The sequence below is a fragment of the Castanea sativa genome, chromosome 1 (assembly GCF_040712315.1).
Source record: "Castanea sativa cultivar Marrone di Chiusa Pesio chromosome 1, ASM4071231v1".
NCBI lineage: Eukaryota > Viridiplantae > Streptophyta > Magnoliopsida > Fagales > Fagaceae > Castanea > Castanea sativa.
The window spans coordinates 35,270,347-35,414,525 of NC_134013.1; the positions used below are offsets into that span (position 1 = coordinate 35,270,347).

The 144,179-nt window shown below is 35.1% G+C and overlaps 9 protein-coding genes and 1 long non-coding RNA gene across 12 annotated transcripts; 4 read left to right on the forward strand and 6 right to left on the reverse strand.

Moving 5' to 3' along the window:
* Positions 1 to 4,796: 4,796 nt before the first annotated feature.
* LOC142627514 (cucurbitadienol 11-hydroxylase-like) lies at positions 4,797 to 9,643 on the reverse strand. Its single transcript, XM_075801424.1, has 9 exons — positions 9,376 to 9,643; positions 8,562 to 8,889; positions 7,555 to 7,704; positions 7,186 to 7,434; positions 6,995 to 7,084; positions 6,786 to 6,864; positions 6,497 to 6,603; positions 6,212 to 6,339; positions 4,797 to 5,117 (listed from the first exon to the last, which is right to left on the reverse strand). Exons 1-9 carry the CDS (start codon positions 9,573 to 9,575, stop codon positions 5,024 to 5,026), a joined length of 1,425 nt encoding a protein of 474 aa, XP_075657539.1. The 5' UTR covers positions 9,576 to 9,643; the 3' UTR covers positions 4,797 to 5,023.
* A 7,166-nt stretch (positions 9,644 to 16,809) lies between these two features.
* Positions 16,810 to 19,538, reverse strand: LOC142628671 (uncharacterized). The gene is made up of 2 exons (XR_012843023.1): positions 19,406 to 19,538; positions 16,810 to 17,067 (listed from the first exon to the last, which is right to left on the reverse strand). It is a non-coding gene; the product is annotated as an uncharacterized LOC142628671 (long non-coding RNA).
* Positions 19,539 to 44,269: 24,731 nt separating this feature from the next.
* LOC142639983 (NAC domain-containing protein 17-like) lies at positions 44,270 to 48,234 on the reverse strand. Its single transcript, XM_075814105.1, has 5 exons — positions 47,777 to 48,234; positions 46,665 to 46,942; positions 46,279 to 46,572; positions 45,141 to 45,720; positions 44,270 to 44,831 (listed from the first exon to the last, which is right to left on the reverse strand). The coding sequence occupies exons 1-5, from the start codon at positions 47,955 to 47,957 to the stop codon at positions 44,461 to 44,463; spliced, it is 1,704 nt and encodes a 567-aa protein (XP_075670220.1). The 5' UTR covers positions 47,958 to 48,234; the 3' UTR covers positions 44,270 to 44,460.
* Positions 48,235 to 51,967: 3,733 nt separating this feature from the next.
* Positions 51,968 to 60,739, forward strand: LOC142639992 (very-long-chain aldehyde decarbonylase GL1-9-like). The gene is made up of 3 exons (XM_075814112.1): positions 51,968 to 52,337; positions 52,535 to 52,892; positions 59,779 to 60,739. The coding sequence occupies exons 2-3, from the start codon at positions 52,662 to 52,664 to the stop codon at positions 60,319 to 60,321; spliced, it is 774 nt and encodes a 257-aa protein (XP_075670227.1). The 5' UTR covers positions 51,968 to 52,337; positions 52,535 to 52,661; the 3' UTR covers positions 60,322 to 60,739.
* A 6,858-nt stretch (positions 60,740 to 67,597) lies between these two features.
* Positions 67,598 to 70,745, forward strand: LOC142622166 (co-chaperone protein p23-1-like). Of its 2 annotated transcripts, none has more exons than XM_075795599.1 (6): positions 67,598 to 67,716; positions 69,545 to 69,731; positions 69,814 to 69,979; positions 70,096 to 70,133; positions 70,219 to 70,276; positions 70,402 to 70,745. In XM_075795599.1, the coding sequence occupies exons 1-6, from the start codon at positions 67,712 to 67,714 to the stop codon at positions 70,509 to 70,511; spliced, it is 564 nt and encodes a 187-aa protein (XP_075651714.1). In that variant the 5' UTR covers positions 67,598 to 67,711; the 3' UTR covers positions 70,512 to 70,745. The 2 variants fall into 2 exon arrangements, with proteins under 2 accessions (XP_075651714.1, XP_075651713.1); XM_075795598.1 differs by lacking the exon at positions 67,598 to 67,716 and adding an exon at positions 69,326 to 69,431.
* A 6,808-nt stretch (positions 70,746 to 77,553) lies between these two features.
* LOC142607408 (pentatricopeptide repeat-containing protein At1g34160) lies at positions 77,554 to 79,544 on the reverse strand. Its single transcript, XM_075778892.1, has one exon. The coding sequence runs from the start codon at positions 79,486 to 79,488 to the stop codon at positions 77,743 to 77,745; it is 1,746 nt and encodes a 581-aa protein (XP_075635007.1). The 5' UTR covers positions 79,489 to 79,544; the 3' UTR covers positions 77,554 to 77,742.
* Positions 79,545 to 80,619: 1,075 nt separating this feature from the next.
* LOC142628983 (F-actin-capping protein subunit beta) lies at positions 80,620 to 85,856 on the reverse strand. The gene is made up of 8 exons (XM_075803188.1): positions 85,491 to 85,856; positions 83,707 to 83,777; positions 82,795 to 82,908; positions 82,503 to 82,585; positions 82,351 to 82,424; positions 82,077 to 82,196; positions 81,201 to 81,296; positions 80,620 to 80,972 (listed from the first exon to the last, which is right to left on the reverse strand). The coding sequence occupies exons 1-8, from the start codon at positions 85,617 to 85,619 to the stop codon at positions 80,892 to 80,894; spliced, it is 768 nt and encodes a 255-aa protein (XP_075659303.1). The 5' UTR covers positions 85,620 to 85,856; the 3' UTR covers positions 80,620 to 80,891.
* A 9,203-nt stretch (positions 85,857 to 95,059) lies between these two features.
* Positions 95,060 to 109,601, reverse strand: LOC142637363 (uncharacterized). Its single transcript, XM_075811647.1, has 15 exons — positions 109,446 to 109,601; positions 109,215 to 109,274; positions 108,908 to 109,028; positions 107,747 to 107,819; positions 107,143 to 107,188; positions 105,782 to 105,892; positions 103,773 to 103,854; positions 102,063 to 102,159; positions 99,758 to 99,818; positions 99,523 to 99,653; positions 97,589 to 97,706; positions 96,704 to 96,827; positions 96,389 to 96,505; positions 96,170 to 96,244; positions 95,060 to 95,405 (listed from the first exon to the last, which is right to left on the reverse strand). The coding sequence occupies exons 1-15, from the start codon at positions 109,515 to 109,517 to the stop codon at positions 95,362 to 95,364; spliced, it is 1,332 nt and encodes a 443-aa protein (XP_075667762.1). The 5' UTR covers positions 109,518 to 109,601; the 3' UTR covers positions 95,060 to 95,361.
* A 10,173-nt stretch (positions 109,602 to 119,774) lies between these two features.
* Positions 119,775 to 125,522, forward strand: LOC142633805 (MA3 DOMAIN-CONTAINING TRANSLATION REGULATORY FACTOR 2). Of its 2 annotated transcripts, none has more exons than XM_075808056.1 (5): positions 119,775 to 120,188; positions 121,240 to 121,789; positions 122,183 to 122,277; positions 122,457 to 124,300; positions 125,129 to 125,522. In XM_075808056.1, exons 2-4 carry the CDS (start codon positions 121,474 to 121,476, stop codon positions 124,257 to 124,259), a joined length of 2,214 nt encoding a protein of 737 aa, XP_075664171.1. In that variant the 5' UTR covers positions 119,775 to 120,188; positions 121,240 to 121,473; the 3' UTR covers positions 124,260 to 124,300; positions 125,129 to 125,522. The 2 variants fall into 2 exon arrangements, with proteins under 2 accessions (XP_075664171.1, XP_075664179.1); XM_075808064.1 differs by having other exon boundaries at positions 122,457 to 124,296.
* Positions 125,523 to 131,179: 5,657 nt separating this feature from the next.
* Positions 131,180 to 138,239, forward strand: LOC142622823 (uncharacterized). Its single transcript, XM_075796372.1, has 2 exons — positions 131,180 to 131,684; positions 137,840 to 138,239. The coding sequence occupies exons 1-2, from the start codon at positions 131,325 to 131,327 to the stop codon at positions 138,050 to 138,052; spliced, it is 573 nt and encodes a 190-aa protein (XP_075652487.1). The 5' UTR covers positions 131,180 to 131,324; the 3' UTR covers positions 138,053 to 138,239.
* The last annotated feature ends 5,940 nt before the right edge of the window (positions 138,240 to 144,179 follow it).

Sequence of the window (144,179 nt, forward strand, 5' to 3'; positions counted from 1 at the left end):
ATCAATCCCATTTTTCTTTTTAAGGTTCATAGCCATAATACTAAATCTAATCCCAAAGCCATTTTTCTAACTGAGGGATATCTACTTCACAATAATGTGATAAGGAAGTGAGGTATGAATCACCTCAATGATCCATATCTCCCTCCTTGATTTTTAGTCATTTTCACATTCGTTTATTTTTTGCCATTAACATGATGATTGGTGGTTGATAACTTGCTGCATGTTTAATTCTTTGTATCAATTTCCTGCAATTTTAATTAATTTAGAAATCTTCCCAAAGTCTATTTGGGTGGTGTACGCCACCTTGGGCAGAGACATGTTCTTCATTCGGTATGCTTTTTGGAAAATTGGATAAAACTTAGTGGTGTATGCTACTTCTTGGGTGGCGTGCGTTGCTTCGTGATTGGCATACGCACATCATGAGTGCCATACGCCACTTTGTGATTGGTGTATGTGCTTTATGAGATGCGTACACCAATCAAAGAAGAAACTAGAAACTTCACACTTTCTTTAAAAGGCTTCGAGGTTTGAATTTAATTAAGATTAATGATGAAAGACAAGCATGTAAGACCACTTCTCAAAAAAGCAACAACACATGGGTTAGCCAATTAAGTTTAATGAGAGAAGACATTCAAGACTTAATAAAACTTCAACCTTAATTCGTGTGTACCCTTTATTAGACTTAATTATTAATATCAACTAAAGTTCCAATCACTTGTTTAAATACTCATATGGTTGGATACTCATGTGTCCACGTGCTTGGTATTCATGTGTTTACATGCTTGGATATATACTCACATGTTCACATGCTTATGTGCTTCGACCGTTACAAATTCACATGCTTACGTGAACACATGTTTGGCTGATTTGCACATGTTTGGTTTCCTTTCACATGACTCATACTTTGCTTTCTAAATGACTCAGATTCACATATCTTGTAAACAAACTCTCGGACTTAGATGGTAGCGCGGGTTCATATAGGCCCATTAGGTAGACCCAACCTAACCACTATCTAGTAACAACCTATGAAGGCTAACTAAGATTGGCGGTCAAAGGTGCCTAACCTCTTCCAGCAATCGTTCCCTAACTCTTGACTTAGAGGTTTTGATATGAATCTTAGAGTTTTGGATAGCAAAGAGTTAAGAAACATAATACTCCCCAACACAATGATATTACTTTCACAACACATGACTTTCTTCACGAGTAGTGTTATTACAACCAAGACCACCCTTATTCTTAAGCAAACAAAGGGTTTTCCAACACAATAATACTTTGGATATCAAAGGTCAAAGTTTTGTTTTTTTTTTTTTTTTTTTGATAATATCAGAAAGGATACAAGAGAGTTAGGCCATACAGTGGTCAATAGGCATTTCAGACGCCAACTTAGCTAGGAATATGACATTACTTAGTACAACCTTTGGGACATACACAAAGTGATAAACCAAGTCAAACTGAACTAAATTAGACCAATCCTCCATCAAGACCCTCTCTTGCCATTTGGGTCTACACTTTCTATTAGAAACCAAAACTAGTCTCTGACTATCACTGAGAAACAAAAGGAAATTATATCCCAAGCCCCTAGCTTTAATAGCAGCTTCAACCATTACCTCCTGGATTATGAGAGCACCCATTTTCTCTGTACAACTGGATACTCTCTGCAACAGATCTCCCCTTGCAGATTTTTGGCTTCATAGGCAAAACCAGCTCAGTGAAACTTCTTGTCTCTTGCTCCCCTACTTTAATGATGAGTTGCCAAGGCTTCTGAGGAATCTGGTTCCTTCTTTGCTAAGCTGAGTCACTGTGGGAGGCTGCATTACATTTGGAAAAGGCTTCTTTGTACTTGCAAGCGAGAGACTGAGCAGTAAAAATGACTTCTAAAGGGTTTGGTTGTTTCCCTTCATGAACAACTAAATTTCTGTGAGTCCATATGCTCCAAAGTGTTGTGCATATCCCCTGTAAATAACTCATGCTATCTAGTTCAAGTCCTCATGAATTTGAAGAAGTCTACCAATCCATTGTTGTATGGATCTATTCATTAAATCAGTTGTATGCATTGCCAGAGAGGTGCCATGCCAAGTAGCTCTGGTAAAGGGATAGAATAGGAAGAGATGGGAGGTTGTTTCTACATATTCATCACAGAGAGGGCATGAGCTTGACACAGGAATACCCCTACTCATAAGGGTATGGAAGGTAGGCAAGCTATCATGTAAGAGCCTCCACACCATATTACATATTTTGGATGGAACATGCACTTTCCAAATTATATGCCACAAGTATTGACTAGAAGACCCAGCCTCCCTAGAGATGAGATAATAGGCTTTCTTAACTTGGTAGTCTCCTGAAGAAAAGTGTCTCCATATTAGTCTGTCAGACTCTATTCCAGTCTTAGAAATAGGCAAATTTTGAATCTCAGGACCTATATGGCTAGGATAAAGAGATCTCACAAGATTTGGTTTCCAAGCATGACTTTTATTGTCAATAAAGTCTACCACTGATCCTTCACTCAGGTGGTGGTGTTCTTAAAGTTGTGGTTGACATGAATCCTTATGAGTGATAGGAATGGTAGAACCCAAACCTATAATCCACCTTCCTTCCTGAAGTATTCTGTTTTTATGTGTTTTAATGCCTCTCCAGAACCAAGAGTGGTGTGGTTTAGGGATGCAATCATGGATTGTGGAATTAGGGAAGTATTTGGCCTTAAAAAATTTGGAGATTAAGGACTGAGACTTTTGACTTATTCTTCAAAACTGTTTGACTAACATGGACTAATTCATCATGCTAAAATTCTTCACACCCACTAAAATGAACACATGATCAATATTTGAATTCTATTTAAACGATAGTTCAGTTTAACAACTGGAACAAAAATTTTTAATATTGGTTTAGACCAATGTAGTCTATATATATATATATATATATATATATATATATGTATATATATATATAGAGAGAGAGAGAGAGAGAGAGAGAGAGAGAGAGAGAGAGAGAGAGAGAGAATTCAATTAGATTTCAAATTGTAATTCAATTAGAGTTTAATTTTGCACTATGTATCCCATCTAATCTAAGTTTTTAAATTTTTGTGCTAAGTTAGTTAATTCAATGTAAAAAATTGGAATTGAATTAGAGTTTAATTTTGTATCACGTATCTTATCTAATGTAATTTTTTTAATTTTTATACCAGTGAGTTAATTCAACATTGAAAACGAGAAGTTCAATATAAATAAATCATAAAAAACCTAATATTATATATATATATATATATATATATATATATATATATATATATATATATTACCTAGTTAGTAATGGACTGTATATATAACCAATGCTTAGAGAAAATTTAATTAGATTCAAAATTGAATTTTACTTTTATTAGCTTTCTATATAAATTAAATTGTTTAGATTTTTATTTTTATTTTTCCTCTAAACTAATGAACATATTTTTTTATATTATTTCTATTCAGATATTTTGAATGTCAAGATCTTAAACATAACAAATTGTAATTGAGTTAAACGATCTCATGCACCTACTCCTATGCAATTTAGGATATACTATTAGACCAATTTATTCTTTTATTCTAAGCTGTATATAGTAGAATTTCATGGATCGTGATTATGAATTGATATTGTATATGTAATATCCAATAATGATTTTCAAAATTATATACATAATAGCAATGTAATGAGAAATTTAGAATAACTAATAACATGAAAATTGTAAGAAAAACTATTTTAGTACCTCTAAATATCCTAGTCGAACTAATATCTTATATGTTTTATAACTTAAGCTAACATCAATAGCACCACTACAATTTATTATTTCCGTTCATAAACACGGATTACATGATAGTAGGTATATATTTATATACACGCACATACACATATACACACATTCCAATGCAAGTTGAAATTTTTACGAAGGTAGTAGAATAGGGGGTTTGTTGTATCCTTTTATGTATCAGAACGAAAAATTTTGGCCATTCTAACTGAAACGATAGGAATTTCAAAACATTGCTTTTGATAAGCTAAATTTGATTTGGTTGAATTAAGAAATAACACAATCAAATTACGTGGGGAAATAAATGTTGTTGTCACTTTTCTTTTTCTTTTTTGTGGAGTATACTGTATGATATTGTTTGTCACAGAGTAATAGCCATACATGACTCAAGTGGAAGAGTTATTTATTTGTATTTTTAGAGAAAAAGGTGGAAGACATGAAGATAAAGAAAGATGGTTACCAAAAAGATAAGAAACTACTCTCCTGACTTATGAAGTTATTGATGGTGCAAACCACTCATTTTGCTTATAAAATGAGGCTACTCAAGAAGGGAAATGACACAATCATCCAACATCAATACCTCGACATTTATTTTTTGTCATCTACTTCGATACAAGTAGTATTGTAATTTAGTTCTTTGATACTTGTATCAAGTTTTTCGATTACTGCAAGTAAGTTTTCTTCAATGTCTTTGTTGTTAATTCTATTTGCATCAGTCCCATACTTCCATTATTGTTATCTTGTATTTCGTGATTAGCTCCTAGGCTTTTTTTTTTTTTTAAATCCTCTTAACTAAGGCATTATTGAACCTATTTAATTCACTCGAAGTTGTATTTGTTCCTCAAGTTAAATCTCTCTCTCTCTCTCTCTCTCTCTCTCTCTCTCTCTCTCTCTCTCTCTCTCACACACAAAGGGAGAGATTCTTATAAGAGGAAATTTTATTTAAAAACTCTTACTTAAAAAAAAAAAAATTAATGTGTACAATACAATAATAATTGAAATTTTACTCTATGTTTGGATTGAGAGAGATGGGAGGATATGAGGAGAGAAGAGATAGGAAGCTAACCGGAATGTACTAAATTACAATATATTCTATTGGCATAACCCCCTATTATTTGTTCCATTTCCTCCCTTCCAAACATACCTTGGAGAATAAAGATATATATTACAGAAAAGCACACAACTTAATTAACATATAATATTATGGTCATCTTGCTCCACGATCTTCATGATGAAATACAGCTATCATGCATGCTTTGTTAAGACCTGAATGTGAATACCATCTCCAAATCCTAAAGCAGGAGTCCGCATCACCTGTCCACCCTTTATTATAGTCCACCTACACATGATTCAAATTATCTACTTCATGTAATATATAATAAAAGTTGGGTCTTAAATGTTAAAACTATGTCAATTGATTACTTTTTTTTTCCAAGTATACTTCTTTATTAAAGAGTTATTATTTGAATTAACTAATATGGGACCTAGAAACTATTGCCGCACCAAGTGGCTTGCCCTAAGTTTCAAGAAATTTAAATTATTCCTATAATTAAAAAATAATTACCAAATATCTAAAAAAATTCAAATGAAATTTCACAATTCCTTTTTAATTATTTAATTATCCACCATAATTTTTTGGTTTAATAATTAAATTTTGATCTTACATATCCTGCGTCAGTTATGTGACTAAATGAAAGTGTTGTACAAGTTTTTTCCATGTGTTGAACTATAAGTATAATTAAAATAATAAATATAGTTTGTTTTAAGTAAAAATCTATTATGAAATTTTCACAAAATTTAAAATATTATTCCGGATAAAACTTTATGGCCAAAAGTTTTGACAAATTTAAGACGAGTTTATATATCATTCATTTTAGATTATTTTAATAATCTATTACAACTTTTTAGTTTTTTTTTTTTTAATTTCACATAATATACTTTCACCACTTTACATTACGTAATTTTGTTCCTTTATTTTTAATTTCTATATTATCATTTAATTTCAATTATATCATTATTTTATGTATGATTTTTTATTAAACCCTGGATCGTACATGCATATTGATACTACTAATACAATTGAAAAGCCAGTTCTAGTGTGATATATATGCATGCAGTTAATTAAGACTAAGAATGTGTTTGGATTCAACTGAAAAGGGGGTGCGTTTTGCGTTTTGCGTTTCAAGCTTTTTTTTTTTTTTTTTTTTTTTTTTTTTACAGCCGCAGACGTTGACCAAGTCTTCCGTGAACAGTGCATCCGTGTACTGTTCACGGACCCACAAATTTCACTTTTCAGTCACTTTTTCATTAAAAATGGGTCCCGCGGTACTATTCACACATTTTAAAATTATTTTGCTACAGTATTTTCAGTTTTCAATTTTCAATTTTCAGCAATAAGTTCTATCCAAACAGACTCTAAGAACTTGGAAGCACCTGTATTTGGTGACTAACACATGTAGGAAGACGCCCATAAAAACCTTGCTGAAATCTGCTCCTGCACATGTCCTCATGCCTGCTCCAAAAGGTATGAAGTTCTTTGCTGTGACGTTCGCTGAGATACCCTTTTAGATCAAAGTGAATGAAATTCAGCAAAAAATAAGAAGATAGTTTTAGGTAATCCCACCAAAATTCAGTCCATGTTAGATTGGGTGGTCATGCATGGTGAGTGGTGAGTGGTGAGTGGTGAGTGATGAGTATCAAGGGTTTTTTTCAACACACCTGCCATCTCCATGGATCGAAGCTAAGAGGGTCCTCATAAATGTTTGGGTTCAGTTGAATCGCAGAAGGAACCACCATAAGAGACCAGCCTTTTGGAATTGTATATCCTAAAATGAAAGTGTTTAAAATATATATATATATATATATATATATATATATATATGTATGATATCAAGTATTCTTTTCATATATCAAAGATAAGAGGAAAAAAGAAAAAGGAATCATTATAGTTCAAAGATGTCAATATTGATGTTGACATCAGACCAAACCAATTTTATTTTGAGCTTACCATTTACTTCAATGTCTTGGATTGTTTTCCTCAAAATCCCCGGAGCAACACTAGCCAGCCTAAGTGATTCATTGACAACCTATTTTTCCGATTCAATGGCGTCAAGAAATGTTGTCAATAGCTAGAGCCCCTTTATTTGGGAAATCGAAAAAGAAACTTAAAATATGCCCAAAAAAAAAAAAAAAAAAAAGGTGAAATTATCTACTCACGTTATGAGTAAATGTCATAGATTTGTATTCCTTCCATGTGAGTCCAGAATTGGCATCCTCTCTACTTTTAATAATTGCTTCATGCTCCTCCTAATTCAAAAAAAAAAATTGTTCTTTAGTAGTATTAAACACAAAAGGGGCATTTTCTAAATCTAATTCAAGAAAATTTGGCTCCTCTATGTGTCACTAACCGTCAATTCTTGCACCACTTTTGGCTTGTCGCTAAGTAATTTAATAGCTAATGTAAGAGTTGAGGATATAGTCTCAAAGCTGGCAAGGAGAAGCCCAAACATCACATAGATTATAAATTTATCTGTCAAGAATGTTTCAGTTTTCATGTCCATCAAAATTTGATCAAGAAAATCTCCTTTGCCAATTTCGGGATTACGCTTTCTCTCCTCATATATGTTAGTTATCAAGTTTACCACCTTCTGCCGTTTCTGTAATGACAATTGTGCCACTATATTAGATTAAATTTACATAAATTTTAGAGTAAAAAAACAGAGATATCATATGTTTTGCAATTGAAAAGTGTTAAAAGTGTTTTGAAGGAATTATACCTGTAGACATTTATGGTAAGCAGTACCAGGAATGTTTATAGGTAATTTCATAAATCCTTCCATGAAGTTACTAAAAAAATCATCAATATTATCTCCGGATTTCTCTGCGTCATAACTTATCAATAGTTTTGCTGTAAGTTTAAAAATCATCTGCATAAAAATAAAGGTAATAAGTATCTTTTGTAGTAGCTATTTTAATTTCAAGTCATCAAAAAACCAAAACAAATTAAATAACAATAATAATAATAAACCTAAATTCACTGTTATTGTAAATTTATCCATGCCATTATTTACTTAGATTTATTCTTTTATTTTCAATTGCAAAAAGTTTTTATAACAAATATAGAATCTTCCTCCAAACTATTTTGTATGAATGTTCCTCCAACTCACTGCTTGATAACTTAAGACTATTTATGTATATTTTAGTCATATGACTTACTTAATAATCATGTGATTATGTGAGTTAATACACATGAATAGTGTTCTAAACCGCAACTTAATGAGTTGGAGGAAATTCCTCCAACTCTATTTGAAGGAAAACTTTGTACTATCTAGCAACTTTACAAGCATTATAAGATGAGAAAGGTTTAGCTACAAATTAATTGTAGTCCAAGACTACAACCTTACTCAGTAAAATAAATATTACAACATATTTTGAGAATTTAACCGTTAAATTACATATTCTTTACACTCCTAATACACGTGTCAAATTTTGTGTCAATTAGATATTTTTTACTATATGATCTATAAATTTATATTTTATGTATAATTTTAAACTACAAAAATTTTTAACTTAAAAAATTTATTGGTGACATAACTATTGATTTTTAATTTTCTAGAAATTTTCAAGCATTGTGGATACAAGAAGAAGATGTAATCCAATGGTGGATTTGTCAAAATTCACCTCAAATAAAAACATATTGAATAAGATTGTAGCGTAAGACTACAACTAATTTTGCAATTAAACTTTGTCCTTATAAGATCCTTGGATTAATATAAGAACTTACAACTGCAAGGCTTTTCTTCACTTCCAAACTAGGTAGCTTAGACCAACCTTGAAATTTTTGACTTATCGCATCCTCTAAGTAAGGCAACAACTTGTCCTTGAGAGCCTCAGGACCAACATGACTCAAGATTGTGTTCCGAAGGTACTTATGAATGTTTCTTTGATTACTAAGTCTTGTTACATCTTGGCCAAGAAGCTTGGAAAAGGAGTCCATATACCACTGTTCAACCAATTTTCCTTCTTGTTGAAAAACATAATAATTGAATTCAGGATCAGATGATACCACCATTGGCCGTCCTGCCAAACTTGTCCGAAATATTGGCCCAAATCTAAAAAACATTACCAATATAAATTAAATAAATAAATTACAGATTAGTTAGAACAAGATGGTGTGTGTGTGTGTATATATATATATATATATATTCATGTTCATAAGTTAAACATAACCAAAATCCAAAAAAAGTTGCATGTAGCTAAAAACAATAAGTGTGCCACAATTTTTGCCATAACTTGCCCATGTGGTAAACTTTGACAAAAATTGTAAAAATTGTTGTGATAGTAGACTTTTTGAGCTAATAATGGCTCATATTCAAAATAGTGAAAAAAAAAACTACTAAAGAAAACGAGTTAGGAAGAGAGAGAAGATGATTAGTTAGTCAAACGAGGAACCCATTTCAAACAAGCATAAATAATACAATCAAAGATATATGTCTCTGTTGAAAACATCAAGATTCAAGATGTGTCAATCAGTTAAGACACAAGACTCTTGAAAAAAAAAAAAAAAAAAGTTTGCATGCACATTATCGGGGGCTCACTTCATCATCCTTTTCTTGATAAAAGGTGGGGTGTCCAGTGAGTTGTTTGACACTAGAAAATCAAGGGTCTCCCCAATAAGTGGGATGCCCATAGAACCAGGAGGTAATTTTCCTTTACATTTAGGATTCCTCCACCTATAAACCCAATGCGTGGAAATCACAATAAGCAAGCTAATAACAGAAAGCCAAACAGACCACATCTTAAATTAGATATTAGTATCGCTGGGGAGGAATAGAGGACCACTACTAAAGAGTATTGGTGGAAGTTTAGGTTGATTCCTTAAGGAGAGAGTGAGGTTCTTTATATAGGCAAAGAATGAGATCAGTCTCTAAAAATAAAAGACGTGGGTGGCAACTAGCAAGTACCAGTCTTTCTTTACCCAGCAAAAGAAAAGACGTGAGTGACTTTTCCTTTTTCCCATTTGGTTCAAACTTCATACTTCAAATAGATAATAATATTAAGCGGCGTGATCCAAAAACTTCCATTTGGGCAAAACTTAGATACAGTACTTTAGGTACTGTTCCTAAGGTTCCCCTCTTAAATATTTGACATTTGTCCATTTTAACAGCTCAGCAAACGGTGTTAATAAAATCCATCTCTTTATGTTTTAATATTATTTTTTTCTTCTCTTGGATCGTGAGAAGAGAGAGGTCTTTTTCTTCAATTAAAATATCTCCAACTTCTCCAAATCCCACACGTTCTCTCTCTCTAAATTCTCCTTCTTATTGTTGTTTCTTTTTTTTACCCTCTCCAAGAACAATCGTTCACGCTCTGGGGCAACAACCTCTGGTTCCAAACTTTGTTTGGTTCCCAAGAAAACAAAGGAAAAAAGAAAAACAGTTCAAGGATTGTAGTTTTTAGTTTCACTGAATCTAGATTTCTTCTTATGAGATTTAATGGGAGAAGTTAGAGAGATCTACTGTAGCCATATGGCTTTCTTTTTCAAAGATTTAGTGGATGAAATTTAAGATTTTCTGAGTAATTTTCTGAATTTATGATTTCCATTTGATTTTCTTTTGTCTCAAGCTTTGATTTATTTGCAAATCAAAATCTGGTTCAAAGCTTTGTTTGGTTCCCTAGAAAACGGAGGGGGAAAAAAAAGAAAATGTTGAAGGATTGTAGCTTTTAGTTTCACTGAATCTAGATTCTTCTTATGAGATTAGGAGAAGTCATAGAGATCTACTAAACCATCTAGTTTTCTTCTTTAAAGAGTTAGCGGCTGAAATTTAAGATTTTCTACTTCTTAAATTTAAGCGGAATAATGTTTGCCAGGGAGAAAAAAGAAAAGTTAACAGAAAGACAGCAGCGTTATTCCTATTTTGCTGAGTTTTGAAAATAGACAAATGTCAAAATCTTAAATAGAGAACCTAAGGAACAGTATTTAAGGTGTTGTATCTAAGTTTTGCCCCTTCCATTTCGGCATTCATTGTAATCAAAGATGTGATTCATAATTCATCTGGCCAATTTAATACCATCACTACGAAAAATCTTCGGATCAAGTAAACAATCAAATATCGTGCTATATGAGCGTTTGAAATTTTATTTCCATGATATTATACAAACCTATAGTCAAATCATTTGAAAAACTTTTCCTATCATATCATTTATGTTTCTATCAACAAAAAAAAAAAAAATCATATCATTATTTAATGTTTTTCATTTTTTCTTCTATGGGCAAAAGCATATATAAATATAATATTATTAAACACGGATTAACTTTACTGGTCAGATCAGTAGGCCAATGAACTTATACTTGTACAATTGTACCTAAGAAAATTTGGTTGTTTAATTTAACCGCTAATGTAATAGACCTAGTAAAAATGTTAGAAATCTCATATTTGTTATAATATTTTAATATCATAACAATTCTGGTAATTTCATCCCTTCAGTAGTTAATTACATATATTGATCATTTAGTTAATTAGTTAGTTGAGATGAGGATGAGTTAGCTAGGAATTGAGTTCACATAGCTCATCAACGCATAAATGGCTGCCCCATAAACCAGTGTTCTTGCAAGACCCTCCTAGTGAGCTACGGGTATGTGATCTGATCAAGGAAGATACCAGACAATGGGATAGGGACAAGTTGTATGCTACGTTCAATCAAAGAACCTGTGAAGACATTCTGGCCATCCCATTGAATCACTTCAATGTACAAGATTCCCTGGTTTGGATGGAGAACAGAGCCCAAAGTTCTTAGTCCGCACCACATACCAAGTGGCACTCCGATTGCAAAATCCCAACACTGCAGAAAACTCATCGGCACAAACGTAGGGAGCAACGTGAAGAGAGATTTGGAAGCTTCGAGTCCCACCAAAGGTTCGCACCTTTATCTAGCGGGCCTATACAAATTGTCTACCAACTAGAGACAACTTATGCAAAAGACGGGTGAATGTGGGGGCTGTTGGGAAATATAGACCCCGGTTGATAGAATTAACAAGTTTTAAACCCAAGTTGTTAATTAGATTTATTATGCATAAAACTTGTTAAAACAATGAAATAGTGTTAAATACTCAAAATGTACTTTCATTCCATTGGTACATGTGGCTTGTTTTAGGAGGAAAAAAAAAAAAAGTCAGTACCTGACATGTTTGATAGTTTGAAACAAAATTGCAAGTAATAAGAGAATCTCTAGATATGATACGAACGTGTGTTTACTTTCTTATTCTTTTTTTTTTTTTTTTGAGGAGAACGTAACAATAGTTATGAATAAACAATGAAATAGTGTTAAATACTCAAAAGATACTTTCATTCCATTGGTACATGTGGCTTGTTTTAGGAGGGAAAAAAAAAAAAAAAGTCAGTACCTGACATGTTTGATAGTTTGAAACAAAATTGCAAGTAATAAGAAAATCTCTAGATATGATATGAACGTGCGTTTACTTTTTTGTTCTTTTTTTTTTTTTTTTTTGAGGAGAACGTAACAATAGTACTTGCAGTTATGAATAAACAAGGAAAAAATCTAAAATTGACCCTCTAACTTTCAGCTTTTTTTCATTTCAATCCTCTAACTTTCTGTTTTGACATTTCAGTCCTCTAATTTTCAATTTTTGTCAATGTAGTATTTCGTTATAGCTCAGTTAGTTGCTGCCGTTAAGGATGCTGAAACGATGTTGTTTTGTCTTTTTTTTTTTTAAATTTTGGAGTTAAAAGAAAATAAGAAAAATCTTTTAAAAAAATTTTTTTAAAAAAAAACATTAAAGGAGAATGACGCCCCTTCCTCTGAAATCAAAACAACACATTTCCAACAACAAGAGTAGCCTTTTTCCCACAATACACTACCTGACCAGTGTACATGCCCTCGGCAGCCACGAACAGCTCGTTTTGCTTCTTGTAACGGAAGGGATGGCGGAAAATAATCCGGGCGAGCGGTGTACCGCGACCCGGGTCGTGAATGATCTCAATGACCACGCCCTTCAGGTATCCATTGCACTCACCAAAGTCGAGACTGCAGAACGTCGCTGGTCCCTTGCGGTGGTTGGTGTGGGACTTGAACACAGACCCAGCACCCTTACATGAAAATAAAAATGAAAATGCACATATCTTTGAGAAATCACAAGTTTTTTCAAAGATGATGAAAGTTGGTCGCTGTTTGCAAAATTTGCTTTTGGCAACCAAATCCCTAGTTTATATCCAGATCTAGAACCTATTGGCAAAAAAATTGTGCCTAGTTGTGACGGTGTGCCTTCAACAGTAAAAACACTAGGGTCTCTCTTGCGATTTAAGCTACAAGTTGCAGATTGGAAGACCGTACATCGGAAACTTGCGACTTCTCAAAGATCTATGCATTTTCATTCCGTTAAATTTTCTTTTTCTTTTTTTTACAGATTTTTTCTTATTTTCTTTTAATTTTGAAAAAAAAAAAAAAAAATAAATAAATAAATAAATAAAATAAAAAAAACGAATTGTTTCAGCAACCTTAACCGCAGCAGATAACTGAACTCTAACGGAATACCGCATTGAAAAAAAAATTGAAAGTAGTTAGAGAACTGAAATGATAAAACTAAAAGTTAAAAGACTGAAAGTTAAAGGATCAGTTTTGAATTTTTGTCAATAAACAATGAAATAAAAAGAAAACAAATATTATACCAAAGAGAATCTTCGCGTAATCAGGAGGGGGGGTCCACCGTGAATAACTGCTTATTTCAATATAGAATGACCAGAGCATTCACTATTTAATTAAAGAGAAATGATATGTTCACAATATTTTCACAACATTTTTACAACAAATCCTAAGTAGCAGGTTGTTACTGGTTGTTATTATTGGAGCAAAAAAGTAATCCTTGTGCTATTTTCAAATTTGAATCAATAACAAATAATCATCTATGATTTGTTGTAAAAATATTATGGACGTAGCACGTCTCTTAATTAAAAAAGTGATTCATGTGGCCAATTTATTATGATAAAATTTCGGATCAGGTGGCCTATTGAATATCATGCTATTTGAACGGCGATTCTTTGTTTGAAAAAGTATGAAAACTTATTTATGGCAACTTCAAAGCCATGTCATACTCATACTAACCTTGTAGTCAAATTATAAGAAAAATGCCAATTTATTATGATAAAATTTCGGATTAGGTGGCCTATTGAATATCATGCTATTTGAACGGCGATTCTTTGTTTGAAAAAGTATGAAAACTTATTTATGGCAACTTCAAAGCCATGTCATACTCATACTAACCTTGTAGTCAAATTATAAGAAAAATGCCAATTTATTATGATAAAATTTCGGATTAGGTGGCCTATTGAATATCATGCTATTTGAACAGCGATTCTTTGTTTGAAAAAGTATGAAAACTTATTTAATGGCAACTTCAAAGCCAAGTCATACTCATACTAACCTTGTAGTAAAATAATAAGAAAAATGACCAAGTTCGAATTCAAATTAGTTTGCGGTTACCTTTTCTAACTCACGTGACAATATAAAATTATTCATGTGTAAAATTATATATAACTAAAAATGTTAAATAATTTTTTTGAGAACAAAAAAATTATATAATTAAAACTACATTTAAATAGTTTTTTTAATCACCACATAATAGATTGAAGCAAAATAACTTTAAACTGATTTGAAGCTCAAGGGGTCCGTTTGGATACAGCTGAAAACTAAAAACCGAAAACTGAAAAACACTGTAACAAAATAATTTTTAAATGTGTGAAAAGTTACTGTTCATGCCTAAATCACTATTCATAAGCCTAAAATCACTATTCATGGCCAATGAACAGTGACAGACGCGTGTCCAAAAAAAAAAAAAAAGGGCTGAAACGCAGACGCACTGCGTTTCAGCCCAATCCAAACGTTACCTTTATATATGAAAAAGTTTTCTTTTCATATCATTTTTTTTCTTCTTTATTCTATTGTGCAGTACCAACATCATATGTGACTGTACTTTTGTCACATTCGTTAGTTCCCTTTTTTTTTTTCACATTTGATGATACCATCCTCACATTATGCAGTAACAACATCACATGTGACTATACTTTCATCACATTCGGTGGCTCCCTTGTTTTTTCTCACATTTGATGGTATCATCCTCACATTGTGCAGTACCAACATCACATATGATTGTACTTTTGTCACATTTGGTGATTCCTTTTTTTTTTCCTCACATTTGATGATACCATCCTCACATTATGCAGTACCAACATCACATGTGACTGTACTTTTGTCACATTCGGTGGTTCCCTTTTTTTTTTCCCACATTTGATGACTTTATTATCATTAGGCAGTATTAACATCATATTAGGCAGTATTAACATCACATTTGACTGTACTTTTCTAACATTTGGTAGTACTTTAATTTTTTGTCACATTTGATGATTCCGTTATCACATTAGGCAGTACCAACATCACATATGACTATACTTTTACCTCATTCAATTGTACCCTTATTTCTTTTCTTACAAGTGATAGTTTCATCGTTACATTAGGCAGTGTCAACATCACATGTAACCATACTTTATCACATTCAATAGTTCCTTCCCCCCTCCCCCCCGGTCCCTCACATTTGATGGTCCATTAGGTGATACCAACATCACATGCGACCAAAATACCCTGAAACTCTCACAAATTACTAGGATACCCTTAAAACCAAAAACATGACCAAAATACCCTTAGAACCTATAAAATGACTGAAATGACCCTAAAACCTAAAAAATGTCCAAGATACCCTTAAAACCTAAAAAATAACCTTAAAACCTAAAAAATGTTCGAAATGACTTTGTAACCTAAAAAGTGATTAAAATTCCCTTAGAACCTAAAAAATGACCGTAATACACGTAAAAATGACAGAATTACCCATAGAACCTTAAAAATGACTAAAATACTCTTAGAACCTAGAAAATGACCGAAATGACCTTGAAACCTAAAAAATGACTAAAATGACCTTGTAACCAAAAAGTGATTGAAATACCCTTAGAACCTAAAAAGCAACTATAATGCACTTGAAACCTAAAAAATGACTGAAATACCCTTGGAATCTTAAAAATGACTGCAATGACCCTAAAACCCAAAAAATGACCAAAATACCATTAGAACCTAAAAAATTACCAAAATGACCGAAATACCCCCTAAAATCCACTAAAATTACCGAAATATCCTTAAAACCTAGAAAATTATCAAAATACCTTTGGAACCTAAAAATTTACCGAAATACCTTTGAAACCAAAAAAATGACCGAAATACTACTAAAACCTAAAAAATTACCGAAATAACTCTAAAACCTAAAAAGATGGTTGAAAACTACAAAGTGTGACCTAGATCATACTGACATGCATAATGAAATAGATCACACTGAGTCATATTGATATCCCTGCAAACACTTATTTTCTATTATTAAGGTTGAACATTTGAAATAGATCACATTGACATATATAAAGAAAAGATAGTTGAAAATTGCGAAGTGTGACCTACTTTGCAAACATGAATCCCAAATTTCTCATGTACATTCATGCATAAGATTATCCTAAGTTAATTTTGATTGGTGATTAATAAAATATTAATTCAAATTTAATTGTGAGATCTATATATCTTAACTTAGTGGTAAGCATAAGATAATTAACATTCATGCATAGAATTATCTTCATGTATATGTATTTTTAAACATCTTGGAGGCAATAACTTAGTGGTAAAACAAGCGAGTTTTAACCAAGATACCCTGGTTTGAGCCTTCACGTTGATCCCATACCATTAATTTAATTTTTTTAAAATAATTAACACTTTAAAACATAACCCTTGCTGGTATCTTTTTCTATTCACCCTAGATTATATATTTGTATATGATGCAATTTGTTTACTAAGAAGTCACTTTTCCATATTCACATATGAATAGATATAGAATTCACTAGTTCTGTTTGTATATACCATAGATGATCCAAAGAAATCAGACCAACTACTTGCACTTGGAGCTATAAATGAAAATTTTTATCTCATAATATCTATAACTTGATTTGATATGTAACTCACTTTCATGTACTACAAGCAGGTCTCTTGTTGCAAAGTATAGAAGCAAAACAACTACAAAGAAATCCATTTAAAAAGGAAAAATTCATTATAAAAAAATATCTGCTACAATGTGTTTCATTCACATCTATATCTAAATACCATCATGGAAACAATTGAAAAAGAGACAACCAAAAGCATCTCCATGTCTGGTATTGTCCATTCTGCAACTCCAATGCCAACTGAAATATCTGCATTTAAATGGTATAACTATTAGTGCTTGAAAAAAAAAAATGTTAGTAAGAGCATATCTCTTTGCATAGAGCCTTAGATATTTAGTTATTATTTAAATAACTATAATTACTCAAGAACTTTAGCTTATCTAGCTCAAACTGACAATATCAAGTTCAAAATCATATGTAACAAGTTTATTATAAAAAGAATCAAGCAAACAACAACATGCTAAAAAAAGGGATATAATTAACCTTTGAGAGGTTTCTTACCATCTGAAAGTTGAGTAATAATGTAAATGATTGGGGTGCATATCACTGTTTCAGCTCTGTTTTAGAGCTTGATCTTGTTACATGGACTTAAATTGTACGTGCATATGCATTCTAGATGTTATAAGTGTTTGGACTCATTTACAGAAGCAATACACAACATAATAAGCAAAAAATTTAACTTAATTAATAAACCCATCCATAAATTACATCAAATGTTCCCTAACAGCTTCCAAGAATAATCATATCACTTTGCGCAACATAAACATACACAGTGACTGCATTGACACATTTGGCAGTTGGTTCTTTACATGGTCAATTGCTTCGGGCTCCAGAACTGGAGTTTCCATGATTTACAAGATCCATTAAAGGAGGAAGCATCTTGGAAAACACTGTGATAAAAAATTTCACACTTTTAACCATATTTTGCAGCTGGTTGTTAGCATATCTAACCATATCCTGTATATAAACGCAATACAAATTATGAAAGGAAATATCTAAAGTAGTAAAAACCTTAACTTCAACTAAATTAACAATGGACATCAATTTATTTCAATTTTTGGGGGTTGAACTGGATTATGACTAATATCCAGTGAAAACATTATGTGGAGTTGGTAGTCTTGGGATTCAATTTTTACACATATGGACATGCTTGCACATGGTTGCTTTTAAGTAAACATAGTACTAAATCCCACCAATTATAGTTTTCATTTTTCTTTATCCAGTGCAATTCCAAAAGTGCAGAGAACAAAGCTACAATAATACACAAAAATAAAGCCAACGGATGGAAATATGCTCTGTAAACATAATTAGAGTACATATACGAACAAATACAGAAAATCCTTAATTCCAATGTCAAATAAACCCTCTAATCAAGAGCTCTAATCTGTCTATGAACAAGAGTCGCATCATGATTTAATTTCTCTGGGTCGAGATGGAGAATATTATTCTCTAATGAAACTACGATGTGGCAGCTCCTCTAAGAAGTCAACTAGAGCAACTATGAAACCTTATAAACATTCATAACTACCTAAAAAAGTTGAGAAACAAAGGATGACACCCATAAATTATAAAGGACATGAACATGTAATGCAATCTACTCTTTCCCCAAGCTTACCTTGTGCCAGATCTCTTACAAACAAACAATTTCATGCACAATACTCTTATTACTAGTAATAAAATGACAAAACAAAACATGTTGTAATAGAAGTATAAACCTGAAATCGATGGAATACACAAAATGCTTCCCTTCGGTGGAGAACACAATCAAAGAAACATTGATTATGAAGGCAGAGTGTTGAATAAGTAGCATTTGCCACATTTTGAAGTTGGTGACTTCCAAACATGCACATTTTCACATCTAAATAACTCAATGAACTGTGTCATTAACATAATTATAAATTATCCAAAACTTCCAAATGACCAATACTTAAAACTTGAATAATAATAATAATAATAATTATTATTATTATTATTATTATTATTATTATTTTATGAATCAATAAAGATATTTTTTTGGATAATACAGTAAAGAATTTTATTCAAAGTAAGATAAGTATACATTAGGAGCCCCAAAGACTCTAAACCAACAGCTGACATAGTAGAACTCTGCATTACATACCACAATAACAGCACAAACACACCATCCAAAGTAAGCAAATTCAACCCTCCCAGGCATGATTATCATGGTAACGGGAAAAGATGACATTACAAAATGCTTAATCATGCATGAAAAAAGTTTCAAATGGTCAATATTTTTGTATTCGTAATCATACATTTTGTTAATTTTGTTTTAATTTTACTTATTAATTTGAGAAGACTTTGGGGGACATCCTGTTTTGGCTGATATAATTTCCGAGCTTGGATCTTTGCCCCCAAATCATCACAGATAACTAGCAATCATATAACCCAAAATACCCAAACCAAATCAAGCTGAAATACCCAAACAAGTTAACCCAAAATCAGCAAGAAAAAGAAAACAATTCTTACACAAGATCTATCTTCTCAATACTAAAATACCTAAATCAAATCTAACCTAAAAGTAATAACCAAATCATATATATAAAGCTTCTCCCACAAAAATTCTCACCGGTGGCAGTAGCGGATGATCGGACGTTGACAGATTGTGCGCAGCAACTACAGCCGTGGTGGTGGAGGCGGCAGTGGCAATGACACAGAACTCGCCAAGTCTCTCTCGTTCAGCCTCTTTCATTCTCTGTTTCTTTTTCTTTGGTTATCTTTTTCTTTATATACACTACCTATTCCACCGGTAACAAGTTTAGCTAATAATTTAAATAAATGGTCAGAATTGAAAATTTTAAAATGTACGGCTAAGATTTGAGTGGGTACCATACCCACTGAAAAAAAAAAAAGGAGGGTATAGTAGAATGATCCTCGGTTTCAGATTGTTGTATTGCTGACATGGATTAAAAAAAAATTAAAATGCTTGTTGGCTTTTTAAATATTTAAATATTTAATTTTATATTATTATATTAGCCATGTGTACGTCAACCATACAAACCGTTTGCCATGTAAATATTTTCTGTTAATAAGTTAACGGTAAGGACCAAATTGACTGCAACTTAAAAATAACAGAGATCAAATTGACTGCTACTAAAATGTAGGAACCAAATTGATCGTGACTCCAAAATGTAGGGACTAAAATGGTGTTTTCGCCAAAAATAATTGTAAATGAAAGTTACGAGCTTAGTGTAAAAAATAGAAAGATCGTGCATTGTACAAATTCTAAATCAAACCAAAGCATATATATAATTTCTTGAAATTTAATTTATAGGTATATTATCAAATTTTATACTTGTGCATTGGTTAATTTTCTCAGTTTTTAATATTTGTCAAATTTTTAACTTGCATCATATTGTACTCTACATAACTTCATACTTAAGTAACCTATTGTGTATGTTGGGTTATTCTTGATGCCTACACTTCTATACATTTTTTTGGGAGGAAAGTACACTTATTGCATAGGTTTTCTTTAAAAAAATATTTTGAAAGTTTGTTTTAGTTAAATTGTCAAAGAGTTATTACCTTTTATTATTGTTTTGATATGTTATTTAAGTGGATAAGCACTTGGTTCATTTATTTGTTTATGTTTTGATGGATAGATAAACACTTTGTCTTCAACTACAATTTTTGTGGAGTTGAGGTTTACTTAGGTTTCCACTTATTCATAAACGCAGTTTTGTATATATTTCTTTTTCCGACTTTGAGTTTGGTCATTTTGGTTACTTCTCATTTTGTCCCATGCTACTATTTGGTTGATGGTTTTGTATGTGGCCCTTTTTAAGCTGTTAAACTAGTACATAGATTTGATTGAAGAGCCATTTCAATGTTTTTTTTTTTATATATATACAATATAGAATTCTACTCTAGCCTAATCTAAGTGTATATGTGTGTGAAGCTCCCTCCTAGAGACTTGAACCCCAGCCCTTGCCCCTCACACCCCACTAGTTTTTATACTTGTGGAGTGACCACCGCACCAAAGGTGTGTAATGGTAAGAGCCATTTCAATGTTGAAGCTATTGAAAGTTGCAATATTTGTTCCATTTAGTTTATAGGGTAGAATTTTTGAAATCCTTTACCATAAATATGAAATGGTTAGTCAACATAGTTATAATCGATGCCTTTGGATGCAAACCAAAAGTGATATAATTAGTTGTATATACATGTAATTACCCCTTTTTTGTTCAATTAAAATTTTAATTTTAAAGATGCATCGTATTCTCTCTTAAAGCATTAAATTTAAACACTAAAACTCTTGAGAAAATTATTTTTGCTAGCTCCTTTTATTTTCTTTTGCTCTTATATTTTAAAAATTGTTTTTGACTATGGATGGTTTTTAATAATACATAAAAAATCAGTGAACCAATTGTCCAATTGGGAGCACTAAAAGACATGCAAGAAGGAAAAATGCTATCAAAGGGTATCGGAGGGGTGCCGGCCTAAGTTTCTCCGATACTTAAGTTAGAGTTTCACATTAACCCAAATAAGCTCAAATGGTTGTAGTTTTAGAGCCCGTTTGGGATGAGCTACAAGCTTAGCTTATTTGATTTTATAACTTCTTTTTGGCACTATTTATGAGTCTTATTGAATTTTTTGGTACTATTTATAGGTCCTATTGTACTATTCATCTAGCTTTTAATCTTATTTTCTACACTTTCAGCAAAACGTTTTTAGTTTTAACTAAATAAGCTGTTCCCAAATGGACTCTTAGAGTTTGTGACTCATACCTTGGATCAGAGTAGTCTTGATTGAATATCTGCCCATGATTTCCTCATCTTTCCATAACTAATGTGTGATGGAAGGCATGGGAGTAATTGTGGTGAGATTCTCGAGATTTTTTCCCATAATTAGAGAAGGTGAATTGATGGAAAGTTCTCTAGGCGTGATTCTCAAGACTTTCCATAAATATGTTGTCACCAAGGAGGAATTATGCTAGGACCACATAAATGGCCACAACATTATGCCACAACTCGCCACATGGCGAGTTGTGATTGGCAAAGGTGTGTCAGTGGGCCATGTGGGGGCACACCTTTGCTAATCACAACTCGCCATGTGGTGAGTTGTGGCACAATGTTGTGGCCAATTATGTGGTCCTAGCAGAACTCCACCAAGGAGTGATCAGCTTGAGGGTTAGATAAGTAGTATCTTAAGTCAGACAACTAGTATTGCCAATATATGTTGGTTCTCATGAGTGTGCTCTCATCTAAGCTATGGTCATTTGGAAGATCGCACTAGCAATAGGAGAAGTAGTATGACCTGTATTGTGGGTCGCCTATGATATGTGTTGGGTGGCTCAAGGCACCTGTTGGACAAGCTATCTAGAGGGTTAAGGTCCCAATGTCAAGTATTCTTGTCAAACATAGTGGATGACTCACTTTGGGTGGTGCTAGTAATTTAGAGCTTCGTATGTGGCACCTAAATGTCCATGGGGTTGGATGACTCTCATGAGGTGGTGCTGTCGATTTGGAGTGGCTCCTTTTTCATTGCCTAGTCATTGATGGGGTATGATGATTGGCTTTGGTTGATGTCAAAGGAAGCTCAAATTAGGGGTCATGTCAAACAAGTCTATTATAAAGGGTCGAGCAGTTGTTTTAAGGGTTGAAAATCTTATCCTCATCAGTTGCATTTGAATAAACTCAAGATTATTTGTAAAATGTAGTGTCTTGTTTCTAGGGAGTTTTATTTGGTGAAATTGCTGAATGTTGTCTCTCAAACATATCCAATATAGTCCAAAATTGTGTTTCCATTCAAATTTGTATAACAACATTTCATTGTTATTGACAAGAAAGTGTTTAGAGAAATATCTTCAAATCTTTGATGGGCATCATGAGCTCCTTCTCTTCGTGGTCTCCATAACAGTCTAGAGAAACATCTTCAAATCTTTTAATGAACTGGACAGGATCCTCTCCAGGCCTTTGTCTCACCATCTAAAGGCTTTGGAAGGTGACATTGCCCTCACCTGGGTAATATTTTACGCAGAACCTCTCCATCATTTCGTCCCAAGTCTTAATGGACCCAGGCTTCAGGGTGGTGTACCACGTATATGCTTTATCCACTAGGGACTTAGCAAACTCCCTTAGGCACAGCTCTCTGTCTCCTGCGTAAGGACCCATAGTGTGAATAAACCTACTCACGTGTTCCACAGCACTCCCATTTCTTCCATCAAAAGGATGGAACTTTGGGGGTTCATATCCTTTAGGATACGGTTTGCCAAGGAGATCTGGCGGGAATGGGGGATCCCGAGAAAATTGCTTGGAGATCCTCGAGAGTTTTTCCCTTTCCTTCTCCAAAAAGGGCATTGACATCTGCTAGCGTTAGATATTGGGGGTTGGCTCCCCCTCCTACTGCTGACCCTCCCTCTGGTTGGGCTCTGTCCTGGTTGACCACAGGGGGAACGTTATCCCTGATTTCCTGGGTCTTGCTTTCTTTGAGGAGGCGAATTTCTTGCTACAAATCTTTCAGCATTTCTGCCCTTCGAACCGTAGGGTCTAGTTCCTGTTCTGCATGCCTCTGTCCTGATATGACCTCATGTTCTACCAGGGGTACCTCGTTCCTCTGTCTGAAGGCCACTTTGTTTTCTCCTACGGGTTCAGATGCCGCAGATGGCACATTGATACCTTTGTTGTTCCTTGCTCTTGGAGCCATGCTCTGCGAAGGGAGTGCTTCTTCCCTCTTCTTTACCCAGTCCCAAGTGGAGTAGCCAAAATGTGAGGGTTCCTTTTTTTGACTAAATATCTAGGCCCAAAATAGAAGCAAGGACCTTGGGCCTTGTTGTTGTTGTGTTAAGGAACTGGGCTTGGTTCACCGCAACTAAAAGGACTATTTACGAACCAAGTGGTGCACAGAGCAGGGATTTTACAATACGTATGTTCTAACAAGCAAGAATGTGTGTATATATATATATCGAACAGCCAAAAAAAAAAACAGTAAAGAAACAATACATAAAGAAAGACATAAAATGAATGTTAAGGATCCTTAAATCAATAAGGAATATTTCATTACTTTTAATTGATAAATCACAAAGTGCTCACTAAGACGTGTTACAAGGTCCAAATCAACTCAAAAATTACAGACTTAGATGGCTCTCTAAGCCTTTAAGACTTGTAAAGTTTGAATCCCTTTGAATCCGAGTATGTTCTATAGTGGCTGCCTTGGTACACCAGGCAATATTTCTTTTCTCTTTACTACTTTCTTTGAGTTTTTTTACAGAATTTTCTCAATGATTCTATTCTGATTCATTGTTGCTGAATCCCCCCTCAATGTTGGCTGCTGCCTCCTTTTATAGCGCCATCCTAGGGCTCTAGGGTACCACTAGTTCCCTTCCTTCGCTCCTCTGGGTACCAAAGCTCGTGGTGTGCCAACAGCTTTGGTGGTTAATCCCTTTCTTTTTTTTCTCACAATTTTCTTCTTTTGGTGCATTTTCTTCAAAAGTCTCTTGCTGACCTTCCATTCTAAGGTGTCCTTAGGGTGCTAACCTTCAATCTCTCTTCCTCCAAAGCTTCTCTATCTTCCCTTTTTAGACTCAGCTTTTTTGGTCGTCCTTCCTTTTGTCATTTTTCCTAAGTGAGTTGATTCTATCCCTTCTAGGTTGAAAGTTCCTCTAGCTACTTCCCTTCATGGTTCTTCTTCCTGGGCTCCCCGAGGTACCGGCCTCCTTGTTCATGAGTTGTTAAGAAGGACGCTTCTACTCTTCGTTTCCTGTGTTTCTTGGCCCTCCTCTTGGGCTGTCTTAATCTCATTCCCAACTGTACAGCACGTCCCGAGGACCTTGAGCCCCTAGCAGCCTCTAGGCATCCCGGCCCAATACTTACTATTGGACTCTTTTGATTTTATGATCTTGATAAGCTGAGCTTTTTTCCTTCTTCCCCTTCGTTTGATAGGCCCTAAGGCCTATCCCTCCATGGATCTTGGGCTTGAAATCTTTTTTAATGGACTTAGGCTTACTCCCCTCCCTTTTGTGGGGAGCTTTAACCCTTTTGTTGTTATTTTCCATAGAGTGCATTCACTGTGCTACTTTGGGCCTTGATATTGTGACTTTTTATACCTCAACACAACATTTCATTGTTATTGACAAGAAAGTGTTTATTGGATGTTAATATCATAATTGATATAGAATATTTTTGAAAATGTATTTTTTTTCACTGGGGATTTGAATAATGAAGATTTTTTTTGAGCAATTATCAATCACAGCAATTGATCTATTGTCTTATTGGTTGCAATATATTTTTATGGCTTTTTTATTCTATTTTATTTCTTTTTAATATTGTTTTGTTTCGGAATTTCCATTATCATTCCTATCATATAGATATTTGGGAAATAAAAAACTAAGTTATTTTCTACTTTTGCAGCCATGGGTAGCTATTGGTAATGTAATACAATAGACTTGGGCTTTAGTATTTGTGGTTTTTTGAACTGCCTCACGTAACTTACCCTATAAAGATGTTAAAGACATTCTTGGTGTTAGGACATATGTGTTTCACTTGTTAAGAACACATGTCATTCATTATTTATGTAATTGGCTAATCCTTTGACAAAACGCACTTTACTTGTAATTGGGTAGAATTAGGATGGGTTTTATACTTCAAGAAACTGTGTTTCAAGATCAAGTGTTGAAGTCATCAAGTCTGTCCAAGAAACAAGCTGAATAGTGCAAGATTATTAAAGCTCGACAGCTAGCATGTGTCGAGGTTTAAAGAGCTGTTCCAGCCCCGTGGCTCGACAGCTGCTCGACAGCATCTCGATACCTCTATCTGTCAAGGTTTAAGAAAAACAGATTATGAGTTCTGTTTTGATTCCAATCCGTGGATGTGTCTTTGGGCCTTCTTTTCTCCTAACCCTAGACATATAAAAGGATTATTTTAAGGGCCGTCAAAGTGTGGCAAGTTGCATAAACGAAGTTCTTGCCCTAGTTCATATCTCTTGTGAAGAAGTTGTTGTGTCTTTGCACCGTAGGGTTTTGTAACCAAGCATCTTCTTGATCTTCATCGTGTGGATGAATTTAAGAACTTTGCAGCCAACAATCTTCTCTAGTTGGTGATTGAAGTCGCGTACTAGGATCCGCGCAATTGGTTAGTCACGTACTTGGGAGCCGTGCATTGAAAGGAAAAATTGTCACTACAGAACAAGTCCAATTGGGTATTAGGGTAAGGGTTCAACTGTAGGTTGGTAAGGTACTTGGAATTCCTTTACTTGTAACCGCTTGTTGTGATAATAGTGGAATTTCGAGAGTGGTGACCTTCAATTCACCCAGTGGGGTTTTTGCCGTGTAGATTTTTCTCGTTCGTAAACAAATCACCGTGTTATTTAATTTCCGCTGCATACTTTAGTTTATTGGTGATTTGTTTGTGCTACCACGCGTTTGCATGTTAATTTGATTAATTAATAACTTGGCTAATTAATCAACTTAATCTATCACAAGGGGTCAATACGTTTGTTGGCCTATCAAGTGGTATCAGAGCAAGCACACTCTGATTAGGTTTTAATCTTTGTGTATGATCCATTGACCCCTGTTTGTCATGGATAGAGGTCAGTCTCTTATTATACCTCCATTGTTTGATGGTACTAACTATACATACTGGAAAGTATGCATGAGAGCTTTCTTGCAGTCTCTAGATGAGAAGGTGTGGCAAGGTGTGGAGATAGGCTGGACCAAGCCTAAAGAAGCGCCGGCCGATTGGGATGAAGCTAAGATCAAGGCGGCAAACTTCAACAGCAGAGCATTGAATGCCTTATTCAGTGCGGTCATGAATGAGGAGTTCAAGAAGATATCTTCCATTGAAACTACTAAGGAAGCATGGACCATCCTCCAGACAACCTATGAGGGAACAAAGGCTGTCAAAGATTCGAAGCTACAGAGGCTCACTACAAGCTTCGAAGAAATTAAGATGGAGGAGGATGACTCATTTGATGAGTTCTATGCCAAGCTCAAGGACATAGGGAACTCAGCTTTCAATCTTGGGGAAACCATTCCTGAACCCAAGATTGTGAGAAAGTGCTCAGATCTCTGCCCGAGAGATTCCATGCCAAGATCATGGCAATAGAGGAATCAAAGGATATTGACAAGATTCCTCTGACTGAGCTAGTTGGCAATCTGCAAACCTATGAGCTAGGGTTGACAAGAATTGGCAAGTCGGGTAAAGGCAAGAGCATGGCACTGAAGGCCAAGAGCAGTGAAGCAAATGAGTCATCAAACGATAAAGACTCTAAGATGAAGTCCTACATCACCAGGAAATTCAAGAAATTCATGAAAAATGCCAATGAAAAAGGCTTCGACAAGGACGGTAGGCAATTTAGTTCTTCTCAGTTCAAGAGCCAAGATAAAGGGAAGAAGGATGCTAGGGATGGCGGTCAGTACACTGTTCCCGCAGGACCCAAGTGCTTCGGATGTCAAGGTTTCGGTCACATGAAGCAGGAGTGTCCGACATATCTCAAGATCATTAGGAAGAGCAAGGCACTAGCTGCTACTTTAAGCGACACTGAGCCTGAGGATGATTCCGACAATGAGGATGATGGAATTTTGAATGCCTTCACTGCCACTGTCAATCCTACTGAAGGGATTGTTGAAGTAGTGGATGAAGAAGAGGAATTGGTGGAATCCAAATTTGAAAAGATGGATGATCAAGATGATATCCATACAGCCTATGAGAAACTGTACAAGCTTTCTGAGAAGCATGAGAAATTCTATAGGCTGGCCATCAAGAAGCTCAGTGATGTGGAACTTGACCGTGAGGAGCTTTCCACTAAGTTTAATGAAGCCAACCAAACTATTGGAGCAATGAGATTCGAGAACAATTTCTTGGCTGAGAAGACCAAAAAGCTTGAAGCGGAGCTGTTTCAAGTTAGAGCTCAATTGGAGAGGACATCAAGTGCAAAGCTGGATGAGATGCTCTGATTGAACCGGTTTGGGGTATGAATTCTCTTCCTCTAATATTACTTCTGCTAGTACTACTCTTTTTGTACCTCCTGCTAATAACATTAAAATTGAGAACAATGATGTTAAAATTGAATTAGCAAGTGAGAGCCTAAACAATGGTAAATCCATCTTAGGAGCACCACCTAAGCCTGAGAAGAAGGAAACAAAAAAAACCCTAGGACTAAGAAGGCTAACTCTCAAAAGCCTAAACAGAAGAAGCAGCATCCCTGTCATCATTGTGGTATTGCGGTCATACTCGACCAAATTGCTATAAGTGGTTAGCCACTCAACAGAGCAATGGCATGATAGCATCTGGGAACCAGAATCAACTTCAAACCTCTCTTGCTCCTCTTGGAGATCGTCTCAAAACCCTCATGTTCCTTTCGAACTTGAACGGTTTCAATCCTTCCCCCTCTTCACCGGTTCAAGAGTTTGCAAAAAGGAAAGTTTCTTTCAAGGTGTGGAAGGAAAAGGGTTCCAAGTGATTTATTCATTTTTTTTCTCTCTCCCCTTCTTGTCTTTGTTTTTGCATTACTTGTGTGTTTTGCTTTACTGTTTTTGAGTCAGTCTAATTTTATGCATTGTTTTGCTTTGATTAACATGTTTTTGTTTGCTTACTTTCAGTTTTTGGTTTTATTTTGCTTTTCAAAAAAAAATTTGAAAAATCAGAAAAATACAAAAACAGTGTGTATGTGTACTTCGGTTCTTGTGAACCTTAAAATGGCCATTGAAACAGAGTTTTCTAAACTTTGAATCTCTTGTAACTTAGATGAGCATCTCTATGCACAACTAAGCAAGTGAGCTTTGTGGCTCTTTGTTTGTGATTAGTAAGGTTAAGTGATCTCTTGAACTTAACACTCGTATCACTCTTTTTGACGGGTCGGACTAGAAAATCCTAAGAGAAAGGCATAAATAACCATCTCACCACTGTTACCCGCCAATCATGAAATGACATCTGTATGCTTCGGCATAGCAAAAGTACAATGTCAAAAGCGTAACATAATTGGGTATTTCTTTTCTTTCTTTTATATACCCATGCATGGTTTGCTTAATAAAAAGAAAATATGCAAAGAAAATAAAAGCAAAAAGATAAAAAAAAAATATATGCTTTAAATATGATTGCAAGCGTGTTTTCTAGGAGATGTGGGAGTTATAAGATGTACCTCAAAGGTGATAGTCCCCATCAAATAGTTATGATTGTGTGTGAGTCAAAGTGATTTTCTCATATCTCAAATCATCATAACTTTGAGACACTTATGCAATCTTGCGATGTTTTCACACACTACACACAATATTTTTTGCTACTCTTGATACATGTGCAGGTACAATGTGATTTGGCCATCACAAGGTTTACATGCGTTGATGTATACTCACTAAACTGTCTTGACTTGTTTTTGAAATATAAAATCGGTTAGACTTGTTTAGTGTGTGAGTGTGTATTTTGAGATCCCTGTGCTTAAAATTTTTGTTGAGTGATGATTTTGGGAGTCTAATATGTTGATTGGATCATTGGTTAAGTTGCATGCGTGATTGCATTCATGTTTTTGTTTTTCCCTTCTCAAAAAACTGTTTTGAAAAGTTGGCTCGACACCTCCTCGATACCTCCTCGACACTTGGCTGTCTGTCGAGCTTCTCAGCTTTTTCTTATCTCAATCTCGATAGCTTCTCGACACCTTCTGGATCGATCGAGAAACCTTCTGTCCTCTCGATAGCTTCTCGACACCTGGTGGATCGATTGAGCATGTGTTCTCGTGTCCTGTCTTGTTTCTCGACACCTTCTCGATAGCTGTATCTATCGGCGTTGTATTTCTCAACACCTACCTCGACAGATGTCTCGACACCTCTCGATACCTATATCTATCGGGATTTACTGAACCTCTATTTAAAGGTTCTATGCGATCCGTTTCTCTTTTCTCTCGATCTCTCTCTCGATAGTTTTGTCTTTTCATCTTCCAAACCTCTCTCTCTCACTCCAAATCCTTTTCTCAAGGTTTCTTCAAGCCTCTTCAAGTTTTTCTTCACTTGGTAAGCTTCTTTTCCCTCATTCTCATGCATTTCATGTCTTGAAACCTAAATTTTGGGGTTTTTGAAAAATTTTGGGGTTTTTCAAAATTGATGAGTGTTTGTTAAAATTTTTGGGATGGGTTTTGTAGAGTAGATCTCAAAAACTCCATGCATTGCATCACATTAGCATTATATCTGTCTTCTCATGCATTTAGATGTGTGCAATATGTTTGTGTGCTGGTAGGATTGGTTTGGGCTGAGCCCATGATTTTTTTCATATTGCATGTCCATTGTCCATGCATTCCCCATGCATACGTTCTCTTTTCAATATACTTGTTATATTTGAATTGTTTTTGGGACTTTTCTGAGTGTTTCCTTCTCCCCCCTCTATGTCTGTTTACATTAGTAGTGTCTATGGCACCAAAACGTAAGTCTATTCCGACTCAGAACCCTCTTCATTCTAGGGCCTCCTCATCTTCTGATCCTACTCCTCTTTCTATTCGGTTCTGTGATGAGAAAGCCCATCAGGACTTCTCGGAGAACTTCTCTAAACGAGGTGTTCATTTGGAACGCCAAGTTGTTCTGGCGGACTTTGCTGACACCGACTTTCCCGATGTCTTTCACAAACGGGAATGGGAGTCACTGTGTGACGTCCCGGTCACTTGTCCTTCTGTGCTGATCCAGGAGTTCTACTCCAACATGCATGGCTTTGATTCTTTAGTACCTCTCTTTCACACTCGCGTTCGAGGTACGCGCAATATTGTCACACTGGAGTTGGTATCCAATGTGCTCCATATACCGAGGGTTGCACATCCTGATTACCTTGGTTATGAGCGTCTATGGACTGTGTCCAAAGGCGAGATGATTTTTGCTTTTTGTGAGCGCCCTTCTGATTGGGGTGAGCACTAGTTTATGTCATGTCGGCCTTTTGCTAAAGGTCCTCGTTTCTTAAACATGGTTATGACTTTTGTCTTGTATCCTCTCTCTCACTACAACTCTATCACAGAGCCTCGTGCTCGTTTTCTGTTGTCTCTTCATGAGGATCTCACCATTGACTTTCCTTCACATTTTATTTTTTCTATCATAGATGTGTATAAGGATACGACTACCCGTGATAAGTTCATCTTTCCTTCCGCTATCACGAGGATTTTACGCCATTTTTCTATCCCTTTTCCTGTCTCCGACCCTTTTCATGTCATGGTTGCCATAGACGCTGCTACCGTAAAACGTAGTGAGGCGCAGTTTAGGTCGCGACAAATAGGTTCAGCAGCTCTTTCCTCCCGTTCTGCTCCATCTAGATCTGCTCGTGCTTCATCCGCTCCCTCCTCTTCTACAAGTGATGTGTCACTCGGAGACATCATGGCCCAGCTTCAACGCATGGATGCTCACCTGGATACGCTCTCTATAGAGTTATATCAGGTGAATATTCGTGTTGGTCGCATTGCTCGGCGACAAGCGACCATGGGTGGTTTTGCTCCCAAGGGTTCTCCTCCACCACCTCCTGTGGCTTCTGAGTCTGAGGCTGATGATGGTGATAACGATGATGCTTTCGGATGATGATGCTGGAGATGCTAGCTCTACCGATGAGATGTCTACTTGACACTCTTCCCTTTGTCACTCGTGACAAAAAGGGGGAGTAGTTTTGGGTTATGAGAGTAGTCATATTCGTAAACAAATCACCATGTCATTTAATTTCCGCTGCATACTTTAGTTTATTGGTGATTTGTTTGTGCTACCACGCGTTTGCATGTTAATTTGATTAATTAATAACTTGGCTAATTAATCAACTTAATCTATCACAAGGGGTCAATACGTTTGTTGGCCTATCACTTGGTATTGAACTAGTTAATTGTGAGTTGACTCAAATAGAACCTAGGTAGCTTTTTCTCTTCTTTCTTCAAGCCCGCTGAAGTAGAAGCCCAAATATATGTAGGGTGTGATGAACTTTATCCATTGTCTTTGCTTTGTAATTATATTATCTTTGGTTGGTGTGAGGCCGTTTTTTAAATGGTTCCTTAGGTCCAAGCCCAATATGAAGCAATGGGTCTATTGAAAGGCTGAAGAAAGTATGAGATGCTGAATAAGGAAACTAGGCTCGGTCCCACCACAACCAAGCTAAGTCATTCTACTGGACTAATTTGTGCACAAACAAACCCAAGACACAAAAATATACATATACATATATTTTTACAGGAACTAAGGAAGTAAGGTAATACTAGTAAGTAAAAATGCTTTAGTGAACTCTTATTGATTAGGCATGGAATCCAAGTACAAATCCTATCAGGGAAAGAACAAAAAGCTCAGAAGTCCCAAGACTGGTAAAGCTTGGATCCTTGGGTCGATGTGGAGCCCCCAGATGTTACTACAAATGAAACTCTTTACAATACTATTTTAGGGACCTCGGCCTAAATTCTAATATTTCAAGTAAATTGCTCTCACTAGTTTTTCTATTTTGCTATCTTCTCTATGTGTTGCTCTGTCCTCCATGATTGATTTCTCCTCCTTTTATGCTAGTTTTAGAGGACCTAAAATTACTATTCTCTCCTTCTGTCTTGATTTTGTTGTCTACCCATGAATTGCGGCTCTACATGTTTCTTTCCTCTTCTTATTCTTGAAAGTATTTCAATTGTTTCCCTTTCATAGAAGATGCTTTTCCCAAACAATCTAGGCATCAGCTGGGGTCAAAGAGAGCAGGTTCCTTCTCAAGGCTGGGAGAGAGACAATTTGAAGGTTCTTCTATCTTGATGGTGACTTCACGCACTAGGCCCTTTTTCCCTGAAAGTCGTAAAGTTGGGCATCTTTCTTTTTTCACTATTTTCCTTCTAGCTGAGGTTCTTTGAATCTTTCTCGAGGATATTTGGCTTCTAGCATAGTAAGGGAGGGCAATATAGTAAGTTAACATACGTTTGAAATGTTTTAGCAAACTAGCATCTCGAGTTTTAGAAACTCGAGTTCTATTTAAAACTCGAGTCTCAAAGACTCGCTTTGTACTGGATGACTTGGACAAAAATGCCAGGAAATGAAGTCTTAAAGACTCGAGTTCTACCAAATCAAAATCAAGTCTTTAAGACTCGATTTTCCTAGGCAAAAACATTTTTGACACAACTTTCGGATGATGAGGTTCTAAAGCAAATTCCAGACAAGGAATCTAGGGAAAAAAACATCATCAAAGAACCCAGAGAAGAAAAAACATCATCAAACAACGAATTCATCAACAAACCCAGAGAAGAAAAACATCATCAAACAACGAAAAATCATCAAACCAAAGACCCAAAGAAGAAAAACCTTCGCCTGGAGCTTCACCACCGCTGCCTCTGTCACTCCTGGGTTAGGGAGATCTGGGTTCGTCGATTTTGGTACTTGAAGAACAACAAACAAACCTGAAGAAGAACAGGAAGATGAAAATCAAACAACAAGAATAGAACGAAGATGAAGCCCAATAGAAGAAGAACAGAACAAAGATGAAGAAGAAGAAGAAGAAACCCAAGAAGATGAAGAAACCCAAAACAAAGAACGATCTAACCACAGGAAGAACGATCTGACAACGAAGGAGGAACGATCTAACGACAAAGAACAGAGGAAGAACGCTGGGTCTGAATGGTGAAACGCTGGGTCTGAATGGTGAAACGCTAGGTCTGAATGCTGGGTCTGAACAAAGAAGAACGTTGCGAGGAAGAAGAAGTTAAAATGGGGAAACTCGAGTCTTTAAAACTTGAGTTCCACGTGGAATTTCTTCCACATCAGCTGCCACCACTTACAAATCAAGACTTAAAAACTCGAGTTTTATCTTGGAACTCGAGTTTTTGACACTCGAAGTGCTAGTTTCCAACATTGTTTTGAAACGTGACAACTAACTAAATTTTTTATATTTAATGTTATTTGGAAAAAAAATTCAATCTTTCTCTCATTAATTAGTTGGTTTTCACCTTCAAATTCCAAGGTCTTATGGGATCATTTGTCCATTTCAGGCTTTCTTACTAGGGGAATTTGGTCCTTTGTGGCTGTTTCCTTGGTAAACCCATTGGGCTTCCCCATTTTTTTGCTATGCTTTCTTATAGGTATCATTCAAGCACCCTTTTCTTTGCACCCTTTTCTTGGGTCATTTACACCTTATCCAAGGTTTCCTCTTTTCTCCTTTTACTGTTCAGCTTTTGCCCACTCTTCATGGTTCTTCAGCCTCTTTCATAAAGTCTGTTCCCGTGGGTCCTTTGTATTATTGTGCTGAACTTGCTCTTCTGATTTTTTGCGTATCAACTGTTGGAAAGCAAAACATGACTTGCAATTTAAAAAGCTATTGAATGTATGTTAGAATTTAAGGAATAGTCCTAATGGGTTTTTGCTCTATTGTATAGCTTTTAACATAGTGTTGAGAACAAATTTTTCACACCACATGGCTTCGTTTCATTGGCAACCCGCACCACGTCAACACTATCATGGATTTTGGGAAAATCTCTTCTAAAGCCCAAAAGAGCCCATATTTACACAAAAAATACGTTAAAGCCTATGGTTCAAGCTCACACCACATCATCTCATTTTTGGCTCACGATCCAAGCTCAAGAGTCTCATCGGGGGAATTTTGGAAGTTGTGGTTTGGAGGGCCAAGAAGTATGTTCAGTAAAACTCCAGTGGTTCAAAGTTAATAAAGGAAAGCATGTTGCTTGGCATGTCTTCCCCAATTCCCTGAACTCTGACGGGTCAATGTGCAATAGGTAACGTTTGGTAAGCCTCTCATATCACATAACACTTAAAATGATAAAACTCCCCATGCTCTTTACATAAAAATTAATGTCCATCATATAATATAAGTTTTAAAATATAATTATATCATTTCATATTAATTCTATTATTAATTTCATATAAATCAATTCCAAGCACATGGCTAAATATATATTAGTATCTCATATCTAGCATTAGATGCTCTCTTTACTCTTCAAGATTTGGTCAAAATACAAAAAAAAAAAAACCATAATTACACCTCTAAAACTTCATCAAATATCAACCAATTAGTCTATTACTTACCAAAATTATATATGGACTAAATATATAATTTTTCCAAGAGAGTAAACTTAGCCGAAAATACCAATAACAGCTCCAGCGGAAGCTGCAGTAGCTTCTGCACAAGCCGCAACAGCTCCAGCGGAAGCTGCAACAGCTTCTATAGAAGTTGAAACAGCTCCAACGAAAGCTGCAAACAGCTTCTGCAGAAGCTGTAACAGCTCCAGCACATCTTGCAGTAGCTCCAGCTGTAGTACCAGAAATAGAAAAGATCCCTTAAAGATTATCTTACCATTAATGCCAAGTATTTTCCTCCAAGCAAAATATGTCATTCATATAACATCATCCAGCTGTGTCAGCAACATTTAAGTCTCAAACTTTCTTCTTTTGGTTAAAAAACAAATGATTACTTACTTTGTCAAAGATTTTCCCCTGTATGCTAATTTTCCCTTCAACTAAGTTATGATCTAGTTACATACTTGGCTCTATATAAAGAGAACCAAGCTACACACTAAAGGGGGATCCATCCCACTCCATTGTTCTGAAACTTCACTCATTTTTGCTACCACATACACATTTTTCCTACTTCCCCATCTCTCTTACAAAATCTCTCTTCATAGATAACAACACAACACACATATTACAACACATCATTATCCATTACCCATCTTTCCCACACTTCATTGTTCTGAAATTTTATCATTTTTGCTGCCTAAAAACACATCTCCATCTCATTCTTTATTCCTCATACAAAACCTCCCTTCTTAGAAAGCAACATAACCCATAACACAAATAATCTCATGTATTTACTATATTTAACCTTCATATTATCTATCTCACACTTCCATATTCTTTACAAACACATTCCTCACAAAATACCCATACATATTACAAGCACCATATCTCACAATATTTATATATATATATATATATATATATATATATATATATTTTTTTTTTTTTTTTTAATTTATTTATTTCTTACCATCTCTACACATCTCAAAACGTATCAAAATACTCTTCCAAGAACACATTACAAAAGCCCTTTTCTCATGGAAGGCATATGAACATCAATACTAAGGCCTTTCTCTTAAAAGGCACAAAAACTTCATATTAAAATCATTCTCATTGAAGACATACATTTCTAACACTTAAAGCTACTCCTACGAAAGGCACGAACTCACTCATGTTTGACTAAAAAATTAAAAGGACATTACATGGGGAAAATCATTTAAATGCATGATTAAGGGGACAAACTTAACCAACCGATGCACACGGCTGGACATGCTCTCTCTCCCTTCATTCCATCCTATTTTTCCTCTTTTATTTGTAATTATGAAGCCTTTAATCCTTGTTTATTATTGTTATGATGAAGCCATAATGTTTTGGGTACTATGGAAGTTTTCCCTTTTGTTGACTTAATAATAATAATAAAGAAAACATATGATTTTTACCATGTAAACACACTTATTAACCTGAAATTACCCTACCACTGGAGATAATACCGTACTACTAGAGGACTGATTTGGACTATGATGCTATAAAAGGACTAATAATATAACAAACTAACAACGGTAATGTGTTTATTGGGCTTTATTGTTGTCTTCTTGTTAGGGTGCAACCTCCATCTCTTGCTTGGGCAAGCTCACACAACACCGAAAGCCTTTGGGCTTTATTTCAAGGGCCCATCGTTGAGTTTCGGCTTGGCTACCCCATATTCTACTTAGGAACATCGAATTTTTCCCCTCAACACATAGTAATGTTAAATTGTTTATATCATATTTTTTTTCTAAGCATCCTAGGATTTTCTAGCCTCTAGGCAAGATCAAACAGCTACATCTAAATCATGTTTCAAACTTCTGTAAGAGATGGGAGTGATAAAGTGCCTTCATAGAGAAAAAGGCCCAAAATAGTAGGGCATAATGATCGTATAAAACATCCAATATGTTTGGTTTTTCTCTACCTAGCTAGCATTACCTCAACAAGATGGGAAGCAAATTTGGACATTCATCATTCATCTTTACATTTTCTAATACATGCCCACATATTGTTAACATCCCTTATAAAATGTGGATGCTGATGTCCAGATTTGAGAGAGGCTATCATGATTGTGGACAATTATGGGCACAAGAGAAAGAATGGAGTCGCTACCTAGTTATATAGTCTAGGAACCATGAATATAGCATCCTTTCGAGGAAGGACCTTTGATCTTACTACTAGAGTTTGGGTTCGGAGTTTAGGTACACTCTTGGGAAGGTGTTAGGCACCCAAGATCGCCCAACCTTAAGGTTGGCCTCCCGTTATTGTGTCCTATGTCTTAACCCTATTAAAAATCATTTAAATACTTGCATTCTAAACTCACACACACATTAACATGCATCTAACAAACAACATGTCACCTTTAACCCTAAACAAGCATTCTTATGTTATCCACAATTCAAAAGAGAGCCAAACACAAAAGAAAACCCTAACATTTATCTAACATGCTTCTGATGATGCAAAGAAAATCAATAGACTGGATGCTTCAGGTTTCAAAGGGCTAGCGACTATTTTGAATTCCTGAAAAGGAAAGAACAAATTATCAGAGGTGACCCGAGTGGACCGACCAAGAACCCTCCAATGCCAAAGTTAGTTTCTCTCTCAAGTTCTAGAGTTCCAACTTTTTAGGAATTATAAAAACGTACCTTTATCTGGTTTGAATGGGTGTTTATATAGTGTACCCCAGAAACGGTTATTAGATTTGTAACTTCCCCTGTATTTTAGGGGGTCAGAAGGTTCAAGAATAACTTCCACAACCACCATAGGAGTTATACCTTTTGTATAACTGTCATTAGAAGTTAAGTATTTAATAAAGAGTTGTAGCAATGAACCTGGATCTCCCTCATGCCTTGGAACAACAGCACGTGGTTCCATCTCCAACTCTTTGTAGGCAAATCCACACTTGGGAATCTCCTAAGTGTCAAAGGGGTCGTCCAAGAGTCTTCCTGATGGACGACCCTTATTCCCATGGACGGTCGTCCTGCTATGGATGACCTTCCTATGTGGGATATCTTTTCCGCTCTGGACGCATCTTATGGAGGAATTGGAGTTCAATTTTTTTAGTTCACCATCAGTTGCCCCCTTGTCCAAGGGTCGTCCAGAGCAGTGGAGGATCTATCGTTGTTCTTTGGACGCGTGTCTTCGTATTAGTAGTCAGATGTCGTTCCATGTGTCACAATTTCAATGGTTAAATTTTATTATCTCAAATTGTGCCACGTGCCATAATTTTATTAGCGACTTGTCACTTCGATTTAAGTTTTCAAGGGAAATGCCACGTGGTGCTTCCTGGTTGGTCACGTCGTTTCAGATATCAATTTTCAACGCCTATAAATGGTGGAATTCCTCTCGTACCCTTTACATTTCTCAAATTTTCTTCTTTGACATTCCTCGTCCATTGCCTCATCTAGAAGTTTTCCAGCGTCCTTAGTATTCCTTCTTCTAAAGCCAGGTAATCTCCTTATCCCCCATTCTTAGGCTTTTCTTCAAAAACTGGACCAAGGTCTACTTCGTCCTCTTTTCCATACACGCCCCAACTCTAGTAAACCTCTCGGAGTTGTTCTCGTCCAAAGGAATATCTTCTAGTACTTCAGTGGGCTCCGTAGTAATCCTTCTCTCATCTATGTTCATCGTCTGTACGTGCTCGTCCATGGCCAACATGGCTAAATAGCATTCTCTAGCAGCTAATTGATCTCTTTGTACTTGACCCACTCCATACTCAGTCGGGAACTTGACAGACAAATGGTAGGTAGACGTCACTGCCTTCCAACTATTTAAAGTCAGCCTTCCAATAATGGCATTGTATGATGATGAGCAATCAACAACAAGGAAGTTTACCTCTTTTGTTATCTGTTGTGGGTATGCTTCGACTACCACAGGTAATGTGATGGTGCCCACAGGTTGCACTTTCATTCCTCCAAATCCTACCAAGGGCGAATTCACTAGACAGAGTTAATCTCGTCCCAGCCTCATTTGTTGGAAGGCGGGGTAATACAAGATGTCCACTGAGCTACCATTGTCTACCAACACCCTTCTAGTCATATAATCAGCAATGAGCAAGGTAATGACGATTGCGTCGTCATGTGGGTGGTGAACTCTTTCAGCATCCTTGTCCGTGAACGTAATGGCTTGCTCGTCAACTCCCCTCGTCCTTGGAGATCGTCCAAAAAACTGGATGTTTTGCACCACCTTTAGATATGTCTTCCTTGACTTAGATGTTTGAGCTGTTGAGGTTCCCCTTATAATAAATCTTATTTCACCAAGTGGGGGTCATAACGACTCCTCTGCCTTTGCCTTCAACTTCTTGTCCTTGTGGTCTCATCCAAGAAAATTCCTCAACTTTCCTTGCTTAATGAGATTCTCTATCTGCTACTTCAAATCAAAACACTCATCTGTGTCATGCCCATGGTCTCTGTGGAAGCGACAATACTTGTTCCTATTGCGCTTGTTAGGATCTCCTTTCATTTTCTCTGGCCACTTCAAGGACGGGTCATCCTTGATTTGCATAAGCACTTGCTCAAGTGGCATATTCAAGGGAGTGTATTGCTGATTCCTAGCTGAAGAACTCGCCTTCTTGCTATCCATGTCCTTTTTCTCTCCAACTCGAGCCTTCTTTGAATGAGGTCCCTACTCAGGATGATGCGGGAGATCTGCTTCCATACGCTCTGCTCTCTTCCTTTTCTTGGCTATGATCACATCCTCCGCATTCATGAAATTTTGGGCTGAATGGACGAGTTCAGCCATGGTTTGTGGCTCTTGCTCGTAAAGCTTATGAATGAACAAATCAGAGTTGACTCCATTGTGGAAGGCGGCCAATAGCAATTTGTCGTCCATCTCATCCACCGTCAAGGCTTCTCTGTTGAACTGGGTAATGAAGGACCGCAAACTCTCGTTTTCCCCTTATTCTATTGTTAACAGACTAGAAGAAGAACACTTGTGGCGTTGTCCTCCGATAAAATTGTTGACAAACAACTTAATCAACTCTTCAAATGAGTCCACAGTGTTTGGGGGTATCTTGCTGAACCACACTCGCGCTGGCCCTTTGAGGGTAGTAGGGAATGCCCTGCACATAATCTCGTCCGGAACCCCCTGATGGTGCATAGTAGTTTTGAAGGTGGCGATATGATCACACGGGTCACGCGTTCCATCATATGAATCCAAGGAAGGCATCTTGAACTTTGGGGGTAAGGGATGACTATTGATGGAAGCCATGGAAGGAGAGTCCATTCGGTGAACTAAGTCATCTACAGGGTTCACCCTTCTCATGTTCTCCCTCATTTCGTCCATAGCTTTCCTCATTTGGTCTATCTCCCTCTCCAAGTGCGGTACCTTTCTTGAAGCAGTACCCCTTGACTGGTTCTCGGGCTCTGCATTTTCTCCTCTACCTTCTTGACTCTAGGCTTGCCCTTCCGCGTGTCTTTCATGGTGTTGCCTCCTTAAACTAATCTCCCTAGTCAACTCTTGGTTCTGACGAGTTAACTCTGCCATGGCGGCAGCCATGGACTGTATGTGTTAAATGGAAGGTGGTTGCATGACAGGTGCTGACTGACGATCACGGTGGGGATTACTAGAAGCATCCCTACTCTCTTGGTGGCCTGGGCTGCTAGGCCTGGATCTTGTCCGAACCATACAGCCTTTAGTCAGGGAAAGGCAAATTGTCAAAACACAAGTAATCGAAATGAGACTTCGATTTCTCCCCACAGACGGCGCCAACTGATGATGCAAAGAAAATTAGTAGACTGGATGCTTCGGGCTTCAAAGGGCTAACGACTGTTTTGAAGGCCTGAAAAAGAAAGAACAAGTGATCAGAGGTGACCGAGGTGGACCAGCCAAGAACCCTCCAATGCCAAAGTTAGTTTCTCTCTCAAGTTCTAGAGCTCCAAATTTTTAGGAATTGTAAAAACGTACCTTTATCTGGTCTAAATGGGTGTTTATATAGTGCGCCCCAGAAACAGTTATTAGATTTGTAACTTCCCTTGTATTTTAGGGGGTCAAAGGGTTCAAGAATAATTTCCACAACCACCATAAGAGTTATACCTTTTTGTATAACTGTCATTGGAAGTTAAGTATTTAATAAGGAGTTGTAGCAATGAACCTGGATCTTCCTCATGCCTTGGAACAACAACACATGGTTCCATCTCCAACTCTTTGTAGGCAAATCCACACTTAGGAATCTCCTAAGTGTCAAGGGGGTCGTCCAAGAGTCTTCCTGATGGACGACCCTCATTCCCATGGATGGTCGTCCTGCTATGGACGACCTTCCTATATGGGATATATTTTCTGCTCTGGACAAATTGAAGTTCAATTTTTTTAGTTCACCATCAACTTCAATATACATTAAAACAAGGCAGCAGCCCCAAACATGGCAACAAGCATATCATGAAACAAAACAAAAACATCAACATATTAGAAACCCTAATCATATATCTAAAAACCCTAAAACAAATGCATGGACATTGCTAATGCATGACTTTCCCTTTACTTACCTCTTAGCAACACAGCACCTATGGCATCAATGCATGAACATGTGGATGAATGGCATAGCATTAAAACTAAGAAAAATCTAACCTAAACCCTAATCTAGATATGTAATCACAAATAAACATGTTAAAAGGTAAATAGACAGTTATAGGGCTTGAAAACATGTGAAGGCAAAATTGAAACAAACAAAAAATTAAGGTTTCTAGGTAACAGCATCTTGCACACTAGAACAAGTCTGCATACACATGAATTCAGCCTGCATGCGCAGGCTAGATCATGCATACGTAAATCCTTACCAAGAAAACCTAATTTACACAGAAACGGAGCAGAAGCAAAACGAAGCATAAAACATAAAATCTAGCAACCTAACATGCTTAAAGATATAGAGAAAACCTAAACAAACATAAGCTAAACAGATAAACAAATTAGAACAAGGACCCACGGGAACAGATTAGAATGGTCAAAAATCATAGCAGGTCACGTGTAAAAGTATAATCACCTAGCCGGCCTACCTTAGTATAAATAGGGCATGTGTTGCAGCAATTGTAGAGAAGAAAAAGAGAGTGAAATAGAGAGATTGGTTGTTGCATATTTGCGAAAGTTCTCTAGTTTAGAATAGGGTACAAGGTTTTCTCTATTCTTTGTTAGTCATGAGAGAGCTATTGGGTGTATTGGGAATTGGGTCTGTGTGAGAATATTGATACACCAACTTGTATATCTCTATATTTGATTAGTGGAATTTCTTCCTCTTTACCCGTTAACGTAGACCAAAAGCCGAACCATGTAAATCCTTGTGTGTCTTTGTTTATTTTCTGATTTTGGGTTTGCTTCGTTCCTATTATTTATTTCATGGAGATCTTTCTATAGTCATAATATTTTCACAATCAATATTAAGGTGGGAGTGCTGTCCGGAGGCGCTTTCCTACAACAAATTGGTATCAGAGCCTAAGTTTGTTACCTAGGCATTTGGATTTGTTCTCTTTAGAGATTTTGGTGATTGTTTTGTGAACTTAATTATTGAGGAGAAAGATGTCAGGTGATTCCTCTACAAAATCTTCGGCAGATTCCTCTAGAAAAGCTTTGGCAAAGTCTTCTGCAAAACCTTCGGCAGTTAGGACAACAATTTCTAATGACAAATTTGAGGTAGAGAAGTTTGATGGAACAAACAAGTTCGGCATATGGCAATGAGAAGTTATGGATGTCTTGATCCAACAAGAGTTGGATATTGCATTGGAAGACAAACCTAAAGATGTCAGACAAAGATTGGGACAAGATAAATAGACAAGCTTGCGCCATCCGTTTGTGTTTGGGCAAGGATCAAAAATATTTTATTATGAGAGAGATGAAGGCTAAAGAGCTTTGGAAGATGTTAGAAGACAAGTATATGACGAAGAGTGTGGAGAACTGTCTATATTTGAAGAAAAAGCGCTTCCATTTCCAGTATCGTGCAAGTATTTCAATGTTTGAGCACTTGAATGACTGTAATAAAATACTTGCTGATTTGCAAAATTTAGAGGTTTAGATTAAAGACGAAGATAATTCTATCTTATTGTTCAATTCACTGCCTGATACTTATGATCATTTAGTCATAACACTATTGTATGAGAAGAATGAAATTAAGTTTGATGATGTGTCAAATGCTTGACTAACAATGAGTATCGTAAGAAAGATAAGTAGGCCTACATGGACACAGGTAGTGAAGCATTAATGGTTAAAGGCAGGTTTGAACATAAGAAGTTTGGTAGAAGAGATAGATCGCGCTCTAAGTCAAAAGGATCTACAAAGAGGAAAATTGGGAAAGGCGAGTGTGCCTTCTATCACAATAAGGGGCATTAGAAGAAAGACCTCCAACTTTTGAAGAATAAGGACAAAAAAAAGATCCTAATGCTAATGTAGCACATTGTACTGATGAAGATTCTGATTTTGCATTGACTGGTTCATCATTTGTTTGCCATTTAGATGAACAGATCATGGATTCTGCTTGTACCTTTCATATGTGTCCGAAGAAGGAATGGTTTTACAATTTGGATGAGTCAGTACGTGGTTCAATCCTCATGGGTAATGATGAAGCATGTGAGATCTTTGGGATAGGTAAAATCTAGCTTAAGTTGCATGATGGAACAGTTTGCAATTTGACATAAGTTCATATATACCGGGCTTGAAAAAGAATCTAATATCTATTGGTTTCTTAGAATCCAAGGGATTTAAGATTGCCATGGAGGATGGAATTTTGAAAGTTACATATGGTGCATTTGTAGCATTTAGGGCCACTCTTAAAAGGAATATGTATTTCCTTGGTGGGAGTACTATTGTAGGTGGAGCAACCACAGCTTAAGACATTACTTGACTTGATTTATTTAGTTTAGCATGAAGTAAAGTTGGATTTCAGAACATTTTAAAGAAAAATAGGACTTGTTTTGTTAGAAATTTCTAGTATCATTGTTTAAATGTTGTGGAAATACATGTGAATTAAAAAGTGTCATGAGAAATACATGTTGTGGTATTTAAATACTGAAAACTGTTGTTTAAACACCTCTACCAAACATCTTATAAACCTCTAAAAAATAAGCCATACTTTTAATAGGATTTTTCTTTGACCATGGATGTAGTCTTCATTTGATCCATTTTTTCTGATTCTACCAAACATTTGAAAATGCAAAAATCTATTTTCACATAAAATTTTCCTGAAACAAACAAACATTGCATAAACCTAAAGATTAGTTCTTGTCTTTTTGTTAGTGTGAATAGGCCTGCTAATCGTGCAGCCCAAGAGCTGGCTCAATGGGGGCATTAAGGCCTTTGTATTTTAGTTATGTTGGCTCTGCCCTCTTTAACCCTGGACTTCCATCTGCTCTTTAGACCGACTCTTGTTACATCTTAAATATTTTTTAAAGCCCAAAAAAAAAAACAAACAAGACTATGCTTGTACCAAAGATTAGAATGTGAGTGAGTGGGTGGGTGAGTTATAAATTAATTTATATTATTTTGCAGAGTAGGCTCAGATCATTTCTAGATATATTAACTTTGTCATTATCAACAAAAATTCTAGACATATTTCCATTGTAAGAAACAGGTCACCCTTTACATCCAAAATTAAGAGAAAATTGAAATCCTTGTTTTCACAATGTGTAGAGCAATATATTACTACTTTTGGCAGTGACAAGGAAAATAGGCAGAAAATTTTCCCATTTACATATTCATGTAGACATGCATCTCCCCCATAGTCTCACATTTCCAATCAGCACCCACAATATGGCACAGAGCACTCCAATAACTGAAATAAAAATGAATCCCTTGCCTCTGCCTGCCCTCCTCTTATTAGATTCAGCACCATTTCCAACAGAAACATTTGTATTTTTGATATTCATTCTTACCCTACTAAAGCTAGACATTCGCTCAAAAGCCCGATTCACCAAAGCATTCTCCGAAGCAGATGCAGGGGTAGTGGGTATTGATTCCACAAATGACCATAATGCAGAAGAGAACCGACTTGCAGCACCAACATCCTCATTGCCATTTTCATTCTGATTTGCTTGGGTATGATAATTTGTAGATTCATACGTGACACCTACGCATGAACAAAAACCACCAATTTAACAAATGTCTACCACAGAACATTGACACTCAAACTTGAGTTTTTTCTCTCTTTTTTCTTTTTTTTTTTTTTTTTTTTGCATTTAAAAGTGAACAGGAAAAATTAATCAGAACATTATACATTGCAATCACAAATTCAATAATGTTAAGAGCCCTTGAAGCTAGCTTTCCAATTTTCACATCAATTTATGACAACTATGGCATGTCAACCAAAACCATCCATTTGAACAGGAGCTCAGCCTGGATGGGCAAATGAACACTGAATCTGTGAAAATTTATTTACCTGAGGGTGGTGTAGGAAAATAACCCAGATCTGATTCTGCTGAAGTATATAAGTTTCTTCTTTCATCAAGTGCCCAAAGCTGATCGTTATTCTGACCTGCACCATCAAGATTGGGTTGCAACTGATAATCAAACTGGGTTACTGTATTATTCTCAAGGGTATTTATATATGGATCTGCCACTGTTGCCTGATCGATTGGCCCCATGTCATGAAGAAACAAGGCAGCATCATGGTACAGTTCAAACTCACTTAATCCATCACCATTCCTGTTCTCAAACTGCAAGTTCTCCACTGCTCTGTCATTTGAAAAACTAGGCTCAGGACCAATGAGATCATCAATTTCCAGGAAGTCCTCCTCATGTATTATGAAAGGTTCATGTCCATGAAGATTGGGAGCAGACAAGACCTCAGGTGACTCATACAATTGCAATTGTGAAGTAGCTGACTGTGTAAGGCCAAAGCTGGCCTGCACATCATACAGCTGACCACTTGGGTGCAGCACTTCAACAGGTGCAGCATTCATAACTTCAGTAGAGGCTGGATCCACCATGGTACTCTGTGTTTCTTCTTCACCAACAACCTATATGATAAAATTATAATAATCAATATCTGCGTTCCCTAATATTTAATCTAACACAATACAGAATTAGTATTATAACTCAAAAGCATTGAACCCATGACATAATCCTCCACCCCGTTGCTCATAGTACAACAAGATGCCATTGGTCCAGAGACCATTGGCCACAGAATACAAACATGCAACAAGGAAATGTGAAATTGTTTCTCATTCAAAAAATATTCTAGTCAAGTTTCTTCATATGAGGCAATAAATAATACCAGTGGAAAAAGTTGAGCTCTGACACATTCTGCATTATAGAACAAAATCTAGCATTTTTACTATGTAGGCCAAATAGACACATTTACCACTTGGACCTTATTTCATAAAAATCAGCTGCAACTCACTGTGTGTAAAAAGTTCCCATGTCAGCATATGAAATCAAGCACTGATATCACTATCAAGTAGTTATACCATCTTGTGGTTTTTTTATTTTTGGAAGGGAGGGAGGAAAGTCTAGGGGAGAAAAAAATACTACAGCAAAGAGGTTGTAGAAAGAGAAAATTAGGGAAGATCACCAACCTGAGATAGAATGAGAGCACAATCACCGAGTTGTGGCTGTTCCAGCACAGGATCATCAGCAATTTGCCTCATGAACTCCTCAAATCCATCAAATACTTGACCATTGATTCTCACAGTAGTGAGAGACGTAACCTCATCGAGCTGCTTCACCGAAATATCCCTATCAACAGAGTTGTTAAAATCTGGGCAATCAACATCATCCCACTCTTCTTCTTTAAACGGTGCCCCATATTGCTCACCATTTTTAGGACCAGGTCCACTTTTTTTGTAAAGCTTGTAGAGTGCATAGTAATCCTGAAACATAAAAAGCAGCAAATTTCAGCACACAACAGCCAAAAGAGTAGAAAGCAATCAAGTGATCAACATTATGTTACTCAAGGCAATACCTGAACATTCTGGCATCTCTTAAGCTCCTCCTCGTCCAATGTATACTCATGCATGACCCAGTCAGTGCGTTCCCCATGAGGTGCACGCCCTCTATAAAAAACCAGGGTCTTTTTCACTCCAACTGTCCTAGAATTGCACGTAATGTTACGATCCTTTCCTGTTGCTTTCCAATACCCATGTCTGGTAGCCCTATTTGACCTTCCTCCATTAGGATACTTCCTATCTCTAGGAGTGAAATAGAACCATTGCCTATCTCCAGATTTTAGAATAGATTGCCCTGCATTTCATGTTCACCTTGTTAGGAAAACCAAAATTCAAAACAAGCATAGAGAGTGGTTAAAACCAACAAAGCTCTTTTTTTAATAACCTAGGGATCCTTTCTAAAGAAGAGCCCTTTGGACTCGCCTATAGCCAGTAAAACCGCAGGCAACTGGGCAACTGATCCCACCCACCAAAACCAGAACCGAACAATAGTTTGGTATGCCAAAGAACAGATATGTTTGTGACGTTAAACTAAACTATAGCATTACCCATTTACCCTAAACAATATCATATAAATAAATCCCTTTACCGCTAATCTGAACAATCAAATTAGATTTTTGACATTTGACTAGAAAACGATACAACAATACTAATGTCTATAAACCCTAACTAATTTTCCGCTAAAAGAATTCCATCAACGAAACAATAAGCCTTGCATGTAAATCAATTCTACATATAACAAAAACAAATAACAAGATCTTCTAACAATTCCAGACAACCAAATATCATACCTCATGTTAAAAGAAAACCCATAAACTAAAAACTAATTTTCAGTACCTTGGTTATTCTTATTATTAAAATTATTATATTTATATAAATAAAGTTCGCATCAAACCCAACCAAAAATCCATACTTCAACCGAAACCCATATAAAATCCTAAGCAATCAAACAAAATTTACAAGAATTATTAACAAAGATTCAATTTTTTTAATCAAGCCCAGATTAGTTCCAAGCATAATCAACAACCAAACAAAGGTTTGACTTCAAACCCAAGAATCAAACAACCAAATAAACCAAGTCAACGTTCTCCAAATACCTAAAAAGGAGAAAAGAAAAGGCTTTTAGTACCAGGCAATTCTTCAGGGTCCCATTTGTACACATCGACCTCAGCGATGATATCAAGCTTGAGCTTTCTCCGACAAATCCTCCTCTTCAGATAGTACAGAACAAGCTCCTCGTCTGTCGGGTGGAACCGAAACCCAGGCGGCCATCCATCGTCACCCATACAAGACTCTGATTGAACAGTCATCGATTTCTCTGTTCTCTGTTTTCTGATCAAAAATCAAAAGGGGGTGAAAATTTTGGGATCTCGGGAAAGAGAGATAGAGAGAAAGAAAAGTAAATCTACATGATAGGATTGAGAGGGTAGTGGGGTTTGGTGAAGATTGAAAGTTCAAACCCTAGTAAAGGTTGAGAGTCGGGAGACAAAGACAGAAGAGAAGTGATAGGGTTTGCGGAGAGGTGTCGTAGTCAAACAAACGATGGGGAGAGGCGTATTTTTATGCGACTCTGGGAAGTTTCCTTGAACGAGAAGGAATTGGAAAATTGTTTTTTTTTTTTTTTTAATATTATATATTTTTAGAATATATATATATATTTATATCTATATATATATATATATATATATAAATATTATACCTTTTAGCTCAGCCTAAATAAATAAAGTCCAAGCATTCATAAATAAATAAATAAAGTTTAGAGGACTAAATTAAACGAAATTAGTTATAATATTTTGAATTGAATTTGTTTGTTTCTAAAAAAAAATCAAAATTAAAAGGTGCAATAAGTAATTTAGCCATATTTTTATTTTGAAGAAGATGGAAGCCAGGTAGCATGGATAGTAATACTATTTTTACCTTTTAAAATACATAAATTAAACTTTTTCCTAAATGCAAAAACACCATTTGGGTTTAAATTAATTGTAAAAACATTTCCTAGGATTTAATTCAATTATAAAAACACCTCCTAAGGTTTAAGTCTCTCTTATAACTCCAAGAGGTTTTCTTATTCACCAAATTAACACTATGAGATAACTTTTGTTAGCTGTCATGGACAAAAATATCACGGGACTAATGGCTCGAATCAATTGGCAAGTCTTCTTAATGTGATCATGTAATAATCACATAATATTTTCATCCATTAGAACTAATGAAAGTTAGTCTCATTGGTCAATTTGGCAGATATGAAAAACTCGGGAAGTTATAAGGAATAATTGAAACTTTAAGAAGTGCTTTTGCAATTGACTTAAGCCTCATAGTGTTGTTTTTTCCATTTTAGCATCAAATTTTGGATAAATTACAAATTACATTCTTTAATTATGTCCAAAATTCAATTCAATTATGTAATTTTTATTTTATTTATCTCTGTCTTATAACTTTTACTTTTATTCAATATAATCTTGTCGTCTATTGGGTCACATTGTGTCCTTATGTGTCTTAAAAACGACTTGATTTAGGTATTTTTTGAGTTTTTTAAATTTTATAAAAAATGAAAATATTTTTTCTAAAAAATAATAAAACAAATTGATGGAATGACAAAAACAAAAACCTTTCCAATAAAATAAAAAAAATCCACTATGATTCCTTTCAACTTAGCCAAAACCCAACATCATCAACACACAGATTTTTCGCTTTTTCTAACACTCTTTCTCTCTTTATGACTTGCTATTCTCAGGGGTCTACCACCATGCACCCACAATAGGCGTAGCCAGACTTAAGTTTCTTAAAGTTTTTGACAAGTTGTAAAATGATTTCTGGTGTCAGTATCATATTTTATCCGATCTCAATTTACGTATAAAAATTTCAATTTAAGCATTAAAGATCTCAAAATTTTGCATTTTTACCTAGAAAAATAAATAATTACATGAAATAAATTAATTTGTCCCGATCGGATGTTGGATAAATTAATTTGATAGTTTATGAGCCCAAAATTACATCACTTTGGCCAACTTTGACCAATTTTTACCAAGTTTATTAATAATCAAATTAACTCAAAATTCACCCAATCCCAAATTCCATCTTATTTTAATCAATTTTAGGAATGGATGATCCAAAAAGTTGGTACTTTCATGAAATAGAATCAATTATCTACATCTTAGAACAAATAATTAGTCAATATCATCTTTGGATTGAAAGATATTGCATGTACAAGAGTGACAAAAAATCACATTTGCAAATTTATGTCCTAAACCACCCTACTTTTCACTGGAATATCTTTGTGACCGCATCACCAAATGATATAAAGTTGGAATTTCTGGAAAGTAAAATGCAAGATTTTTCCAACGGAAACTGGAACACAAAATTGGAGTTCTAGGGGGCCTCTAAACAAGTGCTCAAACACTGGACCTAAAAATGGAAAAAATAGGTCTAGAAGATACTGTGAGTGACATTGTAGAAAGTAGAAAATTAGGGATGGGAACTTGGCCTGTCCCCACCATGCACCTAGCTTATATGCATATACACTTAAGTGACGTTTGGATCCAACTTATCTGCATCTATGTTTCCAATTCACCGTTTCAGCTTTTTTTTTTTTCTTTTTTTTCTTTTTTCTGCGCAGCTTTTATTGGACAAGGGCTACTATTCATGTACTGTGCATAAACAGTAGCCGCAAAAGTAGACTTTCCAGCCACTTTCCTGTGTATAAATGGGTCCCATGCACTATTCACGAGACCCACAAACTTCACTTTTTGGTATTTTTTTATTAAAAATTGGTCCCACAGCACTATTCACACATTTAAAAATTATTTTACTACAGTGTTTTCAGTTTTCAGTTTTCAACAATAAGTTCTATTTAAACAGACAAATAATCTGTTTTTCATTTCTTCCTCTCTAATCATTATTTTGCTATAGTCTCTAATCATCTCTTCCTCTCTGCCATATTAGAAAAATAATCCTACATTAAATTTCCATTTTTCTTGAGTAAGTCTCTTAATTACTTCATTAGTCTTAGTACTCTTAAATAATGTCATGCTTTGCTTTGATGTTGTAATTAGCATGTATAGATGAATATGTTTGTATGATTAACATGTTATTTCTATTATTCCACTCTTAGAATGATATATTAATTAAATACTTTGTTCATATGTGCTTACATGTTTCCACATGTAGCTATATGCTTACATGAGCAAACCCATGCATATCCATTTTGAATTGAGCATTATCATTGGGGGTTTACACCCCTTAGTTGCTATTTTATCAACCAACACCCCCAAAAATCAAGTTAATCTTGGTATGTATTGCTATTTTTTTTTTAGCAACTATGAATAGTGCGTTCTTAAATATACAACCTACTATTCATGGGTTGTAAGCATAAAAAAAAATTATTGGAGAGAGAGAGAGAGAGAGAGAGAGAGAGAGAGAGTAAAAAGAGATGGATGAGAGAGATAGAAACAATTATTTTTTATATTATTTGATTGTGTAATTTATATTATTTTATTAAGTTGTATGTATAAATAAGAGTTGAGATGTTGGGTGCAATATTAAATAAGTTGGTAAAGTAGATGTTGATGATTTATTGAAGAATTCTACAAGGTAGAATACCCTAAGAATTTTAGAGAATTTTGATTCTTGTTGAGTGATGTCTTGTGCATCTGATAAGGTTTAATTATATGATGTAGTTAATTAATTTTTTTAAACTGGTCTTCATTTAAATTATATATTTTTATAAATTTTTTCTATTTTTTCACTTTAGGTGCAATACTTTTGAAGCCTCCACACATGTATGTAAAAGAGCATGAGTTTATGAGTACTATAATTTTTATTACATTGAGCTAATAAATTGACGTAGTTACATTGGGCTTATAAACTGAGGTATCCCCAATCACAGTGAGACAATTCAAATATTCAATTATAAGTGATTAAAATTCACTAATTACATTAATTGGATCATTAGTTTGTAAGTTATTGAGAGTATGTTTGAGATCCACTTATTTTGTTAAAATTGAAAATTTTTTAATGAAAGTACTATAAAGGTAAAAGTTAGCTGAAATACTACAATAAGACCTATAAATAATATAAAAATTGCAATGAAACCTATGAATAGTTCCTAAAATAAATTTTTTTTTTTTTAGAAATAGTACCAAAATTAAATTTAATAGTAAAATAAGCTGGTTTTTTAATTTGGAACCAAATGCATAATGAGCTTATAAGCTAAGGTCTTCCCGATCAAATAAAGACAATTCAAATATTCAGTTATACATTATTAAAATTCACTAATTATATATATATATATATATATTTGAAATCACTAATTATATTGATTGAAACCTTAGTTTGTAAGTTTTATACGGCAAAAATGGGAGTAATGTTACCATTTTCCACCTCAGAAACGCTTATGCAAGATTCAAACGTGTGTAATGGGAATCAATAAAGATCATCTGAGCTGGAAATTTCTCTCCAGATTTATAATCACCACAAAAACAAAATAAATTTTAAAAAAATAGCAAAATGATTTTCTTTTCTCCCAAACGAAGATCGGTTTTCATTTTCTCATACAAATAAATCATTTGAAAAAAAAAAAAATTACAAACAAGCATTTCCAATTGTTGATCCGATTAAGCCCTAGATCTGAATCCGAATCCCAGCTTTGATCTCAACGGAAAAATTTCAGAAAATACCGCATTTTGATCTCGGTAAGTCTTTGAATTATTTTGTTTTGCTTTTTTTTTGGGTAAAAAATGAAATAAAATAATTTGTGCGTGTTTTGTTTGGTTGTTGAGAAAATGGTAGGAAATGAAAAGAAAATCAAAACTTGAATTTCAGGTTCCACATTACAACAAAGTGGCATTATACGTAAGATTTTAAAATCACAAATTTTATTCTCTTACAGGGTGTAGAACAAGAACAAGAACATAGAAATTATAGATCTTGAGGTGTAATGCGGGTTCAGAATTCGAATTCCTTGAGTTAAATTTTGAAGCTGAAAGAAATTGATATTATAATTTCCGAGCATAGCCATGGTTTTTTGGGAAGGGTATGTGAGCGACGAGGCAATGGGGACTTTTGCCCCAATTGTGGTGTACTGGTTGTACGCAGGGTTCTATCAGCTGCTGCCTCCATTGGAGAATTTCCGGTTGCATACTAGAAAGGAGGAGGATGAGAAGAATTCGGTGCCGCTTTCTGCTGTTGTTAAGGGTGTCTTGCTTCAGCAGCTCGTGCAAGCCACCGTTGCGCAGGCGCTCTTCTTGGTTGGTTTTTCAGCTCAATTCTATTCATTTTGTGTTAATTTGTTGCCATTTGTTTCAAAATTTTGTTGCTTAAAAGGCTTAGTATATGTGTGATTTCATCTTTAATATTGGTTTCCTTTCACATCATGCTGCTAAACTAAGAATGTAGCTTTACTTCTGTTCTGAAACTAGGAGTTGCGCATCTAGGTCACATTTCCGAGGAGCTTGGGTTTTTATTGAGTGGTCAAGTAATGTGATTTCATCTCTGGAAAGTTTTAAAGTTATGCTTCACTTTGAAAATATAGCTTTTTAAAATATTGCATAATGTGCTCCCCTTGCTCCTCCCATTGTGGTCTAATAAGACATCAACATATTAAATAATGAAGAGAGAAGAGTTAACTAATGACACGTCTTGGGATGCCATGATAACATTTCCTGTCAAAAGAGCAAGGATAACAAAACAAACAATAGAGGCATTATGATCCGAGTTCAAAGCTCTGAATGTGTAGACTGCATAGGATATAGAATAAGTGGAAAAGATAAACCATTTTTGTGGAAGAAGGTTTCAAAGCTATACTGCAAATGACATGATGAGAAGAAATTTTAACGAGGCCTTATAGGCCCCTGTGCTTGCTAATATCATAATCCTTGCGAGTGTTTATGGGATAATCATGTTGAGCTTTTCAGTGCTAGATATGATCATCACACCCACTTTGGCAACATGTGAATTGTTTACCCTGTTTGCTAATCAGATTCTTTTTGAAACTAGAGAGAAAGAGGACTGGATCATGGGGGAGGCCAGGGAGGGGGGGGGGTATAAAAAACATATGTAAGGAAGTGAAATAGGAAGTACAAGGAAAATAATGATGATAATTTAATCATCCACATCATTTTCATCCTTCCCATACCCTCATGCAACCTTAGAGTATAAGCTGAAGCTTTAGCTGTGTCAAATTGAACCTCTTAGTCTCCCCAAGTTTTCCAATGCTTAATTTAATGAATAATCAACTTTGAGTTTCTGATCCATGTTGCATAGTTTGCTTTGGGTATTGCTCAATCATTACACCCAATTTTTACTGCATTGCCCGATATGGCATCAATTAACTCATAGTGTCTGTCTTTATAGTACATGTTGTCCACATCGAACCTTTATAATTGAAAATTACTTATTATAGGTCTTCCCATCAGCCTTAAAATCTGCTTTTGGATGCCTAGTTTTTCCATCTCTTGCATTGATCAATTTGGCTTTTCTTGGGATCAGACTTGTTCTTGTGGTAAAAAATAAGGCTGAGATTTCCCTGAGATGATGTCCTCTTCAGGGGGTACTTTCTATTGGAATATCAGATTTATCCGACCGGTTCAAGATTGGGAGTTAGAATCGGTTGCCTCCTTTATGGATCATATAAGTATTAGTGCTGTTTCTTTGAGAAGAAATGAGGCGGATAAAATGTATTGGAAACTTTCTCCTCGGGGTGTTTTTGATGTTCGCTCTTATTACAAGGCTTTACAACCTTCAATCACCTGTCCTTTCCCATGGAAATCTTTGTGGAAACCAAAGGTGCTTTCTAAGGTTAGCTTTTTTATTTGGACAGCAGCGTTACAGAAAATTTTAACTGTTGATAGTTTAAGAAGACGAAAATTGGTGGTGGTGGATTGGTGTTGCATGTGTAAGAGGAATGGGGAGACTATGGATCACTTACTTCTACATTGCCCAATAGCTTAAGAGTTATGGAATATGGTGTGTTTCCTTTTTGGGGTTCACTGGGTCATGACGCGTAGTGTGGTGGAACTTATAGCAAGTTGGTCACAGAAGTTTCACAGACCCAAAACTAAGGTGCTTTGGAGTATGATCCCTCATTGTCTTATGTGGATCATATGGAGGGAAAGGAAAAGGAATAATCGTACTTTTGAAGGGGATGAAAGGTCGATGCATGAGTTGAAGCGCTTCTTCTTTCAGACTTTGTTTGAATGGGAAAATGCTTTGGATTTTGTTAATTTCATTTCTCTTCCTGATATGATGGATTTTTGTACTTATTCCTGTTTAGTTTTTTTTTTTCTTTTTTGCCTTTTAGCACACTGCCTGTGTGCCTTGTTTTATTTATTTTTTCCTTATATTGATTTTCAATGAAGTTTATAACTTATAAAAAAAAAGGTTCATTCCATCTTCTGTGGAAATTGAATGACGTTTGGACAGTAGCAGTGTTGGAGGCATAGAAGCTGAACTTGGACTTGCTTTAGAGATCCCATCTTCTCACTAATAGAAAGTCCAATAGCTTTCATGTTGAGAACAGCAGCCAAGATGTTATCTAGATTCTAGAGTTGCTTCAATCTCCCCTTATATTTGGCAATGGTAGACTGAATAGTTTGTAGTTCTTTCATACAGTCAACGTCATTATGTTGGTCTCAGTATCTTGAAGGAAGCGTCAAAGATGGAATTTAGTTTAATGTGTGGCACCATTGACTTTGATGAACATTCTATCAAATGGTTGATAGGAAACAAAATTTCGCTAGGAATTTGTAATAGGATCATTCATTTCGGTACTGGCTGAGGTAGGAAAATGCTGGATAACTTGGTAAATAATGCGTTTAAGATTTGAAATGTGTAAAAAGGATTTTAATGGCTTTTGGGTAAAATTTGCGTGGAGTAGATCAAGGTTAAAAGTTGTGAAAAAAAAATTGCATAAAAGTGTAAAAAAGATTGATGAAATTCCAGCTTTGATTGTTTGATGGAGGCATAGAATCAAAGGTTTGAAAGATGGCATCACTGTAGTTTGAAGTGGTTGAAAGAAAATGCAGATGGTTTAACAGATGAAGAGGAAAAGAGTAAGCGTAATTAGCAGAAGACAGAGCACGTACAATATGAAACACTAAAACGAAGCTTCAAGCTATTAGTTTCAGTTTCATGGCACAATCTAACAAGATAATTCATCCCAATTATAGATTGGGTAACACTAAGAAAAAAACTAATGCTATTACTTAAACTAAATAAATCCTACTCATAATCAAAACACCATTTTTGGAAAACTTAAATGAAAACTACTTATTGACTCAACTAAATACAATGAACCCTTACTGATAAATAATAATAAAAACTACAATGAACCCTCCATCTTGGAGTAAACATGCATCTTCTTTTCCATTGGCATTTTGATTGGAATTAGCCTGTATCTTAGTTTGGGCTTAGATATTGAGTCTATCTTCTGTAATACATCATTATATGTAAAGTTATCAGTCTTGTAGGAATGGTCATCTTTATGATGTAGGACAAAAAGAACAGAAACCAGATCAAATTTGCAATTCCTGGACAGATTTGACACAGGAGTGTCCCAAGCCCAACCAAGTTGTTTTTGAAGTCCAGCAAATAAAGCCCAGTATTTAGAATGAATTTTCCCTCCAAATTAAGAAGATGAATGAGTTATTTTGGTTTCCCCATTCCCGGTATCAAGATTGGATTTTGAGGAATTTGGGTTAGGATTCTGGATTTTAAGGGTGTAAAGGTGACAAATCTATGTTCATTACTTATCAAAAAAAAAAAAAAGAGTGACGAATCAATATGTGGTTGCAATGTAAGTTGCTGGAAATTTAAAAACGGAAAAGAAAAAGAATATACCTCTAGGCATCACACCTAGAATTTCTAGAACTTTGTATCCTTTAAACCTCAAATAACTCTTCATAGTTTTTTGACAATTTAGAAAACGTATTATTCTTCTCTTGAGTCTTGAATAGAAAGCACTACGTTCATATAAATATGTGACTAATATGTGAGGTTTATAGAAAACACTACGTTCATATAAATATGTGAGGTTTATAGGATACAAAGCTTAAATTATGACCACCACATATTCATATAAATTGGTTTTTTATTAAAAAACCAAGTACACTAGAAGTGTACTACAATGGCACAAATCAAAAACCTAGATTACAACGATCAATAAGATTGGGGAGAGAAAAACAAGAATAAGAAGGCAAAATTAAATTCCACTCAAGGAGAGTACGGAAAAAGAAAAACTTAATGTCAAGAATAAACTGTTCATAGTCCTCAAAGTATCGAGCATTCCGCTCCCGCCATAAGTACCAAAATAAACAATGCAACACAAACCTCCATAAACCTATATTTCGATACCTACCAAACTTCCCCTGCCAAGAAGCTAACAACTCACTAAGTTTATACAACATAACCCAATTTATACCAAACAAACAAAATACCATAGACCACAACTCATATGCTATAGGACAATGAAGAAGAAGATGATTCATCGATTCTCCTCACCTTTTACACATAAATCACCACTCTAACATTGCAATATGCCTCTTTCAAAGATCATTCGTAGTTAAGATCTTACCTAAGGCATCATTTACACCAGGCATCATTGCATCGTCTGATTGCTGTTAATGCAATTTGAGCTTTCATAGTATCTAGAAGGATGCATTTGTGACAGTGTAGGATCATTATATTCCTAGGCTTAAGCCTAAGCATGGGTTTGAACATCTACCTTGCTTGATTGCCTTAAAAGGAAGGTTACTATTAAGTTATTGAGATAAAAGGCTGCATAAGACAATTTTATTACTTATTGAAAAAGAAAAAAATGATGGACAAGAAAATTTGAACATGAAGAACCACAGCTACACCATTTTCAACTAATGTTTTATTTAGAAGTCTCTTCAAGGGCTGGGAGAAGAACTAAAAAGAGGGGGCTTGAAGTGAGTTCAAACTTAGAACCATCTGATGACCTGCTATAATTTTAAAATTTTGTCACATATACAGTTAAATTTGGGTTTTGGTCACAGGATTCATGTAACTTAATCTAACTGGTTTGGATTGCATTATGGTCCAGATAGTGCCATTTTGTCACATATGGGATTTTTTTGGGGATAAATTACAATGCTTTCTCATTAGTTGTAGTGGTCTAAATGGACATGTCAATCAAGGAAGTAACATAGTCTATGACTTTAAATGGAATAGAATGGAGAAAAAGAATACATTTGGCTGACTTTAACTAATCTTGTTGAGGATCCATAGCCGACCTAAAAAATTTGGGACCATGGGCTTTGTTGTTGTTGTTGTTGTATAAATTATAATGCTCTCTCTTTACTTGATAGGATCTATCTTCCTCCATACTATCCAGCACTTAAGTTTCTCCAACAAATTTGACTTTTTCACCCTCACCTCTCCAAATACCTCTTGTTCTTTTTTGGATATAAACATTAGATTTCTTATTTACCCATCATACGTGGTTCCAGTAGAGAAATAAACTTTTGCCAAGCCACCCTCCACTCTTTTACAAAATTATCACTATTCACCAACTTCTCCCGTGAGTATCCTAAAATTGTTCAAATTAATTGACGATGCATGTGCTAGTATCATAGTATGTGCCTTGACTCGTATGTAATGACAACTTTTTGCTTGATTGCATCAGTTATCAATTTTACTAGATTTATGCTCTGTTTGTGTGGGCGGAAAACATTTTCTCTATTTCTAGTGTTAGGGACTGAATTGGAAAACAAGCCCAATGGAGCAGAAATTTTTTTCAGAAAAGTTACATACTCAACAAACCATCCCAAATAAACTCTACACCACAAAAATGAAAAAACTCTCCCAATGGTGACTTTATTTGTTTGTCTCCCCTCTCCCCCCACAGACCAATTGTTGCCACCGTTGGCTAATTGTTGTCTTTTCAAACAATATTTTTTGCTTAAAATTAGTTGCATTTCTGCTTTATTTTTGTTGTTGCATAGATTCCAAATTTAGGATCAAATTTCCCATTTGAGGCAGCAAAAAGAAAAGAAAAAAAAAAAATCCTATTTGGGGTCTGTTTCATGAAAGAAAGATTTGTCATATAATTTTTGGAATTACAAGAATTTTTAATGATTATCAATGCAAGTCAAATAAGAGAAGATGTTTTCTGACTCATTTTCAGGGTTGCAACCTAATATGGGAAAAGAAGTCAGTTTTCTGGAAAATGTTTTCTAGAAAACACGCCATTTTTCGGAAAATGTTTTTGTCAAAACAAACGGAGTGTATTATTAAGTAATTAAAGGTTTGCATAAATATGTCCGGATTACAAGTTATGCTTTTACTGCCTCATGTATTCTCCTCAACCATGCTAAAGGATATGATCGCATCTATTTCAGTAAGGACGGAAGTCACATGCAAATATTTTTTTTACTGTCTTTCATATCTAAGCCAATGACCTTCAGGTCAAATGATATTTCTTGGTGTTTCCAACAAAGACATCTAGGGTCTATATCTCCCTCCCACACTTAAAAGTGAACATATATATATATATATATATATATATATATAGACATACATACATACATACATACATACATACATACATGTATATATATATGCACACACACACACGCAACCCAATTGAATGTCATCTTTTTGCAGATTGTAAGAAGATATTAACTTCTTTACCCCCTTACATTTGAATGTATTTTACCAGTATAGTGCTATGGATGAAAGGTTTGATATGCTCTTATTGTTGACATGGCATTGTGAAGATCACACAGATTGCTTGATCTCTTTTGCTTCATCTTTGGAAAATTTACTAAACTCAAATTGTGGATATTATATTAAAGAAAACACTATCAATTGATTCAATTGAAGAAACCTTGTAAAAATTTCACCCCTTTATGCTTTTTGGATGATTGATTGAGTAGCATTATTATTTATGTGAGCCTGCCTGCTGAGTAATCAGTGAATTTGTCAGAATTATACAACTAGATACCAACCAAATTGTATTGATAAATATGGGGCTGATAAATCATATTAAGAAGTTGAGAGCTGGTAACTTCACATTTTGGTATATCAAATCAACTGCTAGTGAAGACATTATTTTTTCCTTTTTGGTACCTTTACTGTTTAAGTTTGACTAATGTTCTTGCATTGGTGCTACAGCTGACCTCGAAGGCTAATGCATCAGGGATCACGATTCAGCCCTCCATTCCTGTGCAAATTGTGCAGATTGTTGTTGCAATGTTTGTCATGGACTCTTGGCAGTACTTTGTGCATCGCTACATGCATCATAACAAGTTTCTGTACCGCCACATCCACTCTCAGCATCACAGGCTGGTTGTCCCCTATGCAATTGGGGCCCTTTACAATCATCCGCTTGAAGGACTCTTGCTGGACACTTTTGGTGGGGCAATCTCTTTTCTTGTCTCAGGGATGACTGCCCGAACAGCTGTTTTTTTCTTCTGCTTTGCTGTTATTAAAACCGTTGATGATCACTGTGGTCTTTGGTTGCCTGGCAATATTTTCCATATTGTCTTCCAGAACAACAGTGCTTATCATGACATCCATCATCAACTCCAAGGACTTAAGTACAACTACTCTCAACCTTTCTTTCCCATATGGGATAAACTTCTTGGAACGCACATGCCATACAATCTAGTAAAGCGACCTGAAGGGGGTTTTGAGGCAAGGGCAATGAAAGACTAGAAGTTCACTAACAATTTTCTCAATGTATTACTTTAACCTCACTCAGACAGGAATGATTTTTGGTTGAGGATGAGCCATGTGTTGGAAAGCTGAAAGAATTATTAGAGGCTACATTGTAGGCATCCAGTCGGAGTTGATTTGATTTGATTCCTCTTTTGATTGCTCAACAGTATTTTCAGTCGGTTCTTGTAGCATCACCAATCTATTATGAATTCTAATTGTGTTATTCTATGTTATCTATTATGTAGCATATTTGCTTCCTTGTCATGGAATGCTAGGATATTCAGGACTATTGAGATTGGTGTACTTGCCTTGTATGTTGCTTTAGATAGCTAGAAATTGTTTGCAAAATAAGGAATTTGTAATTTGGAATGCTTTAATGATTTGAATTCATGCTATCATGCCCTGGTTGTTCCAATTCGCCTTGTGCTTCTTTTTCTTTGATGATCATGCTGAATAGAATTTATTCCATTTCATCTCTTTTTTGTATTACTTGTTGCCTTCTTCTGATTAAAGCTAGTAGACAAATTAGCCCTGTCCAACTGTTTTTTATTTTTATTTTTTGAATGACTGTTTATGTTTAAAAGAGGAGAGATTAAGGGCTTGTTTGGTTAAAAAAATAGTCACTCATCACTTAAAATACCCCAACTCTCTACACCCCACCTATTTGGCACCATCATTCACTTGTCATCACTTAATATTTTTTAACTGTTGTGGGCCTCATACCTATCACTTGGTGCAGCTTTTACTTTCTTTTTTTTTCCCCTCAACTCCAATACCCAAACTCACTGAACCAGTGAAAAAAAAAAAAAACTCACCGAACCCATTGAGGAAAAAAAAGAGTCAAAAGTTGCGACTGACTTGATTAGTGGGTCCCTCAATGTATGTTTAATTACGAAAATGCCATTGAAAACAGAGTTATGAAAATTGAAAACACCTAAAATGTGTTTTTAGTTTCCATAACTCATCACTCAAAAATCAGAAAATTGAGTGATGGAAACAATGATCCAAAACTCATCCAAACAAATGCTCATCCGTGGGACCCACTTGTTTTGGATGATGGATCATGAAAACTGAGTGATATCACTCAGTTTTCATGCAATCCAAACAACACCTAAACATCAATTTCTATTAAGTGTGTGTTTGGCAAAAATTAAAAAGCCAGCATATTTTACTATTCAACTTATTTTTGCTACTATTCATAGGTCCTATTATACTTTTTGATACTATTCATGAGTCTTATTGTACTATTTCAGCTAACTTTTACCTTTATTTACAATACTTTCAGCAAAAAAAATTTAATTTCAGCAAAATAAGCAGATCCCAAACAGACCATTAGAAAAAGTGTTTTTGGTTTAATCAAGTTTTGTAGTTTTGTTGAGCTAAAACAGTGAATTTTGAAGGAAACGATGAAAAGTTAAACAAGAAGGCTGTTGTGTTTAGAAATTGCTCCATGCCAAAATGCCAGTTTAAATGTGTTGAAAAAATTAATCTAAAATCCTAGGACCATATAAAACACCACAACTTATGCCACAATTGTCTACATGGCAGACTGTGAATGGTGGAGAAAAAGTGATGGATTTATGTGAAAGTGACAGACTGTTAGTCATATTCGATAGAGTAGTTGTGGTAAAAGTTTTGGCATCTTACTTAAATTTAATTAAAAGAGCATTGTGTCTTCCAATAAAGTAATTTAAATTTGAAAATGAGTCCCCTGCTCGAGGACACTTGTCACCTTAGACTAGGGGGCAATTGATGGGGAATATTTATGACATAGCATTTTGTAGATACCTAATTATGTGCCTCTCATTTAACCTCACTTGCATTGCATTCCATATATTCACCATCTCATGTCTCCAAGACAAGATTGTAATTTTGATTCTTTGAACTCCAAATAATTTTCATAAAACAAATCTAGAGGTCATAATGATCAAAGCAAAAGTTCATGAGCATTAATCGGATCATCGAATTAAAAAAATATCAATGTAACAAGTTTTAATGGTAAAATGCACTAGCATTAAACTAATCCTGACCATAGGTGATTATGATCTCTTAATTCTAATTGGTTGAAACAATGTGTCATATTCCTATTGGCCGAGGATAGAGTTTATGGTAAGGTTGCATGCATCCAATTTAATTCAAAATCAAAGTATTTATTGATTCCTGACAAAATAGGCAGAAATTGATTAATTAGACAATTAATTGATCAATTAAACATATTTGGAATTAATTTGCTAACCTTAAGGACCAAGAAAATCAAAAAAGGAAGTCGAATTTGGAAGAATCATATCCCATTTGAAAAGTGAAAACGGAAACAGATAGACCCAAATAGGAAAAGATACGGGGAGGATCTAGACCAAGTGCCAATTGGCACTTGGACTAGAATCCTCAAATCTCCTTCCTTTTTTGCTTTAGCTTGCTCCCTAGTCTATTTGACCTTGATTACTACGTTTTTCCTTCAAAAAACCTAATTTTCTAGGAATTTCACATTGTTTGGAGACTAAACCCTAGCTCCCATACATTTAGTATACATACCCCCTTCCACCATCAATCCTAAAACACACCAAGTATCCCATAAAACTCTTAGACCTTCCTAGCAAACTGATCTCTCTCTCTCTCTCTCTCTCTCTCTCTCTCTCTAGAGTTAGTAGTAGGAAGGTGCATTTGGTGTCTTGGACCTCCTAGTCTCAATTTACTAGAAGGGATAGTTTGAACCTCCTAGTTTCAAGCTGCCAACTTCTTGCTCACAAACCCTTCTAGAAGTATCGTTTAGCTCTGAGTGTTGTGCATGTAGGTAAGGTTTCTTAACCTTCTCTTTATTTTTATGTCTTAGCTTTTTAGATCCAAGCATGTTCAATTTCTAGGTTTTTCACATGTTCTTGTTTGTTATCATGTTTAGATCTAGGATGTTCATAACCTTGCATGAATTAGATTTTTTTTTTCTTTCAATTTCAAATAAACAATTCACATGCTCTTAGATTAGGGTTTTCAATTCAAATACATTGTTCTTATGTTCTTAGATTAGGGTTTTTCTAATATCAATAACATGCTCATATGCTCCTAGATTAGGATTTGTCACACCACACACATATTCACAATTTCTTTCAATATCTTATATATGCAAGCTTGGAATAGGGTTTCATCATGTTTTTGGATGTTTTACCTTTCAATCATACGTTTTCCATGGTATAAACTCTTGAATGATATGATATGATCAGATCATCGGCCCCGCAGTTGAGAAGACTAGTTTCACCAAGTAGGTTAGGTGCCTAACACTTGTTGGAAATATATCATAGAATAAACAAGTTTAATACAACAAATACTATCTCAAGAATTTTATCTAGAATGCAAATTATCAAGAACACACATATATATGTATGTATGTATGTATGTATGTAAATATAGGAACAACCTCACGGTGCTATAGAATCACACTGTGAAAGCATCGTCCTTAAAGGTTGATTTATGTCATCCGAAGTAAAACTCGGTGTAACTAGTTCTCTTAGCCAAACAACCCCCTAGGATTAGAGTACTACAACGTCAACCTTTGTGATGGATGCACTTCCACTCATGAAGGTTCAAGAAAAACCTTCCAATATTGCCTTTCCTTAATACAATTAAAATTGTAGAAAAATATGTGGGAGAGTAAGAGATTAGAAATGGTGTATTTGAAAATATAGAGCAATAGAAAAAGCCTTTTAGGAATGGTGTAGTGATAGGTATTATGTAGGCTATTTATGGCGATAATGGTTTATAGTTACTGATTACTAATAACCCATAAAAGCCCAACGGCTATATAATCCATTATTGCCCAATGACTATTTTCTCATAATTGCCTAACGATTATTTTACTCATAAATTCCCAACAGCTAGAAAATAAATAATAATAAAAGTGTTTAGAACACACATTTTTACACCAGTAACACCTTCCCAATCCGGTAACCCAGCCTCTGAACTTAGATCAAAGGTTAGTAGATTAGACTTATCATTGTAATCTTCTCTTTCTAGATTGTAAGTAGGAATCAAAATATTGTACTTTTGTTTTAAATTGTATCTAGGACCAAAACAATGTAAATTTTTGTTATTATCAAAGATATGTACTTTTTATCAAATAATCAATAACAATGATGAATTTTTTCAATTATTTTAGTTTCTTATTTTCTTTATTAAAATAAGTGGCGACTCCATTATAAAACTTTTTATCTATGAGGAATAATAATAACAATAGAACCTCTCCATTGTCTCTTGAGAGGCAATAACAAGAGTCCACCCCATTTGCGTGGGAAAGTGCCAAAGACCACTGAAAAGTTTTGGGAGGCACGATCTCTCACACATTTCACATTGCCCTATATTAAAAGTATGGTGTGGCAGGTTGGACCGATAAACTGCTTAGTTTGACCACAACCTCAAATGGAAAGACGTATCTTTATTACCTCCATGATTTATGCCACAATACCTCTATTTGGGGATAACTTTGGAATTAAAGGGAAGATATTGGGTGAAATCAAGTCCTAGAAATCTTAGAATAATCCCTTTTCTATCTGCAACATAAATAACGATATCACCAACCTTTAAAGGTACTGACATATTCTCAGTTTTTTTAGGTACTTTTCCTTCAGCCTTGTCTTTTCTCTCTTTCTCTCTCTTAAAGGTTTTCACAGATCGAGTCTAACCCATGATTGACTGTATTATAAGTGGGGATTCATTATTTATTATTTTTCATAACCACTACCTAAAGTTTGTATGGTTGTTTCTTCTTAGGTCGTTCGCTATAATATATATATGTATGTAATTTTCTTGGAGAGACGTTGTTTTCTCTATACTCCTTTATATTTATTTATATATTGAAATAAAATTTTGTTTGATTTTATTTTTGGGCAAATCACACTTTTCTATCTTAAACTGTTATCTTGATTTTACTTAACCCTATGAACTATTGAAACGAGCGATTGACTCCTAAAGTTATAACTCTATTTTAATGTCCCAAAAATCTCATAATAAAATCTTCTCTATCTTCAACATAAATAACGGTATCACTAGCCCTTAAAGGTACGGACATATTCTCAAAATTTTAAGGCACTTTTCCCTTCGTCATGTTTTTTGTTTTTTCTTGAATGTGTTCACAGACAAAGTTACAAGAGTTAAGTGTAATCGGGGTTATAATTAAGAAGGGTCCATCACGTTTCAATAGTTTATGCTTTATGGGATTAAGTGTAATCAAGTCATCATTTAGGATGAAAAAATTGTAACTTACCTTTCATTTTTAAGACTAGGATTGAGTCGCCAAAGACCTTGTAGCTGAATTGGCACCTCCCCCATGTACAAAGTGCTTGTGGGTCTAGGGGGAAAGAGTTCGAGCTGCGGGGTTAGCAGCATATTGTAATTATCTCTTAAAAAAAAAAAAGACTGGGATTGAGTCATAATTTAGGATGAAAAAATTGTAATTTGCCAATCATTTTTAAGATGGGGGCTCTATAGCAAAAAAAAGAATGGGATCGAGTCATAATTTAGGATTGAAAATTTGTAATTTGCCAATCATTTTTAAGATGGGAGCTCTATAGCATCTATATCCCGGCACTACAAAAATATCTGCTCACCTCACCTTTCACCATTCACCATTTCACCAAGGGGGATATTTGGCTTCTAGCATAGTAAGGGAGGGCAATATAGTAAGTTAATACACGTTTGAAACGTATTAACAAACTAGCATCTTGAGTTTTAGAAACTCGAGTCTCAAAGACTCGCTTTGTACTGCTGACTTAGACAGGAAATGCCACATAGATCTTGAGTCTTTTAGACTGGAGTTCTACCAAATCAAAATCGAGTCTTTAAGACTTGATTTTCTCAGTGGAAAGCGTGAAAATCGAGTTTGTAAGACTTGAGTTCCACAAAGAGATAGGAGTGGCAAAATTTGACACGACCCGCGAACTCGACACGACACGACACGACACGAAATTAACAGGTTATGGGTTGAGGCTTAACGGGTTCGTGTCATATTCGGGTTGACACGGCTGACCTGTTTAATAAACGGGTTGGGTTAGTGTTGAACACATAGAACCCGTTTGACCCGTCTGACCCGTTTAATTAAATAACATTTTACCAATATACCCTTCAAACTCTAGGTATATAAACTTATTAGTTGTTGTGATTTGTTTTATTTGACATATTCTGATTCATTATTTTTTATATTGGGATATGCTTTAGTTTTGAATGATTATTTGTGATGTAGTTACTCGTTAGTTCTGAATTTTATACTAAAAATATTTATTTTTTTGTTTTTTCATAATTTTTTTTTTCATTTTGATAAAATCTAATAAATAGGTCGACACGACTGACCCGTTTAATAAATGGGTCGTGTTAAGGTTGAGGAATTATGACCCATTTAATAAATATGTCAGGTTAGTGTTGACCTATGTAATCGAATACTCATGACTTGACACGACATGAATCCGACACATGAACACGAATTGCCACCCCTACAAAGAGACAAACAACGAACCCAGTAGAACGTTGGAAAAGAGAGAAACCCAGTAGGAGAAAAACCCAGAACGAAGATGATGAAGCCCGAACCAATCGAAAATAGAAGAAAAACTAGTAGAAGAAGATGAAGCCCCCGAACCGATCGAAAATCAAACAACACGAACAGAACGAAGATGAACCCAGTAGAAGAAGATCAGAACGAAGATGATGAAGAAAGAAGAAACCCAGGAAGATGAAGAAACCCAGAACGATCTGACGACATGAAGAACGATCTGACGACGAAAGAGGAACGATTTGACAACGAAGAACAAAGATGAAGAACAGAGGGAAGAACAGAGGAAGAACCAAGAACACTAGAGCTCCGATTGGGCGATCTGGTCTTCAGATCTACACAAAGAAGAACGATGGGTACTCAGAAGAACGCGAGGAAGAGAAAGTATTAAGTAAAACTCGAGTCTTTAAAACTCGAGTCTTACAAACTCAAGTTCCACGTGGATTTTTTTTCCACACTAGCTACCATCACTTACAAATCGGACTTAAAAATTCGAGTTTTATCTTGAAACTCGAGTTTTAGACACTCGAAATATTAGTTTTCAACATTGTTTTGAAACGTGATAGCTAATTAAATTTTTTGATATTTAATGTTATTTGGAAGAAAAATTCTTTCACCAAGTGACAAACCAAAAATCTCTTCGCGGCGCCTAGAGCCGAATAGAAGCATCCAGAACACATTTAGACCGCACTTAAAACTTAAAAATGAGATTAAAATTTTTTTTAAGTAATTAATTAATTAAAACTAAAATCACTCTAAAACCCTTTATATATATTCTCCGAACATTATTCCTACGTTTTCTTCTATTCTGCTCTCTCTCTCTCTCTCTCTCTCTTCGCGTGTCAGTGTAACCTTAAGATGAGGTACGCTTCTTCACGCTCTATGCAAATGTTTAATCTGTAGCATTTTTATTCATCATTTTGTTAAAATAAATTTATTTTAATGTTATAGAACCCTAAGTTCCGATGTTTCCTAGGTTGTTTCTGTTTCTGTTTCTGTTTCTGTTTCTGTTTGGTTACTGAGAAAGAAAACCATGAACATTTTTTAAGTTTAGGTTTACTTTAAAAAAAAAAAAATTCAATAATTTGACAGTTGACTGAGCTAAACTGCTAAACCAGGTGGTTGTAGAACTGTACTAGGCTCCCTTGGATTTTTTATTTTTGGTTTATCTTATTTGGGAAAACAAACAGAAGTTAGGGTTTGAGTTAAGTTGATTGATTAGGGAATGGTTTCATTTTCTATCGCTATTTTTATTACTGAGAAAATGAATGGAAGTGAAAACAAAACAAGTTTCCGAGTTTCGTGTTGTTTTCTAGGATTAGGGTTTAAGATTGTTTTATAAGCTCGGGGTAGGTTCCCTCTGTGTGTGTGTGTGGGGGGGTCCTACAGTTGCGGGGGACTAAATACTGAGAGGGATAATGTATACATCTGATACACAAGATATCTTCTTGTGCTAGGTTCCATAATTGATTTTATTGCATTATGAGCACGCGTGTGAAATGCGTTTGTTTTCATCTCATTGATTTGTTGTATGCAGAAGTTACTGTAAATTGCTGCATTGATGCTTAGAATTAAGATATATCTTTTGTTCTGAATTAATTTTGTAGTGTTGTCATATTTTATTGTAAATTTTAATTAGAAGGTAGTGTGGTTGTTTGGTTATTTTTTATTTAGCTAAATGCTAAGGATTGAACAGAGCGTTGATCACCCAATCCTTGTGATGATTTTATGAAAAACAAGCTTTACAGGTTTGCATTGTTCTATTATCTGTGTTAGTTGACCTATTTATGTTGGAAGTGTTGATTCTAATGGTAAAAATCATTTTAATAAATTAGACTCTGTTATGTTATAAATTTTTTGGTCAAAATACAATGTTGCTCCCCAAACTTTAACCCATGAGTGATTTTAGTTCTCGAAGTTTAAAGTGCTCGGTTTTAGTTCCTAACAAACTTAAAGTGATCACTTTAGTCCCTATGGAGTGATAAATTGTCAGTTTTTAGTTTGATTACATCAACTAAGGGACTAAAATTGATCATTTTAAATTTCTGGAACCAGTAATATATTTAAGCCAAAAAAATTTGAGAGTAAAATTTCATCATGGCACGAGAGCTAATATGACCTATCTACAGATTTAAGAAAAAGAAAGGAGCAATAGGAATATACCATAATACCAATGTAGGAGTACACCACAAAAAGAAAACATCCAACTATATAAGGAGCCATGTTTTGTATCCAGATCCGTAGAAGTTTAGAACTAATATTTCATTAAGCCTACAGCTTTCCTTCCTGCTTCTCTTTCTGTCTTGTTGTTGCTTTTAGGTGTTTTGATATGTCAGCTAGAATTGGATAAAAAGATATTGGAATTTCTTTTTCTCCTTCTTTGACCTCTTCTTCATTCACCATACAATACTTCCGACTCCACAACCATCAGTATAGTCAAGGTGTTCTGATTTATCGTGATTGGTGAAACTAGGTTATGTGTGCTTGTGTCTAAAACGGATGAAAGGAAATGGAATTGCTAACAGGCAAGTCTATGCAAAGATTGTATATTCAAGAACATGGTGACTGCAGAGTTGAAGTATGTTTAGAATGGCAGATGTTGAAGACTATACTAATTGCGTCTGTATAATAAATGAGTTTTTCTATAAAACTCTTTCTTGTCCTAACTTCTTTTCAATTTCCAAATTTCAGTCGTCATCCTACCGTGAAATGGGCCCAGAGTTCTGATAAGCTTTTCATTACTATTGACTTGCCGGATGCCCAGGATGTGAAGCTTAAACTGGAGCCTGAAGGAAAATTTTTCTTCTCTGCTACCAGTGGAGCAGAAAAGATACCTTATGAAGTTGACATAGATCTGTATGATAAAGTTGATGTAAATGTATGACGTAAATCATAACAATCTCTCCTTGTTATAGTTACATCCTTTTGAACAACATTTGTATTAACATGACATTCTGCAGGAGAGCAAGGCTAGCATTGGCTTGAGAAATATCTGCTACCTTGTGAAAAAGGCCGAGAACAGGTGGTGGAGCAGATTGTTGAAGCAGGAAGGAAAACCTCCTGTTTTTTTGAAAGTTGATTGGGATAAATGGGTTGATGAAGATGAGGAGGAGCCAGAAAATAAATGTGAGTCTCTTTTTATTACTTTATGGTTTGTTGTTCATACTGTTGATTTTTATTTTATTTTTTCCCTTGGCTATTATAATTGATTTGTTACTCTAAATTGTCATCTTGTTTTCCAGTGGGATCTGATACAGACTTTGGTGACTTCGATTTTTCAGTAAGTCCTGATATGATCGCTTAAATATTGTTTCATTGTATTTATTTAGTTACTTATTCATTCTACTTGTGCCCTTTTATTTCAGAACCTGAACATGGGCGGTGGTCAAGGCTTTGACGCTGACGCTGCAGGCAAGGATGATGGTAAGTTTAATAATCCACGCATATACAGTAAACCTCTCCTGCAGAATTTCTCTGTTGGAACTGGATTTGAATTTTGACCTCCTTTGTTCAAGTAAAAATGATCTCGTGTCTTCTATTGCCTGCAGAAATTGATGATGATAGTGACACAGAGGAGGAACCATCTGCTGGTGGTGAGCCTGATGCAGAAGATTCTCATGGTGTCGAAACCGGTGGCAAGCCTGATGCAAGAGCTTGAATCTCTGTTTGATGTGTTTTGCACGGCTAAGCTGATGTTTTGTCTAGCAGTTTAATGCTTTAACTAACGTACAAATAGTTAATGTTTTACTTCACATATCTTGCCTTTTTACCTATTGCCTGGGTGGGAGGGGGTATGTTAATTTTGAGCTCTTGGTGTTGGCAAGCTTTAAATTTCTTCTCTCGTAGTGCATGCATACAAGCATGAGTCATCGGGCTTTGGTATTTTTCATCATTTCTGTTTTGTTTGCCATCTTATCTTCATCTTAAAAGGGTGTTTGGTGGGGATTCCATTAGAGTTTAAATTCGAATTAACATTTTGTAAGTATTTATCTTGAAATTTAATTTTCACACATAATTAAACAAATTAGTTTATAAAACTGTCTAAATGACTCAGTAAATCTGAAAATATAATTGTTGATGTCCTATAAAGATAACAAGTTAATAAAGGAAGAATTGAACGTTAAAATGAAGTCAGAACTGAACAAAATATGAAAACTATTTTTGCGAGGAATATTGCATCTTCTAGATGATTATCTCTTCAAGGATTGTTATACCTTATGCTCCTTATTTTCAACTCAAGTTTTAATTTGCCTCATGGGATTCTGTTGATGAGGACTTTACCACGGCCTGGTAATGTTTGGGGAGTCCAACCTAGTTCTAATGTTGTGTTTGGTTAGGGTTTTGGAAGATGGAAAAAAGGGGAGGAAAATGTGATTTTTTATTATTTGGTAAGGTCGAAAAGGAAGAGGAAAAAAAAAACGTGGTTGGAGTCATCATATTTTTATTAAAAAAAAAAAAATAGCATTAATTAAAAGAGAGGGTATTTCAGCTGCAATACAACTTCCAAGGAATGGAGGAAACTATTCCATCCAGACCTGTGTACAATCAACGGTACAGCATCCTAGCATGAAAGTTTAAAATGCTATAAATCGTAGAGTTAATTGCTCACCGCGATGTAGGTTACCTTTGGATCTTCTCTTTGGGTTGACCCTATCACAGTTTTGCCATAAATCCTTCGGCATACGATCTTTTGTGACTCCACATTCTAACATATGAAAGAAAAAAAAAAAAATTGCCATAAAATTGTAAAGTTATTGCTTAATGTGACATGAATTACCATGGGATGCATCAAAGTTATGACATTAATGTGACATGAGTTACCATGGGATGCAACAAAGTTATGGTCACGTTTTGCCATGTTGGCGTTTTTCAAATGTTATAAAATCATTGAGTTAAAGTGACATAAGTTATCACTAAACATAACAAAGTTATTATCATCTGTGACCCTGTTAATACATTTAAAATGGCTACAAAATTAAAAAATTGAAAAACAAAATGTTAGGATGCAACATAGCGTAGTTAACGGATTTGACAAACACAATTATACCATTTAAAAAAACAAAAATAGAGCTGCCATCAAAATTGTGAAGTATTGCTTAATATATCAGAAATTACCATTGAATGTGATGAAGTTATTGTTATATGTTATTCTATTATTGCTTGCCAAAAGTGACTAAAAATAGAAAAAAAGAAAAAAAAAAGCTCCTCATGGGATATGGCTAAGCCTACCATTAGATCTGACATACCTATCTTATATCATCAGGGGTGGAGCCAAGATTTTTTGTTTGGGAAGCCAATTGTGGTATGAATATATTAGTTAAGAGTTGAGACAAATTATCACACATGCGTAAACATATACACATATAAACCTTAATATTTTAATACTAGAGTAGATCATAATTTATAAATATATTATTGTATATTCAAAAGATCATTTTTAGGAGAATTTAACATTTTTTAAACTCCAATGAGTTTACAAAAGTTGTATAGTTTGATATTAGACAAGTGCAAAAAAATTAAATTGAGAAAACAAAAACCACCTTGTCTTTATAACTACTACATCAATTAACAAATTATATTTTTTTTTAGGAGTATCATTGGACTAATTCAAATATTTGAGGGAAACTCTTATTTTTGTACCTAAATCTTAAAGTTTTTTAAAATAATTATACAAAAAATAAAAGAAAATTTTAAAATTTAGGGGCATGGCTGTAGCTCTGCCACTGTATGTCGCATGTCATAGTCTAATATTTAAAAATAAAAAATAAATAAACAGTTGTTGATGCCCACTTTGGCAAGAAGGCTCAATAACAAGAAGAAACCCAACAATATAGGAGGAAATAAGAAAGAAAAATTAGCAAAGTGAGAAGAAAACCATTAAACTCGAATGACAGGAATAATGGCCTATGAGCCTGTAAAATAGTGAAAAGGCTCCAAAGAAAGCAAGCGGACTCAAGGGAGCCCAAAGAAATAAGTAGCATGCCCATGAGAATTATAAGAAATGGAAAGCAAGCAAAAATGGGCCGAAAGAGTCTAAAGGAAGGAATTAGTAAATGGGGTTGATACAAGGCCAATAAACTCCGAAAGTAAAGTATATGGTAATTGGGCTGGGGAAGCCCAAAAGATTTAGCAAAAGCCTATGTAAATGAAGGATTTGAATGGGTCGAGGATGCCCAAAGGAATGAAGCTGGCCGAGGATGCCCAAATGAATGAAGCAGGCTAAGGATGTCCAAATGAATAAAATAGGCCAAGGAAGCCCAAAATAGTGTGAGAATTAACCCAACAGAAGTATTGGGCAACATGAACAGAGTAAAGGAAAAGTATATGGCAGGCCCAAAGGAGGCCCAACAAGCATAAGTTGAGTGACAACATGGCAGAAGCAATGGGACGGCGTGGCAGAAGTGTTAGTCGACCCACAAACTAAAAGTAGGAGAAGACAAGGGCTGGGTTGAAGAAGGAAAGACCCATGCCCAAGTAAAACCCAGCCCAGGGAGGAAGTGAGATACAAAGAACGAAGACCCAGTGACTTATCCACGCCACAAGAGGTTAAGAATGAGTAGCAGAACGTGCAGCAAAGACCAGACAAGCCCCTAAGCCATGGCAAATGCATGAACAACAAACAGGCCATGGACTCACATGAAAGTGGAGCACGCACAAGGCTCAAACACCACCCACTTGTACCCAGCCAATACAGGAGTAATGAGACAATGGTCAGAGGTAAGAGAGTATGGTCTAATAGTGGGGAGAATGGGGAAGCCTATTCTGGGGTTCCCGTTCAAACTCTTTTGGGAGAAATGTCCTATTAGGATGACATACCACCCAAAAGAGGGAAAGATGAGCTGGAATCACTAGGTGCATGCCATAGGAGTTAGTAAGAGAGAATACCCAACCCTTATCCGGATGGGAATGCCACGGAGAGTAAGAAAACAAAACAAATTTTTTTTGTCTAGGAATAGAACGTGGCACAACCAGCACAGGGTAGTGGTGATGGCTAGGTAGCCGATAAACCAATGGGTGGTCTGTGAAGGACACCCACACTAGGCCAAAAGTAGTTGAGGGGTAAAATAGTAAAACTTATCACGGTAGGTAGTATAAAAAAGCCTTAGCTGTGCACAGTGGACAACAACGAAAGGGGGGAGAGGTAATCAAAAGGAGTAAGGAAAGATAAGTGAGAAGAATAACATGAAAGAAAAGGGACCAAAGAAACACAAGGAAGAAAAGAGGGGACATAGGAATAAGAGAAAAAATGGAGAGTATAGAAAAACAGAGAGGCTAAAAAAGTAAGATGAGGAAGCATTAGTGTGATAGGGGCATGCACCAGTAGGCTACTCCCTTCTCTCCCTCTCAATAGCCTACGCTCTAGTAAAATTAAAAGGATCCGAGGATAAACCATTTAGTCCCATTCTCTCAAAGTGGGTAATTTCCATGACAAGATTTCCTTGTGAGATTACCCATATTGAAGAGTGGTTTCCTTCCTCAACTTAAATCTCCTAAGGAACCAAGCATGACAGACTAACCACTCATTTCTTTAAGTTGATCAAGCATTAACATTACTTCTTTTCCTTTTATTATTGTCACTAACCTATTCCTGCCGTACTCGTATTACTATGTTTTCTTTGCTAGGAAAGTGGTTTAATCATTGTCAGCAAATATATTATTCCTGTTTTATTATATTATGCCCTCTTGCTATAACATTTTTATGACAACGTCTTTCGCTAATGGGCGTGTGACCAAGATCTAAGCAAGGAGGTCCTAGCTTGCGCCCAAGCTGGCTTGAGGTGAGTTTTAGTCAAGCCAATCCCGACTATTCTACCCTAGAACTATTGGGCCATAACACGAGAGGAAGCAGTCCAGCTTAGAAGTAGAGAAAAGCCCACCACAATAGTAGAAAAAAGTTGAGATGTTGCTCAATAAGAAGTGAGTTATTGGTGGATATAACTTATAAGTGAAGTTATTGTCATGTGTGACAATTTTATGTGACATTATCATCATGTAATTATGTGACATTGTCACTGTGATTATTCAGTATACTTGTTATTCCCCAAAGTGATTAACGCTCTGTTTGTTTCAGCATCAACGTTTTCTGAAAAATGGTTTATTTTCCAAAGAGCATTTTTTGGAAAACTATATCATTTTCCAGTGTTTGGTAACGATCTTGAAAATGAGCTTGAGAATGTTTTCCGGTGTTTGGTATGCAAATTTTTATTTTTATTTTTTATATTTCTTGTGTAATTTAAAACATGTGTATTATGTAAACCAACTAATGTAATCAATATAAATAATAATAAAAAAACCAAAAATGAATTTGGTTTTCATACTAAAATTTTGACAATAGATACAATCAAAATTAGTTGTCAAATTTTCATGATCTCTACCACTCATCTTGCTCATATATATGGATAGAAACATCCACACACACACACACACACACACACACACACATATATATATATATCAACCATTTGTCTATATACATAAAATTGATAAGGGAATACGTCTTTCATAAGTACAAATAACAATAACTTTTAATTTTCTACTCTTTTTGCTGGTATATTAATTGTCTACTATGGTCAACCACAAGCCTTTAATATTACTCAAAATTATGTATTCATATAATGCATCTACATAATATATCATCACTGCATAGTATCTGCATAATATATCTATCAACGAAAAATATTATCCTATGTAAAAGCAATTTAGAGCCATATAGGCACTGTGTTAAAAATTTTGTCTTTTACTTCATTCTCTCTTCTTTTTTATATTTTTATTTTTTTAGCACTTTTATGTGCAAAAAAAACTTCTACTTGGAATCCATCAAACCAAAAATTTCTTAGAGAAAAAATAAAATCAAGTTTGAAATTCAAAATAAAGAATTGAGATTTTGGTAGAGAAGAATGAAATAGTTACCGTTGCAAATATGTTCTCTTTTGCAAGTTGGTAGAGAGGAATGAAATAATTATTGAGCAATGAGGGAAAAAAAATTTACTCAGAGAACTTTGTTATAAAGGGGAAGAGAAATATAGAGAGAGAGTGAGGGAGAGAGATCTATGGAAGAGGAGAAACCAGAGTTAGCTAGCGACTATGAGGGTGTGAGGAAAGAAAAAGAAAAGGGAAGAGAGAAAGAGTGAGAGAGCGTACCGTGAGAGAGAGATTGTTTTCCAAAATTTTTTTTTGGAAAACAACCTATACAAAACAAGCTTTATTTTTATTAGGATTTTTCATTGACTAAAGATAGTTTTCCGTTGACTAGTTTTTCTTTGTACTACCAAACATTGGAAAATGTGAAAAACTATCTTTACAAAAAGTTTTCCAGCAAAACAAACAGAGCGTAAAGGTAAAAGTAATTTCATTGTATGGCCGCGTAAAAAATGCTTATCTATGTGTAATACAAAAGAACCTTAATCAAAGTATATTTAGTTTGGACTAGAAGATTAATGCTTTTCCTATGTAGGCTTTTTTATTATTATTATTATTCATGAAAAATCTCGTTTTATCTTCAAGCACATTGAAAATGACGAATTTCATAATTAAAAAAAAAAAAAAATTAGGGCCATAATTCTTTTGCCGGGAAAGATAGCCTGAGGGAAAGATTACATAGCTAATATGCTACGCTGTATTAAACACTGACATGTTCAGTTCGTCTACCTCATTGCATAAAGTAAAATGATACATATTGCATGAGGGAAAGCTTACATAACTGCGTGTAAAATGAGGGGGCAGGACCCTTAAACCAAATCCAGAATGTAGCAATTACTTTGACGTGAACAGATGTATGCTAATATATATGAAGTTGCTGAGATATAATGACTCTTACATCAACAATGAATTTAATTTTAAACAGTATATGTGCAAAGAACCAAGATTGTGCACTTCCTTGTTAAAAATAAACATCTATTTGATCCAAGTCTCTTTTCAATAACAAAATTGAAATTTACCTTCCATAAAAGAAAAGGGAAAAACAATGCAATGCTATTAACTTAACCTAAATGTTAAGAATTGTCTTAGAAACTTCACTTACAAGAAGTCAAGAACAACTGCATACCTTTCGATTGCGTTTGCTAGGGTTTATAGAGATGAATCATCAATGTAAGCAAATGGAAATGAAAGAGCATGTAAAATCTTACAAGACTAGCACAAAATTCTGCATGACTTACATAATGGGTTGTTAAAGTACAAGCTGGGTATTCTCTATTTCTATACAAATTAGAGTTACATCTGACACTTTTAACTTGTAGGAGACAGCTTTAAACAAATAAAAAAAATGTACGAAGTCTTGTCTAGATCTGAAGCTTTTGTTCCCCAAATCTCTATTTGAGTGGGTGAACGCTTCTGGTCTTATTCTTGGTCCAATATGCATGAGATGCTGGCCTTTAATCAATGAAATAATAATAATAATAATAATAATAATAATAATAATATGAAAAAGAGTTACGTAATCAAATAGTTACAAAATTGTCAAAATTCACCTATAATAAAAAGATATTGAGTAATGTTGTAACCTAAAGATACAACAAATTTTGTAACTACACTTTATCATTTCTTTAATTGGTAAGTTACACATGCATTCAATCGGTCTTGAACCCACATTCCTATCCGCACTTAGAACTTATAAGGAAGGAGGTGCAAGTTCAGCTAAAGCTCATTCGCCAAATAGCACATTCGACCCTAACCTCTCTTGAACTATGTTCAGTGTCAAAAATTATAACATCAGTTTACGAGATAAGATTTTGTGTCTACCAGCTGCTGGTTTAAGTAAAATGCTCAACTTTTGTATCGGAAAATCAGTTTACAAAACCTTCATCACCAATTTTTTACTGAATTAAATTGATGAAATGCCACCCTTGCGCCCTAGCAAATTATTGGTTCAATTTCTGAATAGATCAAGGTCACCAATAGTCTCTGCAAGAACACAAACCTTCTTTAAATCTGTGAAATCGAGCTCGATCTCGCACGATGATTTCCCTATCATAAATCTTCGATATAATTTTGATCACAGCATGACAATCCCCACATATCCGAAGGTTCTTAATTACTTGAATTGGGGTACCCTCACTTGTGCTAATCAAACCAAAAGCCACAGCCAACTTCTCACTGTGATAACACAATGCATTCTCCTTCTCCTCCTGTCCTATATCATGCAACACAAAGTTAGTCTCAGCCACATACCCATAGGCTTTAACCTGGAACTTTATCTCATCTAGCTTCGAGTAAATCTCACACCAATTTGCGTGGCTCTGGTCACCATTTATAAATTTATGTATGACACCATCCACTTCAATGTAGCTAAATCCTGGTATCTTCTTCACATCTCTACTCTTCATGGCTTCCCTCACCCTACCCACATCATTCCATCTTTCACGAGCTGCATAAACATTTGACAACAACACAAAATCTCCACAACTCTTAGACCCCATCTCCAGTAGCTTCCTTGACGCAAATTCAGCCATTTCCACATTGCCATAAGTCTTGCAGGCACCAAGCAAACTCTGCCAAAGAACCACATCAGGAAACATAGGCATAGAGTTTATAATATCATAGGCCTCTTTGAGCCTCCCAGCTCGACCCAACAAATCAACCACACTGCCATAATGCTTAACATTAGGTCTTACCCCAGACGCCGCCATTGAATCAAACAACCTCACCCCATCTTCCACCAAACCTGCATGGTTGCACGCACACAGAGCAGCAAGATATGATACTGCATCCCGGTGCACTCCAGTTATACCCATTTGCTCAAAAAGCTCAAGTGCCTTAGCTCCATCACCATGCATACCAAACGCCATAATCATGGTGTTCCAAGTAACAAGACTCTTCCTACCACCCATATTCTCAAACACCCTATACGCTTTATCAGCAAACCCGCATTTTCCATACATATCAATAACTGCATTACAAACTTGAACATTCATATCCAGCTTCTGTTCCATGATATAACCGTGAATCTTTTCACCTTCTTTCAAAGCACCCAATTGTGAACAAGCTGAGAGAGCCCCAAGAACGGTGACTTCATTAGGCTTCCAACCCTCCACCCCCATTCTCTTAAACAACGCTATAGCTTCACTGGGTCGGCTTCCTTGAGCCAACCCAGAAACCAAAGCATTCCACGACGCAATATCTCTCACAGACATTTCATCAAACAGCTTCTCCGCACTATCCAAATTGCCAACTTTTGCATACACATCCAACAAAGTAGTCTGCAAAAGAACATCAGCATCAAACCCAAATCTCAAAACTTGAGAATGAATCTGAATAGCCTCAGAACGAGCTAGCGCACGTGCACAAGCCTTGAGTGTAAAGGAACAAGTGAGAGCGTCAACTCTGTGAGAATAGCGAGACATGGTTCGGTACCATGAGATGGCTTTGGTGGGTTCAGGACCAGAGGCGAGGCCTCGAACGACGGCGTTCCAGTCATTGGTTGATGGGTTTTGGATTTGGTGGAATATGCGGGTGGCGTGAGATAGGTCACCGGCGGGTGAGATGGAGCAGAGCTCGAGGAGTTTGGTGCGGTGGGAAGTGCAGAATTGGAAATGGCCACTGGTTATGAAATGGGCTTGGAGTTGTTTGATGTGTGAGAGAGTGAGAGTGAGAGTGAGAGAGTTGCATTTTTGTATCAAGGAGTCAAGATAGGCCATGACAATGCCATGCTACGTTTGTTTATCTGGGATTGGGATTGCATTAACTTTAACTTTAACTTCAACTTTGTACTCTTACTTCTTATTTATTTATACAAATGCATGAATCACCACCAAATTATTCTACAATCCAAAACTAGTAAGTAAAAGCTCGTCTAGTAGAAAGAAAGAGACGTTACATTACATGCACGTTTCAAGTCAAACTTGTTTCGTCTTTACTCTCTACATATTTGAAGACAAGAAACTAACCTACTAAAGCAATAAGTGAGAAATTGCATCTCTCTTACAAACCCAATTGCAAATAGGAGTGGTACATTTTGCAAGCCTGCAAATTTGATTTGGACTCTCTGTAATGAAATCAAAATCGTGAGCAATTCGTCTACCACTACCACTACCACTACCACTCGCCAAGATACTCCCTAAAATCACACTATAGGAAAGCCAAGAGATTCCCTAAACTGAATACCTAACGTCTGGCATAATTGGACCATAACGCAGTTACTAATTTGAGTAGAAAAGAAGACTTTGGGTCAATTCAGATTAACCCATAAAAATACTCCATTACCCTATGAATGCTACTTCCACAATCACTAACCCATGTTTTGGCAGATTACAAGAGGTCTCCGGCAAAGAAAAGGTGAAAGATGAAAAAAGACCATTACATGAGGCTTTCAAATGCCTTTTTGAGTGGCTTCAAAAGATTTTAGACTTAAATATAAATACTCCATACACAAAAGTAAGAAAAATAAAGAAACAAAGTGTCTCCTGATCAAATATCAAGCATAGAACTGAACCGTTCAAAGTTACCCTCATTTAGGAAGATGGAAGAGTGATACAATTCATGATAGATTCAAACTTTCTCAACTGATCAAAAACCTTCTCAAGGTCAACCTTAGTAACAATGCTTTCTTGTAATCTCTCAGTTTTTCTTCACACAATGAAAGCTGTTTGACCAAAAACCACATTATCCTTACTTCCTTTTTGGAACAGAGGTTGATTGGGGGAAAATGCTTAAAAGGAGAGGTCTAAAACGGGCAGTGAGGAATTTGGAAACATCATACACAATATTACATAGACTAAAGGAGAGGTCTAAACTTTCAACCTTTTAGGTGTTGACAACGACAATTCATATCAGCAGAACTTTGTAAAGAATAGCATAAAAAGAACATCAAAAAAGTTTTCAATTCGATGAGCATCTATCTTTTAACCACACATCACCATACTTTTCAGACTATCACAGTTTTACAGATACTGCACAAAATTTTATGTCTAACAAAAGACCCCAAATAAATAGAACACATATGAAGTACGAACAATCTGCTAGTAACAACACACTGCCAAGCGAATTTGGAAAATACAAAGAATCTCAATTCTCTATCTCATATGCCATTGAATCCCACATCTCAGCTATCAGGCAGTCTCATCACAACTTCAGCTGGTGGTCGTAAGGTGCACACCATCTCTTTTGTCTTCCCAAAATATACCTGCAATATGTAAATTTTGTAACTCAATGACGCACTAAACTATCTTGTAACTCCATCACCAGACATTATCTTGCATTTCCTAACATAAGAGGATTCAGAGGCCATAAGGCCCCAGTTAACAACCAGAGTGCACAACTGAACATATTACCATCGACACAAAACATATAGATCTGTACGGAAATATCCAGAGCAAAACTTGAAAATACGAAAAAGCAGGACCCACAATACCTGATCCAGTGAATTCCTCAGCTTACTCTCCATCTCTTCTATCATCCTTCCCATATTACAAAGATGACCCTCTGCAACTGAGAGGCTCATATCCATCTAAAAAGAAAAGGAAGAAAGAAATTTTAGGAAGAAAAAAGAAATGATGGAATACAACCCCCCCCCCCCCCCCCCAAAAAAAAAGGAAAAGAAAAGTAATTCCAAGACACACAGGTAAAACAAATACTACTTGCTCTCTCTCTAGAATTTTAAAGAAAAAGATCAATCATATAATCTTTTAGTTCTGATAGGTATTCTCTCGTGGGTATTTTAAAGAAAAACAAATACTACATTTAAAATATATATATATATGAACTTGTTATAAAGCCTATTCTTAGATTAGTTAGTAAAGCCTCCTACCAGCTTGAAAAATTAAAAATTCCAACCGTGCATAGCTTAATTCGTCCCTAATACAGTTAAAGAATATGAAATTCATTTTAATTGTCAAAGACAACAAAATTTACAAACTTTTCATGCTCATATGTTCCATATTATTCTCTATTATGTTCATGCAGCACACATTTAACAGTTTTTATGATTTAGTTACTATGATTTGAATTCATTATGCATATAATAACTATATTTATATTTTGGTGCCTTGCTTTTTACTCAGGTGACCACCTTTTTGGTGCACCTTAGGCCATGCAAGTAAGGCCACTTTTCAACTTCAACTACACTACATAAATTTAATCATCCAGTCTTTGCAAATTCACTCAGGCACAAAGGTGAATTTCTCTTTCATTTGGCTTCACCAGGCCTTCTAATGAATGTTTCAACATGCAAAAAGTATGGGGAAAATATTAAACTCCATAGTATAAAACAGAATCAAGTACGAAGTACCTGTCGTCTGATTGACCCAGACAAGCTAAATGTGCCTGATGACTCGTTATCCGTAGTCAAAGATAGCATGACAGTACTGGTTAACCGGTAATGCGCCACTCCCTCCTCCTCTGGCCCCACCTAGATAAAAATGAGTTGCAGTATGACTGAAGGAAGACTGACAGAAATATGTACAAAGAAAAAAAAGGATGGTGGGAAATTTCAAGGACATCCTACATGGACAGTTGGACACCACCACATCTACATTCTACAGTCCATGGAAAATAAACTTTACCTCAATGACATGTATAGCATCCCATCCTCCCTCCTGCAGGTAACCCCTTCGACCATGCCCTGTCTTTGAGCCATCTTCATCCCTCAAAAATAGTAGCAAATCATTAAAAGATACAAAAGTCTGCTGACTGCCAGTTCAGGAAAAAAGCTTACCTTTCTTTATTAGAAAGCATGCTACAAAACCTTCATTATCATCTTCCCACATATAAACTGAGGAAATGCCACCTTCATAGTACCTACCATATCATTGGTTAATTGAACTACTACAGTTTTTAGAACACGATAAGTAGTTCAATAAGAAAATTCATAAAAATTGTGTAGAAGATAAACCTGAATCTAGTTTTATTTAAAATCAGAATATTGGGGAGAGATTACCAAGAAATAAGTTTTAATGTTCAAAAAAAAAAAAAAAAAAATTAAGGACGAGGTAAGTAAAGGACCTCACTGGTCACGATAAATTGCAAAGATGTCATTCGCTTCAACTTCAAGTTTCCTCAACTCTAGTGATGGAAGGGCTCCGTCCTCTAATGGTGGATGGTACTTGTTTGACCAAGGTGATCTACTAGGAAATAAAGTAACAGAAAACAATATAAATCGCCAGTCACCATTTAGCAAAGTCCTTTTCCTCACCCAACACACACAGAGATAATACACAGTGAGAGAGAACACTGATAATAATATATCCAAAGGTGCAAAGAATTAATGAATATATCCAAAAGTTGAAAATACATCAATGACTATTCATGCAAAAATAAATGCATTGGTAAGTTACACACGCACCCAATAGGTTTTGAATTCATGACCTCACCCTCCACCCACTCTTGTAAGAGGGGGAAGTGCCATTTGAGCAGGGTCATCAGCTATTCAAATAAATCTATCATATTACTTAATGTGTGCATAAGAACCACATAAAGTACTTGTGTATAGAAAAACAGTATGGTAGCAATTGTGATTTAAATTATAAGTCATGATGACCTTCTCTGATTGAAAACCGTGCTACTCCTCTCAATGGACTTCGCTATGAAAAAAAGGCCCTTGGAGCTGCAATGATCTCCAAGCCAAATATCTGGATCCATAATTTCTTTGATAGGTAAATGATTTTTTTTCTTTAATTTTAATTTATTACAGACCAGAAGAATAAGTGCATCAGTTCTTTTGCTCACTGAGTATACTGAGTGTACACCCTCCTAAAGTCCAAACTCCAAAGAGCTCAGTATCCAGGTCCACAAATTACTGGCAGATGTCTTAATCTCCAAAAGAGTGTGCAAGAAGATTCACCGAGTAGGCAAACTCAATAATCTACCATGCTATAACCTAAACCAAAACTTTTCAAGAGCATTAAAAGTTGAGAATCTACCTATAGGAGTCGGCATCTCTGTTGTATTCACACAAAATAAAGTCCTTCCCATGATCCACATCGCATAAAACCTGTTTAGTCAGTCCAAAAATATTTTTTAAATGAAGCAATAGGTGACAAAATGCTCATATTTGAGAAAGTAAAACATTATTTATCCACAAAAAACAAAACTCGCTCCAATAATTGTTTGCTTCATTGATAAGTAATAAAGAAACCTTATTAATTATAAAATTAAAAAAGAAACCTTATTAAAAAAATATAAATAACAAAAAGCTCAAATGATAGAGCTTCCTAAAAAAATACAATGAGAAGCTTGAGTGATACATAAACTCAACTTAAGAGTTCCCCCGCATCCCCAATAGTACAACATTCTAATAAGACACACAAAAAACAAAACTTGAGTTCATTAACATATTTCTCCGTGCCCTCAAAAGTCCGGCTATTCCTCTCCCTCCAAATCATCCACATTAGACAAATAGGGGTTACATTCCATGTGATATTGTTCCTATGTTTCCCATACAACCCTTTCAAACAGAAATAGACATCAAACACCCTGTGTGGCATCATCCACTTAACCCAAAATGCTGAGAAAAACAGAGGAGCACGAATGTCAAGCAACTGAACAATGAAGCAAAAGAAGATACACTGATTCACTGTTAGCCATACACATACACGCTGATTTATCAATGGTAGATTACTCTTATTAAGATTGTCCATGGTCGGTGGAATCTTATAGATGGAACAAAGTGAAGCTTATATTACCAGAGGTAAAATCATTAAATGGTAATACTTGACCATACAAAGAGAACTGCAAAGTAACGCAAGAAGTGAGGAAAATCATAAGAAGGTAATTATTGCAATGCTGGAACATTAAAATTTTTTGAAATCACACCCACACAGACAAGATCAATCATCAATCAACACAATTAAGAATTGATATAAAATAAGATTAAAATGCGATAAAAGGCGAGCCAATGAGCTCTAACTCAAAGAACATCTCCTTCCCTTGGAAGAGCGAGGTGGAGAGTGAAGTCATGGGTTCAAGACTCATTGGGCATGTGTAACTTACCAATAAAAATAAAAGGACAAAGGGCAATACATTGTGATATTCTCATTTTTCAGAGCTATAGAACTTCCAATTGAATAAATCTCCTACAAGTCTTTTTCGTTAAGTGAATTTAACTTTGACCCAACAAAAGAAAAACCCTCCACTATTTAGCTATGCAGACTAATATGGTTCAGCTAGCCTCCATTTTCTTTTCTTTTTTTCCTTTTCCAATTTTGGGTATGCAAAACCTAAAATTATCAGTGGGTTGCATGTGACTAAATTGTTTAAGACTCTTTTTCAAATTGAAGGGAAAAGGAAAGACATAATTGTGATAGTGGAACTATTAACCTACTATCATTTCCAAAAACAAAGAAAGTGTGTTTGGAGGTATTCACAAAAGGATTTTCAAAACCTCCCCAATAATTTTTTTTTTTCATTTTCAAAAAATTTCAACGAAATGGATTTCTGGGTATGAATTAAAAACTAGTTATATCTAATATATCTATATAATTTTTTTTTTTTTTTTGAAAAGATCAAACAGAAAATGGTACATTCTCAAAATTCAGTCTTTAAAAAAAATTAATCGGGAATTTGAAAAACTAGTCGATAAATGCTAAATAAACTGAACCAATTCAAATGACAGATTACACTAAACCCCAACGAAAAACACATAGAGAGAGAGAGAGAGAGAGATCCATAAAATACGCAGCAAAAAAAAGGAAATGAAAGAGGAAACCTGGAGGGGCTGATCAACTTGAGAGAGGAGATCGGAAGAGTGATGGGGCAAAAGGGTGAGGAGTGCTGAGAGTGCTGTCTCTGTTTGCTTCGGAGGTATTCTTCTCATCAATCCCATTGCTGCTTCCATTTCTCTCTCTCTCTCTCTCTCTCTCTCTCTCTCTCTCCTATTATTCTGTGTGTGTGTCTCTATTTTTATGTATGTATGTATGTATTCCTTCCTTTGTCAAAACTGAAAAGAAGATCGAGGGCGAGAGAGAAAAAGAAGGTTCACTTTGTTTATTTGTTTGTTTGATCCGAGTTTCCCTCCCGGGAACCCACTGTCCCAGCTACCTCCACCACTTCCTGTTTCCAAATTATCACCCTCACTCTCACCCTCACCCTTACTATTTTATTATTTAATACTGCCCTCTAAAATATTCACCTCAAAAACATAAACCACTTGTTCAACGATTTCTTTATTATACAAAGAACCTTTATGATTACAGGTAGAGAGGGCAAAACGGTTTAGAATTTTTTGACCCTACCCGAGCCAAAAAATACTCTACTTGAACTTGATATTTTTGTCTCGAAGTAAAAATGGGTTGACCCATGACTTGATTCATATTTTTTACGGGTCAACCTGACCCGATCCAACCCAAATCTAAACAGTTTTTTAAAACTTTTTTTTTTTTGGTAAAAAAATAATAAAATTCAGACAATATTGATTTAATTATTTGTTGTGAGGTTTAAGGAAACAATTGATACATTTACATAATTGCATGCAAATTAATTGAAAAATAAATGGTTAAGCATTTGGTAATGAGTAAAGATTTTTAGATATCAAATAACAACGTACATGCCAAGATAATCTGGTTAAAGTAGAATTAAAAACATAGATTTAAAATTATAGACATGTATGAGAAACATTCACAAGTGTAAAAATAGTGAAGCCAAAGTATCAAATTAGCATAAATGATGAATGCTTAGATCTATTTTTTAACAATTTATGTCCAAAATAAACGGCTTTTTAAAATAAATTATGATATTTTTTAGAGTGCGTATTGCTTAACAATGATATGATATTCATAAAAAAGACCATGTATAAATAAATAAGCAATCAAACTTTAATGTATATCTCAAACTGAAATAGAGTGTCAACAACAATTGATAATAGATTATAAAATTAATGTTCAAGATTGTAAATTTCTTATATGTTTTTATTCATTATCAAATGAGTTGTCCAATAAGTCATTTGTAATTTTGTTTTATATTTTGGAATATTAATATTGTGTAGAAATAAAACTTGTGTACTTTTTTTACTTATCTTTGTGTTATTTTGTTTTAGATAGCAATATTAGGATTTGTATAATTTTAAAACTATTAAATAAGTATCAATAAGTTTGACTGAGTTCATTCTTGATATAAGTAGTGAATTCAAAGTAATGCATTTTACATCAAGTAATTTGTTACATAACTTTCCAAATGGCAAATACATGTTTTTTTTAAAATAAATTTTAAAATCATGTGAAAATACAGGTCAACCCGACCCGACCCGCAACCCGATTGACCCAAACCCGTTTTTAACTCCCTTAAAATGATTAGTTTTGACCCGTGACCCATTTGACCCACAATCCGTTTGACCCGACCCGAACCCGACCTGACCCGCCCGTTTTGCCATGTCTAATTATAGGCTACCTCAATTTTACATTAAAATGTGTTTTTAACATAGGGGTAAAAAGTTTAAATCCTTCCTCTTCTAATTATGACACTACTTACATGACAATATTTATTGTTTTATATTTTTATCATTTTTCCAATAAAATATTTTTGTAAAAATAGTTTCTAAGCTAATACCCTTAAAGTATTGGTTAATATTTCTCATCAAATTATTAGCCAAATCGAATAACATAAGCGTGTAACCAAGTAAAGTATTAAAGTTGTTGAAAATATAGTGAAATTGATTTGGTTGGAATTGTGTGGTCTCAATCTCATGGTCTATAGTCATCCTTAAAATGGCTTTTGTCCTTGGCTCTTGCATACCATATATGACATCTTCACTTTAACCAAAAACTTTGTTGACTTCACCTTCACCATTCTTAATAGTGTTTGATAGGGGTGAGCAGGAGGTCACCAGAGCCGATCTAACTGGCTGGCGCCGATCCCCTTGTACCGCCACTGCAACCGACCGATGAAGCTAATGCCAATGATCGGAGTGCGAAGGGAGTTCCGATATCGTTGCGGTGCAGTCACCGAAGCAGAAAATCTGAAACTGAGATAGGTCAAACTGAACTGATACCTGCATATAGTTTTATAGGTTTGGATACGGAGTTGTTTTACCAAGTATTTATTTTAATTTTTTGAAGAAAACATGGTCGTATTAGGTGTTATTACAAAAAACGGTGTTGTTTTATGCTAGGTTTTTAGATTTCTACCCTAGTATAAATTCATTCTATTCTCTCACATAACCCTTAACTCTCTCTTGCTCTCGCCTCTCGCCACTAGCCAATTACCTGGCCTTTGAACTCTCGCCGCTCGGCTTGGCTGGCCTTTTCAGCAAATGCTCACAGCGGCAAACCACCGGTAGGTGTAACCCCTTCTCCTCTCTCACCTCTCAGCCTTTAAACTCTCTTTCTCTCTCTCTCTCTGGTTCCAAAGTCCAAATTAAGGCTGTGTTTGGTTGGGTGTAAAATATTTTTCGGGTGTAAATAATTTCAGGTAAAAATATTTTCGGGAAAGGAAAATATTTTTAGGTGTTTTGTGTCATTTTAAAAAACACTTTGGAAAATATTTTCAGGTGTTTGGTTGTAATCTTGAAAATATTATAGAAAATACATTTTCTACTTGTTGCTCACATTTTCTCAGCTTCCAAACAAATATATAACATCCTTTATCAGCAGAGAAACACAAAAGAAACAAACCCAAAAAAAAAAATCATAAAATCTGGGAGAGAAGAAGGAAGAGCGATCGCGAGGCGGTGCGATCGTGCGATTGCGAAGGCAGCGCGATCGCGAAGGCGGCGCAATCGTGCGATCTAGATCGCGCCTCGCAATCGCTAGATCGCACCTCACGATCCCGAGATCGCGAAGCAGCGCGATCGCGATCGTGCGATCTAGATCGCGAAGCGGCGCGATCGCGAGATCGCGAAGAAGGCGGCGCCGGTGCTGAGGTGCGATCTCGCCTGCGCTGCCTTCTTCTACTCTCTCTCTTTGCGCGTCTGTGAGCCCTCTACTCTCTCTCTCTCTCTCTCTCTCTCTCTCTCTCTCTCTCTTTGCGCGTCTATGAGCCCGGAAATGGTTTGAAGTGAAAATTTTCACTTCAAACCATTTCCGGGTCAAAGGCCTTATTTTTCAATCAACGTAAATGATTTTTCGAAAAACTCTATTTTCCATGCGCAACCAAACACACGGAAAGGTGTAAAAGAAATCGTTTGAAGCCAAAACAAACGCAGCCTAAGTTTATACTATTACAATGTATGAAATTGATGATCACTGACCAGCACTTGTTTGGACTTTGGAGTGTTACATTATTACTTTAGTCCCACTTTAGTCCTTAAGTAACTTACTTGCACAGTTGCATTGCATGAGGTATCTAATTAGTGACTTAGTCTGTCACAGTCTACTAAGTACTAACCTTTTTTTTTTCTTCAGCATTTTGATTTTTGAGGGAGACAGAGATTAAAAGAGTTCTCACTTTCAATCCTTCACCGAGAGTTAATCACTCACTATATCCAGCGTTTTGATTTTTAATTTTTAATACTTAGTAAGAACTGCTTTAAGTTTTTATATATATATATATATAATTAGCTTTTATTTTATATTTATGTTGAGAATAATATAATGAATTCCTTGTTATTTTATGTTCTTATCTTTGTATGTAAAGAAAATTGTACAGGGATGTTAATATTTAGTTTTACTCTACTTTTGATTTTTTTATAATTATTTTATTTAATTATTGAATTTGGGATAATACATTGGTTGGCTGTTTGTGAAAAAATAAATTTGATCTTGAGAAGAAACTTAATTATTGACTGAATTCATAATAACTTTTTAGTGACATGAAGTGATGAGTAATAACTAATGATTGCCTTGTTGTAACTAAACTAACTAGTTATTGGGTCTGGTTGTGACATTCATTGATTAAGAGTGAGCTATTTGATATTGTATTTACCAGAAAAATTATAATTTGACATTGTTGTGGAAACTTTATTTTTATGTTGGTTGATTTTTTTATTATTAAATGGATGTCAATGCTCCACCTGGATTTGGTGCCCCTGGGGACTGTAACCCACCTCCTCCTAGTAGTGCTAACCCTAACCCACCTGAGTCTAACCCTAACTCACTTGAACCTTCAGTACCAATTGGACTCGGTGCATCACTTCCCCCACTGCCACCTAAACAAGGTGGTAAGGACCTATTTATAGTATGATAGCACTTCATTAAGTTGACTGATCCTGATCCTATGAAGCCTAAGTCTGAATGCAAGTATTGTAAAAAATCAATATAATTGTCATGGTAAGAAAAATGGTACTTTAGGCATGTTGCACCACATGTACGTGTGTAAGAAGTGGCATTTTCCCTGTGATAATAAGCAAAAATCTTTGTCTTTTCAAGATAAGATGGAAGGAAAAAGTGGTTCAAATGTGCTAGTGGTTGCAAACTATAGTGAAGAGAGATAAGGTTGGCCTTGGCAAGGGTGATCATTATTAATGAATTACCTTTTAAATTTGTGGAGTGTCAAGGCTTTTTAAGAATTTATGGAAATAGTTGAGCCTAGGTTTCCTATTCCCCATTGCACTACTATTGCAAGGGCTTGTATGAAGTTTTATTTTAGTGAGATGAATATTTTAAGAAGGGCTTTTGTTGGGCAACGGGTTTGTGTGACAACAGATACTTGGACCTCTATACAAAACTTGAACTATATGGTAGTTACCACACATTTCATTGATGGGGATTGGACTTCCAAAAGAAAATCTTGAACTTTTGTCCTATAATTAATTACAAAGGGGACACCATAGATAGGGCGGTTGAGTCGTGTTTGTTGAAGTGGGGTATAGACCAGTTCTTTACAATTACTGCAAACAATGCTAGTTCTAATGATGTGGCAATTGATTATGTGAAGAATAAAAAAAAAAAAAAGAGATAATAGCATATTGTGTGGTGAGTTCATGTATATGCGTTATCTTGAATTGATAGTGTAGAGTGGGTTGAAGTCCATTCATGAATCAATTGTCAATGTTTAGAATGCGGTGCGATATGTGAGATCCTCTCTCGCAAGATTTGAGAAGTTTTAAGAAAGTGTTGAAAATGAGAAAATTAAAGCAAAATGTTTGTTGTCCCTTGATATGCCAACAAGGTGGAGTTCGACTTATCTCATGTTAGATTGTGCTTTGAAATTTGTGAGAGCATTTGATAGGTTAGAAGAGAAGGATGGGCAATACAAACTTTATTTTTGTAAAGCGGATGGAAATGGGAAAAATCTCATTGATCCTCCTAACTATCTTAATTGGGAAAATGTCAATACCTTTGTGAAATTTCTTGGCATATTTTATGAGGCAAGACTTAGATTTTCTAGATCCTTGTTTGTCACTTCTAATACATACTTCTATGAGCTAATTAGTATTGAAGATCAATTGTAGTAGTTATGTAGTGTTGATGGGGATCCTCTTTTGAGGAGTATAGCGGGAGAAATGAAAAAAAAATATGATAAGTATTGGGGAAGTATAGATAATATCAATTTGATGCTTTTTGTTGCTGTTATTCTTGACCTAAGGTATAGATTGAAGTATGTCAAGTTTTAGTTTAGGGAATGGTATGGAAAGGACAAGGAGGATAGGATAAGCTCTAGGGTTTGGGATGCGTTGAAGAGGTTGTATATGGAGAGAGTGGCTCAAAATGAATCCTTGAGTTCTAGTGGTAGTGGTAGTAGTTCTTCATTGTTAGATCACATTAAAAGCTATAATACTAGGTTTAAGCAATACTTGGCGGATGAGAACAATGTGGAATGCAAATCTAAGTTGGATAGGCATTTGTTGGAATCTTCTGAGGACCCTGATGTGGAAGATTTTGACATTTTGATGTGGTGGAAAATGAATTCTTTTAGATATCGAGTCATTTTCCAAATTGCCTGTGATGTGTTGGTTATTCTTGTCTTTACAGTTACATCCGAGTTTGTTTTTTGCACAGGGGGTGTGTTTTGGATTCGTTCTGTAGTTTAATATCTCCTAATACAGTTGAAGCCATTTATTTGTACCCAGTTTTGGTTGAAGGATGCAAATAAAAAAAAGACCAATAAAGTTTCGGGAGTGAATGGATAATGTGGAGGATATGAATGGTTTTGAGATTGACATCGGTACAAATATATATATATATATATATGTTCATTTTGTTTGTTATATGCATCAATTGTTTATTTATTTACTCAATGCTTAAGAATCTTTTTTTTTTGAATGAGATTGTAGAAATTGCATCAGATTGCCCAATGCCTATGGAGGAGGATCCAAACACTGTTGTGTTGGATGATCATAAGTGATGTGCTGCTCTTTGCTTGGAGTTAGTTAGTAGTTAGTATTATGTAAGTACACTTGCTATTATCATTCGTTTGTGCTAATTATAAATATTTTAAAATTATAAAAGTTTTATTGTTATTAACACGTGTTTATTTTGATTTGTTTAGTATTTTGTAGGAGTTCTAGAATGATGCATAGTACACAGACTAACTAGACAAAAGGACTTATTGGGATTAGCATTTTTTTGCCCATATGCTAATTATATTTGTATACATTATTGATAGTGGGCTTTTCACTAATGGTAGTTATTTAGTTACTCATGGGTGGGATTATCATTGGGGATACAAGCAATTAGCATTCTTTTGCGTAAATGCTAATTTAATTTATATATCTTTATTTTGGAATTTATGGACAACAACAAATGGTTTTGTAATACATTATTAAGTGGATACATTAGCACTTATTGTTATTGACACTAACACACACAATGACACTAATGATATTATATGCTACATGATAGTGTTTTGGGAGTTGAACTCTTATTGAGGTAATTTCAAAACATTTTTGCATGTTGAATAAAATGAAGAAATTTGGACAGATTGTTTATGCGAATGAAATGATGAAATTTGGAGAGATTGTTTGTGTGAACGGATTTTTGAGTAGATTGAACAGATTTTATATGTGAACAGGTTGAACAGATTTTTTTATGAAGTTTGTGTGAAATTTGAATAGATTTTGTGTGAACAGGTTGAACAGATTTTATGTGTAAAATTTGAACAAATATTTTTATGAAGTTTATCTGTGAAATTTGAATAGATTTTATCTGTAATTTAAACAGAATGTGTGTGAAATTTGAACAGATTTATGAAGTTTATGAAATTTGGACTTTTTTTTTTTTTTTTGTGAACAGGTTGATGTATTTAATAGGCTTGTGTGAACTGTAAATAGTTTGTCAAGTGAGCATTTTGCTTGAAATCTTGAACGTATTGTGTATTGCGCTTGAAAGCCCAATTTTTTTAATAAAAAATCAAATAGAATTTTTAATGTTTCAAACCGACTAAGCCGATTAAACTACAGCAAGAAACCGCACCGCTATAGGTCGGAAAATCAACCCTAAGCAGTATGCATCAGTTTTAATTATGAAAAAACCGATCCCTATCGGTTCAGTAGTAAATTTAGGAAAAAATCCAGCCGATCGAACTGCGCACACCCCTAATTTGATTATTTATGGTATGCAAGCTGCTTGTCATGGTTCTCGTAAGGTTATTTCTCACATCTTCACAAGCAATGTAATAGACTTGTTCATTTACTAGTTATACATGTATTGGGCATTGATGATTTTTCCATTTGGATGAAAGGGAATCCTTGTTTTATAGAACAAGTTCTTCTCTAGGATGTAGTTTCTACTTATCATTTGAATAAAAAATTTAGTCATTCAAAAAAATTGTTTGTTGACTTCTTTTAAATAATTAAAAAAAAACTTTGTGGACACACACTACTAGTACTACGATAAAATATAAATATCATTCTTCTACCAAAATCTCATAATGGCATCTTCACTTGTAATTTTAAATGGGCTGGAGACTAGAGTACAAGATTATATGTTACTCTCACTGATTCTAAAAAAAAAAAAAAATCACTCTCACTCATGTGCTGTATGTGAACTAAAGATTTTGATTCAATTCGACCATTCATTTTATGTGAATGGAATGTTTATGTAATCATTCATATCTTGTATGTGGACTCCACCCATTAATTTTTTTTTTTTAGAGAGTTTCAACCTATGACGTTCACTCTTGATTATAATTCTTTATCATCAGACCATTGCAAATGACAAGTTCAGTCATATCACAGGTTTTTTTTTTTTTTTTGGGTAGCCTTAATGTATACAAGTCTTAATCCCTCAAACGTCTAATTGAAGAGAAAATGTGTGGCTTGCTTTTACCAAAATCCCTATGTGCGGGATAAGTGCATGCTGGGGCACCTCATGCTCATCATTTGCATTGCAAACAGATAATGAATTGGTCTATTTTTGTTTTTTTGTTTTTGTTTTGCAATCCAAAGCTCTTAGAAAATATGCTTGTTTTTCGTATGTGTAATTTTGTGTGTGCCATGTCCCTTATGAATGGCTCTAAAATGTTCGCTAAGACTTTTGAATTTAAGATATTATGGATCTCATGTGATTTTAAGAACCACTGGTCCAATTCCATATTTGGATGGGTTTAATGGTGATGAGTTGCATGTTAGCACAAACTCATTAACCCATTTGTACAGGAAAGTATAGTGATGACTGGTGAGTTGTTTTGGGACCTTTTGGTTCTACTTTTCCTAAGGCATGATAGGCAATAAAGTGTTGATTTGAAGGCAATACAGACGCATAAAAGCCGAGCAAAGAGTTGGGAAATAGCTTTTGTCTGTGCTGGGTTGTTAGCTTAGTAGGACCCACTCACGGGCCCAGATAGTGGGTAAAATGATTTGGGCTTTACGCCTATATTGACCGTGATTGCGAGGCTGTGAACTCCTAATAATATTTGTAATGTCCTCTACAAAGTTTCCACTTTTACGGGTATAAGAGAAATGAACAACAGGTAGCTTTACCCTCAATATATTTTTATATTTTTGCAGTGGCTAATTCTCAAATTCGAATACATTACCTCTCGCTTAGTCACATACATATATACATGGTTCGATCTTCTGTGTTTTACGGATTGGTTTGCAATTCACTGCTCAACTTCATTAACTCTTTTTTCCCCTATTTTTGCTGAATAAATAGACCACTATATTTGTTTGGGTTGTTATTTGGAAAGAACTTTGGTCGAAACAAAACTTCCAAGTTTGTTTTCTCTTACGAGCTAAATTGAAGTTTTACTAGTTCTTTCTTTTAACCCATTTTCAACTTCAGAAGTACCGAATGTTTCAATGACAAGATTCATAAAATGATTTGGCATGTTGGCGGGTTTAGTAGGGTAATAATGACCTATGAAGCCCTGAAATGTGTTACTTAAAACAATTTGGCCATTCCCACACAGTAGAAAAATTGCACTATTGATATACTGACGCCACAGGGAGTGTGAATTCCAATGTAACATAAAGTTTAAGATTTTCTTGCTTTGCCTTCTTATATATTACACAAGAATTTTGCAAGAATTTTTCTTGTTAACACGTTTATAACATATTTCAAAAAGCAAATCACAATAAAAAGAACGATCTCTTGAAAGAACACCAGCTGCCAACTACCAAGTTTCATTTCAAAAAACTTCAATCAAGTAGAAAAAGAACCTTGTGCCAAAAAAAAATGTGGTGGATTTACAAACAACCCAAAAAAAGAAAAAGACCAGCAAAAGTAGTTACACTTTCTTTACTTTCCAACGGATTTTGATACACCCTATGTTTTGGAGTTCAATTTCATCCTTCGCTCTTCATACGATGCTGCAACCAGTTGAAGCAGTACTAAAAGTTAGAAGAAACCCTTACCATGTGCCAATATAAATATTACTGATGATTAGTGTTGAAGACAAAGTAATATAATATCTGCGCGCTTTTATGCGCTTCTTTAATATAATATCTGTGCGCTTTAATGTGCTTTTAAGACAACAGGCTCGGTTGAAAAGAATTATGTATCTCAAATCTCAACATGCTGCATCTCACATTACATGGCATCCTTCGAGTTAAGCCAAAATTACACAGATTATAGAAAAGAAGAAATTAAAGCATATAATTTAAATTACACAGATTATAAATGTTATGAGTGAAATTGTTTTGTACGGGAAATTTTATCCCCAAAAAATAATATAAAATTGTAAGGGCAATTGGATTTTTTTGTTTTGTGGGATTAACCTATAAATAATACATGTGTATTAGGTTTGATTAACTTCTAATCCTAAATACAAAATTATTCAATGACTCTAGATAATGAGATTGTCTCTTGCTAGCTGGACAGTCTAGGACAACCTCTGAAAGCAAATTTCAACCAAGATCCATGAACAAATTATCTTATCAAGAAGCAGACTAGAGATTGCACAATCAAACTATAGCTTATTTCTTTTTCCTATTAACAATGCACTACGCCATATCCAACCAGTAACTGAAAATGACATTTTTGAGAAAAACCAGGTAATAACCATTCAATCACATCAAAATGAACCCTTCTAAGCCAAACACTTTGCGAATGTTTATGGTAAATTATGACTTACGTTCAGTTGCCCGTGACATTAGTTGAACATAGGAAGCTTTTTTCTTGGATGTTTCATTGTTTAATGAGCTCTGATCTGAAAACATGAAGGCAGTATCAGCAATAAAAGATTTACATGAGTATATATTTGCAACCAAGCAGTATCACTTAAAAAGGCAATATTGCTTGGTGGTAATGAAATGAAGTCATACTGTTCCAGCAAAAAAGAAAGTAATATTACTTTCAGCAGCACTTGATATGGGCAAACAGCTTAGCAGAGCTTCATGAAATATCGCAGCTTGGAGCTGGTAACTGCGGCATTGATTTGCAAAGTGCACATGCAGAGCTTGTCCGGCATCTAGGGAAATAAGCAATTCAAACATTATGAAGTAATTAACACTACTGCAAACAGCAATGTCAAACACGGCAAGCACATGATAAACAAAAAATGAGTAGAAATTAGATGTGAAAGAAGTGCATGTCTGGTCAAGATATGCTACCATTCCAAAAAGAGGAATCAAGTTCACAAAATGTGTATCCTTTGTGCTATAAGTACCTGCTGAACAAATAAACTTGAGACTTTCATATTCACAGGAGTGAAGAACCAATGGAAGCTCTGGAGCTATGATGTACTGAGGTTTCCTCATTGTCCTGTCAGTATCCAGTAATGCATCAATCACCTACAAATTTCAGTATTTACAGTGAGTTTCTTTTTTCTTTTTCTTTTTCTTTTATGCGAATGTGAGTTTCTTTCTGATTTTAAAACAAATACAACTTCCAAGAGGTAGAAATATAAGCATCTTCATTCATTGAGATTTAATTCATCAGTGCTGCAAATGGGATCGTAAGCAAAAAGCCAGGTCTCATCCTTCGAAAGAGCTTTCAATATCTCTTATGATGATCATTAATTTATGAACTTACACATTTGTTCTAATTGACTACACATGCAGTGTGGACCTTAAGAAACAAACAGCAACAAGTTAATTCCATTATCTGGATTATCAAACAGTGTTTCATTATAAGGATAGCTTAATCATGTGTACCACCCATAAATATAGAACAATATCCAGTGTTTCATCCTAATGGAGATCCACTAGAACCTAAGAGATTTAGGTCAACTCAAGTTGAGTATTTAATGGATAAAATTATGAAGAATAGTTTAACATTGAGATAGATGCAACTAATTGAAAACATAAGTGTGTGCATGCTTTGAAAGATAAGTGTCAAGAGTATCAGCCAACTATTGTAGGCCATCATCACAGTATATTTGTGGCATTTCAGATTTATGAAAATGCCAATTGTGAAGATCTTAGACGTAAGAAACGAAATTAGTTACAGGTAACATACTATTCTTGTGTCCATTGAATTTATTCAATGGCTTAAAGAAGCTAAACTAACAAGCTTAGGAAACCAATAAATTGTGGGGAAGTTTGGTACGTACATCAGCAGATTCAAGACCTTGGCCAATCAAAAACAGTACGGACACCATGCAACGAACTTGATGCCATAGGAAAGCAGTTCCTTTGATTTTAAATGCCCAAAGTTGATTGCCATCATACCTGTGGGGTATCAGAAAATTTTAAAAGCAATACTTTTTATTTATTTATATATGAGTAAGAATTTTACAAACAATACTTCAACAATTTTTATCAAAGAAAATTTCAATAGGTATTTTTCTGCTTCGTGTAATGTTGACATGATAACATAGCCAAACTCTAAGAGAAAAGAATATACACGACATATTAGAAGGAAAATTTCAAAAATAAATATCATGAGTACTAGCAACAAGAGGTGAAACAAAAAACTCCAGAATACAGATTAAAAATAAATCACTCAAACAGAAATATACATATATGTATGTGTGCATATCATGCTTACATAAATCAGAAATGCTACTGTAAAAATATGCACTTTCCTGTCTGCCTGATAACTCTCAAAAGTGAAATGAAAGGGCAAAGATATTTTTGCCTTGCCTGGAAAAAAGACCAGGACATGTACTTTGCTATATATGACAATAAGGAAGCAAAATTAGCATTACCTCTAAATTGGATAGCTAATTATAGAGAAAATTACACCATTTTCTATGTTATTAGCATGGAATGCTCATAATTAGTGTCTAGATTTTGGTTATCTTAAATAATTATGTGGCGTTTGGTACGGGGAATCCACATTACTCCTGGCATCTAGATTCCCAGGAATGTGATTCCTAGGAATCACATTCCTAGGAATGTAGCTATTCCTATGTTTGGTTTTATTGGGAGATTCCCAGGAATGTGAGATGATAATGTTTGGTGTATTCCTAGGAATCTTAAATGAATTATTTGTTTTTCCTATTTTGTCCTTAGATTTGAATGTGAAGTACCAAGCCCATTAAAAAAAAATCTTCCTTTAAATAAATAATGAAAAAATATATATAAACTATTAATTAGTCCTTTAAAAAAATATCTTACTCTAAATAGATAGATAAAAAACATTATATAAACTATCAATTAGTAACACATTCATTAAAACTGTGATCTAACATTTCAAAATGACAAGAATTATACAAAAATAACTATTAGCAGAGTTATTTATCCTGTTTATGTTGTTTTGGCGGGAAAAGATAAAGACAAGAGAGAAGATATTGATAATTTGTTTTATAGTTTATCTTAATTGCTTAAATGATAAGGAAAAAGGGTTAAAATTGTCAATTTATAAAAAATACAATTTCTTTTAAGTTTGGGAATCTAGATTCCCACCTGTTTTAAAGGGAATCCACATTCCTACTGAGAGGGGTTTAAGGATTCCCCTAGCATCTGATTCCCTAGCGTAATTTGCAACCAAACATGGGAATCTTTAAACATTCCTGGGAATCCTAAAACATTACCCCGTACCAAACGCCACCTTAGTGCAATCAAAACTAGTGAGCTGCTAAAAATCTACTAACAAAGCCTCAGTTTAATCACTTGCAGTTAGCTATGCACTCCTTTGTACATTTCACATGTATTATCATTTTTTAACTAAAATGCCCAGAATTAAATAAGCAACCATGTAACTATTATCCAAACAAAAACTAATTAGCTACAGCTAAAATGGCACTTCTACTCTCACAAGAAAGGGAGGGTGAGATCATGAGTTCAAAGCCCATAAAATGTGTGTATAACATACCAATAAAAAATTTATCTAACAAAAAATGTTAACCAGCAACAAACTACATTCTTTATTGTTGTCCCTTACTCTTAGTGCCTCAACAATGTTACTGTTAGTACTACTTACAAGCAAAATTGTAAGGCCATCACAATAGAACTCAATTTCATCTATAAGGGCAAGAAAATTTAAATTAACTAGCTTCATTAAACAAGAATTGGGTTGGAAGATTTGTCTACCAATGTTAACCTCACATCAGAAGGAAAAATTTCGAATGACGTGACATTCCGCCTGTAGTTGTGCACATTTACTGCATCCATTTTACAAAAATTTCTGAAGTCATGTTCCCCAACGAATTTCCTACCAGCACTCTCCATAGCCTGGTCAAACATGAACCAAAGAGATAAGTATTTCTCAGTTATTTGCAAAGCTCCAAAATGGGTCCACAACATGTTGCAATCCTAAAGGGCAAATATTCGCATACCAAGAGATTCAGGTTTTCCCTCCAAAAGAAATATTTATACTCCCTGCTCAAACAGCTAAACCTGCAAAGAAAAGCAACAGATTAGTCTAACAAGAAGAAGGCCAGTATAGAGACCAGGAAAATAAAACTACATTGGCACCAGCTCAACCATTGCCAATTGTAAAGAAAGAAATGGTTATACTTTGCAAGTTGAATGAAAATCTATATAGAGAATGAAGCATAGGAAGAATGTAACATCTTCACTTTGTATTTTTGATTAGTAATAAATTTTTGTTAAAAGAAAAATTGGGTTAAATGTCAACTTGTAGAATGGGTTGGTTTAGTTGTTTAAACTGCTTTGGGCCTGAAAGGAACTTTCAGGTGGGCTTCAGGTTGATTTAATGAAACAAAATGCTGGCACTTGGAGGATCCCGTATCCTTCTCTATGGTATGCTAACTGCGGCCAAGTCTGAGTAATGGGGCCCCACATGACCTGTGGGCCAGGCTTGGTGGATCATTTGACAGCCCATTTTTCTTTGTTATCTACTAAAATTTGAAGGCTTCTTATAAAATTTGAGTTCGTGTATCTTGAGTTGAGCCGAGATCTTTGCCAAAAGTTTTGTCATTTTACCCCTCTTTGCCTTATGCTTCCTAATAACCCTGAAACCTCTGCTTCTGCTTCCGCAAAATTTTTCCCTTCCAAAACCACTTGCCTATGCGCCGTCAACCGCACACTGTGTTAGCCCCATGCACTGCTCCTTCTGAAGTCACACAAACTCCAGGTCCTCTCCTTGCATCACTCCCAACAACTTTTCCTCGCTTTTCAGAATTAGGGCCTTCATACAGCCTATGAGACATTGGCTAGTGAGGCTGAGGCTGGAGCTGGGTGTTAGGCTCGGCCCTGAATCTTGTTTTAGTTAAAGGGTCATGTTAATAGGTGCCCTTAGAGAAATTGTTAATAAACCATTTTAGGAAATTTCTGACACCACTTTTATGAGAAATATAAAAAGCCATCAAATAAATTAACTGCTTTTTTCTTTTTCTATAAAAAATTTCTAATATTTTTTTCTAAACCAATGCCTTCAGGGCATCTGTTAACTTTTCCCTTAGTTAAATAAGGGAAGTTGTTTTTATTTTTTGGTGGTGCCTCCAAAGGTTGGTCTTTGCCATCTCCAATTAATCCATTGCTACTCTTTAAAAACACCTCCAGCCCAATAATCTCAACCTTCTGGTATGATGACTATTCTGTGCTTGGTTCCTTCCCCAAACTCAGTTACTGCAAAAAGTCCTACACCAATGGTGCAAGATTGCAATCCCTGGCTCTCTTACTGTTCCAATGAAATGTTGGGTTGGGTTTCTTCCCAACAACTCAATCAATGTTGATTTCAACCATAATAATCCAACCCTCCCCATCACCACAGACCGCATGCATCCCCTGCCTCTCTTGATGATCTATAACTTGAACAACAATCCCCCATCTTCCTGCATGATCTTGAAGGATTTTGAATCAATTTTGTACATGCATGATGTTGGAAACAGGTCTTTTGTGATTTCAAATAAAAAAACTTAAAAGTAGCACACATCTTAGTTTTGTATCTTGATTAATCACCAGATTGATGGTTTTCACTAAGACATTGTCAAAACATGAATTCTCAAGAGTAAGCCAGTGCCATGCTCTTGTTTTCAATCACCATTAAGAGAATTATGGCCCGCTACATTACAACACTTGAGGGATCCACTACATGGCATATGGCCTCAAATTAGAATTCAAATTGCCTGTGATACCCAGAAGCCAAAGAGAGATCTAGTGTTGTCAAGGAAGCAGGTAAAAGACCTAAACCAGATTCCTCCTAGTAAAAGACATGAGACTCAATCCAGATCTCTAAGGTCAGTACAAAGCATCTCCTTGACCCACAAAGTTTTGAGGTCACTTGGGCCCTAGAGATGAGAGTCATGATGTAGAATGCCCCACTCTTTTGGATATTGCACCCACTCCATAGCCCTTCCAATTTCACATATCCAATGGGACATGTCACATACGCTTCATTGTCATCTCGAACATGTCCATCTTAAAATATCATGCTCAAAACGGTCTCTTACTGATTGAACTGATCCTCAAAGATTCTTAATGGCCCGCCAACGACATGACAAATTATTATCAACTGGGAGACTACCAAAACAACCCTTTGGTTTTTGTACTACTCACTATATTTCAATTTTAAAGAAGAACAAGATATAGCAGAACAAACTCCTTCTGCAAACTAGGAAATTTATTATACAAATTCACTATGAGAAACCAGGAAAATTTCCAGAAAGGTAGACAAACCTTGCACTGAAGCCAACTGGAACTGGACACCACCCTAAAACTCGAATATCATTAGGAAGGGCTCGATTTAGCACTCTCACATAATCAGTTTCTCCTTCTGTAAAAGATATAAAAAATTAGAAAAAGAAAGGCTAACCATAATTATTATAAATTTATATGGTTTGAGAATAATATTAAAAGATGTGATAGATTAATAGTTAAGTAATCAAATTTATTTCCTATCAAATTAAACATCCGGGAGTAGTGGTAAATGGTAACTAACTTATCATGGTATCGAAACAGTAGTCCAGAATCTAAATCTTGTCTCTGCCTACCTCCCTTTAAACTTAAAAATTTCACATGTTAGACCTCACTTATTGATGGGGAGTTTGGGCCACACGAGGGGTTTTTTAGAATAATGGTGAAATGATTAAATTTACCTAAACCTAACAGCTTAAGTTTTGGGACTAGTGATAATTTCTTAAATTGTATATAATCTAGCTAGTAAAGAATTTAAAATATAGCTCAAACTATTAATAAACAAGCGAAAGCCACACTTTGAAATCTCAACCACTGGGCAACATTTGTGAATTCTTGATTTTTTGTTTTTTCCTTCCTTCAACCTACCAGCCCCCAAAAATAGACTATTTTCTTTTTTTGATATGCCCAAAAACAAACCATTTTCAATCCATACTTGCCTAAACCATGGCTTTATGCCACCATTTTCATCTGAGCCTCATCTAAATACAATAGTTAATGATAATAATAAATCTAAATCTTTACATTTAGCTATTATTAGAATTCTACGATAAAGACTTTTCAGAAAAAGAAAACTTCAATACATCGTTCCAACAACCTACCTTACCATAGAAATAAAAGAAAAACCTTGCTTGAAGGCCATTAACCTCTCTTTTTTCCCCTTAATTTAATTTTTTCTGATTGGGGGACAAAGTTGTTTACTAACCCTATGTTTGGTTTGAGGGAAGGGAATAGAAGAGAAGAGAAAAAGAATAAGGGGGAAGGGAGAAATGTGGGCACAAGTGATAGGTTTCTTATCAAATTCAGCTTATTTCTTTTCTCTCATGCTATCCAAACATTGGAAAATATTTAATTTCTCTTCCTTTCCCTCCTCTTCCTCTCAAACCAAACACAGTGTAAAAGAGCATATTGGTAGGGGAGGGGGTGACAGGCAGTAACTTTTCAAGCATCCAATATCTTCTCACAATTAAATATTTATATAATTCAATGATAATAATGATGCCAATCATGGTTTTAATTGGTAGACAATAAATATTACAAAGAAAAATTAAGATCATCTTATTAGAAGTATTTTAGATCTACCATGTGGATTCTAGTTAACTTAACTAGTAAAGTCTCTAATGGTTGAATAAGAGATCTGAGATTCGATCCCCGCCTACACTAAAAATAAATTGGTGTCTTGTTCTGATGATAAGAACACAATCATCGGAAGCGGATATCATAGGCTGAGACTCTATAAAAAATAAAAAAATAAAGATCTACCATGGGACCAAGTATTTGGTCCAATTATTTATTTATAATTTTTTTTTTCCGATTTAGCAAGATTCTGAACCTCCACCACATTAAGGTTGCATTTTTTCACCCACTAGAAGCAACATTGTGAGATTCTGAAACTTAAATAACTTATATTTGATAACCAGCAAAAGCTCAATGTTCTACATTAGAGTAATAGAAAAGGATATTTTGGCGGACCATATTGATCTTCTAAAACAATATCTCCAGAATCGGTCACACCAGTTCCCTTGAGGTTTGATCGTAAAAAGAGAGCAATCACCTGCATCAAGCAGTTGCCATCTTCTCAATCATCCATGTCACAAGAAAGTGGACAAATTTACAGCATACTAGTATAAGAGCATAACCCATAAAAATAGAATGAGTCATGCCATCTTACAAAGTTTAGGGATACGATTTTTGAAAATGTTGTCTCAACCACTGTATAGTTTGGTGGGAATTACAAAATCAGTACAACCAAATTTCACTGCTTGAAGGACATACTATGATAGCAAGTATAACAAAGATATTAACTATTAAGAACACCCTGATGATAGATGCCATTCATTCAGTAGTTATTCACCAAGGAGAAAGCATCAACTTGTTTAGCTTAAAAGCCAATGAATGCTCAAAGAGAAAAATAAACTAAATCAAAAGATGAAAAGATGGTATTAACACATTTACTAATATAAGAATTATGGTTAAGTAATTAAATTCACCATTTCTTAACAGCTTATGTTTTTGGGACAATCGATAATTTATCATGGTATCAGTGCAACAAATCATGAGTTTTTGATCCTTAGCTTTACTTTACCTCCCATATAAAATGTTAAAAATTCCACATGTTGGGCCCCACTCATTCAAAGGAAGTTTAGGCTCATACATGAGGGGGAGTGTTAGAATTATGGTTAAGTGATTAAATTCACAATTTCCTAACACTTTAAGCCTTTGAGACAATCGCTAATTTATCAACTATATTAGCAATTTTTCCACTAGTATTGTTTTCGCTCTTCCCTTAAGCTATACTACCAAGAGCCTTGTAGCTCAACTAGCACCTCCTTTTGTTTCCAAAGGAAACGTCCAGGGTTCACATCCCCCCTCCCCCAACTAAACTATCAAATTATCAAGAAGGCTATAGCATCTAAAAAAGCTTTCTATAGCACACAACCAATCAAAAAACACCCTTGGATTGCCCTCCTCATAACAATCACTAACTTCTAGTATAACACCTCCATCCGCATCAACCAATCTAGGATTTCCTTGAGACCAGACCAATGATGGATGATTAGATTGATTCCCTTCCATAAAGCCACCTCCTTGATGTGTGAACACAATATTGGACTGTGTGGGGGCATCCAGCTCATGCTCAGTCCACAGGAATTTACAGAAGAAAAATGTATTGTTCTTGGGGGAAGTATAGGGGATGAACCTGGACCTGATTAAAAGGATTTGAAGTCTTTATCAAGAAAAATTATCTTATACACCCAACCTATTGAGTGCGACCCTCACAAGAATGTGGGCCCGACACCTGTGGGACCACATGCTTGTGAGAGGCGTCTCCATAGGACAGGTGCATAAGATACTGTCTCCTTCATCAATGGGGATTTTCAGCAGTAATTTTGCCAAGAATGATGGCTAACAGCCTATCCAAAGTTCCTTTCATAATGGATAATGTTTCAAGCTTTACTTTCATTGGATTCACCTTTTTACCACAACTTTTACTTCCATTGAATTCACCTTCTTACCACAACTGGTTGTAGTCTTGAGAAGAAAAAAAAGCTTAAATTGGGACTCTAATTCTGCATTTGTCACCAGTATCTTGGATGAAAAGTTTTGTCAAGCAATTGGCAGAAGAAGACTTAAGCAAAGACCCATAAACTAAATAAGACTCACTTATTAATAAAATAAATCCCAACACCCATAACTATGGTCCATACCCAACAATAGTAGAATTACTAAAATACCCTTGACTCTAACGTAATTGAATAAAACATAAAATAAAATATAAAAACCTAGTTTACTACCATGGACACTTATTTTTGGGCTTTGCCATTACCTAGGCTTCCAAAAAGGACATTGCCTATCCAACCACGCTATGGTTGCACCGTCAACAAAACATCAAAAATATTAAGCACAAGTACTTGAATGATTATAACAATTTTTGCTACCCAAATTCTATCAAAAGAAAAAATCTTTTTGCAACAACTTACTTGTCCAACAGAGGAAACCCCCTTGTCTGTTCTACCACACCTAGAGTACTGTGATTCCTTCTTGTCACCAACTAATAGCCTTGTTTTCTCAAAAGCTTTGAAAATTTCAGACTGCAAGAAGAATTTGATAACATGACTTAACAAAAAAAAATAAGTTTGATAAGATAAAGAAGTTCATGCAGTAAGCAATTAAGTGGAATTAATTTATGGACCCATATATGCCTTGTATCAACTATAATTTAAGCAATTGTTTTCTTGTTCCCTTAAAACATCATATTTAAAGAGCCAAAAAAGTGAAATATTGATCAGTTATTCACCAAGTACAACTGCCACCATAAATCGGAATGTAAAAGTGTGATATCTTGTGCTTATTAGTCTAATAAACTATTTAGAAGATTCATTATCTATTGTTATGATTATTATTTTGGGTGAAACAAATTTTTCATCATGAAATAATGTACTCAAATTGGTAATACCCAGTAAAAAACTATTCTTCATAAATCACCCATGGAAATAATGTGTTAATTATGTAATAAATAAATAATTTTCTTTTCTCATTAGAGAATCACTCACCTAACTTTTACTTTGATAAGGCCCTTTAGATATTTTGTGGGAACTTTTGGAATTCTTCAAAAAGAATAAGGACATAGATGTAAATTCCTGGTTGGGTCAATCTGTCAATGTGAAATTGAGGGAAAATAGTGGGAGCAGTTCAGTAATTTTACCAAAAAACGTGTGCCACCATTTTTTCTCCTTCTTGGCCAGTCACAGCCACCCCCCCCCCCCCCAATCTTCATCTCCTTCAACTCTTTCTCTCTCCCAATAGCTAACTACACAAGCCACTACCGTTCACCAAGACCAAGACCCCCCAATATTTGCCACAAAGTTTGAAGAAGAGAGATAAAAATCTGAATTTTTTTGCATGGGTTCTGGTGGGGGTTACCTAACATACACACACACACACACACACACACACACACATATATATATATATATTAGTTGTAACATTTTTGAGACCACTAAGCTAGGAAGCAAGGACACTTCATTTGGGATGCCGTATCTGTGTCGTACCGGGCACGTCATATTATAATTTTTTAGAAATTGCTTGTGTTGCCAAGTCATACCCATGCCCGTGCCTATGCTTTCTAGCCACTAGGTAAACCACATCTATCATTCTTTTTATATTTAAATGTCATCACTTAATACTAGCCAGGCTATAAGAAGACCCTTAAGTTACAAATTAAATCCTGCATGAAAAGGCGTGATTATACTTCAGTTATACCTTTTGTGGATCACTAGTTCATAACTCTGAAAAAACAACAATCAAAAGAATAAACAAAAAAAAAAAAGACAAATAATACCTCAATAGTTGGTTCCATATGCGCCTCTGAGGCAAAAGCATAGAACCTGTCATGTAGCACATCAAGTCATTTATATCCGTATTCCACTGTCATAATGAAGAGGGTGAGCTCTTCTAATATAATTATTATAATAATGATTAAAATTGCCATGAAGGACACTGCAGGAAAGAGGAAGATCATTTAGTTAAAGCCAAAGCTTCTTGTCTTTATGCAGCCTGCAAGCTTCAGACAGTAAGAGCCTAAAGCTATGGAATGTTTAAAAAAAAAAAACAATTTAATAAGTTATTATTAAAACACCTTCAAATATACATATGAGATTACTGCATGTTTCCCAAAAAATAATAAATAGACAAAAAGAAAGAGAGAAACTCAGCCTTATTAGTTATTATGAATATCTTTTACCTCTAGTGTTGGCTAGTTAGAAGGCAAAGTGATTTTTTACAAAGGGTTTTGTACAGTATTAAGGAGAATCAACATTTCTTTAATAATAAAAAATTATGTTTTCCACCTTTTTCTTATAACGTTATTGTAAATTATACAAGTAAATATTGGTCAAAATATATTCCAAATGTATCAAGCTGAATATAATGGCTACATAATTTACCTTTGCCCAAAATACATAATTTTTAGAGCAACGTATCTCTTGCAATGGTGCTTCAGGGTACTTGTGTTATAACCTGCACCAGAGGTAAGTAAGTAAATCCAAATACAAACTTTTTTTTTGAAGGAAGATAATTTATTGGAATGTTTAGACACAGACGTTGTCCCATGGGCACCCAGTGTGCAGCAAACCGACACATTTCACAAGAAGAAGACAGTATAAAAAACAACAATTTCATTAAACTTAAAACTTGAAACCAGTTTATAAGAAAACATATAACAAGTATAATTAAAAGAAAAGGGAAAACAGAAGGAGTGCGGAAAAAAAAAATTACAGAATTTCCTGCAACATATCTGCAAACAAACTAATTCTACAATTAGAACTATGCAGCACATATTTTTTTCTTTATGCCAATGCAGATTGGAATTATTTGTGATATTAAATAGCCAATATTTTAATCCTGATATTAGAGTTTTTGGGCCCCAAGGGAAGGGGGAAGGAAAGATTCAAACTAATAACCTCCGGTTTCATGAGGCATGGTCCCGAGCTGATTGTGCCTATCCCTTGGGCTTTGCCAATATTGGCCATGAAAAATAAGACACCCACAAAGATGATGAATAAGAACAATAAGAAGCAAATAAACCATGAAGATATCATACCTCATTTCAAAAATAAGGACGATCTCTCTCTCTCCCTCTCTCTCTCTCCGCCCCATATGTCAAAACTTGTGCTTAATGATGATATTTTTTTTTTTTTTCGGGGGGGAGGGGGGGAGGGAGTCGGGGCACTTTCCTGAATCATTCTAATGCAGTTCTTGTAGCCACAAAATAGATGGATTCAAAACATTAAAGCAAGAAAATTTATGTAAAACCCAAGGGAATGTCGAATGCAGGCAACAACCACCAATCTGAGACATTCTAGGCCATATGAAATTTTTTATCCACAACCAAAACTTCATAATTGCAAAAATATTCATCAATGTCATATTCTTTCTTCTTAGAAAAAATAAATCTATCCATTTTATGGTGTAACTATGTAAGTGTTCTACGTAATTCTTTTTCAATCACAGTTATATGCTTGTTTAAAAAAAAAAAAAAAAAAACTAAATCACAGCTAAACAATGTGTTGTACATCATTGGATCAATGGAGTGTGGGAAACAAAACCTGGGATTTTCTCTGCTAAGTTCTTGACTGTGTTCCTCTTACCACCTGTTTTTGACTCCCCTCTTTTCTCATCAAAACTATTACTACTATCTACGACAGCTCTGTCACATGCTTCCTCCATCTGCATCATCACTACTACATAATTAATCTTTTTCTTCATTTCTGTGTTTTTTTTTTTTTGTTGCTAATTGTGCAACAATTTTTACATTGAAATCAAGAGCAACTATACATAATATTACCAAAAAATAAACAATAACAATAACAATAACAAAAAAAAAAACACTATTAAAAGTTTAGAATTGCAAACCTCATGACAACGACAACTGGAAAGTCGAGATGAGAGCATTGTATTCTCTGCCTCTAATTCCTGGTTTATAGCTTCCAAATTAGTAACTAAGAAGCCATAAACTTTGTAGACACTATTAATTCAAAGAACAGAAAGAAAAAAAAAAAATTTGAAAAAAAGTTGTAGTTTGTTTGCGTAATAACCAAACAGCACCTCTGACAAACTTTGAATACAGCAAAAGTAGGTAAGTACCTTAACTCTGTGTTGAAGAGAGTGTACGAGAGATTGCAGACTAGCGATGAGATCTCTATCTTCCTTCGACATGGTCGCTCCCAAATTGCTTTGGACTTTGGACTCTCTCTGGCAACAAAGAGTTGAGAGTTGAGACGAGTTGCAAGACGAGACGGCGGCGTTTGAAGTGGTAAGAACTTTAAAAAAAAATTATTTATTTATTTTATGTAAGTATTTGAATTTTATTGAGAATGAATTTGGGGTTAAAGTTTGATTTCAAACTTTAAGCCTACTCAAAAAAAAAAAAAAAAAATATATATATATATATATAGAAATACAATTAGTAAAACCCCATGTAAATTTTTACGCTACATTTCCAAACCCCAATGTAAATGAATTTGAAAACATTTTATATTAAATTATCTATTTTACATTTATTAAAATATCAATTTTTCATAATTTTTTAATTGTTTCTTTTTTTTACATACACAATAATTTCAAATATCCCACACTAGTCAAATTTAGCCACCGTCATGTTCATCACTAGTAACATCACTATCACTTGAGCATTTCCTACACAAAGCATATTTTGCTTGCACAAGGGTCATTATTATGGGACCTAACCTACAAAAAGAGGGGGGAAAACGGGTCGTTACTTGTTAACCCATGTCATGTAGTCAAATTTTGTATGGCATGTAACCCATTTTGTGAAGCAAATAATAGCATGAGTTGTGGTGACGAATAATGAGACTAGGGTGCAATCTACAGAGAAGTCAATATTGTATTAGTATTGACTGTATTGGAGAAATATACCATACCGACCATTAAACCGATAGCAGTACTAAAAGGTGTCCAATCCACTTGCCCAACCTGCCTATACTCGATTTGCCGCCACCTAATCTAACTACTCCGATGGTCGAATGCGGGTTTTGATCTCTCTAAACCCAACCCCAGCGGATCTTTTTTTTCAAAACCAACAAAACGTGACCCACCCGAAGTTTTCATAAATTCTGGTGATTTTTCAAGCATTTGGGACCAGATCCAGTGAGATTGCGTTGAGATCTAGTCTAGATCCGGCAAGATCTCATCGTTATCCAATGAAATCTTAGGCCAAATCTTGATAGATTTGGCTAGATCTCAACGGATCAAGTCAAATCTCGCCCTCGATGACAAAACCCAAAACCAACCAATAAACCCGACACCCGATGAGACCTAAATTAGCCGATTCGATGAGTCTTCTGGGTCAGTTTTGGGTTACATTTTCATCCACTCGAATATTTATGGTCGAGTTCAAGTTGGGCATAAACTTGACCTGTGGATAGTCCTACCGATACTCCTCTAAACTGTATAGAAAAAAAAAAAAATACCGAGTTGTATTGGTTGTACCAGGCATATTTCAAGTGTTTTGGTTAATATTGGCATTTTCACCAATATAATTAAAAAATGTTTAATTTTTTAAAACATGTTATTTAAGCTAATATTTTAGTTAGTGTACTTAGGCTTATAAAATATATGAATTTTATTTTATTTTTGTTAATAAACATAAAAATTCATAAATTCATACTTACATAAATAAATACATACATGTGTGTGTAGAAATATATAAATAGTAGTAATCTCGAAATGATACATTGATATCAATCGGTACGAAATTGACTCCCTTGACATTCTATTATAAATTTTTTAACTATGTTAATATTAAAGGCATAGGATATGATTTGAAAATTTTTGGCCAAAAATGTTGCACATAGCCCAAAAATTATAACTTAAAGCTACCCAAATTGAAAGTTTGATAAAATAATTAAAATGGACCTAACTTATATCCAAAAAATATTTTTACCAAAAAAATAAAACAAATCCGTAATCCACCAAAAAAGAAAATCTCAACTTTGAGAAAAAATAAATGACCTAGGTGATATGAACTTATGATTGTGCTTATAAAAATTGTAGGGGGTAGGAGCTGAATCCCAAGCTCAGCCCAGTTAGGATGCGCTAAGAAGGAAACCCAATACAATAAATTTATAGAGATAGGAATGCAGACCAACACTTTGATTCCTTACAACTACGACTTAATGATTAGAGAAGTGGGATTAACTACAGAGATAACACTTGACAGGAATTTAATCAACAAGAAAAAGATTCTTATTTAAATCTCTCCTCAGACTGGCCGATGATCACTTGTTCTTGGAAAATACAACTCTTGGTATTACACTAGTCTCTTTCTCTCTCTCTCTTTCTCTATCTCTCTCTATCTCTCTCCGAACTTTTTTCCAATCCCTCTCAAATGGGATCTTCCTTCCTTTTTATAGCCAATGAATTGCACCCCAGCCTTCCACTTAGAGGACTATTAATCTTTCTTTGAATACTCGTCCCATCATTACCTTGCTGGTGGTAGTAGGGTAGGATATAGGATGTGAAGACACTATTTAGGGATTATTCTGCCATTAGTGCGGCAAGGTGAATTGTTGGAAGGCATTCAATGAGGAGGTGATGGATGCTTGATTTGGAAATTTCCTTCCTCTTTTGCATGTACGTCATCATGGTCCTCCTCAACTTTTCCACTTTACAGCTCTTGCGGCCTTCCTTCTATCTCCTGAGGGGCAAATGTTCCTCGGCTTCCTCGGGTGGGCCGTAACCCTCGACTTTTCTGGTCCGCCGAGTACCATGGTTGTCTTAATTGAGCAGGGCCTAGTTTGTTAGACAGTTGGGCCTTAATTACTCCTTGGGTTGATCTTGTCAAGGATTCCCTCTCTTCGCCCCCCCCCCCCCCACAATAAAAATAAAACACTTCGGTTATTATTGTGTTTTTTTAACCATAGTTATTTGGACGTTGCCATACTGTCTAGATTTACCTAAATGATTTTTTTGGGTGTTTTGTTTTCATTCATAGGATGACTTTGCAAATAAATTTTTTTTTTATAATTCGATAATTACAATGGAGAGAGGAAATTTGAACTCTGGATGTCTATATTGGAAATACTAGGAGGTGCCAACTAGTTGAACTACAAGGTTCTTGGCAAGATGATTTTTCAATTAAGCATTATTAATAATTAGATACTTTTAATGCTACATTAAATTATGGATGACATAAATTAAAATTATATATTTAGTAAGCATGTAGTGGAGTTGCTTATTTTTAGGAAATGATGATGTTTGTTTGTTGGTAAATAACTTTTATCTATAAATTCTTCACAAAGAACTATTGTTGAAAATAGAATTTCATTATTTTGAGCAGAGTGTAATTTGACATCCAAACTTCATAAAATGGTTAAATATTTATGAATTATGCCAATAGATGGCAAGGACCAAAAATCAACTGCCAAACCAATGTGATTATATAATGGTTATACACTTGTACTATACCGTTTTAATTTTCTATTGCAATTATGGAACAAAAATTTTCAAATATGACTATTGTCAAAATTATGTTTGGCCAAAAAAGAAATTGCTAAGAAATTTAGTAAATCATAGATGAATTTTGGGATTTAAGAAAACGTTGAGTTATATTTGATAAATTTCTATTCTGCTAGATACAATAATATTTCAAACTTATGGTTTTCATTGTAAACACCACATTTTGTACCCCTTACAACTCGGACCCTTGTTCCTCAATGATGTTGAATTCTAAGACCCAATGTTGGTTTAGGGCCTAATCAGAAGTTTAAATTGACTTGAGAAGTGTTAAAATGAAAAGTATAACTTTTTTAATGAGCAAATAAATCAATTTTTGAAAAATAAGACCAAAGGAAACCTTTGCTATGCGTACACATGAATAAGCTTATGTATGAGTCTTTCTACATTCGTACGCAGGTTTGATCTTGCGCATGCATAGCGATTTCTAGAAACCTAAACAAAACAAGTTTTCTACATTTATGTTGAAGTTTGGAACAAATCCCACATTGTCTGGGGATTGTTCCAAACCTCTTTTTTCACACTTTAAGAAGCCTTACATGGTATATTTTCAAAACACACAAAAATCTCATGGAAAAACACTAAGATTCATATGAAATAATGAATCAAAATGGAGTTTTTCACAAAACACCCTAAAATCAATTTTCTTTTGATTAGGGCCTTTTTTGGCCTTGATTTTTGAGTTTAATCTTTACTAATCACTTTTTTTATTGAATTGTGAATAGTTTTGACTAAGTTTGGAGAGCTTTTCTTTGAGGTATTAGTTTTAAACCTTTCATTTTCTTTTATTTTATTTTCTGCTTTAATTCTTCTATTTATCTCATTTTTTTGTTATAACATGTTTTGATATGCTTTACGTTTTTGTATGTTTAAAATGGTTGTTAAGTTGCTAGAATTTCCATTTTGAGGTTCTGCTCTGTTTTTGGTGTTTTTAGGGTTTCTGGGCAAGAATCTGCATACGCATAATCTTGCCTGTGTATGCAGGCTTGATTATGCGTACGCAGGCTTGTTCTTGCATGCACAAGCCGCTACCCGAAAAGCCTAATTTTTGTTTTTCTGTTTGTTTCATTTCTGTGTTCATATGTTTGTTTGTTAGCTTCCTTTTTCATGTTTTTATGCTTTTAATGCCTACTGTTGGGAAATTTAGACTCCGGTTGATAGAATTAACAAGTTTTAAATCTAAGTTGTTAATTAGATTTATTATACATAAAACTTGTTAAAATAAACAAACATCAATATCATGTCAAAACTAAGTGCAACGGAAAAATAAATAAGACAAGATATGATGACCCAGGAAAACTAATGAAACCAACCAGTTTCACAGTGAAAACCGGAAGGGAAACCTTCTCGTAAAGCAATTCACTATAATAAAGAGAAGTTTCAGATCTAGTACAAAACCTTTGTTCCTAGACTCTACAATCCCTGTAGATGAACTCACAGTAGAAACCTTCTACCGCTTCAGAACCTTTGAACTCTTCAATATATGAACGCCACCCTTTGATGCACGGATCCCAGTACGTGACTCACTCCTTTGCACGAATCCCAATACGTGACTCACTCACCAACTCGAGGAAGAAAAATGTTGGCTACAAAGTTCTTCACTTCATCAACAATGAAGATCAAGAAGCACTTGGTTACAAAACCCTAAGGCGCAAAGACGCAGTAGCTTCTTTTTGAGAGAATAAGGCTTTGGTCACCTTTTGCATATGTTCTCCTTGTATTCTCTTATGTGACGGCTTTTAAAATATGCCTTATATATGTCTAGGGTTGTGAGAAAAGAAACCTTACACAAATACAAAAGCCTGGCCCAAAAATCAGTCTGAAAATTCTGATTTCCGTAACCTCGATAGATAACCTCGATAGATAGCATTTGTCGAGCCTTATCAAACCTCGATAGATAGCTATCTGTCGAGCAACTGTCGAGCAGGTGTCCAGCGGCTATCCGCAGGTGTCCAGCTTTAGTAAACACCTTTTCTTCACTTGTTTCTTGGTCCAATCTTCATGGCTTTAATACTAGACTTGAACAACATGTTCTTTGAAGTATTAAACACATCCTAGATCTAACCAAATACAAGTAAAGTGCGTTTTGTCAAAAGATTAGCCAACTACATAAAATATGTCCTTAACACCTACGTTTCACATGTTTAATTGCTTGATTTGCTATCATATGTTAGAATTAGGGTTTATCTTGTTTCTTTATTGTTTTGATGACATGAACATGCATTCACATGTTCAAGCATAAATGTCATAAGTTGCTACAAAGTAAGTGAAGGGTAAGTCATGCATTTGTAATGTTCATGCATTGGATATGATCTTGCTTAGCTTTGATGAAAATTGTGATCATGATGCCTTGGATGATGGCATGCTTTGGTTTGGCTTTGTTCCTCCTTTTGATCTTTAATGATACATGTTGTTGCCTTGAATATGATATAATGCCATGCTAAATGAATGCTAGGATGATGTGATGAGATGTATGATTGTGGGCGCAAGGGGAAGCATATGGGGGGAGTCGCCACCTAGTTATATGGTCTAGGAACCATGAATATAGCGTCTTTTCGAGGAAGGACCTTTGATCTTACTACCAGAGTTTGGGTTCGGAATTTAGGTACGCTCTTAGGATGGTGTTAGGTACCCAAGATCACCCAAACATAAGGTCGGCTTCCAATCATTGTGTCCTATATCTTAATCTTATTAAAAACTATTTAAATGTATTTTAAACCCACACACAAACACTAACATGCATCTAACAAACAACATGGCATCTTTAACCCTAAACACATACTTATCCATCTATCCAAACAAAAGAGAGCCAAACATGTTGAAGAACCCTAACACTCATCTTACCTATGAAAACCCTAAAACAAAACAGCAATTTAAACATAGCAACAAGCATATCATCAAACAAAACATATCAAAAACCAAACGCTAACACATTAGAAACCCTAACCATACATCTAAAAACCCTAACACAAATGCATGAATATTGTTAATGCATGACTTACCCTTTACTTACGTTTCAACAACACAACACCAATGACATCAATGCATGAGCATGTGAATAAATGACATTAAAACTAATAAACCCTAAACTAAACCCTAATCTAGACATGCGATGACAAACAAGCATGTTAGAAGGCGAGCAAGCATTTTATGAGGCTTAAAAACATGTGAAAAAGAGATTATACAGACAAATATGTGAAGGCAAAATCAAAACAAACAAAAATTAGGGTTTCTGGGTAATGACATCACGTGCGCTAGAATAGGTCTGTGTACTCATGAGTTTAGCCTGTGTGCACAGGCTAGATCATGTGTACGCAAATCCTTACCCAGAAAACCTAATTAACACCAAAATAGAGCAGAAGCCACAAGACATAAAACGTAAAATCTAGCAATCTAATATGCTTAAAGACATGAAGAAAATCTAAAACTAACCTAAACAAACATGTGTAAGCATAAACTAAACAAGAGAAATAGATTAAAAGACAGAAAGAGAAAAGCTTAAAAGAGTACCTTAAAACAAAAGCTCTTAAGCTTGATTTTTGACCGCTCTCCTTAGTCAAATTTATCACAATTCAATAAAATAGTGTTTAGTAATCTTAAACTCAAAGGAGTGGGGCTAGAAAAGGTTTCAATCAAGTAAAAATGACTTGAGGGTATTTTGTGAAAAACTCTCTTTTGATTCACTATTTTCTAGTAAATCTTAGGTTTTTCCTGTAAGATTTTTGTGTGTTTTGAAAATGTACCATGTAAAACTTTTTAAAGTTGAGAAAATGGGGTTTGAAATGGCTCCCAAACAGTATGGGTTTCGTTCCAAACCTCAGCCATTATTACAGAAAACTTGAATTTCTTATGTTTCTGAAACCCTAGCTGTGTATGTAAGAATGTGTCTGTGTACGCTTGCTGTGGCTCGTGTACACAGGCCGCGACCCCCGTGTGTAGGGTGAGGGCTACTTTGGTCATTTTATTTCCAAAAATAGACTTTTCACTCATTTAAAAGGTTATACTTTCCATTTTAACATTTCTCAAGTCAATTTGATATCTGATTGAGCTCTAAACTGGCATTGGGCCTTAGAGTTCGAGCATCATTGGAGAACGGGGACCCGAGTCGTAAGGGGTACAAAATGCGATGTCTATAATGATTAAGGACTATGATGAGATGTTGTGCCATGATTAGATGTATGGTAGGATTTGTTTGTGAGCATGATAGATGTATGGTTAGGGATGTTTGATGCCATGTTGATTGCTAGATGTATGTTAGCGTGTGAGTGAGTTAGATAACAATGTTGAGTATGCCTTTAATAGAGTTAAGACATAAGACACAGGGATGGGAAGCCAACCTTAGGGTTGGGCGGTTTTTGGGTGTCTAACACCTTCCAAAGATCGTAGCTTAACTTCGAACTCATATCTCAGGTAGTAAGAACAAAAGGTCCTTTATTGAAAGGACGCTATATATATGGTTCCTAGACCATTGCAAAAATTAGGTGGCTACTCCCCCTTGTGTCACATCCATTCAATGATGATTGCTTAATATTATGAGCCAAGACACTAATTGGTTTTTGGTGTAAGTTGAGATTGAACCCTAGATCTCTTATTCGACGACAAAAGACTTTACTAATGGAGCTAACTAAGACTCACATATTTTGATAAATGACAGATAATTGAGTTGGAATATATTAATAAGTAGTTATTTTATGTCTTTTCTTGAGTTTAGATTTTGCTAATACTAAATACAAGCTATTTGAGCATTGGTGAGTTATCTCTCTCTCTCTCTCTCTCCTTCCTTAAACTCTTCTTTCACTCAACGACTTTCGTCTTACTATGATTAGGTGAGACCAGCTCCCCATTGCAATTGTTTTAGTTCACATGTTGCTCATGGGTTGTTGATGACGGGTCATAGATTTAGTGTGTGTGGGTTTTGGAGCTATAGGGAGGATGGGTTTCAAGGGAAAGATTAATGGTGGTTGGGATTTCATGGGAGGGTGAATTTGGTCCAAGGTGGGTTGGGGTTTTCTTACTTTTTCTCACTTTTTCAAAAGTATAAGTATACTTTATCACACTTTCAAAAATAAGTTTTTAGCAAAAAGCTAAATAAGCTGTTCCTAAATGAACACTTGGTATAGGTGTGGGATGAATGAGATTTGTTTTGTGGGGGGGGGGGGGGGAGTGTAGCCACTGGAAAAATGAATAAGAGAAAACTACAAAAAAACCCCTTGGTGGTATTCTCCTAAAGCATGGAACCTTCTTGAGGTTTTGACTTTTGAGTGTAACAATTAAGCCCCCGGTTTCTTAGTGTAACAAAATGAGAAAATACAACTCTAATTTTTTTATATAAAGAATAACCAAAGGGGTTGTGTTATACTCAAACCTTGGGAGGTTAATTGTGGCATAATTAACAATTTACACATAAAACAATAGCATAAGAAGGTTAAGTATTACATTCAAAATTTTAGAGGGTTATACATATTTTGTGGAAAAATTGCATGAGGGTTTTGTGTACTTTTCCAAAAGAAAAAGGCAAGAATGAAAATAAGGCAGAACTTGTTGCACGTATGTTACTGCAAACACCTTTACACGCATGAAAAAACAATTGAAATCATGATTTTAAGTCATGATTGCCAACTTGCAAGTCATAATTTCAGTTACTTTTTACGAGTGTTTGCTAATGTGTAATAAACACAACTTTAAAATAATAATAATAATTAAATTGGATAGAAATAATGTAAAGTTTGTTGGGGAGTGTATCCAAAAGGGGTAAGAAGCTAAAATAAATAAATAAAAATGACTTTCTAACAAAATTTGGTTAGAAATTTTTTTTACAATCGATTTCGTTAGAACTTTGTTGAGTTTTTATTGTTATTTATTTTTATTTTTATTTATTTTTATTTTTTGAGAAGAAACTTTGTTGAGCTCGCTATGAATGCTCTAATAGCCTTATTTTCTATACTACTATTTAAGGGGCTTTCCGTGTTTGGAATTTTTTTTTTTTTGGTTCAAAAATGTCCCTACACCCTTATGTTTAAGTAGAAATAAAACTAAAGGACAATCTGATAAAAATAAAACTTTAACTCCCATTAAAATATTACATAAAATATAGAGTCATTTTCCAGTTGATTTTTTTTTTGAGATCCTCTCTTGTTGATTTTCAAATTTCTTTATCCACTTATAAATTCTAAATGCGTAATATTAATGAAAAAACATGTAAATCTTAAAATGGGATGAATGCAAAATTATGACACTAAAAAAAAAAAAATCTCATTGCACGCGCGAAGCGCATGTAATGAGACTAGTCTATACTATTATTTAAGGAGCTGTCCCTATTTGGACCGAATTTTTTTTTGTTCCAAAATACCCCTATGTCCCTAAGTTTAAGTAGAGATAGAACTAAATGACAATAAAGTAAAAATACATCTTTAACTCCCACTAAAATATTGCCTACAAAATAGGATTACTCTCCCACTAACCCACTTATTCAGAAACAAATTTCATGTTTAAACTTTTCTCTTTATTTATTTTTTTAATTGGCCAAAAATATTAAAATTATAATTGATACAAATTATTAAATTTTATTATAAAAAATAGAAGATTTTCTGAGCACGGACGTGAGCGCGTCCTTAGAGGGCATGGGTTAATAGGCAGAAATGCACCATGTGGTGAGAGAGTTGAACAAAGACCAAACATATTTTATACCATAAATATTTACATATCTTTGTTTTATTTTTTTGGTAAAAATATTTATCCTCTATAATAGTTAAGGGTAAGGCTTCCCTCTTGTGCTCTTATACATTGGTTGGACATGAACTGACACGTATGTGATCATTTTAGGACAAGTGTTGTATCTATATTGCCTCCGGTCCAACAGTTAATTCCTAGAGAGATAATATCAAAATGCTATAAATAGCAAATTAAATTGATACGAAAAGAACCGAAGAAAACAAAACAAACCCAAAAAAAAAAAAAAACTGTTACTTGACCGGCGGCTTTGCCGGGCACTCTTATTTCCGTTTCAAAAGGCAGAATATGAGATGATCTCAGCCGCCCAATGACTAGAAAATTCCTTAAGATCCGCGTTGAATTGAATTCCAACGGCATATTCCATAACGTTATTGCCCTTTACTGTTTTGTTCTTTGCAACAACCAACAACCTCCGAAATTTTTTTTTTCCTCTCTCCAACGGAACCAACAACAACCAAAACAAAGAACCAGAACCAACACACACACACACACACACACACACACACCTACACCTAAACCTTAAACAAGCCTATTATCATTATCATTTTCATATTATATTATTCGTCACCGGCGTGCCGTGTTGCTCCGGCGATATCCTTCTCTTTGCCACAATATTTTGAGGTTACTTAGTCTCTCTCTCTCTCTCTCTCTCTCCCAATTGTTTTGTTTTTATTGATTTTTACAATCACTTTTTTTGGTGTTATGGTTACTAGACAAATGCTTCTTTAAACGTGAGTGACGATCTCCATTTGAGCAATACCATGAAAACCAAATTTCTATGTAGTTAGTGTTAAAGTAAGGCAAGTGAGATAATTAATGAGGGTACTTCTGGACGACTGAATAATTACTTGATTATGAATGCCAATACTTTACATCTTCCCTTTTTTAAAACTTAAGTAGGTTATTGTCACATTTTTGCCATAAGATGTCCAAAATATTGTATCTGTCTATGCATTATGTAAATTTATTTCTACATGCAGGAAAGTGAAAACGTAGTTTCTTCTGGACGACTTTTTACTAGCACTCTTGTATAGTGGGTATTTTTTATAGTGGTGTCAACTAAGGTCAGAGTGCTTCTTATACTATGCCCTAATGTCATTTGTTCATTCTATTTTTTGCTTATTCCAAAAATCGGCTTCATAGTTTAGATTAAATATTACAAATCTAAATGTGTATTCAGTAATGGTATCACACCATTTAACATTTTATATGATGTGGCTCTATGTACATTTTTAAATAGAAGAAATAAAATATTAATCGTGAAATGGGGAGGATCCTTTTCCCTTGTTCTGCTGGTTTGTATTCTGTCTACAAGTTCATATCATAGTCTCACTTTAATCTTCAGTTTTATTTAAGAGTATTTTCTTCTGTCCAATAAGATTTGGGGTGTTTTCACATTCTGGACGACAGCTGATAGGCATCCATATCTTAGATATCCCACTTAAGGATGCTTTTGTGGGACAGATGTTGGAGAATGACCCTTCTTTTTCTTTTTATAATCCTGATAGATGGAAATGTTTTTTTTTTTACTTGCTTGTTACACCTGAATTTGGCTAACATATGAAGTTCCAGTTGGAATTTGTATAACATAATAATCCAGTCTTTTTCTATTTTATGTCTCTTCAATAAAATAACAAGGCTTTCCTAATATGTTGAAATGAATTCTTTGAAGGTTCTCATGGCACACCGGCAATGTGTGCCTCTTTTTTGGAGCTTCATTTTAAGCAATGAATCAACATCGCAAAAATAGATTGGGGATGTACGGTTCTTTTAATGTGTTATAAGAGGTAGGGATTATAGTGGCCGGGGTTTGTGATTAAGAGTGTTGTTAGTCTGTGCAAATCAGTTGTATTATATGTTCTCTAAGTATAAGTAAGCGAGAAGGGAAGTTCAGTATATAAGTGTGATGGAGTTCAGAGATGGTTCTGCATCAAATGAGCATCAGGAGGTTCACAAATCTGCTATAGAGGGTGCACATCATTTATCTGTTTCTTCATTGCGGATTTCTCCCAAGTCTTCAAGGTCCCCAAACTCACCAAGGTCCCCCAGGTCACCAAGTTCGCCAAGTGTTCCAAAGTCTCCGAGGTCTGCAATTATTCCAAAGTCTCCAAGGTCCCCAAGTGTCCCAAAGTCTCCAAGGTCCCCAAGGGTGCATGGCAAGGGAAGTCCACTCAAGAATGATAGGCATTCACATTCTTTGATAGATGGGCGTCCTAAAAAAGGTAAACTGTACCCTTTTGAAATCTTGTTACTAGATTGGTATGTAAAATTTTATTTTTCATTATATATTGACTAGACAAAACTTATAGCTAGAGAACTCAGAGATTGAAAATGTTAGAACTGATGGTCTTCAAGTCATAGTTCAGAAATAGCTTTCACAGAACAGTTTTTTCTTGGTTGCTTGGGCTGGTTTTTTGGTCTCACAGGCATATTTGTATTATTCAACTGCTTTTTCAGATGATATAGAGATGCATAAGAATTGAAGTTTGGGCAAACTAATAATGCTTTCATTGCTGTGTTTGTTTGTAAATTGACTGAATGTTCAATGTTCTCTCATTTTAAACTTAAAGATTGTTTTGCGGATCAGTTTCTAATGAGCTACTTTTATGATGCAGGTGGTTCGGGGGGAAAAGGTACCTGGGGAGGGTTACTTGATGTAGACGATAACTATTTTATTGACCCTAATGACCCAAACTATGATAGCAGTGAGGTACGTAGTTAATAAATTTTGTCTATACGTGTTTTTCCATGAATTTTGTTTGGGAATTTCATTGGAAGCATTGAAAACATAATGAAGAGATGAAAGGTCAATTTGAATATTTCCTTCTGCTGAAAGTTTACTTTGTCATTGCAGCTACTAACTTCTAAAGAAAATATAATTCTTTGTAGGAGTGTGAACATTCAGATGTAAGAAAGTCAACAGAAGAGTTTGAGGAGTACAAAAAGAAGGCTACCATAATAGTGGAGGAATACTTCGCCACTGATGATGTTGCCTCTACTTCGAGTGAACTGAGAGAACTTGGAAAGCCCGGATATAGCTACTATTTTGTGAAAAAGCTCGTGTCTATGGCTATGGATAGGCATGACAAAGAGAAAGAAATGGCTGCTGCTCTGTTATCTGCACTTTATGCCGACGTCATTAGCCCCCCACAAGTTTACAAAGGTTTCAGTAAATTAGTGAAATCTGCAGATGACTTGATTGTAGATATACCTGACACAGTCGATGTTCTTGCACTGTTCATAGCTCGAGCTGTGGTTGATGACATACTTCCTCCGGCATTTTTAACTAAAGAATTGGTTTCCTCACCTGAATATTCTAAAGGGGTTGAAGTCTTAAAAAGAGCTGACAAGGGATATTTATCAGCCCCTCTCCATGCTGATTTTATTGAGCGGCGATGGGGGGGTAGCAAGAATAAAACAGTTGAGGATGTGAAGGCTAGGATAAACAATTTGTTAATTGAATATGTGGTGAGTGGCGACCAAAAAGAGGCTTGCAGATGCATCAATGATTTGAAAGTTCCATTCTTCCACCATGAAATAGTTAAAAGGGCTCTTATAATGGCAATGGAGAGGCGGCAAGCTGAAGGCCGGCTACTGGATTTGCTGAAGGAAGCTGCTGAAGAAGGATTAATTAACTCAAGTCAAATATCAAAGGGATTTGGTCGGATGATTGACACTGTTGAGGACTTATCACTTGACATACCTAATGCGAAGGCAATATTGCAGTCATTGATCTCTAAGGCAGCATCAGAGGGATGGCTGTGCGCTTCATCTTTGAAGTCCCTCTCATTGGAGCCAGAAAAGCAAGCACTAGATGTCAGTGAAGCTAGAATTTTCAAGATGAAGGCTCAATCCATTATTCAAGAGTACTTCTTGTCTGCTGATATTTCAGAGGTAAACAGTTGTCTAGAATCAGAAAACAAGACTTGTTCAGCAGAATTGAATGCTATTTTTGTTAAGAAACTGATAACTCTAGCAATGGACCGGAAGAATAGGGAGAAGGAAATGGCTTCTGTATTACTGTCATCTTTGTGTTTCCCAGCTGATGATGTTGTAAATGGGTTTGTGATGCTGATAGAATCTGCAGATGACACTGCTCTGGATAATCCAGTTGTTGTTGAGGATCTTGCAATGTTTTTAGCTAGAGCAGAAGTGGATGAAGTCCTAGCCCCCCAACACTTGGAAGAGATTGGAAGCCAGAGTTTAGGGTCAGAGTCGATTGGGAGCAAAGTGCTTAAAATGGCAAGGTCATTGCTAAAGGCTCGACTTTCTGGGGAGCGCATCTTGAGGTGTTGGGGTGGTGGAGGAAGCAGCAGGCCTGGGTGGGCAGTCGAGGATGTCAAGGACAAGATTGGAAAGTTGCTTGAAGAGTTTGAGTCTGGAGGAGACATTAGAGAGGCTTGTCGCTGCATAAAGGAGTTGGGCATGCCATTTTTTCACCATGAGGTTGTTAAGAAAGCTTTGGTGACAACTATGGAGAAGAAGAATGAAAGATTATGGGGTTTGCTTGAGGAGTGTTATGGCTCTGGGCTCATAACTATGAATCAGATGTCTAAGGGTTTTGGGAGGGTTGCAGAATCTCTTGATGACTTGGCTTTGGATGTTCCTGATGCTAATAAACAATTTACACATTATGTTGAACGAGCGAAGATTGCAGGGTGGTTGGATTCGTCATTCTGTCTCAGCAGATGAGGACATGCAACAGAGATTGGCACATGCTAATGATATTGTAGGTAAAATTCTTTACCAAAAAAAAAAATACTGTTGGTAAATTTTTTACTATGCTTTTCATATGCATACGCATACACGTAGACATGGGCATGCAGGCAGGCACACACGCACATTTTTTCAATTTTGAATCTTCTAGTCAGTTTTTTCAGCATGTCTTCCATTGTTGACTAGTTGCTTCTATATCAGTTAACAAAGTAGAAATAGTTGGCTTCATATTGCTTTTCATTGAGATAGTTCCAAAATTGGTTTTTAATTATTAACAGCAATAACTTACTTACAAAAAGTCAAAATAAAGTATGAAATTCTGGGTTATTATATAAGCGGACAACTCCTCACAGTCGCACACTCATACCTGATACCTCCATCTATGCTGGTCTTGTGAAGAAATAGGAGGATGTGGCATGGATGTTTTCTAAAGAATTGGCCAGGATATGGAGACAATTTTATGAAGTTTGTTCCTTGTTAATATTTGGCAGTTTTCATTAGGAAACATATCGACTGAATTTACATTTATAGGCAAAGCAAAATTGTTCTGTTCAAGTGTGTGAAGCCAACATGAGATTTATGTGGGATCTAAATGAGTTTAAACATACTGCAGTATTCTCATATTTGTATAATATGTTTTGGAACAAAAGGCTTTGTTGTTGTTGTTGCATGGCAGGAATACAATAGTTGAAATTCTGCAATATATGCTTCCTTTCCATTTACTAGGATTGGAATTTGGTGATAAGGAAATAAATTATAGGAAGAAAAAAAATTACGTTTAGAGAAGGGAATGTCAATGAATAGGATCTTGCATATTTGCTGAAATTCATATATATTCCATGCAGGTCCTGTTGTTGTATCTTTTTTCACTACTCAACTTCTTGGTCAATAGAAGACGTACTACTACCAAGTGGATATTGGATACTCAAATTACGTACAGATATTAAAGTCTATATGTACTTCAGAACCTATCTTGGATAGTCATTATGCCACTCATTAAGAAAGAATCCAGACATGCATCTCATTTCCATCCTGAAGCAAACTTGTAAAAGTTTCACGGGTTCTATTGGAAGGTGATTTTGAAGATTTAAATAAATTTTGTAACACTCATAATTTTAGCTGCAGGTTGGTTTTGAAAATTAATTGTAACCTTATTTATTTAATTTAAGAAAGGAAGAGGGTTAGATACTTTAGATTGATTCTCTTGGAGGAAGTATAAACATCTATTGGAAGGGGTAATTCTTATCTTTATTATTATTTTTATTAGTTAATTCTCTCTTTAGTTTTTTTTTTTGGAGAGAGAGAGAATTCTCTCTTTAGTTAATAGATAAAGCTTCATGATAAATTAAGAGCATCCAAAACCATAAATGATGCACTCAAATAGAATAGATTTGGCAAGCTCAATGGCATGCATTGTCCTTAATATATTATGTACATACGCGTCTATATTATGTGGCAGAGAAGATTGATGGATACCAATGCACCTTTAGACCTACCACAGAAACAAAGCCCAAAATTAAGAAAAAATAGTACCAACAATAAATTAACTTTTATAAAAATAAACTAGTATAGGTTCAACAGTAAAAAAGAAAACATAACAATGATTCTATGAGTCTCCAGCAGTAAGTTAAAACGAAATATAACAGTCCCAACGGTTACAATTCATTGTCTAGCATTTAAAGATCTGTAAATAGCATGTGTTTAGCGGTTAAGTATTAGTGAAGTAACACATGTTTAGTGGTATATAATAGCAGTGAAGTAACTTGCACCCATCGGTGATGTAAAAGTGAATATACTTGTTAGCGGTTAAAGCAATTGCAAAGTTTGAGATAAAGAAATAATTAGCTTATATCATGAAATATAGTGATAAAAGCAGTTTATGAGTTCAACAATAAAATATTAATAAAGTGATAGAAAGTCCTACGGTAACAAAATTATGGATCCAACAATAGAACCATAATAAGTTCCTCCATGATATTCTTGGATCAAAGGCGCAAACTTGTGTGTGTGATTGGAGGGAGAGTATGTCTAATTGTGCACAAGGATGAGTTGACCAAGTTAGAAGGGTTTTTTTTAGTGATGTGAAGTGAGGAATCAGGTAAGGAAGTATGGAAATAATTATCAATGACACATTTTGAACTCGGAGCAGAAATATGGAACGATAGTTTTTCTGTTTTAGGATATGATGGTGAAGGTGATTAATAGGATCTTGATTAGTGTAGGTTTCTATTACCTTTCCTTAATGGATCCAAGTACTAAAAATAGGGGAATGAGAGGGAATGACCAATGTGTAGGACTGGTTTTCCTCTCCCTTGGGGTCGTGGATTTTTGATAGCTTACTTAACAGTTTGTTTGGAAGTTTCGAGAGAGAGGAGATAGGAGGGGAATGTTTACCTATGTCTTGTAATAACGTGGGCAATGGATCAAAAATTTGGTCTTCTTTTCCAACAAGGAAGATAAAGTGTGAAGAAAAGATGATGAGTGCACTTTGAGCTAGCAACTAGTCTTCTAGTGGAGGTAGTCTTGGTCTTTTGCTTCTTCAAGCCTCCCACATGACTAGCTTATTTGCCTAATTTAACATTTTTGTTTTCTAGTGATGTAGGGCTTAAAGGATTGGGTTGCCTTGGACCTAAATGCCAACTTTTGTGGCCTTTAAGAAACACGCATGAGCCTCATGCTTTTATAGTTTTGTGATCCAAATGCAATATGTTACCCATTAGGACTTGGGCTTTCAAGGAATATGTTGGAGAAAATAGTAAAATAACACTCAGTTCCCAACTATATAGTTAGCAGGCCCGGTTAGTAAACTATATAATTTACTAGCATCTCGAGTCTTAAAGGCTTGATTTTAGCCCATAAATCGAGTCTTTGAGGCTCGGTTTTTACAGGTTGATGTGGACTTTTTGCCACGTGGCCTCCACCTAGAAATCGAGTCTTAGAGACTCGATTTATATGACGTGGCCATCTCGGTATGACGTGGTTGATCCACGTGGCAAAAGAGGAAACTGAAACCGAGTCTTACAGACTCGATTTTAGTTTGGGGCTTTTTCAAACTTAACGCCTCTCACACTGATACTCTCCCCTCTCTCTAACACACCAGACCCTCACGCTCTCACTCTTCCTCTCACATGCATCCAAACCCTGACGCTCTCACTCTTCCTCTCACCCACCCTCACTCTTACACACCGAACCTCACTCAGTCTCACTCGCTCACCCTCTCCACTCTCACTCACTCACCCTCCTTCAGTCTACGCGATCTCTCAAAGCTAAACCGAACCTCACTCAGTCTCAGTCGCTCACCCTCTCCACTCTCACTCACTCACCCTCCTTCAGTCTACGCAATCTCTCAAAGCGAAAAAAAAGGTGAGTGCTTTGTAGAAAGTACGGTGGGAAAAATCTGAGAAAACCTTGCTCTGCGCCTCCACTGCCTCCCTCTTGGTCAAAGAGAACAACTTGTAAGGTAAGTGAATGTATATAACTTTTTTCTTTGTTCATGGATTATTCCGAAATTGCTAGAAGTTTGCTATGTTTTTTGCGTTGAATCTAGGTTTATTAGAATGGGTATTTTCTGTGTGTGTGTTTGGTTTGGGATTTTGGGTGTTTTTGTTATTCAATTGTGCTATTGCTATTCCATAATATTGTGTTTGTGCTATTGCATCTTAGAGTAGTGATTTTTAATCTTTGTACAAGCGACTCACTCTTCTACTTGAATCATTCTTGTGCTTTGAAACCCATTAGGATTTTGGTGAATACTCAGGGTATTGGCGTGCTAGCATTAATTGACTAATCAGTAGTTGAATACATCTAAATGGTTAGGGATCTTTATTAAATTTCCGATAAAAATAATTATCTCCCAAATGTGGGGAGAACATGTTTCCTACAGCACCAACTACATTTTTTAATATTTGCACTTGCTTTTAATATTTGATCCCGTTGGTGGTTTTCAGTTACATCTAGCATGCATCACATAATGTGTTAGCATAGATGTGTTAGCTGTAATTTGGCCTTTTCCTTGATGATGCAATGTTAAGCAAAGTTTTTCTTGAATAGATGGGCCATTATGCCCATGTGAAACAATAACGCATCTATGAGAGAAGTTTAAGTAGACGGTGCCAACGGTGATCACCCATTTAGAGCTCAAATGGGAAAAAATTGGTCACTTTGATATCTTATAACTAGAGTTTCGCTCCTCTTCTTTGTAGCTCATAGTACAAGAATTTGACAAATATCTAATTTGAGGCATGAAGATCTAACCATCTGATACTGATGGCTGACACTGTTGAAAATGTGACGTTGATAGCCATTGTTTAGCTTATGTGAGACAGTTATTATTCTACTGTTATAAGTATGAATATTTTGATCTAAATTCAATGGGTTGACACCATTGAATCATAATGATATTTAATAGGATTGATCACCGAATTAGTATGTATATAACATATGGTGAGGTCTTGAGCTTAATTTGGTGTTGACTGTTGATATGATTTAAAAATGTACGCACCAATTTTTCAGTAGTTATGCTTGGAGTTTTAATATCATTCAACAATTTCTTATTCCTTGACATACTTGATGTTGAGCTCTTTTGGAAAGTAAAACATCAAAATTTGATGATTTTGGATGCATTCATTTGTCTTGTGCATTTATGAGTGATAACATAATGTGAAACTTGTATCCGTGACTGTAGGAAAATGAAACTGGGTTGCTGATTATTTCAAGAAACAACAAAGGCTTCTTGAAAATGCTTTTTTAAGCTCTTAAAGTGCTTAACCAAACGAACCCATGGTCTTTAGTTTTTATTGTTTTCGGGTCCAATGCATGTTGCCTAAAAGGGTTTTGGACTTAAGTTTTTATTATTGTTGAAGTTGAACTGAACAACTCCATGTTTTAAGATCTTTGTTCCAGTGGTCTTGTACTTTTGCATCTACTGATCTATTGTGGATTTTATAAATTCACTTTCTTTTCGCTTGTGTTTCTCTTGTAAAATGTTAGGAGGGCTTTAAGGAGACTTGTTGTTGAGTGGCGTAGGGGATGAAAGGTAATTTCATTAGGTGAATGGAGAGTGGAGACACAGTTAGCTCTACAACACAATTTAAGGAACATGGGATTAAGGGGGTTTTAGGCTTCGGAAGCTTGGATTTTTCAATCAAGCTCTCTTGGGGAAATAGCTATGGCATTATGCCACAGCATTAGTCCTTTTATGGATTAGGGTTGTGGGAGTAAATTTGGTGAGATAGGGATCAATGATGTTTTGTTTAGTTATACCTACTTCCATAAGCATATTGTGTGTTCATTTCTCAAACTAACTGCTTATCATTTTTGTGTAGTATGGCTGCTGCAAATGCTGGGTGGATTGACTATACGGAGCTGGACCCATTGACGGGTCGGTGTTGTCAAACGGCTCAACATCGATCGAAAGCTATTTGGAATGGGCAGGTAAAACATAAAACTAAAGATTTAACTAATGTACATGCATTTAATTTATACAATGTACATGCATATGCCACCCATATATTAATCCATGGTTCGATTCTGTGCAGGATCCAGGATCCGTTACCTGCCGTAGCCGTAGTTCAGAGTTCTCCAATCGAGAGCCAATGGTGGACGACCGAGTCAGGAATATCATCAAGGAAGTTGGTTTGGAGGGACTCCTTTGGGTCCCGAGTAGAGAGATTGGCCATGGTTTGATAACTGCCTTAGTGGAGCGATGGCGGCCCGAGACTCACACCTTCCACATGCCACATGGTGAGATCACCATCACATTACAGGATGTGGAGGTTCTTCTCGGGCTTCCTGTTGATGGTGACGCTATACATATATAAATATATATGTATATATATATATATAAATATATATATAAATATATGTATATAAATAAATATATATATATGTATATAAATATATATGTATATAAATATAAATATATATATATATATATGTATATAAATATATAAATATATATATGTACACAAATATATATGTACATATATATAGATATATATAAATATATATGTATGTAAATATATATATGTATATAAATATATAAATATATATATGTACATAAATATATATGTACATATATATGTATGTATGTATGTATGTATGTATGTGAGAGTGAGGAGACCCTTACCTGACATGAGGATGTGCAAATATGCTACTAGGATTGTGTGAGAGTGAAGAGAGGAGCAATGTCTGTGTGAGAGTTGAGAGAGGAGCAATATTTGCTGAATGTGTATGAGATGGTTTTGCTGAATGTGTGAGAGAGAAGCAATGTTTGCTTTTCTGTACAGTTCTTTTTTTTAAGATTCCTGATGCTTTCATTTTCTGAAGATTCACGAGATTGCTTATTCAGACATGCTTTCTCTGCCCAAAGCATGACTTAGACCATGCTTTCTCTGCCCAAAGATTCACGAGCTACTGACTGACTTAGACAAGCTTTCTCTGCCCAAAGATTCACGAAATATGCCTTCAGCCAAGACATGGAAGTGACAGATGGGACTTAGGCATGGGAAGACCCCACTCAAAAATCGAGTTTCTGAGACTCGGTTTCCATTTAGTAAACCGAGTCTCAAAAACTCGAGATCAAAGTGGCGTCCTACGTGGACTTCACCATAAAAATCGAGTCTCTAATGCTCGGTATAAAACTCGAGTCTTAGAGACTCGATTTCCAGGTGGAGGCCACGTGGCAAAGAGGCCACATCAACCTATGAAAACCGAGCCTCAAAGAGTCGATTTTTACGCCCAAAATCGAGTCTCTAAGACTCGAGATGTTAGTATGTTATATAGTTTCAGAACCGGCCCTGCTAACTATATAGTTGGGAACTGAGGGTTATTTTACTATTTTCTCTGAATATGTTTGGGATTCATGATTTAGATTAGAAGATGGTTTAATGATTCTCGGGAAAAAGAAAAAAAAAAAAAGCTTACATGATTTAATTAGCTTTTAATTGGAAAATTTTCCTCCCAATCAATTTTGTGTAAATATAAGCTTTTATTGGAGTAAACACATTCCATCAAGTATAAGTGTAATTGGTCAGAGCTAGCATGAGCCAAATGGAGAAGACAGAGGAGGAGGAAAAGGGAGAAATCGAGGAAAGCATTAACGACACGAGAAGCGTTGGGACTCGAGTTCCGGAGGTGGAGATCCATGTGTTCAGGCGTGGCAAGGGTCCAATCGAGGTGTTGAAGTCGAAGCTAGTAGGGTATGAACAAGACCAGCTCGACGTCCGTGACATCCTCGACAAATACAGCTTCAAATCCATCTTCGCCTTCAATCCCAATCCAAATCCAAATCCCGCTGGTTCCTGCGGCCGTGGCCTCGCCATCCGCTTCAACTCCAGGAATGGACGCTCTATCTTGACTTACAGAGACGGTTCAACCATTTACATCGATGGCGAACCCAAGGTAAACGATTAACAAACCTTTGATTATATAAAAAATTGTGATGGGTTATTCAGGAAAGTTCAATTTAAGGCAAAAAACAATTGTACTCTATATGACTGATAAAAAGCCTAAGCCTAAGCCTAATGCTATGTACGGCAAAGTCATCGCAATGACTTTTAGAAAGTTTAGATGCTGTAAGGTCCCATTTGGTACACTAGATTAAGATCATGTTTAGGGCTCCTCCTTGTTAGCAATCATCTTCAAAGTTGGCGAATACTTGAATTTTGATATTTTTTTTTTAAATTTAAATTTTGGTCCTTAATGTTTGATTTTGTTTTCATTTGGTCTTACTGTCCATTTTATTCTGTTGAAGGCAAGAGTTTCATTTTTATAGACTTATAGCTATAGGTAGAAATACATGTTATGGACGGTGACATTAAGCTTCAAAAGCACACTTTAATTCTTCCTTCTTCCTCTTCAATCCTCCAATTCCCTCCAATTTTTAGTCGGATGTTCAACACGTGGCATTTATTTGATTTTTAAATGGCACATATCTTACATCTAAGTAAAAATTAAAGTCAGTTGGAGGGGATCTTATGTCTGTATTCCATACCAAGGGGTTTGGAGTCTTCTCCCCAGTTGAAGGCATGACATGCCTCTTGCGTTTCTCTTCCAATGGTGGCAAAATGGACCCACCAAAAACAAACACCCCATCATCAGTGTCATCCCCATTGCCTTGTAGAATTGAAGGAAAAAATGTAGTCGAGGTTGGATGGCATAGGAACCTTGTAAATGCCATTGTTGTAACCATTTGTGTTGTCAGTTGTAATGTCATTGAAGGGAACAGGTGGTGTTGGTAATGAGCCCCTAGCCTAGCCTAGCCATCAAAGGGGTTGAGCAAGGAGGAGTTGTAGCATTGGGAAGAGAGCTGATTGTAGTTGATGTAGCTGTCATTGTCAAAGGGGTCCTTGACAGACTAAATCTTTACAATTGGTTATATAAATGTAGCTGAAAAAATTCTGATTGGTTATTCAGAAAAGTTTAATTCAAGGCAAATAACTCCGTTCAATTGGGTCTGATGCTGTTTTTCTTTTAGAGTACAGAAACAAAACAATTGTACTCTATATGTTTGATAAAAAGTCAAATGTCGTCTTTTTTTTAATAAGTAAGAAACTTTATTAAAAATACTACCTTATGCAAAAAGAGCACAAAGTAGTCAAATAGTACAAGCCAGAAAAAGAAAAGAACAAAAAATTAAATACAAGAGAGAAGTGAACTTATGAACAGAGGTAGGGAATCAGTAGATATCCCCAAGCCTGAGACCAATAAAAAAAAAATTACAAAGTTTAGCTACAAAATTAGTTATAGCCTTAGGTTACAAACTTACTTAATATATTTTTATTAGAGTTGAATTTTGACAAATCCATCATTGGATTACATGTTCTTCTTATATCCTCCATACTTGCAAAATTTCAAGAAAATTAAAGATCAATAGCTATGTCATCAATAAATTTTTTAAATTGCAAGTTTTTGTAAGAACACCACAACTGATAAGCCTTCTAACAATGAAGCAGTAGATGATCTACTGTCTCCCCACAACAACGACAAATACAACACCAATCAACAAAAGTGAAACTCCTTTCACTATCTTTATGTAATGGTCTTCCCAGATGCGAAGCCTTGTATCCTCTAGTAAGATTTGGTTTCAATTTTGATGGATGCTTGTAATTTGTGTGTTTGATTGTATTTCTCCCCAAATGTATACTTCCTGTATACTTGGGTGATCCTTTTTTTGATAGTTTAATAATTTTTTCATTACTTACAAAAAAAGAAAAGAAAAAGAGATTTGGTTTCAACTTTCTGTCTGGGTTAAGTCACATGATTAAGGTAAATATTTTAGCATTTGTCAAATTCCTTTGATGTTTCTTTCTGTACTTAAAGAATGGAAATTGCAGCAAAGTGCAAAAGGGAAGATTGTGAAATGCCCATTCCTTTCCCTTCTCATTGTGGTTTCTTCCTACTTGTGTTTAAGATTCTTGAAATTTGATTTTATACTAACGGGGCTCTTCCTTAAACCTCATATTTATCTAATCTCTTCCTCCAAGCACATTAAAGTTCTCCAACCATATCTTGAATTTGATTGCAGTCTTGTAGATATGTCTAGAGCAAGCAACATGTTCTCAAACTAGTAGAGACTGGCCCCTTATTGGGGTTGACTCTAAAACAATGAGTGGATGATCATTATTTTTCAACATATAAGCCTTCTTGAAACTCAATTCATAATGGCCTTTTGACCAAATGGCATCTCCTTTCCTTATAAATGAATGGTTGGGGTGAATTCACGAGTTCAACCCAGGCCTACATGAGTTGCATTTATCTATCAAAATAGAAAAATGTGACTTCTCATGTTAACAACATTTTTTGCCCCTCTAATAGCTAGATCTAGAAAAACTAACATTTGTAAAGGGGAAATCATTGAGAGTGCATTCATACTTTGATATTTCAAGATTATTCTCTTACTGCCTTGAATCTTCCCTGTTCCATCATATTAATGATTTAGACAATTTAGATGCTACAACTAATGTTTGAGGCCTTTTTAGTCCTAGGATAACTTAGTCCAGAAGAAGAAAATTATCTCATGATCAAGGGATTTTTAAAACCTGAGCAGGTAGTGGGATTTTTTTTTTGTGTGGATAGAATGGAATGGTAATTAGATCAAGCTGGGGCTTCTTAGTCCTCCTCTTCCTTGTTTGCAATAATCTTCTAAGTTTCTTTCTTCTCCCCTTTCAACATCTCCTCCTTGCATCTGGTCTTCAAAAGTCCATATCAGGTGGTGGGGGAGGGGGGGGGAGGGGCAGATTTTTTTCTCTAGTAGAAAACGTGGCAAAGCCTCTTGTGTTTCTTCTCCAATGGTGTCAAATGGGCCCATCCAAAACAAAGGCCCCATCATCACCCTGATTGCTAGCAGCAGGCTTGAAGGGAAAAACATAGTCCATGTTGGATGGCTTAGGAACCTTGTAAATGTCATTGTTGTACTGTTTGAGTTAGTACTCATGTCATTTAAGGGAGTGGGTGAGTCCCTAGTCATCAAAGGGGATGAAGGAGGAGGTGTAGCTTTGGGAGGGGAGCTGGGGGTCATAGATGTAGTTGTCACCGTTGAAGGGGTGCATGGTGGGTGAGTGGTGGTGGGTTTTCACTTGGTGTTCGTCACCATTAGTGCTTAATGAATCAAAGAAATGTCATTTCTTAGTTCTCTCTCTCTCTCTCTCTCTCTGTGTGTGTGTGTTTATGTCTAAGTGGATGATCTCAATCAGATTGAGGAGAGTGAGCTTAGATTGGATCAAGTGGCATTTTCATTGGGTTGGCAAGCTTAGATCAGGCGAAGCGCGACTCTGGAGTGTAAAATAATATTTTAGATATTTTGTGGGAGATGGGTCTTGTATCTTCTTTTGGCATGAGATTGGGGTGTGATGATGTGCCAGTTAAAGCTCTTTTCTTGAATTTGTTGGCTATTGTAATTGATAAAAATGCTACAGTAGCAGAGAATATGCAGAAGTGGTGATGCTATCCATCAGAGTCCTGTCCTTGCAAGATTTGAGCTTGAATCCGTGGAGAATTTCTTTTAAACTATATGCAGTTTGCAGTGTAGGGTTAGGCATCTAAGAATGAGAAGTTTGATGTTAGATCTTATCATTGGGTTCTTTGTGAGGAAGTTATGGGGGATTTTACTTGGCTAGCCATTTGGAAGACAGGTTCCAAGAAAGGTAGCTTCTTTGCTTGGAAAACAGCACGTGATATAATCCTAACTACTGATAACCTTTAAAAAGCGTGGTGCTCCATGTGTAAAGCTGATGAGGAAATGATAGATCCTCATTTCTCTTTGCATTCTATCATGGAAGGAAACTTTGGTCGCTTGTGTTTGTTTTATTTTGGGTCATGTTCAGTGGAGAATCTTTACAGCATGTTGGAGCGGAGGATTAGGAGGCATTAAAGTGCTGATGTATGGAACAGTATTCTTCTATGTTTAATGTGGTGCAGTTGGAGGCAACATAATTCTTGGATGTTTGAAGGAGTTGAGGACTCTTTGATCCATCTAAAGTTCTTATTCTTAGGATATATTTTTTATTATCTAATGTCTACATCTGTCTATCTAGGTTGTGCCCAGTGGCGGAGCCAGGATTTCAATTCAGGAGGGGCAAGATTAGAAGTCAATACTAAAAAAAAAAAAAACAGAAAAAATCTATATTAACAAAAAAAATCAATAACAACTATAGGTGTCATACAAAAACTAATTAAACCTAAACTATAGTTAGACATTTAAGTTAATACTATAAAATAAATTGCGGAAATAAATTAATTTGAAAAATATTAAAAGTATAGCAATTTACTTGCAAAATTGTATACACGTTTCACTATCTTTTCTTAATTGTTTTTGAAATTATAGGTAAAATTCGACTTTGTATTTTTTTTAAAAAATAATTAAAATTTTGTTCATAACATAAACCCACAATTTAAAACTGAAATGTCAAGAAATTGAGGACAATAAAAAAAAAATTGTGTAAAATATAGGACTATCAATTGAAATGTCATAAGAAAGACACTAAAATGCATGATGATGATGATGATGATTATTATTATTATTATGGTAAGTGCATGATAATTAAAAGCTAACAGCTGACAAGTCAAAACTCTTGGAGTGTGTTATTGTTCCTAAGGGAAATTCTTCCATTTATTTTTTCTTGTGTCAAGAAACTTTTTCCCTTTTTTTTTTTTTTTTTTTTTTTTTTTTTTTTCCCCCTTCCTTACACGCTATCATTGACTTATTGGGCATTAGGTAAGCTTGTCATTTTCCCTTTATTTCAGCAGGCCAGGAAGCATTTTTCCTGATTTGTGTTTGATTTCTGCATCAAAGAAGGTAAAGCATTTTAAAAAATTCCTAATAGTAGTAATATGGAATATTTTAGGAGAAGTCAGGGGGGGCACTTGCCCCCTCTCGCCCCCCCTTGGCTCCGCCTCTGGTTGTGCCCCCTTGTTAGTGCTCTATTTGGTGCATTTGGCATGAGCAGAATGGGTAGTGCTTTGAGGGAGATGAAATCAGTGTGGTTAAATTAAAGTATCTCTTCCTGAAGGCCTTGTATGAATGGACCTCACCGATTCCCTCATTCTCCGTGTATGGGTTTCTTGGTTTTTTGGAATCCCATGACTTCTCATTAGTTGGTGTTTTTCTTTTCCCTTTCTGTTCTTGTTCTTTTTGAGCTGCCTGTTGTATACTGCCCGTATTCTTTGGCACCCTCTTTTAATGAAATTATTTACTTATCAAAAGAAGAAGAAGGATTTATGAGCATCAGGACCTTCTATGAATGGACCTCACCAATTCCCTCATTCTCTGTGGATGCGTTTCTTGGTTTTTTGGAATCCATGACTTCTCATGAGTTGCTGTTTTTCTTTTCCGTTTTTGTTCTTCCCATTCTTGTTTTTTTTGAGCTGCCTGTTGTATACTGCCTGTATTCTTGGGCACCATCTTTTTTGGCTTTTAATGAAATTATTTACTTATAAAAAATTTAAAAAAAAAAGAAAAAAAAGAGAGAGATTTATGAGCATCAAGACAATGCTACCCCAATAATGAAACTGGGACCACTGGAGGCCATTAAGGACATCTCAGTGATCAAATCTTATGCTTGGATCATTTGGAGAATAACCTTATGAACAGCACAATCATACCACCTGAAAATGAAAGTTATGAAACCTGATCTTCCCGGAAACTTCTTGTTTTGCTTTTGTTTTCTTTATTTCTATTTCATAACTTCCCTATAGGATATTATGTTATTAAGGATTTCCTGATCTCTCTATTACCTTTTATGTATCTATCATTTCATGTTGTCGGCCTTACTTTTCTTTAAGTTTCCCATACCGCTGTTATGTGTGTAATAAACTAATGATCTTATAAAAGGTTTGGGTGTTCAGGTATCCTAGGATCAATAAACACCTGATCTTTCTTGCTTGGTGAAAGTATCTTGGACATTGTTAGTAAAATGTTATCTTAATCTTGTGTGTTTATTTTTTCTTCATCTTTGCATGTACGTTTGTGTGCTTGATGTTAGAACTTGCAGAAAGGCATTTTTAAGCTATATTTCGCTGATTATGACTTTTCTTATTTATATAATCTCTAATTGCAGGACTCCCTGATCAAACCAGTGACCAAGATCTTGATTGGGGTATCAGTTATAACCATTTTTATAACATTGGTTTTGAAGGAAACTCCGGCATGGATTGAGAAATTCAACATATTTGGTGGGAGCTTCCCTCCATGGATCCTTGCTTGTGTGGTTATCGTATTCACTCGCATGAGGAAAAGAACCAAGGACTTGTTAAAAAAGTATGGTTGGTGAGTTTATCAAAAAAAAAAAAGGTATGGTTGGTGAATAAACAACATTAGCTTTTCAGCCTACTTTTCTTTCCTTTCCTTCTTTCCTTTTGGGCTTTTGTGTTTCTTCAACTCTTTTCCAAGTTTTGGCTAAATCAAGTTTTCTTGATAATCCACACATTTAAGTAGATAAGTGAAATATGTTGATGCAATTTCCTGTCTTTGTTTTTATTGCATTATATTTCATTCAATCCATGGAATGGATTTAGATAAGTGAAATATGTCATGACATTTCCTATCTCTTTGTTTGTTTGTTTTTTTTTTTGTTGCATTATATTTCATTAATGATGTTCAGTTTCCCAATTTTTGGGAATCAACAATAATGCCTCCTATCAAAAAAAAAAAAAAAAACAATAATGCCTCAGTTCAGTCTTTGTTTTTATTGCATTATATTTTATTACAGGCTAAAATGCAAAATTCACCCTCTAAGTTTTACTATTTTTCATTTCAGTCCTATAAGTTTGAGTTTTGTCATTTTAGTCCTTTAAGTTTTATTTTTTTCCAATTAAGTCTTCTGTTAGTGTGCTGTTAGTTTCTACCATTAACTTTATTTTTTATATATTTAATATTTAATATTTCTATTTATTTCTTAATTTTAGGAGAAACGTTGGTTTCAAAAATTTTTTTTTTTAAAGAAAAAACGTTAATTAGAAAAAAAATTGAGAGAGCCAATTAGAGGAACGTTCCTCCCATGCCTGAACAACAAAAATGAAACCCCACCCCTACTAATTGGAAAGAAATTGGCTGGAATGCAGCCTTAGAACCATTCGTATCTAGGACAGAGTAATTGTAGTTCTTCATGGTTACTACTTACTACTACTGGGATTACCCTTCCTTTTTAACTATTTTTTTGGCTAACTACAAAAATCTATTAATGGAGCCATGTTTACCTCTCAAGCATACAAAATTCAACCATGAGTACACAAATAACTCCATTAAAATAAAGCACACAAAGTCCACTATACAAGAACCGATCCCTTAAAAGTTAAAACCTTAACATTTTTAACAATTCTACAAAACCCAGATTCAGTATTGAGAAACTCAAATACACAGTTCCAGCCTAACCACAAAGAAATAGAATTTCAAATCAAAATCTAAACTTTTCAAAACACAGAAGCCAAAATAGGAGAATTCACAAAACTCATATGAGGACCGGCTACAAAGAATCAAGATCTACTTTGGAGTAGTCGCATCTCTCTCTCTCTCTCTCTCTCTCTCAGTAAAATTTCCCCACACTTTCTCTCACTTTCTTATTCTTTCTCTCTATATTCACTTTCTCACTGTTTCACTGTTTTTTCTTTTCTTTCTCCCTCTTTCCCCCTCTCTCTTACTCATTCTCGGTTTCTCAAATAGGGGTGGGGTTTCATTTTTGTTGTTCAGGTATGGGAGGAACTTTCCTCTAATTGGCTTTCTCTATTTTTTTTTAATTAATGTTTTTTTTTCTAAAATTAAGAAATAAATATAAAAATTAAAAATATAAAAAATAAAGTTAACGGTAGAAATTAACGGCACACTAACGGAAGACTTATTTGGAAAGGAATAAAACTTGGAGGACTGAAATGACAAAACTCAAACTTATAGGATTGAAATGAAAAATGGTAAAACTTAGAGGGTGAGTTTTGCATTTTGGCCTTCATTATATCACATTATGTTTCCCAATTTTTGGGAATCAACAACAATACCTCAGTTTAGGTCCGGGATAATTCTTTGTTCCTCCGTTTGGCATTATTCCCACTAACCAATTAAGAATCCTTGTATGTCCTAGTACAAGCAAGTGCATATTTCATTCAATCATCATTTCCATTTACTTAATATCCATTTGATGTCATTGATGTAAGAGATGTTTATAGTCTATCAAATTCTTTCTCTATATATGGAAATATCCTCGTATAAATAATCTAGGTATTAGTATTACAATAGAAAAGAAAAAAGGTGGTTTTGTGCTGCTTTTTTATTTTTATTTTATTTCTTGATAAGTAACATAAAATTTTATTAAAGAAGACACATATCAAGTACACTGGGATGTACTTCGGAAGAAATACAATCAAACACTCAAAATACAATGCTAAAACATATCTAAAAGAGTAAAACAAGGGGAATGAAAAACAACACCCCAATCTAAGGAATAAAAATAGAAGGCTTTAAATTCAATGTTAGACCTTTCACGCCTCTCAAAACTTTTAGCATTTCATTCTTGCCAAAGACAGCAGATGATGCATTGTGGCATTAACCTTCCAAAAATTCCTCCGTTTGACATTATTATTAGCACTAACCAATTAAGAATCCTTATATGTCCTAGTATTAGCAAAAATCTTTGTTCCTCCTTTTGAAATTATTACCACTAGCCAATTAAGTATCCTTATATGTCCTAGTATTAGCAAGTGCATCTTTCATCCAATCATCATTCCATTTACTTAATATCTATTTGATGTCTTGATATAAGAGATGTTTGTATCTATCAATTTCTATTTCTTTAGACATGGAAATATCCTCGTATAAAGAATCTAGGTATTACAATAAAAATAAAGAGGGGGTTTAACAATGCTTTTTAGTTTTTAATTTTTAATTTTTATCTGATAAGTAATGAAAAATTTTAATTAAAGAGAACATATACCAAGTACTCCGGGTTGTGCTCAAGAAGTACAATCAAACTCTCAAATTACAATGCTCAAACATATCTAAAAGAGTGAAACACAAAGAAGAATGAAAAGAAACACTCTAATCTAACAAGGTACGAAAAAAGAAGACTTTAAAGTCAAGGATAGACCATTCACATCCTCAAAAATTCTAGCAATTTGTTCTCGCCAAAGACACCACATGATGCGATGTGGCATAGCCTCTCAAAAAGCTCTATGCTTGCCAAAAGAACCCTGCCAAGCTGTAAACATATCAATAACCCTTTTTGGCCTAACCCATTGGAGAATAAACAAAACACCATTGTCCAAAACTTATAAGATATTGAACAATGAAGAAGAAGGTGATTCACGGACTTCCCACACCTTTTACACATGCAACATCAATTCAATACAAAATACCTTTCTTTTGGAGATTGTCAGTAGATAAAATCTTTCCTAGAGTAGTAGCCCAAGAAAAAAGAGGCAACCGTAGAGGGGACATTCAATCACCATACCAATTTCCAAGGAAACGAAATGCCATCAGACAAGGAAAAGGAGTGATAATGACTTTAAACCTCAAAACCCGTACTCATGGTAGGTCTCCAAAAAAGTCTATCCATCCCCTCACCCCTAACAAGCATGTAATAGATTAGATCCATAAATGTAACTGGTGACTCCAACTTCCAATCTTGGATCGATCTAAAGAAAGGAACATCCCAATGGGACCCTCCATTACAGAGATATAAAACCTCAACTATTGAGGATTCTTTATTACAATTGATACTAAATAACTCTAAGGAAGCCACCTTAAGTGGGCAATCACCACCATGGTTTTAAAATTGGAACCGAAAAAGGAAGTGGTTATCGATTTCCTAATTTGACAAGGGATGTCATAAATAATTTAATTGATAATTATATAATTTAAAAAATAAAACAAAAATAAAATAACTCCTAATATTTATTAAAAGCTTATCCAAGGAACATGAGTTTTTACACCTCATAATACTAAAAAGATTATAAAAAATAATATTAACATTATGAAAAAAATTATTTTTATGACAACTTTTGTCCTTATATTTTTTACAAAGTAATTAAAAGGAATTAATTGGACTCCAAGATTAAATTAAAGCTATTTCATTTCAATAAGAAATTCAAGCTATTTTAATTTTTGGATACAAATTATTTTATCTTTAGAGTAAATATATATTAATATAGTTGACTGTTTTTTAGATAACGGGTCTGTTTGAGATCCGCTTATTTTGTTGAAACTGAAAACATTTTACTAAAAGTACTGTAAATAAAGGTAAAAGTTAGCTTAAATAGTACAGTAGGACCCATAAATAGTACCAAAAAGTAAAATGGGCCCATAAATAGTAGCAAAAATAAGCTGAATAGTAAAATAAGTTGGCAAACACACACAACATCATACAAAGTTTTACAAACACAATATTCGAGAAAGGAAAAATATAAAAAGAAAAACATCAAAACCAAAGGGAAAAAAATGGGCTTTTGCCCTTATTTCTTAAAATATCTAGCACAATATCCCTGTTTTGAAACTATATAGCGATATGTCCCTATTTTGAAACTCGATTTTCTTAAAATCGAGTTTCAGTGTAGAACTTGAGTTCATGAAACTCGAGTTCCTTGAAAAATTTCCAAGTGGAACTCGAGTTCCACAAAATATATTTTTTTAAAGTTTGATTTGGCTATAACTCGATTTCCTAAAAATCGAGTTTTACATTGAAACTCAATTTTGAGAAAATCGAGTTTCAAAATAGGGACGTATTCCTATATAGTTTCAAAATAGGGACATTGTACTAAATATTTTAAAAAATAAAGGCAAAAACCCATTTTCTCCAAACCAAAGTGTGGCAGACAATGCATGTGTGGTAAAATTTTATAATATTTTTTACTCTCTCCAATGTTTGCCAGCAAAGTTCTTAGTCTTACAGCATATCAACAATAAAATATATTAAAATAAAAAACAAAACAATAGCCACCACTCACTAGTTTCGTACTCTCATTTATTTCTAGTTTTCTATCCTACTAATGCTTCTTTCTTTTTCATAAAAAAAAAAAAAAAAAGCTTCCTTCTTTGTCTGTAAGAAAAGTAAAAAACCCATAAGAGAAAGAGACGGTGAGAAATCACTTCAATCAGTGAAGGCAACAAGGTGTAGCCAACAATTGCAAGCCTGCAACTTAGAGAAATAGACGGCCACGTAGACCTCCATGAGTCCATGTCTAGATCAACGAACTCCAAGTCCAGTTTTTCGTTGCTGCTGTCATTGTAGTCAACACAACCGGCCAATAACCGGTTCAACCATATTGATTCCCGGTTTCTACAGTTGAACTGGTTGGTTCCCAATTATTTCCAGTTTTTAGTCATAATCGGACCGAATTAGTGGCCGATTCTCGATTGAACTGGTTGAACCAGCCTGTCCGATTTTTATAACCCTGATCACCACATCACACCTCGTGTAATAATTTCACTTTAGGACAATCACCCACATCAAACTAAAGAATCAGGAAATTTCCAAAGACTCGCACTATAAGGACTCAACACATTTTTGGCCACCCCCCCTTCATTCCCATACTTCACCTTTATAACCCTCCTCCTAAAAAGTTGCCTCTTTGTCCCCTATTTCCACTGTCACTTCCCTAAGAAAGCTTGATTAAATCTTCTGAAGTTCCTTATACCTAATCACCTTATATCCAACCGGTTCACAAATTTGAGCATAATTAACCAGATGGAATTTATGTTCCTCTTCGATCCCACTTCATAAAAAGTCTCTTTGTAGCTTTTTGGTACAATTAGCCACCCTTACTAGAATAGGGAAGAGAGAAAGAAAGTAAGTAGGCAAACTAGAGAGTGTACTTTAATTAGACTGACCTGACCCCTTTTAGATAGATATAGCAATTTCCACCCCTATTAACCTTCATTCCAACTTCTTAAGAATAAGATTCCAAATCATTTTCTCCTTGAATTTAGCACCGAAAGGAAGACCCAAATATTTAATCGGAAGTAATGATTGTCTACATCCCAACAGGGCCACTAAATCCCCTATATTGCTTACTTCCCCCCCACTGTTAATGACTTAGATTTTCCCAAATTAATCTTCAAACTTGATACAAATTCAAATAACAAGATGATATCCTTCAATTTTGATATTTGATTTAAATCGACATCACAAAAATTAAGGTGTCATCTGCAAATAAAAAGATGAGACACCATTAATGACCTATTATTTGCAGTACCTACTGAGAAGCCTGAGATAAACCTATCATTTATTGCTAAAGCCAACAAATGACTTAAAACCTCCATCATAATGTCAAATAACATTGAGGAAAGAGGGTCTCCTTGACGTAGTCCCTTAGAGCTCCCAAGAAGGTCACTAGGGCTACCATTTATCAAAATGGAAAAGTGAACAGTAGATACACACAACATAATTCACTTCCTTAATCTTTTTGAATACCCAC

Bases quoted from the DNA above. Each gene is read 5' to 3' on its own strand.
- LOC142622823 (XM_075796372.1), top strand. From the start codon at position 131,325: ATGAGCCAAATGGAGAAGACAGAGGAGGAGGAAAAGGGAGAAATCGAG. The intron at 131,685-137,839 runs GTAAACGATTAA...CTCTAATTGCAG, and splicing joins ACATCGATGGCGAACCCAAG to GACTCCCTGATCAAACCAGT.
- LOC142628983 (XM_075803188.1), bottom strand. From the start codon at position 85,619: ATGGAAGCAGCAATGGGATTGATGAGAAGAATACCTCCGAAGCAAACA. The intron at 82,586-82,794 runs GTGAGGTCCTTT...ATGATATGGTAG, and splicing joins TTTGCAATTTATCGTGACCA to GTACTATGAAGGTGGCATTT. The intron at 82,425-82,502 runs GTAAGCTTTTTT...TGAGGGATGAAG, and splicing joins ATGCTTTCTAATAAAGAAAG to ATGGCTCAAAGACAGGGCAT.
- LOC142639992 (XM_075814112.1), top strand. From the start codon at position 52,662: ATGGTTTTTTGGGAAGGGTATGTGAGCGACGAGGCAATGGGGACTTTT. The intron at 52,893-59,778 runs GTTGGTTTTTCA...TTGGTGCTACAG, and splicing joins TTGCGCAGGCGCTCTTCTTG to CTGACCTCGAAGGCTAATGC.
- LOC142607408 (XM_075778892.1), bottom strand. From the start codon at position 79,488: ATGGCCTATCTTGACTCCTTGATACAAAAATGCAACTCTCTCACTCTC.
- LOC142637363 (XM_075811647.1), bottom strand. From the start codon at position 109,517: ATGTCGAAGGAAGATAGAGATCTCATCGCTAGTCTGCAATCTCTCGTA. The intron at 105,893-107,142 runs GTATTATTTGTC...TTCTTCTTGCAG, and splicing joins ATATGGAACCAACTATTGAG to TCTGAAATTTTCAAAGCTTT. The intron at 96,506-96,703 runs GTACTTATAGCA...TTATTTCCCTAG, and splicing joins CAAGTTTATTTGTTCAGCAG to ATGCCGGACAAGCTCTGCAT.
- LOC142622166 (XM_075795598.1), top strand. From the start codon at position 69,412: ATGGTGACTGCAGAGTTGAA. The intron at 69,432-69,544 runs GTATGTTTAGAA...TCCAAATTTCAG, and splicing joins ATGGTGACTGCAGAGTTGAA to TCGTCATCCTACCGTGAAAT. The intron at 70,134-70,218 runs GTAAGTCCTGAT...CTTTTATTTCAG, and splicing joins TTGGTGACTTCGATTTTTCA to AACCTGAACATGGGCGGTGG.
- LOC142639983 (XM_075814105.1), bottom strand. From the start codon at position 47,957: ATGACTGTTCAATCAGAGTCTTGTATGGGTGACGATGGATGGCCGCCT. The intron at 46,943-47,776 runs GTACTAAAAGCC...CATGAAATGCAG, and splicing joins GGACCCTGAAGAATTGCCTG to GGCAATCTATTCTAAAATCT. The intron at 45,721-46,278 runs GTTGGTGATCTT...TTTATCATATAG, and splicing joins GTGCTCTCATTCTATCTCAG to GTTGTTGGTGAAGAAGAAAC.
- LOC142633805 (XM_075808056.1), top strand. From the start codon at position 121,474: ATGGAGTTCAGAGATGGTTCTGCATCAAATGAGCATCAGGAGGTTCAC. The intron at 121,790-122,182 runs GTAAACTGTACC...TTTATGATGCAG, and splicing joins AGATGGGCGTCCTAAAAAAG to GTGGTTCGGGGGGAAAAGGT. The intron at 122,278-122,456 runs GTACGTAGTTAA...AATTCTTTGTAG, and splicing joins CAAACTATGATAGCAGTGAG to GAGTGTGAACATTCAGATGT.
- LOC142627514 (XM_075801424.1), bottom strand. From the start codon at position 9,575: ATGTGGTCTGTTTGGCTTTCTGTTATTAGCTTGCTTATTGTGATTTCC. The intron at 7,705-8,561 runs GTAAGTTCTTAT...ATTTTTATGCAG, and splicing joins TGAAGAAAAGCCTTGCAGTT to ATGATTTTTAAACTTACAGC. The intron at 6,340-6,496 runs GTGTGTTGAAAA...TTGATCTAAAAG, and splicing joins TCGATCCATGGAGATGGCAG to GGTATCTCAGCGAACGTCAC.